The 144,179-nt window shown below is 40.4% G+C and overlaps 6 protein-coding genes and 1 pseudogene across 9 annotated transcripts; 5 read left to right on the top strand and 2 right to left on the bottom strand.

The window, feature by feature from the left end:
- The first annotated feature begins 4,408 nt into the window (after positions 1-4,408).
- Positions 4,409-5,318, top strand: LOC133098986 (olfactory receptor 8A1-like). The gene is given in 2 exon segments (XM_061202446.1): positions 4,409-4,818; positions 4,820-5,318. Coding segments are annotated over 2 exon segments (909 nt in total).
- Positions 5,319-16,228: 10,910 nt separating this feature from the next.
- On the bottom strand, positions 16,229-17,159 carry LOC133098985 (olfactory receptor 8B12-like; annotated as a pseudogene).
- Positions 17,160-43,237: 26,078 nt separating this feature from the next.
- LOC133098984 (olfactory receptor 8A1) lies at positions 43,238-44,170 on the top strand. The gene has a single exon (XM_061202445.1). The coding sequence runs from the start codon at positions 43,244-43,246 to the stop codon at positions 44,168-44,170; it is 927 nt and encodes a 308-aa protein (XP_061058428.1). The 5' UTR covers positions 43,238-43,243.
- A 30,675-nt stretch (positions 44,171-74,845) lies between these two features.
- On the top strand, positions 74,846-80,603 carry PANX3 (pannexin 3). The gene is made up of 4 exons (XM_061202901.1): positions 74,846-75,026; positions 75,819-75,961; positions 78,256-78,470; positions 79,964-80,603. The coding sequence occupies exons 1-4, from the start codon at positions 74,846-74,848 to the stop codon at positions 80,601-80,603; spliced, it is 1,179 nt and encodes a 392-aa protein (XP_061058884.1).
- A 4,819-nt stretch (positions 80,604-85,422) lies between these two features.
- Positions 85,423-95,999, top strand: TBRG1 (transforming growth factor beta regulator 1). Its single transcript, XM_061203255.1, has 9 exons — positions 85,423-85,872; positions 87,557-87,627; positions 88,256-88,488; positions 89,072-89,208; positions 89,504-89,650; positions 92,672-92,769; positions 93,013-93,123; positions 93,505-93,650; positions 95,632-95,999. The coding sequence occupies exons 1-9, from the start codon at positions 85,723-85,725 to the stop codon at positions 95,775-95,777; spliced, it is 1,239 nt and encodes a 412-aa protein (XP_061059238.1). The 5' UTR covers positions 85,423-85,722; the 3' UTR covers positions 95,778-95,999.
- Positions 94,529-133,641, bottom strand: SIAE (sialic acid acetylesterase). 2 transcript variants are annotated; one of them, XM_061203252.1, is made up of 12 exons: positions 133,564-133,641; positions 129,830-129,991; positions 121,589-121,764; positions 112,990-113,128; positions 108,750-108,927; positions 107,240-107,349; positions 106,531-106,664; positions 102,586-102,743; positions 101,163-101,352; positions 99,550-99,776; positions 98,780-98,930; positions 94,529-96,633 (listed from the first exon to the last, which is right to left on the bottom strand). In XM_061203252.1, exons 1-12 carry the CDS (start codon positions 133,628-133,630, stop codon positions 96,508-96,510), a joined length of 1,818 nt encoding a protein of 605 aa, XP_061059235.1. In that variant the 5' UTR covers positions 133,631-133,641; the 3' UTR covers positions 94,529-96,507. The 2 variants fall into 2 exon arrangements, with proteins under 2 accessions (XP_061059235.1, XP_061059236.1); XM_061203253.1 differs by lacking the exon at positions 94,529-96,633 and having other exon boundaries at positions 98,850-99,776.
- A 123-nt stretch (positions 133,642-133,764) lies between these two features.
- SPA17 (sperm autoantigenic protein 17) lies at positions 133,765-143,876 on the top strand. Of its 3 annotated transcripts, none has more exons than XM_061202503.1 (5): positions 133,765-133,902; positions 135,004-135,184; positions 138,796-138,866; positions 140,664-140,738; positions 143,610-143,876. In XM_061202503.1, the coding sequence occupies exons 2-5, from the start codon at positions 135,031-135,033 to the stop codon at positions 143,748-143,750; spliced, it is 441 nt and encodes a 146-aa protein (XP_061058486.1). In that variant the 5' UTR covers positions 133,765-133,902; positions 135,004-135,030; the 3' UTR covers positions 143,751-143,876. The 3 variants fall into 3 exon arrangements, with proteins under 3 accessions (XP_061058486.1, XP_061058488.1, XP_061058487.1); XM_061202504.1 differs by lacking the exon at positions 133,765-133,902 and adding an exon at positions 133,929-134,102; XM_061202505.1 differs by lacking the exon at positions 140,664-140,738.
- Positions 143,877-144,179: the final 303 nt, after the last annotated feature.

Raw genomic sequence — 144,179 nt, 5'->3', positions numbered from 1 at the left:
ATTTTAACACAATTATGCCTTTTTATTAGAAATACAATCTACATTAATGCTACCAGTAAAAACTACAAGGGAACACAGTATTTTAATCAATTTTTATTTTTAAAAAATAATGCACCCACATACTTTAAAATTCAAATGCTACTAAAAGAGTAGTAATGAAAACTAACAGTTACCTCCCCCAAGCATCCCCACGTCCACTCTGCTGCCCAGAGGAAACCACTTTCAAATATCTGTTTCCTCTGGTTTTTACCTCTATGTTTCTTCACTATAGCTTATCATGCTCTTTGAGGATTTTACTATTTTAGACATTATTCATGGCCTAAAATAGGACCTAAGACATAATAGTTATTAATAAGTATTTGTTGAATGCATTACTTCCACTTAATGTAGATGCAGAATTATCTAACACTCCCCCACCTCAGGACCCCTCCCTATTCTCCCCAAACAGTATAATACAGTTTTTGATTCTCAGTAGTTAATGCCTACAGGATTAGAACTATGATAATGCAGACTTTATTATCATACTTAATTCTGCAGTGAATCATCACTGCAGAGCCAAATATTGTACTTTTGATTATGATTCCTTATTTGTACTACTTGTAAGTTTCCTGGAATTGTGATAATTGCCCAATAATAAATATCACTCCTTTATATTTTCTCATGCTCCATACTATCTAAGTACCGATTACTATTATTTTCCAAATGTTTGAACGTTTGATTCAATCTCCCAATTTCATTTCTCTCCTGAAGGCCTCCATGCTCTGTCCTTTCTGGACTCACTCGCCTAGAGTTCCCTTTGCTGCTCTCCTGTGTTTGATCCTCTCTTATCCTAGGTCCCAGTCTTGACATTGAGATACCTCATCTCATTTCTGCTCTTTATATTTTATATACGATTGTCTCTCTCTCTCCCCCCTCCCCCCCATATCTCTCTCTGGCTAGGTATTTTTTAGTTTATTGATATTTTCAAAGACTGGTTTTCATTTCATTGATTTCTTTCTACTGTTTATCTGTTTCTTATTTCACTGATTTCTGTGATTATGTATATTATTTCCTAAATTCTGATTATTTTTGTAGTTTATTAGGGTGGAAACCTAGGTGAATGATTTTAGAATTTCCTTCTATTCTAAAATGGCATTTAATGACAAGTTTCCCTCTTAGAGTTGTTTTAGCAGCATTCCAAAAATTTTGATTGATGTATCTTCATGTTCATTCCGGTCAAAATGTTATTTTCTAACTTAATTTATGACTACTTTGACCCATATGTTATTTTAAAGTATGCTGTTTAATTTTCAACTAGTTGATGATTTTCCGAGTATCTCTCCATAAATTATTTATAGTTTGTTTTGGTGAGGGTTCATATACTGTATCTGATTTCACCTTGTGAAAGATACGGTGGTTTGTTTTATTGCCCAGAATAGGTTTTATCTTGAAAACTCTTCTATGTGTACCTGAAAGACTGTGTATTCTGCTGCTTCTGTGCGGAGTGTTCCAAAAATGCCAATTTGTGGGTGTTTTCTGTGTCATTACTAATTTTTCTACTAGTTCCATCACTTAATAAAAATAAAGAGTATTGCAATCTTGAAGTAATGGTGGACTTGTATATTCTCCTTTCAGTTGTCAGTTTTGGTTCATGTGTTTTGAAACCCTGTTAATAGGTGAACTTGTTTAGGAGTCTTATGTCACCTTAATGAACTGACTCCTTTATCATTCTGAAATGTTCCTTCTTATTTCTAGTAATATTCCTTGCTTTGAGATCTACTTTCCTTAATGCTGATATGGTCACTTCAGCTTTCTTTCGTTGATATTTGCTTGGTATATTTTTTCAATACTTATAATTTTAGCTATTGGTGTCTTTATATTTAAAGTGGATTTCTTGAGAAAGCATATAGTTGGGTAATGCCTTTTATCCAATGTGACTATCTCTGCATTTTCATTACAATATTTAAACTATTTGCATTTAAATCAGTCATCAACACGGTTTAGTTTAAATCTACCATCTTGCAACTGTCCTTTATTCCGATTTTTCTTTTTCCTTGCCTACTTTTGGACTGACTCTTTTGATGATTATATTTTATCTCCACTGTTAGCTTATTAGCTATAGTTTTTTGTTTTGTTTTGTTTTTTATAAATTTATTTATTTATTTATTTATTTTTGGCTGTGTTGGGTCTTAGTTTCTGTGCGAGGGCTTTTCTCCAGCTGTGGCGAGCGGGGGCCACTCTTCATTGCTGCGCGCGGGCCTCTCACTGTCGCGGCCTCTCCCGTTGCGGAGCACAGGCTCCAGACGCGCAGGCTCAGTAGTTGTGGCTCACGGGCTTAGTTGCTCCGCGGCATGTGGGATCTTCCCAGACCAGGGCTCGAACCCGTATCCCCCGCATTGGCAGGCAGATTCTTAACCACTGCGCCACCAGGGAAGCCCCAGCTATAGTTTTTTTTATTATTTAGTTGTTGTTCTACGTTTTGCAATATTCATCCTTTCTGGATTTGTCCACCTGGAGTGTGGCATGGAATCATTGGTACAACTGTTGGGCTTCCGATGTATTTTTCCCTCCTCTCAGGAATCAGTTTGGTGCTGCCTGTTGTCAAATGTCTGGAAATGGTTGTTTCATAGGCCTTGTCTGGTTTTCTGGTTGTTTATGGTGTAAATACAATTCCAGTATGAGTGGGTGGAAGTACCTTCATGGGTGGAAGTACAAGCACACTCACTAACTTTTAACTACTCTGAATATGTTTTGAAATCTTCAGATTAAAAAAAATGTTTTTTTTCACTCACATGAAACTTTTCTTTGCTCGTCCATAAACTAAGGATTGGATTTACATTTACCACTTGACAATTTCTCAACAGAATCTACCAAATTACTTCTAGAAGGCAATTTATCAGCAGAAAAATACTCTCTGCTCTTACATATTGTTTCCTTCAGTTTTTTCTCATTGGAAAGAAAGGAGAAATGAAGAAAAATTCATCGCAAGAACATGTGATGCCCAGTGAAAGGAGGTGTATCTCAAGACCAACTTAAACTGGCATTTTGACTTAGCTATACCAAGATTTCTTCCAAGGAATCTCTTGGGCATCTACATATAATTACCATCAGTTAAAAATCTTCTTGATCATAGGTTGACTCTAAAAACAGACAAACAATAAGTAGTAATTTGGAAATCAACAGCGTAGAAATAGAAAAATGGTGAAGCAACCAGAAGGCAAGAAGGGGACAAAGGAAAATGTCCACATCCCACTCAAATCATTTTGCTCTTGATCCGTAAGTTGTATTGTGTTATATTTCTACTTCCACCTACTCCTAAGCCTGATCCAAGCTGAATTTTTCCTGAGTTCTTTCAACACAGTGGAGAACAATCAGTCTCAGACTCTTCCTCAGGAACTTTATTTGACTCAGGATAAACTGCATTCCATGCCAAAATTTCAAACTACAAAATCATTCTGGTTCCAATAAGCACAAAACTGGGAAAAAAATCTTTGCTACCTTTAGCTGAATTTTGCCGCCTACCGAGAAACATAGTGCTCAATGCCCCAAACATGCCAATATATCAGAATTACTGTAAGTAGAAACCTGATATCATTATTTTTTAAATCTCAGCAGGTGATTTTTATGTGTAATTAAAACTAAGAATAACTATCCTTGGACCTCAGGTTCAATGAAAAATTTGGAGACATTCCGGATACCTAATGAAAATTTATCTTTGTATAGCAACTGAATATTTGGAAAATATTTCCATGTATATTATTCCACTATATTTCTGAACTTTGGAAATTGATGTTGTAACTCCATTTAATTCTCAAATGTGGAAACTGATTTGTCACTCAGTAATTGGAAGGGCTCTAACTACCAGCCCACACTACCTGGATTTGAGATAAGGTGACCGCATGTTTTCATTTTATGGGTAATATTTTGGGATTGCATAGATGACAAGGGACTTTCTCTTTCTGGAGAAAAATTCAACCCCAAACCCATAAATAAAACACACTTTTCGTTACCTTCAGGGTACTTGAGAAACATGAGGGTGGTAAAAGCTCCAGGGATGGGCCTTTTTTCCCCACCTTCATATTCTTCAGACCATGCCAAACTCATCTGAATCCTAGAAAATATTAAAAGGAGTAAAGAGAGAAACAATTAGGAAAAAGTGAGTTCAAGATCACTCACTCAGGAACAGAGGCTAGTACCTAGCCTCACCAGAAAGGCTCATTCACCGTTTTTCCTCAGTATATGCAGGGGCTGCTGCACCAATGCTCAACTTCCTTATATAAAATGACATAGTACAATGAAGACAGACCTCTGTGTCCTCAGTCTGGAGTTGATTGAATCCTGGGATGTGTATCCGCTGACAGCAAGGACTGACTGTATATATCCTTTCATAGGCTCTTCTTTCTTATCTCCACAGGGGTCCCAGAGGAGAATGGCTGCAGAAAATCACTCTACAGTGACAGAGTTCATTCTTGGAGCTTTAACAAATCAGCCAGAGCTCCAGGTCCTCCTCTTCCTCCTCTTCCTTGGGATCTACTTGGTTACCATGATAGGGAACTTGGGCATGATAACACTGATTTGCCTGAATGCTCAGCTTCACATCCCCATGTACTACTTCCTCAGCAACCTGTCACTCGTGGATCTCTGCTACTCCTCTGTCACTACCCCTAAGATGCTGGTGAACTTTGTGTCAGAAAAGAACGTCATCTCCTATGCAGGGTGGATGTCCCAGCTCTACTTCTTCCTGGTGTTTGTCGTTGCTGAGTGTTACATGCTCACAGTCATGGCCTATGACTGCTATGTCACCATCTGCAGCCCTTTGCTTTACAATATCATCATGACATCAAGTCTGCTCCCTGCTGGTGGCTTGGGTCTCTGTCATGGGGCTCATTGGCTCAACCATAGAGACTGGCCTCATGTTGAAACTGTCCTATTGTGAGATCCTCATCAGTTATTACTTCTGTGATGTTTTCTCGCTCATGAAGCTCTCCTGCTCTAGCACCTATGATATTGAGATTACAACTTTCTTTTTGTCTGGATTTAGCATCATAGCCACCAGCTTAACAGTCTTTGTTTCCTATGCCTTCATCCTCTCCAGCATCCTCCATGTCCCCTGCACAGAAGAAAGGTCCAAAGCCTTCAGCACGTGCAGCTCCCATCTTGCAGCTGTGGGATTATTTTATGGGTGTACTTCGTTCATATACTTAAAACCCTCCCCAGCCGGTTCCCTGGCCCAGGAGAATGTGGTCTCCCTGTTCTGTACCACAGTGATCCCCATGCTGAATGCCCTAATCTACAGCTTGAGGAATAAGGAGGTAAATGCTGCCACGCAGAAAACATAAGGAGAAAACTCTTTAGGTGCAAATGTCGCCATTCTTTCTCAGGTTGAAAATTGGGAGAGAAATATAGGGGAGAAACCCTCTAAACATTTATACACACATGAATAGAGAACAACCATTTCTCAACATGACTGATTGAATGCATTTACTCATTTTTTCCTTTTCCCTTTCTCTCTTTCACATCTCTTGTGCCGTGAATCTTGCTGGTTTGAAGTTCATGTTTTATTTTCCTTTTGGGATCAGTTGTTTGTTTGGTTTATCCTTTGTCCTCTGGTAAACATGTATCTTGTTTATAACATAAATTTAGAACTTTCAGCAGTGAGTTTAAGAGAGCTGTCCGTTGATTTATTCTCCTCTATAGAGAAGTATTACCCAAACTAAAAATAATTTGCACTTGAGAGTACACAGACAAATAGAGATGAATTCAAAAGTCACAAGAAATAGCAAATAGTCTCCTTCTTAACCCAGCTTTATCCCTCTTTTCTCTTTCTTATTATATTATTACTATCTCATTCCTGCCACGATTATTTAAATGGTCTCTTCACTCAATTATTATTATTATTATCATCATCATCATCATCATCACCATCATAATCACATCACACTTTCATGGATGCTAGGCAATCTTCTAAGTGTTTTATGAAATTATCTCATTTCTCAGATGAGGAAACTTTGGTTTAGAGAGGTTAGGTAACTTTCTCATATTACATAGCTGGTAAACAGTTAACACTGAGATTCACACCGATAGTTCATCATCCTCCCTCTCTTGGCCAACAGTCTCTCTGTGCAGCCTATTGATCTTAGCATAATTATAACCTTCGAATTTCAAATGTTTCCTGAAAATAACTTCCCTTTCTTCCACTATGTTCCCACAGCTCCCTGACAGCCAAGGAATATTAGACATTCCTGTAGTCTTTTCTCCACTCTAAATAACTGACATTCTGCCACATCTGCCAGTATGACTCAGTAAATCCAGTTGGCATGGGATAAAATGTCTTCCACCATTTGATTGAAACAGTGTGTTAAAGAGTTATTTACTTTGCACTGCAAAGATTTGTGGGCATTCTTTTCATTGTCATTCATAATTATTTAGAATAATACTGAACTAATTATCAGTCTTTTGTCATTTTTAATTATTTTAGGTACAGTACTTCATCACTCAGACACAGAAAAATGAATAATCCTAAATTTCTCAAGCAGAAAGGGATTTAATACAGGAAACTAAATGCTCACAGTATTTTTTTGCTATTTTTAGCAGTTTTTTTTTTTTTAATAACAGTCTCAGGTGCACAGCAAAACTGAAAGATGGTACCAAGATTTCCCGTGTATTGTCTGCCCACCACATATGCATAGTCTCCTCCATTAACAACCTCCTCTATGCAAGTGGTACATTTGTTAAAATTGATGAACCTACTTTGACACATCATTACCACCCAAAGCCCATAGTTTACATTTAGGGTTGGTGTTGTCATTTATGGGTTTGGACAAATGTATAATAACATGTATCCATTATATGCATGACCATTATAGTTTCATACAGTGTAGTTTCACTGTCCTAAAACTCTTCTGTGCTCTACCTACCCATTCCTTTCTCCCCCAGAACCCTGGCAACCACCCATCTCCCTACTGATCCATAGTTTTGCCTCTTCCAGATTGTCATAGAGTTGGCTTCTTTCAATTACTAATATGCATTTAAGTTTTCTCTATGTCTTTTCATGCCTTGATAGCTCTTTTCTTTTTAGCACTGAATAATATTCCATTGTCTGGATATATCACATTTTATTTATCCTTCCCTCAACTGAAGGCCGTCTTGTTTGCTTCCACGTTTGGGGCAATTATGAATACAGTTGCTATAAACATCTGTGTGCAGGTTTTTGTGTGGACATAGGATTCAACTTCTTTGGGTAAATACCAAGGACCACAATTGCTGGATTGTATGGTAAGAGTCTGTTTAGCTTTGTAAGAAACTGCTAAACAGTCTTCCAAAGTGGCTGTACCATATTCCATCCTCACCAGCAGTGAATAAGTGTTCCTGTTACTCTGCATCCTCACCAGCACATGGTGTTGTCAGTGTTCTTGATTTTGGTCATTCTAATAGGTATGTAGTGGTATCTCATTATTGTTTTAATTTGCATTTCCCTGATGACAAGTGATATGGAGCATGTTTTCATATGCTTATTTGCCATTTGTATATCTTCTCTGGTGGTGTTTCTGCTAAGGTCACAGATATCAGTGGTTGCCAGGCTCCTGGGGAAGGAAGGATGGACAGGTGGAGCACAGAGGATTTTTAAGACAGTGCAACTACACTGTATGACTCTTATAAGGGTGTATATATGTCGTTATATATTTGTCCAAACCAGCAGAATGCACAACACCAAGAGTGAACCCTAATGTAATCTATGGACTTTGGGTGATGATGATGTATCAGTGTCGGTTCATCAGTTGTAACAAATATACCACTCTGATGGGGGATGGTGATAATGGGGGAGGCTGTGCATGTGAAGAGGCAAGAGATATGTGGGAAATCTCTGTACATTCAGCTAAATTCTACTGTGAGCCTAAATCTCTACAAAGAAAAATAATGTCTTTTTTTAAAATAGTTTTTATATTCACAGTTACCAAGAGAGGAACGCATGCCACACCACGGGGGCCACACAAGAAAGCAACAGCCTTGGTCATGAGGCAGAAAGAGAGGAGGAAATTGGACAAGAGACTATTGTGTTTTCCACAGGGAATAATGAGTGAGACAGAGTAAGCAGGTGTAGGATTGGCTAGTTTGAATAACTTCAGCTGGTTCTGGGGCCCGGAGGCTGTCCCCAGTTGTCTAGAACCTGGCTTTGCATGATTAGGGCAGGTGGATAGTGACCCAGAATTTGAGAGCTCAGTGAAAGGGGTTGTTGGGTGTGTGGGCCCTGGAGTGAATGGTTTGCATTTGAAGCTACACTCACAGGCTGAGGGAGTTCATCACCACTAAAGCTGCCTTTTAAGAAACGCTAAAAGAAGTTCTTCCAGCTGATGAAAAGGCACTAATTAGGAACATGAAAACATATGAAAATATACAAGGTAACTGTAAATGTAAGTACATAGTCAAACTCAGAATACTCTCATACTGTAATATGGTGGTGTCTAAGCCACTTAACTCTAGTATAAAGGTTAAAGGACAAAATTATTAAAATAACTATAGCTATAATAATTTGTTAATGGATACACAATATGGAAAGAGCTAAACTGTGACATCAAGAACTTAAATGAGGGACTTGCCTGGTGGCGCAGTGGTTAAGAATCTGCCTGCCAATTCAGGGGACACGGGTTTGAGCCCTGGTCCGGGAAGATCCCACATGCCACGGAGCAACTAACCCCGTGTGCCACAACTACTGAGCCTGCGCTCTAGAGCCCGCCAGCCACAACTGTGGAGCCCGTGCACCACAACTACTGAGCCCACGTGTTACAACTACTGAAGCCCGCATGCCTAGAGCCCGTACTCCACAACAAAGAGAAGCCACCGCAATGAGAAGCCAGCGCACTGCAACGAAGAGTAGCCCCCACTCACCACAACTAGAGAAAGCCCACGTGCAGCAACGAAGACCCAACACAGCCAAAAATTAATTAACTAATTAATTTTTTAAAAAAAACTTAAATGGGAGAGAGTAAAAGGTAGAGTTTTTGTATGGAATTGAACTTAAGTTACTGTCAGCATAAAATAGACCATTATATCTATAAAATGTTTTATGTAGGCCTCATGGTAACCACAAAGCAAAAAACCTAAAAGATACACAAAAGGTAAAGAGAAGGGAATCAAAGCATAACACTGTGGAAAATTATTCAAACAGCAAGGTAGCAAGAGAGGAAAAAAGGTATAAAGAAAACTACAAAATAGCCAGAAAACAATTAACAAGATAGTGTTCGTAAGTTGTTACCTATCAACAATTACTCTTAATGTAAATGAATTAAATTCCCCAATCAAAAGGCATAGAGTGGCTGGATGGATAAAAAACTAAACCCAACTATATGCTGCCTACAAGAGACTCAGTTCAGCCTTCAGGACACACATGGGGTCAAAGTGAAAGGAGGGAAAGATATTTCATGCAAGCGGAAAACAAAAGAGAACTAGGGTACCTAGCCTTACTTATATCTGATAAAATAGACTTTAAGTTAAAAATGGTCACAAGGGACAAAAAAAGGTCATTATATTATGGTAAGTGGTCAATTCATCAAGAGGCTATAATAACCATAAGGTATATGCACTAAATATCAGAGCACCTAAATATATTAATCAAATACTAACAGATCTCAAGGGAGACATTGACAACAATACAAAAAGAATACAGGATTATGATACCCCACTTTCAACAATGGATAGATCACCCAGACAGAAAATTAATATGGAAATGTTAAACGAATTATGCTTTAGACCAAATCGACCTAACAGACATATGCAGAATGTACGATCCCAGAGCAGAAGAATACTTCTCAAATGCACACAGAACATTTTCCAGGATATATCATATGATAGGTCATAAAAAAGTCTTAGGAAATTTTAAAAGACTGAAATCATTCCAAGCGTCTTTCCATCCACATTTGTTTGAAACTAGAAATAAATAACAGGAGGAAATCTGGAAAACTCACAAATATGTGGAAATTCAACAACACACTCCTGAAATACCAGTGGGTCAAGGAAGAAATATTTTAAAATCTTGAGGTAAACAAAATGGACACACAATGTACCAAAACTTATGGGAGGCAGCAAAAGCAACTCTATGAAGGAAATTTTTATTTTTTTATTTTTCTTGAAGTTTAGTTGATTCACAATGTTGTGTTAGTTTCTGGTACACAGCAAAGTAATTCAAACAGACATAGATATAGATATAGATATGGATATATTCTTTTTCAGATTCTTTTCCATTATTGTTTATTACAAGATACTGAATGTAGTTCCTTGTGCTATACAGTAGGATCTTGTTGTTTATCTATTTTAATATAGTTTTTGTATATGCTAATCCCAAACTCCTAACTGAGCTCTCCCCCACCTTTCCCCTTTGGTAACTATGTTTTTCATGTCTGTGAGTCTGTTTCTGTTTTGTAAATAAGTTTATTTGTAACATATTTTAGATTCCACATGTAAGTGATATCATATGATATTTGTCTTTCTGTCTGACTTACTTCACTTTAATAATCCTTAGATCCATGCATGTTGCTGCAAATGGCATTATTTCATTCTTTTTATGGCTGAGTAGTGTTCCATAGTATTTATATAACACATCTTCTTTATCCATTCTTCTGTCGATGTACATTTAGCGTGCTTCCATGTCTTGGCTATTGTAAACAGTGCTGCTGTGAACATTGGGGTGCATGTATCTTTTTGAATTAGAGCTTTATGCAGATATATGCCCAGAGTGGGATTAGTGGATCATATGGTAGCTCTATTTTAAGTTTTTAAAGGAATCTCCATACTGTTTTCCATAGTGTCTGCACCAATTTACATTCCACCAACAGTGCAAGAGGGTTCCCTTTTCTCTACACCTCTCCAGCATTTATTATTTGTAGACTTTTTTTTTTTGGCTGTGCCATGCAGGATCTTAGTTCCCCAGCCGGGGATTGAACCTGTGCCCCAGGCAGTGGAAGCATGGAATCTTAACCACTGGACCATCGGGAAAGTCCCTATTTGTAGACTTTTTAGTGATGGCTATTATGACTGGTGTGAGGTGATTCCTCTTTGTAGTTTTGATTTGCATTTCTCTAATAATTAGCAATGTTGAGCATCTTTTCATATGCCTATTGGCCACCTTTATGTCTTTTTTTTTTTTTGGCTGTGTCAGGTCCCAGTCGCAGCATGCAGGATCCTTGCTGCAGCATGTAGATCTTCACTGTGGCGTGCGGGCTTCTCTCTAGTTGTGGTGTGTGGATTTTTTTTCTCTTCTCTAGTTGTGGTGTGCGGGCTCCAGGGTGCATGGGCTCTGTAGTTTGCAGCATCCGGGCTCTCTCATTGAGGCAAATGGGCTCAGTAGTTGTGGCACACGGGCTGGAAATTTTTAGCAATAAATACCTACATTAAGAAAAAAGATGTAAAATAAGCAACCTAACTTTACACACAAGGAACTAGAAAAAGAAGAACAAATCAAGTCCAGAGTTAGAAGAAGGAAAGAAATAATAAAGATCAGAGCATAAATAAATGAAATGGAAACCAAAAAATCAATAGTAAAGATCAGGGAAACCAAGATCTGGTTTTTGAAAAGATAAAGAAAATCAAAAATGAAAAATGAGACATTTTAACTGATAGCACAGAAATACTAAAGATCATGCACTATGAGCAATTATACACCAACAAATTGGATAACCTAGAAGAAATAAATTCATAGAAATGTACAACTTAGCAAGACTGAATCATGAAGAAATAGAAAATCTGAACAGATGAACGATGACTATGTAGAATTTATCAGAAATCAAAAATCTTTCAACAAAGAAATTCTCAGGACCAGGTGGTTGCCCTGATGGGTTCTACCAAACATTTTTAAAGAGAATTAACTCAAAACTTTCTCAAACTATTCCAAAAAATTGAAGTGGTGGGAACACTCTCAAACTCACTTTTACAAGGCCAATATTACCTTGTTACCAAATTCAGATAATGACCCTACAAAACAATAAAACTACATGCCAATATCCTTGATGAATATAGATGCAAAAATTACCAAAAAAATTCTAGCAAACTGAATTCAATAGCACACTGATAGAACTATACACCAGGATTAAGCACGTTTCATCACTGGGATGGAAGGATGGTTTAACATACACAAATCAGTAAGTGTGATATACCATGTTACTAGAATGAAAGATAAAATCATATGATCATCACAATAGATGAAGAAAAAGCGTTTGACAAAATACAACATCCTTTCATGATAATACTCAACAAATTGGGTACAGAAAGAATGACTTCAACATGAGAAGGCCATATATGACAAGGACACACCTAACATCATACTCAACAGTGAAAATTTGAAAACTTTTCTTCTGAGATCAGGAAAAAGGCTAGGGCGCCCAGTCCCACCCCTTCTATTTATCTTAGTATTAGAGATCCTAGCCAAAACAATCAGGGAAGAAAAAAAAAAGCATCCAGATTAGAAAGAAGAAAAATTATCTGTTTGCACATGATACTTTCTTCTATAGAAAATCCTCAAGACTTCACCCAAAAACTAGTCAGTGAATCAGTTAAATTAATCAACTGGTTCAGCAAAGTAAGACTTAATCAACAAATTCAGTAAAGTTGCAGGACACAAAAATCAACATTTGGAAATCAATTTGTATTTCTGTACACTAACAACAAAATATTTGAAAAAGAAATAAAATAATCCCATTTATAATAGCATCAAAAACAAAAACAAAATACTTAGGAATAAATTCAACCAAGGGAGTGAAAGATCTGAACACCAAATCTGTAAGAATGTAATGAAAGAAATTAAAGAAGACACCAAGAAATGGAAAAATGACACATGTTCATGGATCGGAAGGTTTACTGTTGTTAAAATGTTCATACTACCCAAAGCCATCTATACATTCAATGCAATCCTATCAAAATTACAGTGGCATTTTTCTCAGAAATAGAAAATACAGTCCTAAAATGTGTATGGAGCCACAAAAACCCCAAGTAACCAAAGCAATCCTGAGAAAGAATGGCAAAGCTGGAGGCATCACACTTCCTCATTCAAACTGGAATGGTACAGGCAGAAAAATAGATACATAGATGAATAAACAGAATTGAGAGGCCATAAATAAACCTTCGCATATACAGTCAACTAATATTTGACAAGGGAGCCAAGAATAGTCAATGGGGAAAGGATAGTATCTTTAATAAAAGGTGTTGGGAAACTGGATTATCTCATACAGCAGAAGAGAAAAGCTAAATCTTTGATATCACATAGGTGATAAGGTTTTTTGTTGTCACGAGGTCATGACTGGGGAGAAATAATAAAAGAATTGAAGGAACCAATGAAGGAAAAGTTAAAGAGTAAAAAGTGTATGGAGCTGTTGACATTAGAATTATCCAAGTTAGGATGATCCAAGAACAAAGAGAAGACAGAGGTCGGGAGCTCTGAACCACCTGTCAATTTAGCAAAACTTTACCTGAGGAAATAATGGTTAAACATATTTCTAAATAACAAATGGGTCAGAGAAGAAGAAATCAAAGGGAAATTTGGAAATATTTTGAACTGAAAAAATTAAAATAAGAATCTGTTCTGAGGAAATATTCAGAAACCTAGACAAAAATTTTAACACAAAGTAATAATTATAGCATCACTTATAGTAATAAAACATTGGAAAGCTTGGCACAATTTTAATTTTTGACAATAGGAAAAAGCTTTTTAAAAATCACAAATCTACATGATGAAATCCTTGAAAAAGTATGATTCAAAAAATATTTATTGATAAGTTAATGCTCACATTATAATGATAAGTTAAACAATATTTTATAACATGACACATAGAGCATGATCACACTGGAAGAAAATGTTACTCCAGGTAAGATTCTCCTTTCCTGATCTCTAGTGGAGTGTATCAGTTAGCTATTGCTATATAACAGTCTCACAGAATCTCATTGGTGCACAACAGTGAATATTTGTTGCCTACATGACTACAGGATCATTGTGGTGGTGCGTCTTGTCTGGTGCATACATATATATATGGAGAGATATATATGGAAAGAGAGAGAGACATGTATGTTTGAACACAGGCGTATTCATAAAGAATAACCAACAATTGGTTTTTGTTTCTTTGTTTTTGTTTTTCTGTTTTTTAATATTTATTTGTTTATTTATTTGGCTGCATAAGGTCTTAGTTTCTGTACAAGGTCTTAGTTGCGGCACGTGGGATCTTCGTTGCGGCATCTTTAGTTGCGGCATGTGGGCTCTTTTTTTAGTTGCGGCATACGGGATCTAGTTCCCTGACCAGGGATCGAACCCGGGCCCCTGCATTGGGAGTATGCAGTCTTAACCACTGGACCACCAGGGAAGTCCCCAACAGCTGTTGCTTCTAAGGAGAATTCAGGGATGGAATAGCTAGAAGGATAGAAGACATATCTTCACAGTATAACCTCTACTTATGTTGTTTAATTGTTTACCATGTGCAAGTATTACTTAGTCAAAATATTTTCAATATGTTTTAATAATATTTAATACCCATTTTAAATGAAAATTAGAGAAGAGTCCATTTTTCTCATGATTAAGCAGAGTTCCAGAAAGATGAATTGATTTGCCTCAGGTCATGCAAAAGCTAGAGGAAGTGCTGATAACCAGATGAAAGAGTTCCCGCAGGGAAGGAACTAAGATTTCTTAAGTGCCTGGCATTTCATTCTCTCAAAAACCCCACAAAGTCAAGACCATTCTGTCCCTTTTAAAAATAGAGAAAGTAATATTTAAAGACATTAAGTAATTTGCTCAAAGACACACAACTATCAACTGAGCTTACCAGTTGATACAAAACCAGTTCCACTACATGCCTCACAAATTGCTCTTTCCTCTGGTACCTTCTGAATGTGGCTTAGTCACCTCACCCACCAGACACACAAACTATACATCCAACAGGTCTCCTGAATTCAGTTCTCCTTCCCTGTTGCATTCTGACTAAAGCAGAATCTTCACCCCAACACTTTCAATTTTATAACTTCACTCCCTTTGGTCGATGTCATAATAAAGGTCAAAACTAGTCACTCATTCACAATTCCCTTTTTCCCAAAAGAAGAGAAACTTCCCAAAGAAAAGCTCATATGACAAAGTGTCTCCCCAGCACTTAACATGTTAGTGCTCTTCCAAAGAATCTTCTTTTATTACTAATAAGTAATTGAGACCCAAGTGTTCTGATATGTTCTATACCTCTTTACCCAATGTTGTGGATTTATAATCCAGTCGAGGTGAATGCTCTTTCCCAGATATGCCTGCATGAGAAGAGCAGTGCAATCTGCAGTGCCTTAAAATTCTATGGAAATGGCCTCTTCTAATAATCAGCTGCTTGGTACAACCTTGATAACTTACTAGATCCCCCAAATTATTTAATCCTCCTTTAGAATTTACAGACTCTTAGTAGATTGTCCTGAGTCACAGATTTTTTCCATTATAGCTAAAACACCCAAACTAACCCTTAGAAAAAACTCTAAGTTCTAACTTTCTCAGTCTTGAAATAATGTATGAAATTTTCCAACCCAGCATCTTTATAACCCTTAAACCTACAGAAGTTCTCATTCACTAGGCTGGGTCCCTCAGCTTCCATACATAACCTCAAATTACCATGCTTTATCTGCTATCTGGGACCTACATAACGTGCCACCCACGCACTGCAATTTTTACACAAGTCTCTCGTCATATGGCTATGATCAAGTTCAGTAAATGTTTGTCTCCTACCCTCTTGAAAAAAAAATGTAATATTCAAAAATGATTTATTGAGAAGTTACATTAAATTAGTATCAATAGAATCAGATTTTAATATACTAATACATCATAATTTCAAAATTAAATCTGCAAGGGCAACAAGGAAATGAAGCAAGAAAACATGCCACAAAGGAAAACCAAGTAGATTGGAATTCAAGGGCCTGCGTTCCAGTCCCAGTTGTGTGGCCCTGGAAAACTTATATAATATTTCTAAGTCTCCAGCATCTATTAAATGAGGATACTAGATTAAATGATTTGCAAGGCCCATTCAAGATTAAATGATCTATAATTAGAGAAGAATTTGCCTTAAATAATCTTGGAATAGTGAAGGTAGGTCAAAGGACAGGGAAAATAGATCTGAACTGAACACTCATCCAAACATAAAGACTTAAAATTCTCTTTCTGTACAAGAGAGGAAAAAACTGGAACTTGCATCCTTTATTGAAAACACACACACTAATAAAAAAAAATTGTATCTTCTTAAATATTACTCCTTTCTCAAGAAAATATATTTCTTCCCAAGGTTTTCCTCAGAGCAACTTTGACATCCTTGTTCCTCAAACTGTAGATCAGTGGGTTTAACATGGGTACCACAATGGTATAGAACAGGGAGGACACTTTCCCTTGGTCAAGGGGCAAAATAGAAGGTGGTTTGAGATACACAAAAGCCCCAGAACCAAAGAAAAGAGAAACCACAATTATGTGGGAGCTGCACATACTGAAAGCTTTGGACCTGCCCTCAGTGGAGTGAATGTGGAGAATGCTGGAGAGGATTAGAGCTTAAGAGATGAAGATGGTGACAATGGGCATTCCGATAACAATGGCCACAAATATGAAGACCACCAGCTCATGTACATAAGTGCTATTGCAAGAGAGCTCAAGGAGAGGAGGGATGTCACACATGAAATGATTGACAAGGTTGTCGGCACAGAAGGTCAGATTTGCTATGCTTCCTATGTGGGCCATGGCCCCTGAAAACCCCATCACATAGACACCCAACAAAAGGAGTAAACAGACCTTTTACTGAGACATAGTGACTGCGTACACCACGGGGTTACAGATGACAACATAGTGGTCATACACCATCGCTGACAGGATGAAGGACTCACAAATGACAAAGAAGCAGAAGAAAAAGTGTTGTCATACACCTTGCATGCAAGATGATGTTCTTCTTTGAGATAAAACTCATCAGCATTTTGGAAGTGATGGTAGTGGAGTAACAAGTCTATTAAGGAGAGGTTGAAGAGGAAAAAGTACATGGGGGTGTGCAGGTGAGAGTTCAACCCAATCAGCGTTATCAAGCCCAGGTTCCGCACTGTGGTGACCATGTAGAAACCTAGAAACAGGAAGAAGAGGGGGATCTGGAGTCCTGGCTGTCGGTTAAACCTGCAAGGATGAATTCTGTCACAGAAGAGTTCTCGGCTGCCATTCTCCTCTGGGGATGGCTGGGGAAAGGGCGGTCAATAGGGAAAAGAAAAGAGAACCACTTAGAAGAAATGCCACCACCCTCCCAGTACCCATCCCCCATTCCTGAGAATGGTATCCACCGAGAGATTTAGCTTTAGTATGGAAGGAAGCTTTTTACTGTTTGCTATGGATCTACCTTCATAGCCCAAGTGACTTTAACTTCCAGGGAACAATAAGAGTCTAGACTTTGCCTCCAGAGTGAGAACTGGCACTTCCAGAGAAAGCAGTACTTTATTCATATTCCAATTCATTCAAAAATAGGATAGATGTCTTTTAGATCTTTAAGTCAGTCCATTTTCTATGTCCTCTCTCTCCTGACTCTGCTTCAGTTGCTGACACCTGAGCCTCTTCCCTGGAGAGAGTCCTGACTGGCAGAAGACACTGCGTCTTCTCAGTGCTCCCACCTCTGGGTCACTGCTGACAAATCAAGAAGGGGAGGTCACATTTCTCCAAGATCTCCTAGCTCCAGTAGCTTTAGGTTTAGTGATAATTGTTTTAAGCTACCACTTATTTAAGTGGTTACTATGTGAGTCTGTGTACTAAGAGTTATGTGACATTATTATTATCCCCATTTTGCAGATGAGACAACTGAGTTAAGTAACTCACCCAAGTCCCAAAACTACTGAGTAGCAGTCAGAAGGTGAACTTGGGCAGTCTGACTCTCACAGTTTGCACTGGTAACCACCGTGTTACGTGACTGACCAGGGCCAGGCACGCACTCACCTTCCTTTAGTTTAGAGATGTAATGCTACACTCCACTGTCTCTTGTCCACAATTGTCCTGGGAAAGAAAATGACGATAAGTGAATAGAAGATGACAGCTTTGAGCTCAGAACTCTCTCCTCCCAAGTCTGGTCTAGAGAATCAGAGCCTCTAATTTATCTTGAATCTCTTTCTACATTGAAGAGCACGATTTCCAATTATTGATTTGTCCAAAAGCCGCTCTAGCTACAAGGAAGGAGACAGTGCCTTTTCCTGACTAGTGGATAACAGGAGAATAAAGAGGTTTATTAGGATTACAGATCTCAGTGACTTGATTTTTTTTTTAACATCTTCATTGGAGTATAATTGCTCTACAATGGTGTGTTAGTTTCTGCTTTATAACAAAGTGAAGTGACTTGATTATTAAGACAGGGACTCCCTCAAGACCATTTCTTAAGAGATTACTTTCCCAAAGGAACAAATGTTTGTTTATACCCTTGATATTACTTGATTTGGCTTTTAGAGACAGTTCTTTCAACAACAACAAAAAATTTATCTGGTACAATTAAGAGAAATACCACTGTGAAAAACTACTATCATTACTATTTCTGGAATACCCAATAACATGCCTGACACAGATCCTTTACACTGACTTCTTGCTGCCAAGATCCAAAGCACCATACAAATATATTCTTGTTTATTCCTCACAATAACGATACTCATCTTAAAGGTAAGTTGTTCACAGAGGCAGTGTGTTTCACAGCCCACATGCCTGGGTCTAACTCCAGGCCTCTGTGTTGTAATCACTAGACTAAATTTCCTCCTGGTGAGAGGAATCTTTTGTAAGCTAACAAATAAATATGCAATGACTTTAATAAAAACAAGAAATGAGTGTATCAAGGAAAGATTAACACAAAGAGCTATCTATTATAATTTAGTTTAGGGCACTCAATTTATTCATATTCCTATTTATTCCAGGAAAAACTGCCCTATATCTAGCTCAAAGCTCAAGAAAGGAGTTTTCTGTGATTCCCTGCTCTCATCTTCTCAGGGGGTATAAGTTTAATGGTAACAAAGAATCTCTATCAGGTAACTGCTCTCAGCCTCTGCCGGGAACAGCCTTTCTCTAAATAAAACTCCCTTTGACTGTCCCTGCCTTCCACCCACTTTTTGTCAGCGCTCCTCTCTACTGACTTCCCAGCTTCTCAGTGCTCTCAGACTGAGTCCTGGTAGGTCAGATTCCCAGTGCAGGGATACATCCAAATTTGTTCTTCCTCTTTGGTTTGCTTTTGTCTTTTTTTGTCTTCTAACTCCCCAACACAAACTTATGCCTTGTCAAATATTGTCTATCCTTCATCTTGATCTTTTGATCTTTTCTTACTTTCTTTAACACCAAGCCCACACACTCATAGAATTTTGACCTGAAAAGATTCAGGAAATTATCAAATCCAGTGTTTCACAAACCTGGCTGAGCACCTTAATTACCTAGAACGTTTATTAAAAAGAAATTCTGAAATAAGTGAGGGAGATTTAGAGGCACAGACTTCCAGTTGCAAAATAAATGAGTCACGGGTATGAAATGTAGAGTGTGGAGAATATAGTCAATAACTATGTAATATCTTTGTATGGTGACATATTTTTTTAAGTCTTTATTGAATTTGTTACAGTATTGCTTCTGTTTTATGTTTTGGTTTTTTTGGCCACGAGGCATGTGGGATCTTAGCTCCCCAACCAGGGATCAAAGCTACATCTCCTGCATTGGAAGGTGAAGGCTTAACCACTGGACCGCCAGGGCAGTCCCTGTATGGTGACATATTGTAGCTCAACTTACCATAGTGACCAGTTTGAAATGTATAGAAATACCAAATCACTATGTTGTGTAACAGGAACTAACATAGTGTCATGGGTCAATTACACTTCAAAAACAAACAAACTCATAGAAAAAGAGGTCAGATTTGTGGTTACCAGAGGCAGGGGGTGGGGCAGGGGGTGGGGGGTGGAGTTGGATGAAGGCGGTCCAAAGGTACAAACTTCCAATTATAAGATAAATAAGTGTTAGGAATGTAATGTACATGATAAATATAATTATCACTGCTGTATGTTATATTTGAAAGTTAAGAGAGTAAATCCTGAGTTCTCTTCACAAAAAATACTTTTTTCTATTTCTTTAATGTTGTATCTATATGAGATGATGGATGTTCACTAAACTTACTGTGATAATCATTTCATAATGTATGTAAGTCAAATCATTATGCTGTACCCCTTAAATTTGTACAGTGCTGTATGTCAACTATATCTCAATAAAACTGGAAGAAGGAAGAAAGAAAAGAAATTCTCGGCTCCACTCAGACCATCTGAATCAGCATCTCTATGGGTATAAATATGGTAGCCATATTTTTCAATCTTCCCTAGTGATTCCAATGCCAGCTACTTACAGATCCACAAAACTAATATTTATCCTCATCTTATAAACAAAGACACAAAGAAAATCCAAGGAAGTAAAGCCACTGGCCCAAGGTCACAGATCTAGTTTAAGTCTCCAGGTTTCCAATCTCTCCTGGTCCACATCCCCATATGACCTTCAGATTGTTGGCACACAAAGAACAAGTAATTAAAAAGTAAGCAATCAGACTTCTGATTTCAAGTGTAACATAGTAGGTGTTATCACACTTACCCTCTGACCATAAACAGCTATAAGATTGGAAAATATGTGTAAAGCAACTGTCTGCAAGCTTTGGGAAGCAGACAGCACAGGGATGAAATTCTTGAGAGAAGGCAAGAAAATGAGATGACTGCCACGTTCACCCTAACTTTCTCCCTAAGGGCAATTTCCAAACCCAGCAGAGTGAAGTGGAACCCAAGCAAATGACAACAGTCTCTACTAGTAGAATAAAGAAAGATAAGTGTTCAAGGATGCTAAGACAGCTGAAATTTGTGGGGCAAGGTATGGAGAGGAAGAAGCCAAAGATAAAGACCCTCAGGCATCTGCATACCAGGAATTAACATGACCCCTGAAACCCATACCTTCGAACTAAGAACTAAGCCTTCAGGCTAAGGGCAAAACTGAACTAGACCCAAAGTAGACCTTTGGGTCTACTTTGTAGACCCAAAGGCTGAATCCAAACCTCAACAGGGTCAAGGTGATCTGCTAGTAAATTAACTGCATCCCAGAACAAAATCCAACACTCCGTAGAGAAGAATAACATAATCCACTGTCTCTACAATATATTCACAATGTCCAGCATCATAAAATGAAAAATTACTATAAATACAAAGAAACAGGAAATTATGACCCATAATCAAGAAGAAAAAATAGAGCAACCATATAATCTGGCAATCCTACTCCTGGGCATATATCCGGAGAAAACCATAATTTGAAAAGATACATGCACCCCAATGTTCACTGCAGCACTATTTACAATAGCTAGGATGTGGAAGCAACCTAAATGTCCATCGACAGAAAAATGGATAAAGAAGATGTGGTATATATACAATGGAATATTAGCCATAAAAAAGAACGAAATAATGCCATTTGCAGCAATATGGATGGACCTAGAGATTGTCACACTGTGTGAAGTAAGTCAGACTGAAAAAGACAAATATCATACGATATTGTTTATATGTGAAATCTTAAAAAATGGTACAATTGAACTTATTTACAAAACAGAAATAGAGTCACAGATGGAGAAAACAAACTTATGGTTACCAGGGAGCAAAAGGGGGGAGGAATAAATTGGGAGATTGACATACGCACACTACTACATATAAAATAGATAACCAATGAGCACCTACTGTGTAGCACAGGAAACTCTACTCAGTACTCTGTAATGACCTATATGGGAAAAGAATTTTAAAAAGGGTGGATATATGTATATGTATAACTGATTCACTTTGCTGTACACCTGAAACTAACACAACATTGTAAATCAGCTATACTCCAATAGAAACTTTACCTTTTTTGACATTTCTTTTTTTTTTTTTAATATTTATTTATTTTGGCTGCACCAGGTCTTAGTTGCGGCATGCGGCTCTTAGTTGCGGCAGGTGGGCTTCTTAGTTGCAGCATGCGACTCTTAGCTGTGGCATGCATGCGGCATCTAGTTCCCCAACCAGGGATTGAACCCAGGCCCCCTGCACTGGGAGTGTGGAGTCTTACCCACTGGTCTACCAGGGAAGTCCCTACTCCAATAAAAATTTTAAAAAAGAAAAAAGAAACAGGAAAATATGACTCATAATCAAGAAGAAAAAATATTCAGTAAAATCAGATCCACATGTGACCTGAATGTTGCAATTAGCAGACAAAGACTTTAAAGTAGCTACTATAATTATTTAGTATTTAAATTTTAGATAAAAGAAATACAAAATTGACTAACAGATGGCAAATTCCAACAGATTTATAAAAACAATAAAAATAAAGGAAATTTTCCAAAAACATTCAAAACTGAAAAATATAACACTGGAAATAAAGAGTTCATTAGGTTGACTTAATAGCAGACTCAGCACAGCCAAAGAAAGGATTGTTGAAAGCAAAACAGATCAATAGAAATTATCATACTAAATGCAGATAGAAATAATAATAATAATAAACATAGCAACCAAAATCTTTAGGACAATGACAACATATGTGTAATCAGAGTTTCAAAAGGTGAGTTAAGTGCGAATTGGGGGAGACAGAATATTTTTAAAGATTATAGATGAAAATCTTCCTAATTTGATGAAGTAATGAACCCACAGAATAAAAAAGCATAGGAAACTATGAGCAATATGAATATAAAATATACCACACCTAGGCATATCATACTCATACTAATGAAAACCAAAGAAAAAAAAGCTTAAAAGCAACCAAGATAATAGGCACATTGCTTTCAAAGGAGCAAAAATATAACTTACCTGTTATTAAAAAAAGAAATTACATCTTTAAAACTGAAAGAAAAAAGTCAATTTCATATTCTATATGTGGTAAAAATATTCTTCAAAATAAAAAAGAAAGAAAGAAAATTTCAGACAAATAAAAGGGGAAAGAATTTGTCACCAGTAAGTCTACACTACAAAAAATGAGGGGGAGGAGGGATACATGGTTCCAAGTGAAAGCTCAGATCTGCAGGAAGAAATGCAGAACACTGGAAATGATAAATATGTGGGTACATATAAAAGGCTATTTTTAAAATTTCTTTGACTATTTTAAGCAGTCAAATTACTTCAGCCATTTAAAGCAATAGGCAAACAATTTATGGTGAATTTTTAAATACATATATTAGCAAACTATGTAAAATGACAGCACAATAAAACAAAATACAGTAATGCAAATAAAGGAATACAAACAACACAATAAAAATAATATAAAGAGGTATAGCAACTTACAGTACAAGCCCTAAAATGGAATTTTTAAAACACTCAATCAAGGGTTGGTAGGAAAAAAGGAACAAATATGTATTAACATTGACAATATTAGTCAATATTATTCACCACATTAATAGAACAAAAAATACAACCATATAATCATCTCAATAGCTGCAGAAAGAGTATTTGATAAAAGTCAATAACTATTCATGATAAAAACTCTCAGCAAAAGAGAACAGAAAGGAATATCCTAAATCTGATAAAGGATGTCTATGGAAAACCTATAACTAACATCATACTCAATAGAAATACTGAATGCTTTCATCCTAAGGTCAATAACAAGCAAGAAGATCAACAACAAGTCAAGAATGTCCACTTCACAAGTTCTAGTCAACATTATATGGGAGTTTCTAGCCAATTCAATAATAAAAAAATGTTGAGTCTCTCAACTCTCAAAGAAGGATAGCATAACTCAGTCTCTACAATGTATCAGTTAATACGTCAAGCATATAATCCAGAATTCCCATTGACGGCCTCTGCCCTCCACTCATACCTCTCTGAACACAGCTTCTAACTGAATTTCCATCTGCTCAGTGCTTTCAAACTAAATCCTGATAGATAAGATTCCAGGTATAAGTTTTTTCTCCCAGTTTGATAGAGACGTAAAGATTTGAATGGAATATATAAAACCATCGTTATTTACAGGTGACATAAGTGTACACAGAAAATACAAATAAATTCATAAACAAACTACTAGAATTTAAAAGTAAATTTATATGGGCATGGAATACACTGTTAATACTTGAAAATTAATTGTATTTCTACATACTAGCAAAAAATAATTACAAAATGAAATTTTAAAATACCATTTATGTTAGCCGAAAAAATGAAATATCTGGGAATTGACTTAACAAAATTTGTGTATGACCTCTATGCTGAAAACTATAAAATATGACAGAAGAACATTTAAGAAAATCTAAATAAATGGAAAGGTATATTATGTTCATGGATTAGAAAACTAAGTATTGTTATATTATGTCCATCTTAATTAATCTATGGATTCAATTCAGTACCAGTCAAAATACCAGCAGACATGTTGGTGGCAATTAACAAGATAATTCTTAAATTTATATGGAAATGCAAGGTCCTAGGAAAACCAAAACAACTTTGAAAAAGAAGAAAGTTGGAGGACTTACACTCCTTGACTCCAAGAATTGTCTAAAGTTACAGATATTAAAATAGTGTAGTAGTGAAGTGAGGAGAGGTAAATAGATTAATGAAGCAGAGTAGAGTGTCTAGAAATAGACCCATATGTATGGTTCATTGATTATTTTTTTACAAAGGTGCTAAAGCAATTCAGTGGGAAAAGAAACTTCTTCTCAGTGAATGATTCTGAAACACCTAGATATTTATATATAAACAAAAATGATCCTTGACGCCTGTCTCACACCACACACAATTAATTCATGATGGATCAGAGAATTAAATGTAAAAGTTAAGCCTATAGAAGAAAATAAGAGAATGTCTTCAAGATCTTAAAGTAAGAAGAATTTCTTAAAAGTTACTAACCATAGAGGACTTTCAAGATGGTGGAGGAGTAAGACATGGAGATCACCTTCTTCCTCACAAATACATCAAAAATACATCTACATGTGGAACAACTCCTACAGAACACCTACTGAACGCTGGCAGAAGACCTCAGACTTCCCAAAAGGCAAGAAACTCCCTGCGTACGTGGCCGTGTGGCCAACAGGGTCTTGTTGCTCTGGCTGGGTGTCAGGCCTGAGCCTCTGAGGTGGGAGAGCCGAGTTCAGTACATTGGTCCAACAGAGAACTCCCGGCCCCTTGTAATATCAATCAGCAAGAGCTCTCCCAGAGATCTCCGTCTCAACGCTAAGACCCAGCTCCACTCAATAACCAGCAAGCTCCAGTGCTGGACACCCCATGCCAAACAACTAGCAAGACAGGAACACAACCCCATCCATTAGCAGAGAGGCTGCCTAAAATCATAAGAAGTTCACAGACACCCCAAAACACACCACCAGACATGGTCCTGCCCACCAGAAAGACAAGATCCAGCCTCATCCATCAGAACACAGGCACCAGTCCACTCCACCAGGAAGCCTGCACAACCCACTGAACCAACCTTACCCACTGGGGGAAGACACCAAAAACAACAGGAACTACGAACCTGCAGCCTGTGAAAAGGAGACCCCAAACACAGTAAGTTAAGCAAAATGAGAAGACAGAGAAATACACAGCAGATAAAGGAGCAAGGTAAAAACCCACCAGACCAAACAAATGAAGAGGAAATAGGCAGTCTACCTGAAAAAGAATTCAGAGTAATGATAGTAAAGGTGATCCAAAATCTTGGGAATAGAATGGAGAAAATACAAGAAACGTTTAACAAGGACCTAGAAGAACTAAAGAGCAAACAGGCAATGATGAACAACACAATAAATGAAATTTAAAATTCTCTAGAAGGAATCAATAGCAGAATAACTGAAGCAGCAGAACGGATAAGTGACCTGGAAGATAAAATAGTGGATATAACTACCACAGAGCAGAATAAAGAAAAAAGAATGAAAAGAATTGACAGTCTCAGAGACCTCTGGGAAAACAGTAAATGTATCAACATTCAAATTATAGGGGTCCCAGAAAAAGAAGAGAAAAAGAAAGAGACTGAGAAAATATTTGAAGAGATTATAATTGAAAACTTCCCTAATATGGGAAAGGAAATAGTCAATCAAGTCCAGGAAGCTCAGAGAGTCCCATACAGGATAAACCCAAGGAGAAACAAGCCGAGACACACAGTAATCAAATTGGCAAAAATTAAAGACAAAGAAAAAATATTGAAAGCAGCAAGGGGAAAACAACAAATAACATACAAGGGAATCCCCATAAGGTTAACAGCTGATCTTTCAGCAGAAACTCTGCAAGCCAGTAGGGAGTGGCAGGACATATTTAAAGTGATGAAAGGGAAAAACCTACAACCAAAATTACTCTACCCAGCAAGGATCACATTCAGATTTGATGGAGAAGTTAAAACCTTTACAGACAAGCGAAAGCTAAGAGAATTCAGCACCACCAAACAAGCTTTACAACAAATGCTAAAGGAACTTCTCTAGGCAGGAAACACAAGAGAAGGAAAAGACCTACAATAACAAACCCAAAACAATTAAGAAAATGGTAATAGGAACATACATATCGATAGTTACCTTAAATGTAAATGGATTAAATGCTCCAACTAAAAGACATAGACTGGCTGAAAGGATACTAAAACAAGACCCGTATATGCTGTCTACAAGAGACCCACTTCAGACCTAGGGACACATACAGACTGAAACTGAGGGGATGGAAAAAGATATTCCATGCAAATGGAAATCAAAAGAAAGGTGGAGTAGCAATTCTCATATCAGACAAAATAGACTTTAAAATAAAGACTACTACAAGAGACAAGGACACTACATAACGATCAAGGGATCAATCCAAGAAGAAGATATAACAATTGTAAATATTTATGCACCCAACATAGGAGCACCTTAATACATAAGGCAAATGCTAACAGCCATAAAAGGAGAAATCGAGAGTAACACAATCATAGTAGGGGACTTTTAACACCCCACTTTCACCAATGGACAGATCATCCAAAATGAAAATAAATAAGGAAACACAAGCTTTAAATGACACATTAAATAAGATGGACTTAATTGATATTTATAGGACATTCCATCCAAAAACAACAGAATACACTTTCTTCTCAAGTGCTCATGGAACATTCTCCAGGATAGATCATATCTTGGGTCACAAATCAAGCCTTGGTAAAACTGAAATCGTATCAAGTATCTTTTCCGAGCACAATGCGATAAGACCAGATATCAATTACAGGAAAAATGTAAAAAATACAAACACATGGAGGCTAAACAATACACTACTAAATAACCAAGAGATCACTGAAGAAATCAAAGAGGAAATGAAAAAATACCTAGAAACAAATGACAATGAAAACACAACGACCCAAAACCTATGGGATGCAGCAAAAGCAGTTCTAAGAGGGAAGATTATAGCAATACAATCCTACCTCAAGGAACAAGAAACATCTCAAATAAACCACCTAACATTACACATAAAACAATTAGTGAAAGAAGAACAAAAAAACCCCAAAGTTAGCAGAAGGAAAGAAATAGTTAAGATCAGATCAGAAATAAATGAAAAAGAAATGAAGGAAACGATAGCAAAGATCAATAAAACTAAAAGCTGGTTCTTTGAGAAGATAAACAAAATTGATCAACCATTAGCCAGACTCATCAAAAAAAAAGGGAAAAGACTCAAATCAATAGAATTAGAAATGAAAAAGGAGAAGTAACAACTGACACTGCAGAAATACAAAGGATCATGAGAGATTACTACAAGCAACTATATGCCAATAAAATGGACAACCTGGAAGAAACGGACAAATTCTTAGAAAAGCACAACCTTCCGAGACTGAACCAGGAAGAAATAGAAAATATAAACAGACCTATCACAAACAATGAAATTGAGACTGTGATTAAAAAACTTCCAACAAACAAAATCCTAGGACCAGATGGCTTCGCAGGTGAATTCTATCAAACCTTTAGAGAAGCGCTAACACCTATCTTTCTCAAACTCTTCCAAAATATAGCAGAGGGAGGAACACTCCCAAACTCATTCTACGAGGCCACTATCACCCTGATACCAAAACCAGACAAAGATGTCACAAAGAAAACTACAGGCCAATATCACTGATGAACATAGATGCAAAAACCCTCAACAAAATACTAGCAAACAGAATCCAACAGCACATTAAAAGGATCATACACCATGATCAAGTAGGGTTTATCCCAGGAATGCAACGATTCTTCAATATATGCAAATCAATCAATGTGATACATCATATTAACAAATTGAAGGAGAAAAACCAGATAATCATCTCAATAGATGCAGAAAAAGCTTTCAACAAAATTCAACACCCATTTATGATAAAAACCCTCCAGAAAGTAGGCCTAGAGGGAACTTACCTCAACATAATAAAGGCCATATATGACAAACCCACAGCCAACATTGTCCTCAATGGTGAAAAACTGAAACCATTTCCTCTAAGATCAGGAACAAGACAAGGTTGACCACTCTCACCACTATTATTCAACATAGTTTTGGAAGTTTTAGCTACAGCAATCAGAGAAGAAAAAGAAATAAAAGGAATCCAAATCGGTAAAGAAGAAGTAAAACTGTCACTGTTTGCAGATGACATGATACTATACATAGAGAATCCTAAAGATGCTACCAGAAAACTACTAGAGGTAATCAACGAATTTGGTAAAGTAGCAGGATACAAAATTAATGCACAGAAATCTCTTGCATTCCTATACACTAATGATGAAAAATCTGAAGGTGAAATTAAGGAAGCACTCCCATTTACCATTGCAACAAAAGGAATAAAATACCTAGGAATAAACCTACCTAGGGAGACAAAAGACCTGTATGCAGAAAACTATAAGACACTGATGAAAGAAATTAAAGATGATACCAACAGATGGAGAGATATACCATGTTCTTGGATTGGAAGAATCAATATTGTGAAAATGACTCTACTACCCCAAGCAATCTACAGATTCAATGCAATGCCTATCAAATTACCAATGACATTTTTTACGGAACTAGAACAAAACATCTTAAAATTTGTATGGAGACACAAAAGACCCCGAATAGCCAAAGCAGTCTTGAGGGAAAAAAACGGAGCTGGAGGAATCAGGCTCCCAGACTTCAGACTATACTACAAAGCTACAGTAATCAAGACAGTATTGTACTGGCACAGAAACAGAAATATAGATCAATGGAACAGGATAGAAAGCCCAGAGATAAACCCATGCACCTAAGGTCACCTACTCTATGACAAAGGAGGCAAAAAAAATATACAGCAGAGAAAAGACACCCTCTTCAATAAGTGGTGCTGGGAAAACTGGACAGCTACATGTAAAAGAATGAAGTTAGCACTCTCCCTAATACCATACACAAAAATAAACTCCAATTGGATTAAAGACCTAAATGTAAGGCCAGTCACTGTAAAACTCTTAGAGGAAAACATAAGCAGAACACCCTATGACATAAATCACAGCTAGATCCTTTTTGACCCACCTCCTAGAGAAATGGAAATAAAAACAAAAATAAACAAATGGGACCTAATGAAACTTAAAAGCTTTTGCACAGCAAACCATAAACAAGACAAAAAGACAACCCTCAGAATGGGAGAAAATATTTGCAAACAAAGCAACTGACAAAGGATTAATCTTCATAATATACAAGCAGCTCATGCAGCTCAATATCAAAAAAACAAACAACCCAATCCAAAAATGGACAGAAGACCTAAATAGACATTTCTCCAGAGAAGACATACAGATTGCCAACAAACACATGAAAGGATGCTCAACATCACTAATCATTAGAGAAATGCAAATCAAAACTACAATGAAGTATCACCTCACACCGGTCAGAATGGCCATCATCAAAAAGTCTACAAACAATAAATGCTGGAGAGGGTGTGGAGAAAAGGGAACCCTCTTGCACTGTTAATGGGAATGTAAACTGATACAGCCACTATGGAGAACACTATGGAGGTTCCTAAAAATCTAAAAATAAAACTACCATGCGACCCAGCAATCCCACTACTGGGCATATACCCTGAGAAAACCATAATTCAAAAAGAGTCATGTACCACAATGTTTGTTGCAAGCACTATTTACAATAGCCAGGACATGGAAGCAACCTAAGTGTCAATCAACAGATGAATGGATAAAGAAGATGTGGCACATATATACAATGGAATATTACTCAGCCATAAAAAGAAACTGAGTTATTTGTAGTGAGGTGGATGGACCTAGAATCTGTCATACAGAGTGAAGTAAGTCAGAAAGAGAAAAACAAATACCGTATGCTAACAAATATATATGGGATCTAAAAAAAAAAAGGTTCTGAATAACCTAGGGGCAGGACAGGAATAAAGATGCAGACATAGAGAATGGACTTGAGGACATGGGGAGGGGGAAGGGTAAGCTGAGACAAAGTGGGAGAGTGGCATGGACATATATACACTACCAAATGTAAATAGATAGCTAGTGGGAAGCAGCCTCATAGCACAGGGAGATCAGCTCGGTGCTTTGTGTCCACCTAGAGGGGTGGGATAGGGAGAGTGGGAGGGAGACACAAGAGGGAGGGGAAATGGGGATATATGTATATGTATAGCTGGTTCACTTTGTGATACAGCAGAAACTAACACACCATTGTAAAACAATTATACTCCAATAAAGATGTTAAAAACAAGTTACTAACCATAAAAGAAAAATAGTGTAAATTTGATTTGATCAATATTTAAAACTTCTGTTCTTTGAAATACATCATTAAGAAAGTATAAAGGCAAACCACAGACAGAGAGAAAATATTCACAATATAAGTATCTGTCAAAGGACTTATATTTATACTATGTAAAAAACTCCTACAAATAAATTAATAAAAGACTAAAAAAATTTTTTTGATGGAACAAAGACTTAAATAGATATGTTAGAAGATATTCAAATGGAGAATAAGCATATGGAAAGTTGCTCAAAGGTTTACTTCTTAGAGAAATGCAAATTAAAACCACAATAAGCTAAAATTTAAAAGACTGACAATACCAAATGCTGACAAGAATGTGGAACAAATAACATTCCCTTACATTGCTAGTGGGGATGTAAAATTGTACAGTTATTTGTAAAATTGGCAGTATCTGATAAAGTAAAACACACACCTACCCTGTGACCCGGCAATTCCACTCCCAGTCATATATCCAAAAACATCACTGCATAGGTCCACAAAATATCTCACACACAAATGTTCATAACAGCTTTATTCATAACAGCCAAAAACATTTCCCTTATTGGGAAATGATCCAAATAAGGATCAACAGGAAAATAGATAAATAAGCCATGGCATAGTCATACAACTGAATACAACTCAGCAATAAAAAAGGACAGATTATTGATACATGCAATACCTGGGTGAATCTTGGAAAGAAATAAGAAATTAGTCTGGAAAAGTGCACCAGAAACACACAAAGGAGAATTTAGAATGCTAAGCCTAAACACAATTATCAGCCAATGAGTAACCTCTAACAGTCTTTGAATAAGAGAGTGAAATTCATTGATTCATTCAACAAATATTAATTGAGAAACTACGTCTGGCACTGTTCTAGAAACTGCAGATAAAGCACAAAACAAAAGTCATTGAGCTTTTACTCTAGTAGGGGGGAGACAGACAATAAATAAATAAATAACTCATGTAACACTTTAGAAGGTAATAGGAGCTATAACAAACAAAGCAAGGCATGTGGGTTGTAAGTTTAAAGAGGATGGTAGGTGAAGGTGACATTTGAGCAAAGACTTGAAAGACTGTGGTGTGCTCTTAATATATCAGCTATTCTAATGGACCTGGACCAATGCAATATTGTCCGGTGCTTCAGATATATAGCTTCACTGAAAGCACTGGCTCTAATGTAGGGAGTTTTGTACATAGTGACAAGTTAAAGAGACCAGAAGACCTTTCTGAGATTTTTATAAAATCACAGGTCACACAGTGAAGGTCAGTGTCCATACACATTTCTGGTCTTTAAGCAGCCAGCACCAGCTGCTTCAAATTCCCTTTTCAAATCAGCTCACAGAAAGGGATCTGATAAACTCCTTTGTACACAGACTAACTGAGTTGGTGCATGGTCACCTATACCCAAAATCCTTTCATAGGTCATTTATGATGTTTTTACCAAAGGGGGAAAAAAATCTCTGTTCAGAGAAACTCAAGCCTCAGTGAACAAGTGGGTAAGCTATGCTTTTGATCAGGGCTTCTCATGAGAAGTTTATGCAGTCACACTACAAAGGCAGAAACCTTGTCAAGTCCAACTACAATCACTGCACCTATCACTATTTTTATGTGTGTACACATCAGTGTCTGCTTGCTTATCCACCGCTGTGAGACATTTTCAGTCAGTGCTCCACAATAGTGATGTTTTGTTTGTAGATTTACACTTAGAATCTTGCTGTGTCCTACAGTAACTCTAATGAATCCCAAAGCCTCATCTTAATCCCACTACAAATAAGTTATAAATGGAGAAAAATAATTAACTGTCATAAACTCCCCTAGGGCCCCATAGGCAAAGAAGACCTCGGGTTCATTAAAACTTGACTTTTCTCTAGGAGCCTTAGAGATTTCTTGTCTGTATGGGTATGATGCAACACTAGGGAAACTTCCTCTTGTTTGATATCACTTCAGAGACTATTGCTGTTAGAACTTTACTTTAAATGCATTTCACCCATTGCTTCTCCAAAGTCAAGTTTACTGATGACTTGCTCCAGCACAAGCAAGAAACAGTACAGAAAGAAATATTTTTGACCATGTTCATTTTGGTATAGAACCTTCCCCTTTCCAAAACGCTTATCTCTTCTTCTTGGTTTCTTTGCTTCAGTTATTTCTAGCACATATTTAACATATATATTTATATTATATATATATAATATATAATGTAAGTGGATGTTTGATACATAAGCATGTATACAATGTCTTTACATATATGTCTCAGAGTTTTGGTAGATTATCAAATAGCACTGATATGGCACTGAGTGAGTTGTTCATCACTACACATCAGAGAAACACAAGAACACCCATAAATTCCAACAAGAAGAACCATAGAGCCTGGATGGAGAGAAAAGAAGGTAGCTGGTAGGTCTTCATTTGAAATGGCCTCAACTCCTAAGAAAGTGACAAAATTAAGGTCATTAAACAGGAGTCAGATGGGACAGCATTCTATGTAATGTTCAATTAGTTTCTAATTTGTACATTATTTAGCATTTTAAAACTCTAGGTTTAGGGAGAAAAAGACATGGTTCATGCCTTGGAGGAGTTTACAGTCTAATAAAGGCAGCTCTTATTTTGCCTCTTGTTCCGTTTCCTCTCCCCTCCTGTTTCACCTTTCCCAACATCCTATGCACTTCTTTTGCTTCTTTAAGTGCTTGGTGAACGCATCTATTCAGCAACCTCCTCTATAAGGGTGACTTTCACACTTGTGACGTTAGTTCTCATCTTTCTATGAAGCCCCTAAACTGGTATCCAGCCACTTTACTGGATGTTTCCAATAGTCTGTCCTGTTGTCAGTCCGAACAGCAACTTCAAAGCTGAGTTCCTCTTCTCTTCTGCACAAGCAGGTACCTCCTAAATCTGCCCCATGAAGTGGGTATAACATAGGAAACGAATGACAGGGGAGTATCAATAAGGTGACCTCCTGTCAATTTACCTAAAACAGGCCTAGTTTATGCATGTTGTTCCAGCAGAACTGTTAGTAACAACTTCTTTCTGTCTCAGATGTATACTGGTGAATGATTGTCTCCCTAAGTCTTCAGAGAATTGAACTTTGGAGTCAGACTAATGTCAGTACAAATCTTGGCTCTGCCTCGTACTAGATGTGAGACCTCCCTCTGAACTTCGAGTCCCTTATCTTAAATGAAGATAATAACCACACCTCAAAGGATTACTGTGGTGAATAAATGGTGCTGATTACAGCCCTTAGAATGTGTAAAATGAAGTAGTAAACTATAAATATATGTAATAAATTAAAATTTTTAATTAAAGCATTTAATTTTAAATACTTAAAATTAATAAAGTATTAAATACTAATTCTGTTAGTGTTCAAAATGATCTCTCTTAATAACAGTATTGTTTAATATAGCCAGTGGTGTCAGACTAGACTGAAACAGAAATAACAGCAAGCAAAGATAGCAGTTAGAAGACTTTGCACAAGAAGTAAATACAGATACAAACAGTATAGGAGACATGGTGATGGAATAATTAGCATGATTTAGTGTCTCAGTGGTACAGGAGAAAATGATGGAAAGAGGCACAAATCAAATTAGACTACGATTCCAAGCCCAGAGAATCAGGAGTAGGATGCCATAAATAAAGAGTTAAGAGGGTAATGAACTGAATTTTAGACAAGTCTAAAAGTGCTGGCAGAACCTTCAAAAGACAAAGATCAGAAAGAAGTTGGCAGCTGAAGATCAGACCTTGAGAAAGAAGGGATAGAAATGCAAATTGGAGAATTACAGGAACAGAGGTGATCACAAAAAGCAGAGGAATGGCGAATTGCTCCAAACAAGTGTGTTTAAAGAGAGACTACTTGATGGTTAAGGACTGAAATTTGCCCCCAAAAGGCCCACAAATGGGAAAAATAAGTTGATCAATGGAAGTGTTTGAAAAGGCATGTTTTGTAGCATCTAAGCACACTTTGGAGTTAACCACACCTAAAGTTAAATCCTAATTCTCTTACTCATTAGCTGTGTGAACTTGGTCAAATTACTTAACCCTGTCTAGACTCAGTGTCCCCAACTGAAAAAGCAGAGATAATAATACCAAACTTGCAGGTTTTTGTGAGGATTAAATGTGACATTAGTAAAGATTCAACTTAATAAATAAATAATCATGGAATAAATGAAGTGTGAGGGATGCCAGGGGAAAAGAATAGTTGAAGGGTGAGGAACAGCTATTTTCCTGACAAGACAAGGGGAAGGACTGGATTAGATCATTCTCTTGTACTCCGGTTCCCTCATTCTTACATAATCTCTATAGGGACTTAGTGTAAAAGAGCCTTCTACTATTCATTGATTATTTCAAGGATATATTCTACAAGCCCCTACTATATAAAAAGTTCCTTCCAGAAAAAAATCTGTATCTCATAACTTTTGTTTACAGGAGACACCCAATATCTAAAACAGTGATTAATATATTTTAGATGTACTGAAAGATCTTAATAGAATAAAGTAGCATATGAATATATTTCAATAAAAATTTATATTGCAAACTCATAAATTCAGGGGTGGTCTTTTATTTTCTGAAGGAATGCAACAGGGATTCCTATGGAATTTTGGTGAACTCCCTCAATTCCCTTCTCCCCAAAAAATAGAAATTTAACTATCTTTACAAGTTAGATTGAGGTCTTAATGTGCTACTGTTGATGTTTTACTGAATGATGTCAGATGATGTGTGACTACTGGGTGAGATTTCCTAATTCAAGATATTGGTGGAAGAAACTATATGGAAACTTGCCACAGAAATAAAGAAAAAGAATTTTGTTATGGATCTCCCTCAGGGCTCCTCTTTGTTACAAGTAACTCCTCCAAGCTCTTCAAAAGAAATTCTTATCTTAAGCATTACATTTCAGGAACATGTATACTATTTCATAAAGAAAATCTGCCTGTACAATACTATAAAATCTATAATTTCCCAAGGATGAAAGATAAATCAAGATTGTGAGGTGTATTGAAATAAAAAAGGGATTAATCAGGAAAAACTAAGATGATCTTCAAGTACAAGGTATGTGGTTTCTTAAACCTACATATTATGTAGGAGCAGGGAGATGATTCTAAACACAATAAAGACATCTCCATGGATAAGGAAAAATGTTTCTAAAACAAAAGTATTAGACAAATAGAAAACAAAGATCGAAGAGACTATCTGCAATTTATAGACCTTTGCTGAAAACAAAAATCACACACTTTCTCTGTAAAGTGTTCCAGAATTTTACAAAGCTTTTTCTCAGAAACTTTATTCTGGTGGCTAGCTCAAATCAAGAAACAATGTTTTACCGTGGAAGGAGCCAAATCTAAAGATCTGCTCTGATTGTACTGCCTTAAACAAGACGCTAAGTTCTCTTTGCTTGGTGTTTTCCCCTCTACAGAATTGCAATAATTATACCTGATTTGTCTGTGTCACAGTATTGTTGAATGAATTAAATAAGATGTTTTAAACCAAATGGATATTTTGAGGTCCTGTTTTACTTGATACTGTTGACAACTTGATTTTCAAGACACCTGAACTTTCTGGTTTTCCTCCAACTTCCGGCCACTTATTTTCATTCTCCTTCAAGGCTCCTTATTCACCTGCCCATAAATGTTGATGACAACAGATCCTCACCTTCTTTCCTCTTGTCCTACTTGCTTTTTCTGAACCATCACATCCACTTCCTAACATTGAATGATATGACAATTGAAAGTCAAAACTATATTTCTAGGTGGGATTTTACACCTGAAATATCAGCAACCCACTGCACATCTCCACCTGAATGCCCCACAGACACCTAAAACTCAACACACTGAAAACTTATTATTTTCCCTCTAAAATGGCTCCTCCTACATTACCCTAATCAGAATATGGCACCATTTTCCTACTTGCTTTCTCTTCTCCATCAGTAATTAAATTATGTTGATTTTATCTTTTAAATGATTCATGCCAGTTGCCTGAAAGTCAATTACTAAACATAATTTACCAACAGGCCAATTTGCTGAAAGCTAATTCACTGAATAGCCAATCTGTAAAATGGCCAATTTGCTATGTTTAGTTTTACTTTCAGGTTTTTTATGCAGTATGTGTTCATTTCAAAAAATTAAGAAATATAGATAAGCAGAATATTTAAATTACTCATATTTTCACATCCATAATTAGTTAACATTTTTGTATATTGCTCCATATATTTTATACAAACATTTAATTTGCATAGTGTTTTTCCTTGACAAAACTAGATCATGTTGTATACAATATTTTAAAGTTTTTTATTTAAAAAATATTAACACCTTTCATATAAATAAATGAAAATAAGCATCATTCTATTTTTTTTTTTTTTTTTTTTTGTCTTTTAAATTTTATTTATTTATTTATTTATCCATGGCTGTGTTGGGTCTTCGTTTCTGTGCGAGGGCTCTCTCTAGTTGGGGCAAGCGGGGGCCACTCTTCATCGCAGTGCGCGGGCCTCTCACTATCGCGGCCTCTCTTGTTGCGGAGCACAGGCTCAGTAATTGTGGCTCACGGGCCCAGCCGCTCCGCGGCACGTGGGATCCTCCCAGACCAGGGCTCGAACCCATGTCCCCTGCATTGGCAGGCAGATTCGCAACCACTGCGCCACCAGGGAAGCCCCAGCATCATTCTTAATGGGTGTGTGGTATTCCTTTGATGGAAGAACCATAACTAAGTCTGTCAATTCTTCATTGTTTGACAATTTTTATGTCCAATTTTTCACTGTGATAAACAATGCTGAATTGAAGGTGCATTTTTGCAAACATACCTTGCTATTTTCTTAGGATAAATTCCTGATCGTACAATTGTTGTATCTAATGATGTACTCTTTATTAAGGCCTTTTAGAAATACTGCTGAATTGTACTTACAAAATGTTTTCTCAATGTATGCTCCTACAAGCAATGTAAGAGAGTGCCTTTTTCCCCACATCCTACCTACCAGGAGCTATTATCATTCGAAAACTTTTCAACCCAATTGGATTCAGAAAATGGCATATCATTATTTAATTCACATTTTTTATTACTAGGGATGTGAGCGTTGAGCATATTTGTTTATCGGCCATTTCTGTTTTTCCTCTTTAAATCAACTTTACTGATTTAAATACAATAAATTATTAAATTTAACTACTGTACATGAGCAATTTGCATTTTCACAAGAAGCCCTCTTATACACCTTGTAATCAATCTCCCCTGTATGCCTAAACTCAAGCAACCACTAACTTATTTTCTATTCTAATTCTTTAGTTTTGCCTGATGTCTTAGAATTTCACATAAATATAATACTACAAAATATACTTTATTGTGCCTGAGGTCTTTTGCCCAGCACAATGCTTTTGAATTCTTTCATTTTGTTGTGTGTATTAGGAATACACTTCTTTTTATTGATTAATAGTCATCCATTGCCTGAACATATCCACAAATTAGTTTGCCCACTTGTTGATGGACAGTTGGTTGTTTTCAGCTTGGACTATTATGAATAAAGCAGATATAAGCATTCACGTACAGAACTCTTTAACATATGTTTTCATTTACCTCAGATAAATATTTAAGAGTGGAATTGTTTGATGATAGACAAGTTTATAAGAAACTGCCAAACAATTTGACAAAGAGGTGGTTTAATTTTGTTTTCCAACAGCAGTGTTTGAGAGGTTTGCTTTGTCTACATTCTCAACAAAATTTGATATTGTCAGGTTAACATCTCTAGTGGGCACATAGTGTTCTGTCAGTGTGTTTTCAACTTGCATTTACCTGATGCCTAATGATAGTGAGCAAATTTTCATGTGTTTTCCTGACTATTTGAAATTCTCCTTTAATGAAGCCTCTATTCAAAGTTTTGGTTCAATTTTAATTAGTTGTTTGTCTTCTTGATGAGTGAGTTGTAAGAACTCTTTATATGTTCTGAATACAAGTCCTTTGATATTGAATATCTTCCCCCGCCTGGGCTGCCTTTGTCTTTTCACTTCTTTATTAGTCTATTTCAAAGAATAGAAGTTTTTATTCTTAAGTCCAGTCATCTTTTTTTTTTTTTTTGTCTCTATGGTGAGTGCTTTTGTGCTTAGTCTAGAATCTCTTAGCCTATACCAACATCATGAAAATTTTGGTTTTTCTTTTAGAAGTTTTAAAGTCTTTGCTTTTACTCTTAGATCTATTATCTATTTTAAGTTAAAACTTTTAATATAAAAAATTTTAAACATATACAAAGTAAAGAGACTAGTTTGCTAAACACCCATGTACCCAACACCCAACTCAACAGTCCTCAACATTTTTTACTTCATTTATCATCTCTATCTTCACCAATCAAGTATAAAATGTTTTAGCCATTGTATCATCAAATGTTTTTTGTTTCCTCCCTTCCTTCTGGGACTCTAATTACACCATTGTTAGACCACTGGATATTCTGCAGTTTATTGAGTTTGTTCATTTTCCTCTGTGTGGTTTATTTTAATAGTTTCTATTTCTCTATCATTGATCTTTTATCTTCAATGTCTAGTCTGCTATTAAGTTCATTCAATAAATCTCTATTTCATATTTTTTATCTCTAAAAGTACTATTTCATTCTTTATTGTATCTTCCATTTTTCTTTTCATTATATTTACATTTTCATTTAAATCCGTGAATAACTTAATAATAGCTGTTTTAAAATTCTTGTCTTAATTTCATCAGATGTGGTATTTCTATTTATACATATTTTCTCCTGCTTTTCTTACACATTTTCCTGCTTATCTGAATGTCTAGTAATTTTGATAGGATGCTGTACATTGTTGACTCTCTTAATTGTTTTTTGTTTCTTTAAAATAGTTTAAAGTTTGTTTTGGCAGCCAGTTAAACTACTCGTAGATTGTCTTGGTGTTTTTGAGGTTTATTTAAGTTTTGTTAGTACATATGAAGTATAGCTTTTATTCTAGAACTAATTTAGCCCTAATGTTAAGACATAAACCTTGGCTCTCTAGGGAGTGCTACAGGTGTTCAAGGAGATCTCCTCACTGGCTGGATGGAACACAAACATCACACAGTCCTGTATAAGCTCTGATAATTATTTAGCTTAAACTTTCCAAAGATTTATACTTTGTCCAGCTTCATCGAGTTTTATGTTAGAAATGCATAGCTTATGCATTTGTCAAAGCTTAGACAAAGACACAAGGACCCATATACAAATTCCTGGAGTTCTTTCTCTGTGGCTTCAGTATACTTTACTACCCATTCCACCTGCTTCAGCCTCCCAAGACTCTAGTCTGCTTCTTCTCAACTCACAAAAAAATGCTGTGCTCTGTTGGCATATATCTTCTTTGGGCTATGATATAGAAAGTCTCTCCTGACAAAGAGGGTGAATATAGGACTCACCTCATATGTTCCTCTTCTGCCTTAGATCATAATTCAGCATCACCTGTTGTCCAACATCTAAAAACAATTATTTTATATACTTTGTCCAGTTTTTAAATGTTTACAGTGTATGGCCTCTGGAAAGAACACAATTCAGTCCATAGCACATGCCCACAATGAATGAATCCTATTACATTCTATCAAAATGAGCTAAAACACATTTTTAAATGATACGAGGTATGAAAGAGTAACAAAACTCAGAATTAGAAAAAATCAATAATTACACAATAACTCAGGAAATTACTAGAAATAAAAGAAAAAATGATTTAGGAAATTAAACTGAATTAGAAGTAATAGAAGAGCAACTAAACACAACAGATAATACTTTAAGAACTTAGAAGGTGAGAAAAACAGATGAAGAAGAAAAAATAAACGAAGAGAATGAATGGGAAGTAACAGATGCAGACACAAGGCAAAGAAGATCTTATCTATGGTGATTAGGAGCCACAACGGAGAAAACCAAAGCAAGGGAACAGAACAAATAATAATATAATTCAAGAAATTTTTCCCAGTTAAATATACGTATTTATATATATATTTGATATATTGGAAAGGAACATCGCACATAAGAAAATTGCTGAAGAATGAATATGAAAACATATCCTAGTAAAATTATTAAGAACCACGTAATACAAATTTTTGAGTACTTTTTCAAAAGACCTAGAAACAATAACCCAGAAGCAATGAACCCTTATAGCACCTAATCTTTGGCCTTCAAATGCCATTTCAGCACTAAAAGTAACCAAGTTTCTTGGAGAAATTGTTAATTCCTGGTCTGAAGAAAGAAATGTATGAGAGGAGCTTAGAACATCTTGTCCTATCAGATAGTAATTAATATTAGCTACTGTTATTACTATTATAGGAATCAAATGAGACAGTGTATTTTAAAGTACTTACATTAAAAGCAGGTTACAAAATGTTTTTTAAAAAAATACATATATGCTCATACACATGTAAATATATACATGCATTGAAAAAATGTAAAATGACACTCATGATGACTGTCTCCAAGGAGCAAGAAAATGGTATTTTATTTTTGCTTATTTGTATTTCTGATTTTCTACAGTGCACTTATACTACCTTGGTAAATTTTTTGCATGCAACTGAAATTGGCAATAAAATCTATCCTCTATGTCCAAAAATTCAGTAAGTTAAGTTTACTGAACAATAATAAAGTGCTACACATAAAATAACCTACAGCAAAGCAGCATAGTTTTGTGAAAACAAAACACACTGGTGGTCAGAAGTCCTAGGTTTTAGACCCAGTTCTGTGTCTTGCTAGTTTTATGACTCTGGGTAATTTAACATTTAGAGCTTCAGTTTTCTAGAGTAGAGGAAAATAATATAGCATTCCTCATTTTTATATGCTATGCACAAGCTAACACATCAAGTATAAAGCACATTCAACCACAACATTGCTTAGAGCTATAGGTGTGCAGATTTACAAGGCTACACACTTGGGCCAAGGGAAGGAGGTCATGATCAGAAGAAAGCACTTTCAGTTCCAAATACTTGATAATTAGGAAGCCTCGGGAAAGTCACTTAGTGTCTGGCACTTCAGTTTTCTCAGTAAGAATATGAGAATAAAAATTCTACTCAGATACATTTATCCACATACCCAAAACTTCTGGGAGGAGTTAATGAGATTGACCTTTGAAGAGCATTATAAAAAAGTTAGTAAGCAATTAAACTAGTGCAAATTTAGGATTTTAGCTTAAGGAATACATGTTAGAGAAGGGATATCTATAGGTATCATATTCAGCAGTGATAATCCTTGCTTCTTACAACTTGTCTGTAATTTGAGTACTTTGTCATCAAGGAGATAATGCAGCCATGGTTTGATATTATGATCTGAAAATAGAACAATAATAATAGTGAAAGTGGCTATTGAGCACTTTCTCTGGACTATACTAGGTGCCAGGGCCCAGCCTTCACCACAGATGAATTCATCAGAACCTCTGTGGGCGTAACGTAGACATCAATACTTTTTAAATGATTCCAGGTGATCATAATATACAAGTAAAGTTGAGAACCATTGCCTCAGGGCCTGAAGTATGATTAAAAAACTAAGAACAAATTCCAGACCCCTAATGACAACTCACATTTTTATAGGAAATGACTTCCTGAAAAAAAATTTCTAAATATGCATTTCCCCATATTAATTTTACAACCACCTTAGGGACTGATATCACTAATTTCTTCATCTTTCAGATACAGAAATTGACTTGTAACTCAATGATACTGTTGTAACTACCAAATCACCCTGACACTGCATCAATTTGAGATAAGTATTCATATGTGCACATTCAGTGAATATTTAGGACTTACATAGATGACAGGGGAATTTCATTTCTGAATCAAAATGCATCTCCAACTATAAAATATGGAATATACTGCTCATTGCTTATAGAATTGAGGTTCTCAGACTAGAGCGTGCATCAGCATCAACTGGAGACAATAGGAAACATTGCTGGGCCCCATCCCCACAGTTTCTGAGTTGGTAGGTCTTCGGTGAGGTCTGACAATTTGCATCTCTAACATCTTCAAGTGATGCCAAGGGTGCTGGTCCAGGGACTACACTTTAAGAACCACCGCTCTAAGGGCTTCCCTGGTGGCTCAGTGGTTAAGAATCCGCCTGCCAATGCAGGGGACACGGGTTCGAGCCCTGGTCCGGGAAGATCCCACATGCCGTGGAGCAACTAAGCCTGTGTGCCACAACTAGTGAGCCTGCGCTCTAGAGCCCGCGAGCCACAACTACTGAGCCCGTGTGCCACAACTACTGAAGCCCGCGTGCCTAGAGCCCGTGCTCCGCAACAAGAGAAACCACTGCAATGAGAAGCCAGCGCACCGCAACCAAGAGTAGCCCCCACTCGCTGAAGCTAGGGAAAGCCCGCGTGCAGCAATGAAGACCCAATGCAGCCAAAAATAAATATAAATAAATAAATAAATAAATTTATTAAAAAAAAAAAAGAACCACCTCTCTAGAATATTTGAGAAACATGAAAATGGTAAAAGGTTCAGATCTTTCCCCCTTTTTCCTCTCATCTCCATGACCTTTGAAATACCCAGGGTCTGGTCTTCCTCCCAAAATAAACAGCAGGATGAGGGATACTTCATCAGGAAGTACACCAGGATCACTCAGCTGGCTCCAGATACTCAAAACTAGCTTCACCAAGCAGTGCAAGATGCAGCCTTTCATGGAGTTCTTCTCTCCCAGTGCCACAGCGCTCCCAACCAGAGGAGAATGGCTGGAGAAAATCACTCCACAGTGACAGAGTTCATTCTTGAGGGCTTAACAAATCGGCCAGAGCTCCAGTTCCCCCTCTTCCTCCTCTTCCTTGGGATCTATTCAGTCACCATGATAGGGAACCTGGGCATGATAACACTGATTTGTCTAAATGCTCAGCTTCACGCCCCCACGTACTACTTCCTCAGCAACCTGTCTCTTGTGGATCTCTGCTACTCCTCTGTCATTACCCCTAAGATGCTGGTGAACTTTGTGACAGAAGAGAACGTCATCTCCTATGCAGGGTGCATGTCCCACCTCTACTTCTTCATTGTGTTTGTCGTTGCTGAGTGTTACATGCTCACAGTCATGGCCTATGACCACTATGTCGCCATCTGCAGCCCTTTGCTTTACAACATCATCATGTCATATCGATTCTGCTCCCTGCTGGTGGTTGGGGTCTATGCCATGGGGCTCATTGGCTCAACCATAGAGACTGGCCTCATGTTGAAACTGCCCTACTGTGAGCTCCTCATCAGTCATTACTTCTGTGACATCGCCCTCATGAAGCTCTCCTGCTCTAGCACCTATCATATTGAGATGACAGTCTTCTTTTTGGCTGGATTCAACATCGTGGTCACCAGCTTAACAGTCCTCATTTCCTACGCCTTCATCCTGTCCAGCGTCCTCCGCATCAGCACCACAGGGGGAAGGTCCAAAGCCGTCAGCACCTGCAGCTCCCACCTTGCTGCAGTGGGGATGTTCTATGGAACGACCGCATTCATGTACTTGAAACCCTCCACAGCCAGTTCCCCGGCCCAGGAGAAAGTGGCCTCCGTGTTCTACACCACAGTGATCCCCATGCTGAACCCCCTAATCTACAGCTTGAGGAATAAGGAGGTAAAGGCTGCCATGAAGAAAACTCTGAGGGGAAAATTGTTTTGAGCAAATGTTATTATTATTTCTCAATTTTAAAAATAAGTTGTTATGAATACTAGAGGGAAGCCCTCTGAATGCTAGCCCACCCGTGATGGGAAACAATCCCATCTCTGCATGGCTGGGTGACTGCCTCCTTCCCTCTTCCTTCCCGCCCTCTCTCTCCTCTCATTTCTGTTTGAAGCCAGCTGATTTTAAGTTCATGTTTTCTCTCATTTGGGAAGCATTTTCTCTATCCTGAGCCCTTTGGTAAACTCTACTATCTTAATTGTAATTTAACATAAATTTTAAACTTTCACAGACTCGGATATAGAGAACAAACTAGTGGTTACTGGGGGGCTGGGGGCAGACAAGATACAGGTAGGGAATTAAAAGGAACAAACTAATATGTATAAAATCAACAACAAGGATATATTGTAAGCACAGGGAAATATGGCCATTATTTTACAATAACTTTAAATAGAGTAACTATAAAAATATTGAATCAATGTTGTATACTTGAAACTAATACAATATTTTGAATCAACTATACTTCAATTAAAAAAAATTTAAACTATGAGCATTGAGTTTGAGAGTCATTAGCTATTTTATTACCTTCTATGCAGAAAATACTACTCAACCTGTTCCTACTTTTTTGCACTTGGGAGTACACAAGGCAGAGAGAGGTGGATTTGAGAGTCACCAAGAGGTGATACCCAGAGCCTTTCTCATCTAGACTTCTTCCTCTCCTCTCTTCCACGCCTCCCTACTTATTCTTGCCCAAGAACTTCTACCTGATCCCTTTATGTGACTTCCTTAGTAACATAATAATAATGCCAGACACTGCCATGCTTTTGGAGGCTTACTCTGAGCCACGAAATGCTTCTAAATGCTTTATGTACATTATTTGAATTGCACCTCACAGTGATTGGTACTATTGTTTTCCCCATTTCACTATGGAAACTTGGCTTAGTAAATAAACAACTGAACCCTCGGATTGAGCATCACCTGGAAACTTGTTAGAGATGCAAACTTGGGGTTCCTGCTCCACACCTACAGAATTACTGGATGGGGCCCAGCAATCTCTGTTGTAACCGGCCTCCTGGGGATTCTGATATGCACTAAGGAGTGAGAGCCACCTCACTCCCACCCTTCAAACCTCACACAAAAGCATTTAATTAGTGGGAACTAATTCACATCCATGGCTCTAGCTACAAGGGAAACTGGGATATGTAATTTTTAGCTTTTTAACCTGACCAGAAGGAGGGTATAATAGATATTGAGAGAACCATTCTCAACTGTCTACCTATTATTTCCTGACCTTTTTCCAGCAAGAGATAAGATCTCTACCACTACAGATCCCCTCTAATTAGAAGAAAATGCAGGAAAATATGTTTGTTTTCCAAAGGTGAGACTCTATAAAGCCAAATAAACTGGTGAATTTGATTCTATCAAAAATTAGCATTTTTGTTCAGCAGAGGACTCCATGGAAAGAATAAATAGCAATATAACAAATTGGAAGAAGATATCTAACTAGCATATATTAGAAACTTCAACATCAACAGAAAGAATGGGCAAAGTATACAGAACAATTGACAGAAGAGAAAGCCTGAAGTGCCTCTGAGCAGATGAAGAGATACTCAACCCATTTACTAATCAGAGAAGTGCAAATAAAACAACAAGGTATCTCTTTACATCCACCACTGGGTAAGGAATAGGTAAATTGAACTGGAGACTTTGCAACAGTTGGAAGCAAAAGATTAACTATAGGCCATATAGCCTAGAGCTATAGCGCTATGTGAGCAAAGTAAGAAAGATAATGAGACATAAGACTTAATGTTACTTATGTATGTTTAACTTACATGCACACAAACCAGAAAAAAAACAGAGAGAAAACTGTTTTCTCTCTTTAATTATGAGAAAATTATTCTCATAATTCATAAAATACACATTAAGCAGGTTAGAATGGTTACCCAGAGAGATAAGATGCATGGAAAGAGGGAGTGGGAAAAAGAGAAACAGAAATAAAAATTCCTTTTCCTGGGCCCACCCGCAGCTGCGTAGCAGTCAACTCTCCCAAGAGGCCCTGGATCAGAGCTCCCACTGAACTGCTGGGTAGGGGGACAGGCCAGCCCACCCTTAATATCGTGTGGCCTGAGGAAAGACTTCCTAAATATTTAAAAGTTAAAAATAGCATTCACAAAATGTTAAATAGTTTCTTCTACCTAAGCTGACAAATATGCCTTTATAACAAGCTGGAAGGCCGGGTTCACATTTAGAAATTTCAGATTCTAAGTCTCACGCCAGAACACAATACTAAAGGAAGCCTCTCCCTGCTCCCCAGCCCCCTGCCTACAGCCTCACCTTGCCCCGTCCACTCCCACCCCTTGTTCTGTCCCACCCACAAGTATTCCCATCCATACCCCGGCACACAGCCATTCCCTGGCCGGTACAGGGTATTTGGGCAGGGAACTCTGTATCCTAACACTACACGCAAAGTCCAGAAGGAGGTGCAGAGGCTCTGTCTGGGGCACAGCCCCTTGGATCCAACCGGATACAGCCACAGAAGGGCCAAGGACAGGAGCCTCTCACCCAGTCTGGGGAGGTTGCTATGGCTACTGTGCAGAGAGGTGACCTTGCCCATGTGTTTGCCCATAGCTGCTGCTTCTCTCCCCAGCTGGCAAGTCTCACAGTTGAGATAAGATGTTTGTGTCCCACATATTACAGTTTACAAAGCATCGTTTTTTTTGGAGTGAATTTAAATTTATATGCTGAAGACCATCCTTTGTGGGAAAGTCATATTAAATTCAAGACAAATTTTATTTCAGGTTTCTTGGGGTATTTTTTCCCTTATTATGGGTGGCATAGTGTTTTCCTAAAAAGAGAGGAAGGCTATGTGTGTGTGTATTTCATGCTTCTCATTCATTTTTCATACCATTAGACATAGAAGGAACATATACACATGGAGTGCTCTTGAGATGTGTCCTCTGAGAAGGACCACAAAATGAGGGCCTTCGATACAGTTAAGCAATTTCCACACCAATTACATAGGGTCGCAGCCTAAACCTCAAAGGGTCACTTTGTTTTTGCCTGTAATTAGCAATGCTGTGTTGTATACTTACAATTTTGCTAATAGGGAGGATCTTATTGATCTTATCACAATAAATAAATAGGCAGGAAGAAACTTTTGGAGAAGATGGACATGTTTATGGCATTGATTGTGGTGACAGTTTCACAGGTGTATACTTATCTCCAAACTCATCAAGTTGTATACATTAAATATAGCTTTTTCTGTGTCAATCATACCTCAATAAAATGATTCTTTTTTTTAAAGGCATCTTCACACTCAATATCTATCAATGCTCACAATCTTGTGAGATCATCTATAGACCGTTTACAAATAAAAGAAATGGGGCTAAGTCACTTGTCCAAAGTGTGGGATAAACAAAGAACACCAAATGAGAACAAGCCAAGTCTATCTATCCAGAGCTTGCTCTAGCGAGGGATCCAGCCACCATCACTGCCTTTGGCAGACACTCATAAGCAGAAAGGGAGGGGAAAGCTTAATAGTGAAGAAAGGGGAAGGCTTCACGTGTGCTCTGATTGGAGGTTGTTGGCACGGGGAAGATGGAGGGGAACTAACTATAAGCAGGGCATCCTTTGTGATTGGTTTGGGAGCATATTTGGCTTTTCCTGATTGGCCCCAAGTTGGAAGCAGGGGTTAAAAAAAAAAAAAAAAATAGGGAAGCTGGCAGGCAGTGAGCAAGTCCTGTTCATTCTGGGCTGATTATTGCAGAGACTGTGGTTTGGCTTCCCGGACTGGTTGCTGTTGGGGTTGTGAGTAGGAATTCTATTTTTACACATGGTCTAGCCATCGTGTGTTTGTATATTCAGTTTCTCAAAAGTCACACAGTGAAAAACTGGTACTATCATCTCTGGTCTTTTGACTGCAGCTTTGAAAGTTCATGCCCTTTCCACTTCTGTTCCCTGCCCTGCATTCCAGAGCTTTTCAGAAATCCAGTGTAGTTTAAACCACTTGGAAAAAGTCCAGGGTGTGGGCGGGGAAGGATAGCCTTAGGCATCATTAAATGCAGAGCAGTTTTGGCATGGGAACCACAGCCCTTCATTAGGAAAAAGAATCAATGAAGGTGTAACAATCCCAGAGAGAGTCTTGGGGCTCCATTCTCATTCCAAACCACAAAATGAGGGCCTTCGATACAGTTAAGCAATTTCCACACCAATTACTTAGGGTCGCTAGCCCCATAGGACCCCTTTCCCCATCACCATACTGAAAATTTCTCATTTGCAAGACTTTGGCACAAAGAAATGGGGCTCCACCAGCTCAGGGACAGCTCAGTGTAGGCAGCCTGGCACCAGTCCCAGCTGAAGCTGGATCCTCCTCCAGCAAAGATGGGCTCAAAGCCAACAAGGCCAAGCCTCCCTCTAATTACCAGGGGCCTGGTCAGGTATTTAGAGGGGCATCTCCTGCTTCTAGTATAGATAACAGCTCAGAGCCATGTGCCTAAAGTGATCGGGTCCCGCCCTGCCTAGCCTGGGGTCTCCCCGTGCTCAGCAGTTCTCTTGTTGTACACACAGCTGCAGAGCACATGCTCTTGGAAGCCCTGGTGCCTGACACAGAGTCACATTCATAGCTGTGGGTTTCCCCCTGCCGTTAGGGCCCCTCGCCCAGGAGTCCCCTCCACTGTGTTACTTTCACTACAAGTTGCAGCAGAGGGTCTCCACCACCTTATTCCTCTCTTTGCATAGGATCTAAAATAAGGCATCTCCAAGTATGAATCATATGCTGACCAAGTTTCATTATTGGGACTGGCCTGAAAGAAATGAAACAAGCAGATGAAGGATGTGTGTTCTCAGTTTGGACTTTGAGAAGTAGACAAGTCCAAATATGATAAGGATAATGAGGGTAAAGGATGGCCTGTGCCACAGGAGCTGGGGTACAGAAACGTCTGTGGGACCCCCAAAGCTGACAATGATTAAACAATATCTCATAAGACGTTTGCTGTAGATGTGTTCCATGCTTATTTCACTTTTGTCATCCCCTGGCCTTTAGGACAGTCATGCTGGAACCCTCTGGCCTTGTCTCCAGATGCATCACAGGGCAGCAAGTCACGGTCATTTGTTCAGTGTTGAGGGGAAGCAGACGCCCTGTGAGGGCTGCAGGCTGGTGGGTGGACATCAAATTGGGACCCAAGGAAAGGAACAGGGAAATCTCCAGGACAGAGTCTGGGTCACTGCGGCCAATCACCTCTCCCCACCCTGAGAGTCAAGCTCAGTCCCAAATTTGTACATTCTGGGTTTATTTTTGGAAAAATGGCTTTTCTCCCTTTCTTCCTTCTCCTACAGAAGATTCACCAAGTCCACAGGAGTGACCAAGAAGCACATGAAAGAGCAAATATTTCTGTTTATCAAGATAATTCTTGGGACTTCCCTGGTGGCACAGTGGTTAAGAATCCACCTGCCAACGCAGGGGACAAGGGTTCGATCCCTGGCCCGGGAAGATCCCCCATGCTGCGGAGCAACTAAGCCCGTGCGCCGCAACTACTGAGCCTGCGCTCTATAGCCCGCGAGCCACAGCTACGGAAGCCCGCGCGCTTAGAGCCCGTGCTCCGCAACAAGAGAAGCCCCCGCTCACCGCAACTAAAGAAAGCCCGTGCGCAGCAACGAAGACCCAACGCAGCCAAAATAAATGAATAAATGTTCCTTAAAAAAAAAAAAAAAAAAGATAATTCTTAAAGTATCCATTCATTAAATTGAAAAATATTTATTGAAACAGTCCTTTCTGGTTATATAATCAGAAGAAGAAAACCTTCTGTCACTAGAGACACATAAAAATAGTGGATAAACAATATTAAAACAACCTTTTACTACGTGGTATGGTTTGTGGGAAAGTATCAAAAGTTGCTGTGAAGGCAAAAGAAAAATTATGAAAACGTAAATGAAGCTGGAGCCAGTGTTGACCTGAGGGTGTGTGCCGGTCCTCAGAGGCTGAGAGCCTAGATTGTCACACGTGAGGGGCAAGAGAGGAAGCCCGGGCCCAAGCAGAGGGAAAGTGGGGTTTGAGGCATGTCACCTCCCCACCACCCTTATAAATGCATGCTCAAAGAAAGTGAGGCCTGAGTGAATGAATAGGGAAAAAAAAGCCCCACCCAGAGAGATGGTGAGAATGCAGGCTGGTCTCAGCCTTGGATCTGGATGGAGCAGGGGCAAAAAGGAAAACCCTCTCCCCTGAGAATCTTTAACCACACCTGCCAGCACATGTGTATGGAACTGGATTTATTATAAAGAGGTCCTAGGTGTTATTATAATGAATTAGAAGTGTGATAAGTGCTCCAAGGGGAAGTACGGAGTTGGAGGAAAACACAAAATGGGGGAAGTGAACTGAGTTCCCAAGATCAGGGATAACCTCTCTGAGGAAGTGAAATTCAGAGACCTGAAGCATAGGAGGTGGAGGTGCTGTTTGGCTTCCAGGATCCCCCTTCTCTGTCTGGAAATCCGCCCTTGTTTGAGTCAGTTGAAATCTCCCTACATGGTAGCTAGTAAGGCTAGACCCTTGTTCCCCAGGCCTCTAAAATGTACAGAGGGATGCTCAGCCTCAGCCAGTCAGATGCCCCCACTCAGGACTTTACTTCTGGAGCAAGTAAAGGACTTTACTTCTTTACTACAAAGAAGCAAGGAGGATTTTGAGTCCATTATGGAAAGACAAAGCTGACTCGCCCTTGGAACTAGCTGTCTTACATCGTGTATCAGGCGGCGCCAGTGGTAACGGCCAGTGACCAGTGCTCCTTACTTGTGACCTTAGCTGTGATTCTAGCCACGTGGCTTCCCCTGGATCCTAATTTTTCCCAAACCTGGTTCCCTAGGCTTCTCTGTGATTCTGCAAATTACCCCATATCTTTCCAACAAATTTATTTCCTGCTGAAGTTAATGAGGCGGATTGTTCTTCTCAGCCAGGAACCACCACTGGCTGTAACAGAAGCCAGCAAGATGGAGCACTGGGGCTTCCCTGGTGGCGCAGTGGTTAGGAATCCACCTGCCAATGCAGGGGACACGGGTTCGAGCCCTAGTCTGGGAGGGTCGCACATGCCGCGGAGCAACTAGGCCCATGAGCCACAACTACTGAGCCTGCGCGTCTGGAGCCTGTGCTCAACAAGAGAGGCCGCGATAGTGAGAGGCCCACACACCGTGATGAAGAGTGGCCCCTGCTCGCCGCAACTAGAGAAAGCCCTCGCACAGAAACGAAGACCCAACACAGCCAAAAATTAATTAATTAATTAATTAATTAAAACAAAAAAGTCAAGGCCTTAAGAAGTATTAAAAAAAAAACAAACTTTAAAAAAAACAAACAAAAAACAAAAACGATGGAGCACCAGCGGGAAGGGAGTGGGAGGACCGCAGGCTGGGGAGCAGTGTTCTCTTTCCCCAACGTGGGTCATGGCCCCTGCACCATCTTCCCAGTAAAGTGGGAACAGCCCTTCCCTCTTCCTTCCATACAATACTCACGTATTTAAACTTGTTTTTCCCTTCCAGGCTCTTTTTGTTGGTGTATTAAGGGGTGGAAATGTACAAATGGACCAGATTCCAGATTATTATTCTTCCAAAGAGTAACATCCTTGGAGAATGGGGAAGGGGAAATCTGTAGGCCATTTGTCTCACAAGAGCTACATTTTAAAAAGATAAACCAAACATTAATGCTCCAAAGTCAGCAAAGCAACTATAAACATGTTTGCTTGCATATATATATACTGCTTGCATATTTATATAGTATATATATGCTTGCATATATATATAGTATATATATATATATATATGTCAGCTCAAATTTTACTGGGAAGCATCTTAAAATAATTTAATACATCCCCAAAATTATTTCCAAAATCACATAAAGCTAATGACATCATTATTGTTTAAATGTTCAACATGTGGCATAGTTAGCATTTATATTTTAGACACTCACTGTTGTCGTAGAGGCCTATGTTTCATGTGACACACACATGCACACACAGATACTCACACTCACACACCCCCTTTGTTGTCTGTTGAGGTGCCTTGTGTAATCAATACAAGGAGAAGCTCATTGCCCATTTTTATAAAATTTATGGTTTTGTTTTTAAATGATTATAGCTTATAATATATGGTATGACAGATAATTGGCCGTACCTTTATTTTATACTCAGTCTTCACTCAGAAACCATGTCCTAGTCATTAACATCGTTGCTATGGAAATATACAATCAGGTTTATGGTGTGCTGAGAACTCATTGCTCTGAGTCCTGAATGATAAGTAGGTGACCAGCAGAGGATGGGGGAGGGATCCAGGCAGAGAAAACAAAATGAAAAAAGACATGGAGATACAGAAAACCCTAGTGTATTTAAGGAAAGGTAGGTGACATTGTGGCTAAATCACCGAGTCTACTGAAGAGTGAAATAGGAGAGCTTTGGGGAAGAGTGGTGTGATTGCTCATTTTATGTGTCAGCTTGGCCGTATCATTCTGGATGGAAGTATGGATTCGTTATTGTCTTTATACGGATATCAGTATGGTTAAAGGAGATGTGTATGGATGCCTGGTTGACAAAGGGTAGACTGTGAAGGTTAATTTTATGTGTCAGCTTGGCTAGGCTAGGGGTCCAGTTGTTTGTTCAACCACTAGCCTAGGTGTTGCTGTGAATGGATTTTGTAGGTGGGATTAACATCATGACCAGCTGACTTTAAGTAGAGCAGCTTATTCTCCATAATGTAAGTAGGCCTGATTGAAACAACTGAAGGCCTTAAAAGCAAAGAAATTTCCCAGAAAGGAAGGAATTTTGCCCTAATACTGTAACATAGAATCCTGCCTGAGTTTTCAGCCTGTCTGCCTGCCTGATGCGTTTGAAATTCAAAACAAACATCAACTCTTACCTGAATTTCCAAGACGCCAGCTTGCCTGACAAATTTCGGACGTGCCAGGCCCCCACAATTACATGAGCCAGTTGCTTAAAACAAACCTCTCTACAGATACATATATATGGCGGGGGGAGCAGAGAGGCGTCTCCTTGCCAATCTTAATCTTAGCTTCCCTGTGTCCTGTCCTTCCCTGCCCTGTGCCGCTGGGACAGGCAGGTACACCTGACCTGGCCAGATGAGGGTTTAGTGCACAGGCTCCTTGGAGAAGAGAATATCTGTGTGTTTGGTGAGGCAGGGAGAATAAGGAGTCCTAGTCATGGGTGAATGAGGCACAGGAGCTAGAAAAGTAAAGGCAAGAAGAAATACTTGAAGTTAGGAAGGAATCATTCTCCTGCTTCTCAGTGCTCCTTCCATACAAAATAGGGCCACAGTCGGATTTAGTTCCCAGGGAGGGGGCTAGTAAGAGGTAAGGTTGGCGTCCAGGTCAAGGAAATTGAGCGCTTGCCCAGAAAATCAAGACAATATCCCTCAGAGTCCTGTAGAAAACACCAGCATTCAAACTGGATGGTTTACCTTAGACTACAGTGCCAAGAGATCTCTGAAGTACATGAATGCTGAAGGGCGGGGGGTGGCGGATGAATAGGAGAGAAGAAGGAAGAAGAGAAAGTGACCAGGATTGAGTAGAGTCTGCAGGTACTGAAACTTTGGACAAGTCCTCATCAAAGATGATGCCAAAAAAAAAAAAAAAATGATGACTAAGGTGATGAAGTGAATGAAAACATGAGATAATGATGCTGAGACTGGGAACCACGAAGTTAATGCCCATGACAGGAAATCCACCAGCTGTGACATAGGTGCTAACTCAGGAAAGCTGGAGGAGGGGAGCTGCACGGCACACCTGTGAAAGCTGTTGCTCTTGTGATCACAAACATGTTCAGTCCACGTCTCCTGGTCAAGTCATGGCTCTAGAAAACACGGCAACATCAGGACCAAGCATGAGCAGGAAGGAATCCTTCGAGAACATAGCCTCAATAGTGAGCACAGGCCACTAGTATCAAAGCCCAGTGACCACCAATGACAAAGAGATGAATAAACACCTAAGCCCTATTATCATTTTGGGTGAACTGAAAGATGAATAGAAGAGATCTATGAAGGAGAAGCTAAAGGATAAGAAAAAAGAAGAACGTGGGGAGTTGAGTGACTCGACAGAGTGGTGAAGCCCTGGCATCCCTAAGATCAGGAAGAAGTGAATGGCGGCAGCTCTGGTCTGTGTGTGAACTCAGCAGGGATCTGTAATCACGGCTGAGCCACCCTCTTCTGGGTAGTGATCTCTAGGTTTAGAAAAGAAGAACCTTATTAGAGGTAGTACCAGTTCCTTACCTCCAGAATGAGAATTTCTTTCTCCATATCAAGAGAATGGCTCATCTTCATGCAAAGGAAGAGGAGCGAGGTAGCAATGGCTGTCTTTTCTTGCCCCCTTCCACACTTAAGTGTGCCCTTCCCCTATAAATTCATCTGCAGGTGTGAAGTGTCTATAGGTCCTCATCCCCCGCCACCCCACCCAGGGCATATCACCAGTCCAGGCTGGGCTGCTCTAGACTGTGCACCAGAATCCAGTCCACACAGCATCTCAGAGAGATTCAGTAGTTGTCTAGGTTACTCAGAGCTTGGTCTTGAACCAGGTCCAAAGACTGAGACCCAGGATGAGACCTAGAGACATCACAATCTCTCCTTCTCTCACCCAGCTCAAACAAGGGGAGGGGACAAAGCCAAACCAAAATCCAAATCCAGAACATTCCAGTGCACAACTGTTGGTTAAGGCAGACTTGAAGAGACAAGGGATGAGGCCACTCTCCCACTGGTGTCATCACAGAGGGTCCTGTAGTCCCTTCTCTCGGGCTCCTGGAAGGGAAAAGACTCAGATAAGGGAGAGGGGGAATGTCCTGAGCCTAGATCTTTCTTTTCTGTGTTATGCTAGGAAAAGAAAAACCTAGTCCCTTTGTTTCTACATTATCCTGGCAGGAATTCTGAACTAAAGACCATGATTTCTGATTAAGGCTATGCCCAAGGCTCCTCGCCAAATAAAGGAGGGAAGCATCATATGTCCATGTCACTGTGGCCATAGGATGATATTTTTTAAAGAGTTTTATTTCACATGTAAATATATCAGAGGTCTAAGTAGTAATCAAGAGGTAGCTCCCTTTTTCCCAGAGAAAACAAGAAATTGTGGCCTTCAAGTTCACACCTGAAGCACCCTTTAACCACTACCATGCACAACTTCACTTCAACCCTGGCACTGTTTACCCCAGAACAATGGAGGGAGGGGCCTACTCTGTCCCCCTCCCCCATTTGGCCCTGGGGCCCAGGGTTGATGCTAGTGGGAATCTGTACACTAGATCTCTACAAAGATGACCAAAATTCAGTAACACAATTTGTGAACCTGGAAATTAGGCAGGGCTTTTGTAGTGTCTACATGACAAACTCTAGTGCTTGCTTTTATTTTACTTTTGAAAATAAATATGCATATATATTATATATAAATGTTTGAATGCTATGTATATGTATGAATGTATATATATTCCATTAAATAAATTATATGTGTATATATGTGTGTATATAAAATATAAATATGTATATATACATTATATGTGTATATATACATATATATTAATATATATGTATATATGAGTGAATATATATGTATGTACATTTCCATTTTGAAAAGTAGAAGGCAGTGTTTAAAAATCAGCAAAGGCCTAAACATCTTCAGTGTCAGTTCAGAGGATGACTCCTACTGCCACCTGGTGGCAACATGCCTAAAATTAAGAATCAAAAAAAGGTGCTCAGGATCATCTTCTAGCTCAGGAAACACTTACTTGCTGTCATTACACAGCAAGTTCCAAAACACAGAGAATGCCCAGATTTTGATTTATAAGTACATCTGTATAGGAGTTGCAGTGGGTATGAGGAGAGAGATGGGCAAGGAGTGGTATAACATTTAGAAATGAACACCAGCCCTTCAAGGTAGACAGGAAGGCATGCATCACTATTTTTAAATTTTTTACAATTAAAGCAAAAGAGAGAGAAAGGGCATTGTTAGGAATATTTTTAAGGTAATAAAGGTATGCTTATGTCTGCACACTGAAGAAAAGAATTAGTAGAGAAAAGAATATTGAAGGTACAAGGAAGAAAATGGAACTTTGAGGATTTGCAATACCTGAGGGGATGGGGGAAGGAGTGGGACCAGGAGCATTTGACCAAATTCAATATTCACTCATTATTATAAATACTAAATGAAATAGAAATTGATAGTTTGTAAGATGAATTGAGAACATTTTTTTAAAATTTATTTATTTAATTTATTTATTTTTGGCGGCATTGGGTCTTCGTTGCTGTGTGCAGGCTTTCTCTAGTTGTGATGAGTGGGGGCTACTCTTCATTGTGGTGCGCGGGCTTCTCATTGCGGTGGCTTCTCTTGTTGCGGAGCATGGGCTGTAGGTGTGCGGGCTTCAGTAGTTGTGGCACGCAGGCTCAGTAGTTGTGGCTTGTGGGCTCTAGAGTGCAGGCTCAGTAGTTGTGGCACACGGGCTTAGTTGCTCTGCGGCATGTGGGATCTTCCCGGACCAGGGCTCGAACCCGTGTCCCCTGCATTGGCAGGCGGATTCTTAACCACTGCACCACCAGGGAAGTCCCGAGAACATTCTTAATGTAAAAATATTCATTGTTCTTATGAGCTGAATTGTGTCCCCTTCAAAATTTATATATTGAAGGCCTAACCCTCAGTATCTCAGAATGTGACAGTATTTGGAGATAAGGCCCTTAAAGAGGTAATTAAGTTACAATGAGGCCACTAGGGTGGCCTAATCCAACCTGACTGTTGTCGTTATAAAAGGAGGACATTTAGACACAGTGAGAGACACAAGGGGTGTGTGCACAAGGAGGGAAATCCATGTGAGGACACAGGGAGAAGGCGGCCATCTGCAAACCAGGCAGGGGGTCCTCAGGAGAAACCATCATACGGACACCTTGATCTCGGACTTCTAGCCTCCAACACTGTAATAAAATAAATCTCTGTTGTTTAAGCCACCCAGTCTGTAGCATTTTGTTATGGCAGCCCTAGCAAACTAATACAGATGCATTCCTTTTAAAACCTGAACCAAGAACAGAATGCCCATCATCTCTTCTATTACTTAATATTGTATAGAAGGGAAAAGAAAATGCCATTAGACAAGAGAAAGGATTTAGAGGCAGAAGAATCAGAAAGGAAATGGTAAAACTACCTCTATGTGCAGATGCTATTATTATATATCTGGAAACGCCAAAAGAATCAATGAAAATACGCTAAAAATAATAGCAGTAAAATTGCAGGAATAAAATTAGAAACCAATATACTTCATACAAACAGTAACCTGTTAGAATGTATAAAAATAGATCTCATTTCAGTAGAAAAGTAAAATAAATTCCTAAGCAAAAATCTAACGAGAATTTTACAAAACCTATATGACTAAAGGTATAAACACACCTAAAAAACACAAAGAAAAATAGAAAGACATTTCATGTCCTTGGATTGAAATAGTCAACGAAAATATATCAATTCTAAGTTTGTTTATAATACGATTTCAATAAAAATAGCATCAGGTTTTTGTTTCAGGAGGAATGCACACTGATTATAGAGTTTATATGAAAGAATAAACAAGCAAAAGTAGCATGAAAAATCCTGAACACATACATTGTTTAGAAGCTAACCCTAACAGGTATGCAAACAATATAAAGCTTCTATAATTAAAACAGGTTGGTGTTAGCACATGAATAGAATGGTATTGATAGAATGTTGAAATAGAACATAAAGTTCACATATAGACCTGAGAACAATAGAAATGTAATATATGATGACGGTAGCATCTCAAATCATCAGGGAAAAAATGGGTTCCCATTTTTTATAATAGCAATGATACAACTGGATAGCCATATGAAAAGTAATAAAATTAGATTCATTTTTCACACCATAAGCAGTATAAATTTCAAATGTATCCAAACTTATATACTTGTATCTCAGACAAAAAGCTAATGTCTTTAATATAAAGAGCTTCTAAAAACTGAGAATCTAAACACCTACAACCCAAGAGAAATTGGGCAAAAGATATGAAGAGATTTCAGAGAAAATAGAAATATTAATGGTTTTTAAACATATGAAAAGATGCTCAACTTTTCTCATACAAGAAATGCACATTAAAACTACAGAAAAGATACTTCAAGAAAAACTGGGGTTGAGACTTCCTTTTCCAACCATGATGGAGCAACAAGGTTCCGACTTTCCTTATGCCTTAAACAGCTAGACAAATAGAATATATGAAACAACTGTTTCCAGACATTGACAGAAGGCAGCAGAAGAATCTAATTCAGGGGAAAAAAGAAAAACAAATGTGATCACTCTGATTTTCTTCCTAGAGGCAGTTTTCAAACAGGGGTGTCAGGAAAGGGAAGCAAACCAAGCTCGGTAGTCTCACTGAACTGAGGAGACAGATGCTGGAGTTCAGCCAGCCCAAGCAGCTAGAATCCGTAGAGCTGAATACTGAAGCCGAGGGAGCTATGCAAACAAGAACTCCACAAACCTTCTAGATGAGACTTTGGCTCAATACCAAATCTGAGTAAAAGTACATGCGGACAGGTTTTAAAAAAAGAAGAACTTCTTGGACAAAACCAATTACCAGAGAGCAATAAGCAGAACAACCCCCAGAGCTCACACAGCCTGTCATCAGTCAAATTACTACCAGCCAGAGAGAAGAGATTTCAATAAATGCGTGGGGCATACCCTAGGCTATTCTAGATGTACCCTAGAAAAGCTCAAAAACAAACTTCAAAGGGTTGAACTGATTCTAAAGATAAGTAAAACCTGCCAGAAGAAAGCCCAGCACACTTTAAAGGAATACAATAAAATCCAGCATTCAACGGCATAAAATCTATAATGTCCACATCCAATCAAAAATTACTAGATTTGGGGGCTTCCCTGGTGGCGCAGTGGTTGAGAGTCTGCCTGCTAATGCAGGGGACACAGGTTCGAGCCCTGGTCTGGAAGGATCCCACATGCCGCGGAGCAACTAGGCCCGTGCGCCACAACTACTGAGCCTGCCCGTCTGGAGCCTGTGCTCCGCAGCAAGAGAGGCCGCGATGGTGAGAGGCCCGCGCACCGCGATGAAGAGTGGCCCCCGCTTGCCGCAAGTAGAGAAAGCCCTCGCACAGAAACGAAGACCCAACATAGCAATCAATCAATCAATCAATCAATCTTAAAGTGTACAGTGGTTTAAAAAAAAAAAAATTACTAGATATGGAAGAAGTAGAAAAATGTGGCCTGTAAACAGCAGGAAAATAAGTCAACAGAAAAAGGCCAGAAATGACAGAGATGATGGAATTGGCAGATAAGAACTTTACAATTAGCTATGATAAATATACTCAATATGCTCAATAATTTAAAGGAATAAATAAGCATGCTAAAAGAAATGGAATATTTTTTAAAATTTTATTTTATTTTTTATTGAGGTATAGTTGTTTCACAACATTATATAAGTTACAGGTGTACAACATAGCAATTCACAATTTATAAACATTATATTCTGTTTATAGTTATTATAAAATATAGGCCATATTCCCAATGCTGTACAATATATACTTTATAGCTTATTTGTTTTTTTAATGTTTTTTAAATTTAATTTAATTTTATTTTTTATACAGCAGGTTCTTATTAGTTATCTATTTTGTACATATTAGTGTATATATGTCAATCCCAATCTCCCAATTCATCCCACCACCACCACCACCCCGCCACTTTCCCCCCTTGGTGTCCATATGTTTGTTCTCTACATCTGTGTCTCTATTTATGCCTTGCAAACTGGTTCATCTGCACCATTTCTCTAGGTTCCACATAACATGCGTTAACATACGATATTTGTTTTTCTCTTTCTGACTTACTTCACTCTGTATGACAGTCTCTAGGTTCATCCACATCTCTACAAATGACCCAATTTTGTTCCTTTTTATGGCTGAGCAATATTCCATTGTATATATGTACCACATCTTCTTTATCCATTCATCTGTCAATGGGCATTTAGGTTGCTTCCATGACCTGGCAATTGTAAATAGTGCTGCAATGAACATTGGGGTGCATGTGTCTTTTTGAATTATGGTTTTCTCCGGGTATATGCTCAATAGTGGGATTGCTGGGTCATATGGTAATTCTATTTTTAGTTTTTTAAGGAACCTCCATACTGTTCTCCATAGTGGCTGTATCAATTTACATTCCCACCAACAGTGCAAGAGGGTTCCCTTTTCTCCACACCCTCTCCAGCATTTGTTGTTTGTAGATTTTCTGGCGATGGCCATTCTGACTGGTGTGAAGTGATACCTCATTGTAGTTTTGATTTGCATTTCTCTAATAATTAGTGATGTTGAGCATCTTTTCATGTGCCTCTTGGCCATCTGTATGTCTTCTTTGGAGAAATGTCTATTTAGGTCTTCTGCCCAATAAATGGAAGATATTTTTAAATGGAACATCTAGATGCTTAAAAATATAATATCTGAAGTGAAAAAAATCACTTGATTGTATTAACATCAGATTCAACACTGCAGGAGAAAATATCAATGCACTTGAAGACATAGCAGTAGAATCTATCTAAACTGAAACACAGGAAAAAGACTAGTATAAAAATGAATAGAGCCTCAGTAACCTATGGAACAATATCAAGCCGTCTGACATAGGTGTAATTTGAGTCCTAGCAAGAGAAAGGAGGGAAAGAGAAAAATATTTAAACATATAATGGCTAGGGCTTCCCTGGTGGCGCAGTGGTTGAGAATCTGCCTGCCGATGCAGGGGACACGGGTTCGAGCCCTGGTCTGGGAAGATCCCACATGCCGCGGAGCAACTGAGCCCATGAGCCACAACTACTGAGCCTGCACATCTGGAGCCTGTGTTCCGCAACAAGAGAGGCCACGACAGTGGAGGCCTGCGCACCGCAATGAAGAGTGGCCCCCGCTCGCCGCAACTAGAGAAAGCCCTCGCACAGAAACGAAGACCCAACACAGCCAAAAAAATAAATAAATAAACATATAATGGCTAAAATTTTCCAAATTAGATGAAAACTATATACCCACACATCCAAGGAGCCCAATGAATCTACAAGCAGAATAAACAAAAATAAAACCACACAAAGCTACATCATAGTCAAATTGATGAATATCAGTCATAAAGAGAACATTTTAAAAGCAACCAGAGGAAAAATAGCACATTATATACAGAGGAACAAAATAAGAATGACTACAGACTTCTCATCAGAAATGCAAAAGATGCAAGCAAAAAGATAATGGAATGGCATCTTGAAAATACAGAAAGAAAAAAAAATTGTCAATCTTGAATTCTGTATTCAGTGGAAACATCTTTCAGAATTGAAGGTGAATATGGGGATATATGTATACATATAGCCGATTTACTTTGTTGTACAGCAGAAACTTACACAATATTGTAAAGCAATTATATGCCAATAAAGATGTAAAAAAAAAAAAGAATTGAAGGTGAAATAAAGGTTTCATATAAACAAAACCTTAGAGAATCTGCTGCCAGCTGACTGTACAACAAAAAACATTAAGAGAAGTTCTCTAGGCAGAAGGACAAAAGATACCAGATGGAAAACTGGGGAGCCCCTAAAAGTGTAAAAATTAACCTTGGGGATACAATGTAGATATAAACTTGGAGAGCACCTAAAATTGTAAAATGTGTGGATAAATATAAAAGACATTTTTCTCAATTTTTAATATGCTCAGAAATAAAGCAAGGAAAGATGGTAGAAAGGGAGGGGTATGATATCGTGGATTCTCAATATATTGCTGTCCACTAGAGAATGTAAGCTCCTTGAGGGCAAGGACTTTGTTTGTTTTGCTTAGCACTGTATCGCTAGTCCCTAAAATAGCCTGTGGCATAGGGCAGGTGCTCAACAAAAACTTCCAGAATAAATAATTCAAGAAAAAAAAGGGGAGAGGGACATGAGCTGCAAATTTAGGTAGTGGTGAGGTTAGGCCTCATTGTGAAGGTAATATTTGTACAAATACTTGGAAAAGACACGGCCAGAGTTGTGCTTGGTAATATCAGCTATTCTAATGCCTGTTTGGGTAAACATGACTCAATGAAACATCCCTCCTAGGCAATACACTTCTATCGTGCACTTCAGTAACTATACCTTAACCCAAAGCAAAGAAAAATTGAGATATATTGAGAGTTTAGAGGAGCAAAAATCCTTTCTGAACATTTTAAGAAATCATATGTCATTTCATGAAGGTATCTATGTACACCTAATTCTGTTCTCCAAACACCCAGCCCTGGCATCTCTAAATTCCATACATTATATGACTGACTTCAGGAAGGGATATGATAAATTCATTTCTTCAAGGACTAATAAAGCTGGTATTTGACCACCTGTGATCCACATTCCTTATTAAGGACACTTTTATTTTAATGAAGACAGACCTTTCAGCCAAAGTAATAAATCTCAATTTGGGGAAATGAAAGCCTCAGCGAGTGGGTGGGTTAGATATATTTCTGGTCAGAGTTAAGTGCTGGAGTCCCCTTGGAGAAGTTATGAAATCATAATATAAAGGCCAAAACCCATCCTCTTCAAGGCCTGTTTGTGTTTATGAGTACTTACCAATGATTGATTATATTTCTCTGTGGCCAATATTCGACAAAAACTCAGAAGTAATGGTGCCTTATTTATAGATTTTCACTTAGAAATTTGCTACGTCCTTCAATATCATTAATAAATCCCAAGCCCTGTACTCAACCCCACTGCACAAAAGTTACATTAGAGAAAAACAGTGCTTGCTTCAGCAGCACATGTGCTACAAATAGAGGAAAAACAATTTATTATCACAAACTTCAAACAAGCCCCAGAAGGCAGACTCTCCCTGGGACTCAAGAGCAAATAAGACTTCAGGGGCTCATTAAAAGTTGACTTTTCTCTAAAAACCTTTGAGGGCTCTTGTCTGGATGATGCAACATCAGGGAAAGTTCCTCTGAGTTGATGTCACTTCAGAAACTGTTGCCATAGAAGCATCATTTCAAATGCATTTCAAAGCTATTAGAGCAACCACTTTTTATGTGTTTGTGCTTTGGGGTTTTTTTTATTTTTACTTTTTTTGAGGTAAAATTCGTGTAACATAAAATACACCATTTTAAGGTATACGTACCGTGGTTTTTAGTATATTCACAATAATGTGCAACCATCAGCACTATCTAATTCCAGAACATCCTATTGGCTCAGAAAGAAACCCGGTCACTTCCTATTCCCTCTGCCCCCAACCCCTGGCAGTCACTAATCTGCTTTCTGTCTCTATTGATTTGCCTCTTCTGGTCATTTCCCATAAATAGAATCATATAATATGCAGCCTTTCACGTCTGGCTTCTTTCACTCAGCTTAATGTTTTCAAGGTTTGTCCATGTTGTAAACATCATTTTTTTAGGGCTGAATAATATTGCATTGAATGGATATACTACATTTTATTTATCCATACATCAGTTGGTGGACATTTGGGTTGTTTCCACTTGGGGGCTATTATAAATAATGCTGCACGAAGGTCGGCCAGAGGTGAGAGCTTAGGGTCTTCTCAGGTCTTTTCTGAGCATGTGCCCAGCCCTAGCCATGTGTGTGGCCTTCTAGGTTCCCAGGAATACATGGGCTCTTTTCAAAGCCCTGATTTTCAAAAACATCTCATTCCCTAGTCTTTCCTCCCAAGATCTTTGGTTAATCTATTGTTTGCCCCAACTGTTATCCCTTGCCCCAGGTCGCACTGACTAATACATTTTTGCCTTTAAATGTTTTCCACACGTGGCCTCCTCCCCCTGTAGCCCCATCAGCCGGCGGGAGGAGTCCAGGTTAGGCAAAATAGAGGCAAGCCCTTTCATGATCCTTCAGAGAGCCACCAGATAGGACAAAACAAACAACCACGGTTCTTGGAGAATAAGGTCCGTTACGCTCCTTCCAGTACTGGCGCTTACACCAGGAATGCGAGCTGCTGTCTTCAAGGCCAACGCTGAGCTGCAGCAAGGATAAGTTAAAATGCCACAGAACTGTCTTACCAAGATTAAGCTTTTTTTCTTGATTGTGTTCTCCTGGTTGCTACAAGCTTCTGGTTAGTATCCAGAGTTCTAAGAAAGTTTATTTTGAAAGTTTTTGCCAGTTTATTTATTGCTTTTGTCGATGAAAGGACTTTGGAAGTTCCCTACTGTGCCATTTTGGCTGACAGCACTTTAGACTCAACCCCTTTCAAATCTGATGCATCCCACTTGAATTACAAATTATGTGGCCCTGCTAAGTATTCAGAAAATAAACTTTGGAATTAGTCTGATCTCAGTACAAATCCTGGCTCTGCCACTTCCTAGCCGGATGACAGTGGTAAATATGTTTAACCTCTCACTGAACTTCAAATCCCTTGTCTTAAAATGTGGATAAGAAACACAACTCAGAACTGTAGTTATGAATAAATGGTGCCATTTCGGGCACCACAATTTAAGGTATAAAGCTTATGGTGCAGTGTGGATTTCCCTGTCTTTACCACTGTAATCTGAAGCCTACAGGAGCATGGTTGGGACAGGTATTGCTAGCGGAGTGTGTGTGTGTGTGTGTGTGTGTGTGTGTGTGTGTGTGTGTGTGTGTGTGTGTGTGTGTGATGGGAGGGGAATCATATAAAACCATGTATTTTAAAAGGCAGCCCAATAAAGCAAGCTATAAACAGTATATGTAATATGATCTCATTTCAGAAAAAGAAAGGTATATGTATCCATACAAAATATCGGCAAGGATAGACATTAAGTAATTAAGAATGTAGAGGAAATACGGTGTTTTTAATTTCTCATTTTTTCTTATTTACTTATATTTTCTCATTTCTTCATGCACATATATTGCTTTTGAAATCTTAAAAAATGCTTATGAAATACAGCAATAAGATCCCATGTATCCCCAGAAATTCAATAAACCTATTTTACTTTGAAAAAGTAAGTCCTACACAAAAGTATGTTATAGCAAAACAGCATGTTACCGAGAGGACACGATGGGCTGATGTCAGAAGTCCTGGGTTCTAGGTCATGTCCAGGTCTGCCTCTTGCTAGCTATGTGACCTTGGGTAACTTGAGTAACTTCTTGAGCTTCTGTTTCCTAGAAAATGAAAACAATAATGCAGCATTCCTCTTTTTCCCTATGCCATACTGATAATAAGACATCAAGAGTAAAACAACATGCCTGAGAGACACAGGTGTACAGATTTAAAAGGCTATAGACTAGAGCAGTGGTTCTCAAATATTAATGTACATCAGAGTCACCTAGAAAAGCTGTTAAGACTCAGATTGTCAGGCCTCATCTCCAGAGTTTGCAGTAGGTCTGGGGTGGGGCCCAAGGATTTGTAAGTTCCCAGGCAGTGCTGATGATACTGGTCTGGGGACCACACATTGAGAATCGTTAACTAGAGGCAAAGAAAAAAAGCACAGAATCTTCAGGTTCAAGTTCCAAGTCACCTCTCTTAGTTCTGTGACTTTGAACAAATCTCTTCATCTATCTACACATGAGTTTCTTCACCAATTAAAAAATATATATATTATAGTTCTTGCTAATAAATACCATCTGCCTCCAAGATTTTTATGAGGATTAAAAGATTTAAACTTGTGAAAAGAATGCATAAACTCTACTGAATTATGCAAATAGCATTAATTATATAAGTTAGGCAACTAAAGTAGCTAGAATTTAAATTATTTTTATTTTAGGAAGTACATCTCAGACGCACAGATGTCTGTCAGTTTAGATTCCCAGTGGTAAAGATCCATGCTTCTAGCAAGCATGTCTGAAATTTGAGTCCTTTGCCACTGCAGATGGAGGTAATAGTGCCTTGCTTAAGTACCATTATAGAAACATGTAAATAATAATAATAACACAACAGTCTAAATTTACTGAAACTTAGTATTTTTTCAGGTACTGTAGTAATTTAAAATTCACAATCCTATGAAGTAGCTGTGTAATAATTCCCAACTTGTAGCTGAAAAAGTTTGGGCTTCAAATAGTCAAAAAATTTGCTCAGGGTTACACAGCAAAGATTAGAATCAGGGTTTCTAAATAATAGGCTTATAATGCTATTTGTTGATTCATCTAATTTAAACATAATTCATTGATTTATGGCCTAGAATAATAGCTAACTCATAATAGTTATTTTACCATTATTTGCTTAGGGAATTACTGCCAATTCAATTTGATTGGGATTTAGGTCTCTTACATTCCCCATCCTCAGTTCTCCTCTCCTTTCCTCCCAATATGGGTACATCACAATTTTCATTTCTCAACATTTAATGTTTACTGTACTATGATTACGTTTCCTTACTTGCTCCATTTTAGTTTTTCCCAGAGTAGATATTGTCCCCATGGTTTTCTATGTGCCTCTTCTTGATATTTCCACATACTCCAATTTCAGGGATAGAATGTGACATGAGAAAAGGAATTCAAGGACAGACAGACTTCTTGGGACCCCAATATAAAGGGCACAGAGCAGAGGGGAGTCTGGTTCCCCACTTAAATCATTCTCTTTTGATCTGTGAATGTCATATTCTATTTCTAGTTCCACCTACTTCTAACCTGACCTAACCTGAATTTTCCTGAGCTCCTCTGAGCACAAAAGGAGCAATAGATCTCATCTTTTTTTCTTAATTCCCTTATTTTATTCAGAATAAACTACATTCCAAGCCTGATTTGCCCAATTTGTTAAACTACAAAATTTTTCTGATTCCCCAATTTTTCAAGCTACAAAACTCTCAGTTGCTATAATTTAATCTGTCTTTAGTAGGACAGTGCCTTCAGTCTAGAGTCAGAGATGCTGGCTTTTCAGCAATCATAGGACTTAAGCCCAATTACCAGTTTGTTGGATTCAATTTCATATGCAAAGCAAACCTAGTTGTTGGCATAAATACATAAAGTGCTATATCCTACTTCATCTTTTATTTTCAATACATATGCCCACAAGCATATATACAATTTTTCACAAATACATAACTGTGATAACATGCATGTGTTTTGTGGGTGTGTATAATCCCTTGTTATTTATTCTTTTCCTTCTTCTTTGGCTACCTTGGGCCATGCCACACACAGGCCACATACAGGCACCTAAAACACAGTTTCTTCATGGTCTTCTTTTACATCTGGTGCATTAAAATTCAATTAGTCAAGCTCCATTAACACTGATACGCATGGGCTATCGGGGTGCAGATTATACTCCTTTTTGGAATGGTTTCTCAGGAACCACCACGTGATGCTCACACCCCAACTACTGCCCTCCAATTTAGCTGGTAATTAACCTCCCCAAAGTAGGAAGATACCTGTTGAGTTAAATCACAGAGCTTCAAGTCCAGGGGAAAACTAAGGTCAATTTCCAGATGCCTAATGACAATTCACATTTCTATAGCAACTGAGCATTTGAAAAAATATTTCCATATGCATTATCCCATTTTGTGCTTACAACGAACCTTCGGAGTTGATATTTTTATTTCTTATTTTATAGGTAAGGACATGACTTGTCATTCAGTAAGTAGGATAAGCATACCACACTACACTCCCTGGATTTGGGATAATGTCAGCTTTACATTATCATGTTCTGGTGAATATTTTGGAATTGACTATACGAAAAGAGAGATTAAAATTCTGAAGCGAAATGCATGTCCAAGGAACAGAGATTTCTAACTCTAAATGTATGAAGTTGTAGGCAGCAAAAACTCCAGGCCTTGCCTATTTCCTCTAACCCTGCTGGTCTCTGAAACACTGCCCACCTGGTCTGACTCCTAACAAACATTAGCAGTAGTGAGATGAATAAAACACAAGAAACAGTTAGGTGCGGGGAGATGCTCATACCTGGCCTAACCACAGGACTCCCACCTGGAAGAGAATGGCTGCAGCAAAGCATTCTACAGGGACAGAGTTCATTCTCAGGGAGTCAACAAGGCAGCCAGGGCTCCAGCTCCCTCTCTTTCAGGGAGCGCCATAGTGGGGTGTCCAGTCTCGATTGCTCTAACTTTTCTTAATTCTCAACTTCACACTCCCATATGCTACTTTCATCAGAAATTCATCATTTGTGGATCTCTGCAACTGCTCTGTTATTACCCCTAAAATACTGATGAACTTTGTATCAAAGAAGAAGATCATCTCCTTTGAGGTCGGCTTGTCACAGCTCCACTTCTTGCTTGTATTTGTCATGGCTGAGGGTTGCATGCTGACCCATGACCTCTGTGTCGTCATATCTCATCAGCTCCTGCTGGTAGTTGCAGTATTTGTAATGGGGTCGGTTGGTTCAACCATAGACATTGTGCCTTGTATTAAAATTGTCCTTTGTGAGCTATTCATCAGTCATTACCTCTCTCATCCATTATCTTGTATAATATTAATATGACAATTTTCTCTTTGACTTGATTCAACGTTGGAGTCACTAGATTAACAGTCCTTGTTTCCTGTGCGTTTTCTCTTCAGCATCCTCCACATCAGCTTCATAGAGGGCAAGTCCAAAGCCTTTAGCAGAAGCTCTGGGATTTTTCTCTGGGTTTGATGCATTCATGCTTCTTCCTGGTTCTCTCTCAGATTGCTTGCTCTGGGAGAAGCCAGCTGCCATGTAGTGAGAACATGGAGTTCTCCTTGTAGTTGACCTATGGAAAGGGTCACGTGGTGAGGAAATGAGGCTGCCTGCCACATGGAGGGCTTCTGCCAGGAGCCGTGTGAGTGAGCCTCTGGGACATGAGTCCTCCAGCACCAACCAAGCCTTCAGATGACTGTAGCCCCAGCCAATCTCTTGACTTTAACCTGATGAGAGACCCTGAGCCAGAGCAACCCAGCTAAGCTGCTACCAAACTCCTGACGTACAGAAACTGGGAGATGATAATGTTTATTGTTTTAAGCTGATAAGCTTTGAAGTAATTTGTTGCACAGAAATAATTAATGCACATATGAGGAGATATTCAACTCATGAATTACAAGAGCAATGCAAATTAAAATAACGCGATATCACTTTATACCAACAGCTCTCAAACATTTAATCTCAGGACCCCTTTGCACTCTTAAAAAATATCAAGGACCAAAGCGCTTTTATATATGTGAGATATATCAACTTATATTTACCATGTTAGAAATTAAAACTGAAAATCTTTAAAGATTCATTTTAAAATAAGAATAACAAACCTATTACATAAATATTTTTGTGAAAAGTAACTATATTTTCCAAAATAAAACAAAAATTTAGTGAGAAGAGTGACACTGCTTTATAGTTTTGCAAATCTCTTTAATACCTGCTTAATAAAAAACAGATGGAATCTCATATCTGCCTCTACATTCAACCCATTGAAAAATCACATAGCATGTAGCCTCCAGAAAAGTTTACATTCATTCAAGAATGAGAGTTAAAGACCAAATACTGCCAATATTAGTGTGAAAAGAGTTTTGACCTTGCAGGCCTCCTAAAAGGGCTTCAGGGACTCTCAGGGGTTCCTGGACCGCACCGTGAGAAGCCCTGCTTAACATCCAACAGAGTGACAAAAATTTTTAAGTTAGATGGTTCTAACTGTTGGTGAAGATGTGGAAATATAAGAAACTATGCATTACAGCCGTTCTAGGAGCACTATGATATCACCTAAGACAAGTTAAGTATATGCTGCCCTACGATCTAGAAATTCCAGTCTTTGATATATATCCCAATTGAATTCTGTCATAGAACCACAGGGGGAAATGTGCATTACTGTGGTATAAGGAGTACAGGCAAAATGAATACTCATCAACAGGCAAGCAAGTAGATAAAATGCAATGATTTGCAGCAATGGAAACAATATATTATCTGTGTACGTAGCCACATTGATGGACTTTTAGGGGTACAGAGACAAGTTTTTTTTTAAAGTAAGAAACCATAAAATATAAAACATAAAATCACTTACGTGTATTAAAATTATAATGCACAGACTTTCAGGCAAAGTTCAGTATGTTATAACAGGCAACTGTTCCTGTAGCCATAGCAGAAAAGGCTGTATTAATTACAAAAACTATGTTTTGTGGATATCAGGAAGTTGTGGAAGAAATGAAGACAAGGTGAATTAAAATTCCACAGGAGATAGAACCATTTTGAGGTAAGAAGACAATCCTCAGGAAGTTTTCCCCTGGAGGAAGTTCCTGCTTCTGGGTGCCAACCCCTCTTTGGTCTTGGTCCCAGCAGAGGGCTTCTGCCAGGGAAAATGAACCATCAAAGCTTTTAGTGGTAGTTACAAGGTGGAGTGACAATAGGAAATTTGAGAGACTTCAAATGCATGCCCAGTCTTCCCCACCGGACGTTTCCTGAGCACTGGGGCTGTGTAGACTAGACTAAAAGCCTCTAAAATGCAAAGTGAAATCTCCTACACTCTGTGCTAATTATGAAACAAATACACTACAAAGGGAAGGGTCCTGCATTGAAGTCACTGATCAGACTCACTGAGGCAGTCTCTCCTTCAAAGCATTTGCCAGGTTGAGAAGCTAAATGCAGCAGGCTAACGAGCTACACTGAAATCCTCTGAAGAGGAAATAGACCCTCTCACAGTCTTTCAGAGCTTAAGAGACAAAGACCCAACAGGCTTAATCAAAATCCTGGAAAGATCAGGCTCTAGGAATAGGAAAAACTAAATGTACACTGACTCTTACTAAAACTCCAACGCAGACCTACGTCAGCTCAGACCCCGATTGGATTCAGTGGTCAGTTCCTCACCCTATATGACTAACAGAAGAAAGGGGAACCATCTTTGGTAAAAGGCAGAATCATCCAGAGCATCTCTGGTTCCTATGGTCCTTTATCCACCGTGTTCAGCATACAATGCAAGTTCCAAACAGTAATTTTTGCAAAAAGTAGACAATAGGAGCAGATCTACAGATTACCCCAATCCTGGAGTTAGCAATAAGGATTTAAAAATAACCCTGATTAATATGATGAAAAAATAGAAGACAGATAAATTAGATGAAAGTATGGAGATTTCATCAGAAAACTAGGATCTCTAAAAAAGAATAAAATGGAATCTTCTGGAGTGAAGACGTCCTAGTCCTGATGAGGTGTATGCATTTGTCAAAATCTGTGTATGCATACTTAAGCTTTGTGCATTTCATTGTACATAAATTTTACCTTAAAAAAAACAAACTGTAAACAAATATTGAAGTATAGTTAGTGATGTGCATGCTGAAGTATTTAGGAAGAAGTATATCAATATTTACAATGTACTTTGAAGTATATCCAAAAAAAAAATTGAATGGTTTATCTGTGGATAGAAAAATAGATACATAACAAAGCAAGCCAAGTAAAGTGTCATAGAATTAACTGTTATAGATGTTCACTGTAAAATTCTTTCAACTTTGCTGTATTTTTAAGTTTTTTTTTCATAATAAGATAGTAATACAATATGATGAGAGAATATTATGAATAATGGTATGCAAATAAATTTGACAATTTGGATGAAAATGGACAATTTCCTCAAAAATTATGGTTTAAAATATTCCACAAATTCTTTGACACTCCCTTTAAAATGTGGAACCCAATTCCCATCCCCTTGAATATAGGCTGGATTTCGTGACTTCCTTCTATTGAATAGGAAAAAAATAGAAGTAGCAGTTGAAACTTCAGAGGTTAGGTCATTAAAGCACGGCGGCTCCCACTTTGCTTGGATCACCCGGTGAGAGGTGGGGAGGTAGGGAGAGACCCACCTGCTGAGGAACTGAGGCCTCCTGCCAACACCCAACAAGGAACTGAGACTCCTAGAAGATATAAATAAAACATATATCTGGTGATGGTCTCATATGCAGAATATAAAAATAAATTCTGCAAATCAATATTCAAAAGATATACAACCCAAGAGGAAAGCAGGCAAAAGACTTAAACATACACTTCACAAAAGAAGATTTCCAAATGGTCAAAGTGGCCAACTGCATTCATCATCAGAGAAAACCCCAATCCAATGTCATTATACACCTTCCAAAATGGCCAGATTGTTTTTAATTGCAAAAACATAAGGAAGTGGAGAAAACAGGACTCTCACAAACAGTTGATAAAAATGCAAATAAATATAACCACTTGGAAAACGAATAAAGATGAACATATGCAAAGCATTATGACCCAGAAATTCCAATACACCAATTTTCATGGGTATATAACCAACAGAAATGCATACATATTTTCACCATAAGACACAAGTTAGAATGTTCACAGTAGAACTATTTTATAATAGCCAGAAACTAGAACTCAAATGTCCATCAGGTGGTGAACGGACAAACAAGTTGTTGTATTTCTGTGCAATAAAAAGGAATGGAAATCTGACACACACAGCAACGTGGATGAATCTCAGAAATATGTTGAGCAGATAATCCAGACACAAAAAAATATATACATATGATTCCATTTACATAGAGCACAAAAACAGGAAATACAATGGATTCTCATAGATATAATGTAGAGCAATAGAAGCCAAGCACAAAAGAGTATATACATACGATTCCATTTCTATAAAGCATAAGGAAGGCAAAATTAATCTATGCTATTAGAAGTTAGGATAATGATTATCCTTTGGGAACTGATGGTGATTAGAAAGGAGCACAAAGGTAGCTTCTGGGGTGTAAACTAAAGTTCTGTTTCTTGATCAGATGAAAATGTATGGGACATGTGTATATTAATGTATGTATATTATACATCATTAAAATGTAAATTATTTTTAAAAGGCAAAAGAAAATACATGCATATGAACCAATAATATTTGGCAAAATACATTTGGCAAAAACACATATAATAAAAAGATACAGAAAGGGGAGTGTGGAGAGGCTGATGGGGAATAGAAATAAAGGATCCCATCTCCCGCTGCCAGGCCTGGATCACTGCGATTAGTACACACAGGACAACTCTGATTCAGAGTTGGCCTCTAGCCCGGGGATGGGGAGAGAGGCAGTGCCAGCCCACATACCATATATCTAAAAAATTAGAAGTTATAAATCAAGCAAGCAAACTGTTAAATAAAATATGCTCTATATCTGCCTACCTTGACACATAGACACACACACACACACACACACACACACACACACACACACACACACACACACACACACACACACACACACACACCCCTTCATAATGATCAGGAATGCCAGGTTCAAATTTAGAATCCTCGAACTGCCCAGATCCCTTCTTCCCAACCCAGCTAAGTCCCACATTGCAAGAAGTCTCACAATTGCATGTGTGGACACCCAGGACTTCTAAATTCCATCCAAACCCCAACAATGAGCCATTCCTTAGGCCCAAGGGTGCACTCCAGCAGCATGATCTGCCGATGGGAGAATGTACCTGAGGAAAAGGCCCTGGAAGCAGGCTGGGGCCATCTGGGCAGGGAATTACAGCATCCCTGGTGCTGGAAGAGTGGTCTAGGCACATAGGCTCTGAATGAGCACATCCCCTTGGCCCCATGCACTCCTTGCCTTGTGGGAAGGCCACAGGCAAAGGGGACCAGTGTGAAAGCCAAGGTCAGGGCCTCTCTTGCCAAGTCTAAGGGCAGTACTAGAGAGAAGATTACCATATGCCCCAGTGTTTGCCTTTCCACCGACCAAACTCACCAAATTAAAGTAAGAGTTGACATTTACCCTACACTTTACAGTTTACAGTGCATCTTCCCATACAATACTCTTCATCAATCTTCACAGTTTTGTACAATCAATATAATACCATTTGACAGGGCTCCCCTGGTGGCGCAGTGGTTGAGAGTCTGCCTGCCGATGCAGGGGACACGGGTTCGAGCCCTGGTCTGGGAAGATCCCACATGCCGCGGAGCAGCTGGGCCCGTGAGCCACAATTACTGAGCCTGCGCGTCTGGAGCCTGTGCTCCGCAACAAGAGAGGCCGCGACAGTGAGAGGCCCGCGCACCACGATGAAGAGTGGCCCCCACTTGCCACAACTAGAGAAAGCCCTCACCCAGAAACGAAGACCCAACACAGCCATAAATAAATAAATAAATAAATAAATAAATAAATTCAAAACCGTCATCTGTTAAAAAAAAAAAGATATCTCTATTAAAAAAAAAATACCATTTGACAGATGAGAACTGACGGGAGCTTAAAAAAAATATTTGTAAATATATGGAAATTGTAAATACATGGTTGAACATTTTAGAAAAAGACCAGAGGCGGGGAAGGCAATGTAACACCAAACACAGATCAGTTTCTGGGAGAGAGCCTGGGCCCAAAGCAAAAATCATCACTGAGACAAAGAATACTATGTGGGAGCAGCAACCCTAGCTGAGTCTTGGGGGCTCCATTCCCACCCCAAACCTCAAAATGAGGGCCTTCAACACATTTAAGCAATCTCCACCCAAATTCCACACCAATTACATGGGGGACCTGCTCCACAGCCCTCCTCCTCTCCACCACCCCACCAAAAATACTTTATTAATGAGAGGGCAGCCTAAAGCCACGGGACTGCATCTGCTCGGGGACAATCCAGAGGGCAGCCTGGCACCAGCCCCAGCTGACACCCGACCCTCCTCCAGCGAGGACCCACTAGGCTATGCCTCCCTCTAATTACCAGGTGCCTGGCTCAGGGCCTGGCCAGTTATTTAGAGAACCAGCGCCCGCTCCTCGCACAGATATCCATGAGGCCAGGGCTGCAGGCACCGTCTGCTGAAAGCCTGCTGCCTGAAGCTGCCACCTCCTAACTCCACTCTCCTGGGACCCCTCCTGCCACCCCCGTGCCCAAGCTCGGGGCATCATGTCGCTTGCACACACAGCTGCAGAGTACATGCTCTCAGATGCCCTGCTGCCCGACCGCAGGGGCCCCCGCCTCAAAGGACTGCGCCTGGAACTGCCCCTGGACCGCATGGTCAAGTTCGTAGCCGTGGGCTTCCCCTTGTTGCTGATGTCGCTGGCATTTGCCCAGGAGTTCTCCTCTGGTAAGTGGCTTCCAAGACCCAGTGGGCCCTGAAGTGAGTCAGCCCCCACTGTCTAGATCGCATGACTCGGGCCGGGCATCACCCAAAAGGCAGACTATGCATCCGTTTTGGGCACCAGCAAAGCAGAGGTGTTAAAAAACTTTGAAAGTCATTTCTAAAATTTTCCAATAAGAAATATTTAGTCTTAATTTCAGTATTCGTATGTTCTGTGTCATTGCAATGACTAAACTTTTATTTTGATTTTCATGTGGATGAAAGAGATTAGGATCCTATAATCTTTCCAGGACTTATGACCTCTAAAGGTCTTAATTAGCCAAGCTTCAGATAAATCTCCTATCTTCTTGGAGTCTTCTTTCTACTCCCCACCTCCAGGATTATTGACTTGAGAACATATTAAGTTAAGTGCCTGAGAGAGTCTGGCGCATCACAGGTGCTGAATAAATCCACTCCTTCCTCTCCAAGAGCCCCAGCCCCATGCACGAACACTAACAAACACGTATACCCAGTGTTCTAGGTGCTAGATGAACACAGCAAATCTGCCACCTCTATTAAAGACAACGTGGACTTTCCCGAGAACTGGGATTGCTGGCTTTCTTTTCTGGTTGTGTGCTGAGCTCACCACCTTTCCCAGGGAGGTGTGTCAGCCTCCCACTGCCTCTTCATTCACCCACAGTGCAGACCCAGAAACCTAGGGCCTGGGAAATGGCCAGAAAGCTCTTAGCTGATTGTGCCCTGGATGCCCATTCCTCCACCCCCACTCAGGGCTGCCTCAAAGCTGTGTTCCTCTTCCAGGGTCTCCCATCAGCTGCTTCTGTCCCAGTAACTTCAGCATCCGGCAGGCTGCCTACGTGGACAGTTCCTGCTGGGACGCACTGGTTCACCACGAACAGGATGAGTCTGGCCAGTACAGGACGAAATCCCTCTGGCCTCACAAGGTAAAGCGGCAGGGGCTCTGTCAAGCCTGCCTCACGGCTGGGTGGAGGGGGGCAGAACTGCATCGAGAGGTTCTCTCCTGCCTGCCTCTGCTTTTTTATTTTGGTCATTGACTTTCACGTCTCAGGCATTCTTCAAATATCTGGTCATATTTGCTCACCCACTTTTATCTGATTGGAAGTTTTGTGCCTAGGGCTGAGGCTGTCAGTTCAAAGTAATCCCTTTGGGCCATTTCATTGGGAAAACCCCAGATATCAGTATCTGCAATCTGATATTCTGGGCTGGTCAGTTTTCCCAAGAAGAATCATTCAATCCCTAATTTGGGCGGAGGGGGCAGCATGCGGTTGGTATCAAGCTCGTTTGCCAGCCCTCTGGGAACTCAGCCGTGGGTGTCAGCATTCACTACTCATTCAGCTCACCCCCGTTCTCAGTATGTTCCCCCTGCCCTCAATGGACCCAAGTGCAGAATCTGTCTGGTTTAACGTTTCCAAAGAATAAACCACAAGGGCGGTCGGCTGAGTGCACCATGTTTCAGAAAGGATCTGCGGGCCTGTTTTCTCGATATTCCTGTTTCCAGCCCCACCTGCAGCCCCATGTTCAGACGCAGCCAGTACCTCCCATCCCTGAGTCTTCCTGGTTCTGTGGTGAAAACAGCTTGGCTGTACCCACCTCAACTCCTCATCCTCTCCGCGGGCTGGTACCTTCTATCACGCAGCGGCTTCCCAGCTTTCAGCACTTTGTGACTCTTGTCTCCTCTCCTGTTTCCTTTGTCCTTATAGGATTATGTCTTTTGGGTCCCTTTATTGTCATTCTAGTGGGAGCAGAAGTAGTATGTATGTCCAAGGCGCAGTTTTAGTCAGAAGTCACTCATAATGTTTTCTAGTTCTGACAATTTACAGGGCCTCAAAATGCCACAGTTCTAGGACCCAGACAAAACCAGAGACTTAATGGAAAGAGTTCATGAGGTGTCTGTCCCTGGAAGTGTTCAAGCAGGATCTAGATGGTAACAAGTTCAAAGTACTGCAGAGGGGATTTGTATGTCAGAAAAGAGTCAAATTGTCGATCATCAGATGGCCTGAGTGCTCTTTCAGCCCAGGTTCTCTGGCTCCGCTTTAAGCCTACTGAAACGGAAGCTCTAGGGTGAAAAGTTCATTTTCAAGAAACATCATTTCTTAGGAGTGAAAATGTTCTCATTTGCTCTCGTGGTCTAATATACCTTTCCTAGCCTTTCTCTCTTGTTTAGTTCAGAAACACAGACACACACGCACACACACACACACACAAATCAAATAGCCTCCCTTTCTCTTTTTCTTCAAACTCTCCTCTAAAATAAAAAGCATCTGTGGTTCAGGAGAAGCTATAGTCCAGTATTTCTTAAGGGAATAAGCCCCCAAATCGGACTGGCTGGTTCCAACTCCTGCTCACTCACCTGCTAGACACGTAACCCTGTATCGGGCACTTAACATTTTCATGCTTCAGTTTCTTGGTCTATAAAATAGAGATACTGATAGTACCTGACGAAGAATGAATAATGCATGTTCAGTACCCAGCAAAAATGTCGCTTAACTGAGCCTCTACGAGTAGAGTTTTTACTGTGGGCAAAACAGTGGGTCCAACCTGTTAGGTGTGGTGAGTATGATAAGGAAACATAAGGAAAAGTCCTTTATCTAAGGTAGCAAATAGTGTAGTGGAGGACACCAGCTTTATGCATACCTCAATGTCAGCTTATACACATACAGACCAGAAACAGCCCCCAAGGATTCCAAGACAGTGCCTGATGGCGTAGTTTGGTCTTACCAAGAATCCAAAGATGAGAAAAGGCCATTGCCCATGAGAGAAGGCAGGGAAGGCTACGTGGAGGAAATGGGACCTGACCTCCTCTCTGGAGGGTCGCAGTAAAAGTCAGCCATGCCAGGGCCCCTGGCAGGACTTGGAAAGTTAATGGACTCTGGATGCCTGGAGCAGTCAGAGAAAGAAAAGTGGAAGATTGAGAATGAAGATGCTCTCCCGTAGGATGCCATGACCACCATTGGCCATGATCTCTAGTTAGCTACCCAGGCTAACATGCATGGAGAATGGCGACAGGTAGCTAGCGCTCCCTCTTGCTCTCTTTCTTTTCCTTCCTTCCTTCCTTCCTGTCTCTGTCTGTCTGTCTGTCTCTCTCTCTCTCTCTCTCTGCCCTCCCCTTCTGAGGCAGGAACCAGGGAATGAGAGCCCCTCACTCATCGCTCTGTCTGCAAGGTTGCAAGGTCTGGCCACCCTGGGCCTCCCTCCTCAGCTCGCTCTCACCCTGCAGGCCCTCCCCTACTCCCTGCTGGCCCTGGCCGTGGCCATGTACCTGCCGGTTCTGCTGTGGCAGTACGCAGCCGTGCCGGCCCTCAGCTCAGATCTGCGGTTCATCATCAGCGAGCTGGACAAATCCTACAATCGCGCCATCCGCCTGGTGCAGCACATGCTGAAGATCCGGCAGGAGGGCTCGGACCCGCACGCGTTCTGGGATGAGCTGGAGAAGTGAGTTGTCTCCTCCACTGCTTTCTGAAAAACTCAGTTGAGCCCTAAAATGAGACCTTGCAGAGTAATCTTTAAACTATCCTCTGCGCCATCCTTCTCAAGAATTCAACGTTCTTAACACGTCACCGCATTGACTTTCTATCATCTCTGTACAGGGAGAGGGAAGGGACTCTGCCTCCAGTTTATAGGTGACTCCACTGAGTCACAAAGGGGTTAGCCTCTGAAAGACCACTTTTTCAGAACCCTGAATAGCTCCTCCCAGGCCTACAGAAAAAACATCCCAATTCTCCCAAATAGTTTTCCTAGGCCCTCCACACACTGTCATCAACTACTTCCTCAGACTCCTGTTCAACAACTAAATGACAGAAACCTTCCACTCCACCTAGGCAGTCTCCTTCTTTTCTCCTGAACAAGCCATTCATTCATTTAAGCATTCATCTGTCATTTAGGAGCACCAGACACAGCTCTGGGTGCTGTGGATACGGGTGTGTGTGTGTGTGTGTGTGTGCTGGGGGCGGGAGCTTATATTCTATTGAGGGAAAACAATCAGTGAATTAGCATAACACATAAGTAAATTATATGGTAGAGGATAAGTGATATAAAGAAAACTAAGACAGGGAAAGGGGCTCAGGAAAGCTGGGAGGCAGAGAGGGGGTGCAGTTTTAAATAGGGTGGCCAGGGCAGGCCCCCTCAGAGCACAGCTGAGCTAAGGTTAGAAACCATATTCTGCCTCAGGTTTGTGTACGTCTCTATCCTCTGAAAAAAGCTCCTCTCCTGTCTATCTTTCTGAACCCTATCTACCTTTGGAAGGCCAACCTAAGACAATATTCTCCATAGAGGTTTCTGAACACTCCAGCTCACACTGTATGTCTCTCTCCTAACTTTTACAACTACCATGGTTTGTATCCATCATTTTAGCAACAGAACGAGCATTGTTTTTATTTCCTATTTGCATGTTTCATCTGCCCCTTCCCTACAAGCCAGACTGCAAGCTTCTTCAGGGCAGAGACTGGATTACATCTACCTGAACACCACAGCTCTCAACAAACACTTGTTAGCAGATTTATTTCTATAAAATGAATGAACTGGCCTTAAAAAAAAATCATACACAAAGGAAACAGACCAAGAACCAGAACATGGTTGTTTAGAATCCCAATCCAGTGCTAAGTTAATAAGTCTTAATGCTTCTTAAGGATCCTACTTCAGCTTAGAGATTTAGTCTGCCTTGCCAGGCAGAAATCCAGAGTGATCATTCATTATTCACTGATCATTCACTGGGTTTACTGCATTGCACTCATGTCTTGGAGAATTAAGATACACTCACACACCTCTTTTTAGGGAAAGGAGGGGTTATGCTCAAAGAAGGCAGATATTCCTGTGAGCCAATAATGTCGTGTTGCATACACAGATGCTGTTACTTCCCCACGTGGCTCTCTCAGGATACAGTTCTAAACGGTCCCTCCTAATCTTGCCTCCTTTCTTCCCCTGCCCAGGGCTCGGAAAGAACGATACTTTGAATTCCCCTTGCTAGAGCGGTACCTGGCCTGTAAGCAGCGCTCACACTCACTAGTGGCCGCCTACCTCCTGAGGAACTCCCTCTTGCTCTTCTTCACCTCGGCCACCTACCTATACCTTGGCCACTTCCACCTGGATGTCTTCTTCCAAGAGGAATTCAGCTGTTCCATCAAGACAGGGCTGCTACGTGATGAGACCCACATCCCCGATCTGATCACGTGCAGGCTGACCTCTTTGTCTGTCTTCCAGATTGTTAGTCTCTCCAGTGTAGCAATATACACCCTGTTGGTTCCAGTGATAATATACAACCTCACGCGGCTGTGTCGGTGGGACAAACGGCTCCTATCCATCTATGAGATGCTCCCGGCTTTTGACCTCCTCAGCGGAAAGATGCTGGGATGTCCCATCAATGATCTCAATGTGATCCTTCTTTTCCTCCGAGCCAACATCTCTGAGCTCATCTCTTTTAGCTGGTTGAGTGTCCTGTGTGCGCTGAAGGACACAACCACCCAGAAGCACAACATTGACACAGTGGTGGATTTCATGACTTTACTGGCTGGCTTAGAACCCTCAAAACGTAAACCTCTCACCCACGGGATGTGTGATGAAAATCCATAGTTAAGAAACCACAAAGCAAGAAGTTTTATGGAAAGTAAAAATCTCTCCCCTTCTTCACAAGTCTCACACACTAATATACAAAAACACCCACTTTAGGATTGCTACACTTGCATTTAGCTGAATCGAACATCCTGTATTATGTTATCCCAAAGGTGAGAAGATATAATCAATACATGGAAACAAATCTGAAAGTTGGAGCTGATGAGTCCAAAAGCTAAAAAAAATTAGATCTAGAGCTTAATATGAAGACAGAAGAAAAACTAAGACTAAAATTAAAATCTAGGGACTTCCCTGGCGGTCCGGTGGTTAAGACTCTGCACTTCCAATGCAGGGGGCATGGGTTCGATCCCTGGTCGGGGAACTAAGATCCCTCATGCTGCACAGCATGGCCAAAAAATAAAAAATTTAAAAATAAAAGTTACCATTATTTTTAAAAATTCAAAAAAATTAAAGTCTAGACATTGTACAAAGGGAGAGGTTTCTACAGGCTATTAAATGGAGGCAGTTTCTTCTCACTGTATTTACGCCATGGCCTTTGTAGGATACACACTCAGTTTAGAGCAAGTGGGGTAATCTGGTAAGAGAATAAAGATATGAAATCCCTGGGAACCCTGTGGTGTGGCCTCAAACCCTAGGAATTCGCCCAGCTTGTTTTGTGGAAGTCACCAACCGTGCCCAGGGACCCTGTGGCCTGCAAGATGGGCCAAGAGATGCTGATGGCAGGAATTTGCCGTCTGCTCTTGGGGCTTAAGGACAGCATAGAACAAGGCCAGGGCCGTGCATCAGCTGTGGGTGGAGCCTTGAGGTGTACAGATATGCTTTTTCATTGTGTAAACCAGGGACTCACTTCACCAAGGGCTGGGATTATGGGCTGCAGACTCCTTCGTAATTCTTGATGGGCCCAGATATGCTTCTAATACCCCAGGGGATGCTCTACCTTCACTTACAGCCAATCACTGATAGCAACCATTTAGAACTAACCAGGATAAACAGTAAAGTGCTGTTGGGCCCCAACTCTCTCTTACCCATCTTAGCTTCTAACTCCCATTGCTATGCTTGGAACCTTGATCTGACTCCAAAGGCCATGCTCGGACCACAATACCATGCTGTCTCTCATTTGCTGTTTCTTTGTAGAGCTGCATATTATGTATTTCTTCAGAGAATTTTTGCATAAGTCATTTAGACCCCTCTTCATATAGATAAGTAGAAAAGTTAGACAAATTCAGATAAGTTTACCTAAAACAAGCAAAGGGGTCGATATACCAACATTCATCAATGGCTTCCTGTTGTCGCTTGGTAAAAGCCTCACTCTTCAGTTGGTACACAAGACCTTCATAATCCAAGTCCTGCCTGCTCCTTCAGTCTCTCCTCTTGCCTCTGTCCACATACATCTTTCACTCTGATCAACAACTTGCAGTTCCCACACTTCTCATGATGCTGAGCCAGTGAATATGCTGTCCCCACTGCCCAAGATGCCCTCCTCTGTTCTTCGCTGGGCCGGCTGCTAGCTCTCCTTCAAAATCTGCCCAGGCATATTTCCTTCAGGAAGCCTTCCCAATCTCCTCCCTCCTTCCCTAACTAGGTGCTGCCATATTATCCAATACCTACCTCTAAGATAAAACTTATTACTCTTAATATTAATATAGCCCATGTATTTGTCTTTTCCTCTTAAATAAGTTTCCTAAAGGCTGTGTCATCATAGGCACTAATAAATAAATATTTTTCTGAATACATAGTGAATGAGTTGCTCAGGAACATCACATTGTCTGGAGAACACAGAACCAGCCACTAAAATACCCTGTATTGAAAAAGCTTTGTGCACAAACATGCACTTCACAGCAATTGATGACCAAAAAGTCAAACATGGAAATAAATAATTATGTAAAATTATTATGCCATAACTGGAATATTAAGCAGCCATCTAAAATAACATTTATAAAGAACTTATAATAGCACTACAAAATGACTATGATAATGGTAAGTGAACAAAAGAGGAAACATGTTTGGTATGATCTAACCTATATAAAATGCGTTAAAACATTAAACATACAAACTACTACATATAAAATAGATAAGCAACAAGGATATATTGTCTAGCACAGGGAATCATAGCCATTATCTTGTAATAACTTTGAATGGAGTATAATCTGCAAAAATACTGAATCACTATGCTGTACACCTGAAACTAATATTGTAAATCAACCATACTTCAATAAAAAATTAAACATACATGTTAAAAGTGATTCACTGCGTGTGGCAGCATTATGAATTTTTAAAAATCTTCTTTGCACTGTATTTTCTAAATTTCTAAATTTTTTTTTTTTTTTAATTTATTTATGGCTGTGTTGGGTCCTCGTTTCTGCGTGAGGGCTTTCTCTAGTTGCGGCAAGCGGGGGCCACTCCTCATCGCGGTGCACGGGCCTCTCACTATCATGGCCTCTCCTGTTGCGGAGCACAAGCTCCAGACGTGCAGGCTCAGTAATTGTGGCTCACGGGCCCAGTTGCTCCGCGGCATGTGGGATCTTCCCAGACCAGGGCTCGAACCCGTGTCCCCTGCATTGGCAGGCAGACTCTCAACCACTGCGCCACCAGGGAAGCCCTAAATTTCTAAATTTTGCATGAAATGTTTTAGAAATTGTAAGGAAATGTTTCTAATGAAATAAAGCCTGCAAGGACAAAATACAGCTGAACAGCAAATAAATCAGGCAGTTAGCAAATAAGGGTTAAAAAAAGAAGAAAGAAAGAAAATCTGTTAATCAGAACTACCTATATTTGGTTCCAAGGTAAAGTGCCAATCTATAGTATGAAAGGCATGATTATGGATATTTTGTAAACAAAGTATTCCTGGCAGTTTCCAAAAATGAATCTATATGGCTGCCTTGAGTATGTTTGTAAAAGCATACTGGAACCGTGAGTTCCAAAAGGACAGCTTTCAATATGAATGGACAAAAAAGACTCTCGTAATCTTTCTCTCTGTGTTAAAACCATTTTGTCAAGACTCTTGTCACTATTCTTACAATTCCAGAAATGAAGTACCTGGGTTATCGATTCTAAACCTCTTTTTTTGAACTGATTGTAAGTTACTTATTTTAGCGTTAGTTTTTTCTCCAGTAACTTACTGAACTTAGTGTTTTAACTCTGTACATATTTTCCTTAATTTCCGTATACAATTCTAGAAGTCTAAAATTTGAGTATATACAACAGTAATTATATATCAGTAGAGTACCTTTCAGTTTATAACTATCCACCTCATTATTCTAAAGACTGTATTCAGTTTTGAGAGGAAAAACCTGTGACCCAGAGGCTCACTCAACTAGTTAGTGGCATTGCTGGGAGAAAAATGAATACTACAAGCCTTCTGCCTTCCAGCCCAGCTCATTTACCAATACTGCATTCTAAATAACTATTTATTTGATGATTAGACAGACCTTGGTTATAAAGTTAGAGCTATATACATATAAGTTTAGGTACAGAAACATATTTTTGGTTTCATTAGGCAAATATTTACTCAGTGCCTACTTAGTGCAAGCATGTTATTAAAAGTGCCGGTTAAATCTTCCATCTTCCCCACTAAATCCTAATCTGAGAGCAGAGGACTTTTTTCTATTCACCACTGTAATCCCAGCTCCCAGTAAAAGGACAGCATAACAGGCCCTCAAGAAACATCTATGCGAGCTGTATAAAGAAAGTAGGGAAAGCAGCAGTCCCAGCAATGCGTTGGAGTGCATCCTACAGTCGGGAAGGCCAGTCTGTACCAAGTGCGGAAAAGTGGTGCTGAAACGCAGTGGGTGGGCTTCGGAAGCGTGTGTGAGATTGGCTTCGGGAAGATTTTTGTGCGTTCCTCTTCAGCTCAACAATAACACGCCTCAGCTAAGCACACACACGCGAGTCTCAAGGAGTCGTTTCCAGCCGCCCTCCTCCTCACCAGGTTCTCCCCTTCCCCCCCTTCCCCCTCCCCTTCTCTTTCCCCTCCCCTTCTCTTTCCCTCCCCTTCCCCTCCCCTTTCCCCTCCTCTCCCCCCTCCTCTCCCCTTCCCTTTCCCCTCCCCTCCCCTTTCCCCTCCCTTCCCCTCCCCTTCCCTTTCCCCTTACCCTCCCCTTTCCCCTCCCCTCCCCTTCCCTTCCCCCTCCTCTTCCCCTTCCCCTCCCCTTCCCTCCCCTTTCCCTTCCCCTCCCCTTCCCTTTCCCCTCCCTTCCCCTCCCCTTCTCTTTCCCTCCCCTTACCCTCCCCTTTCCCCTTACCCTCCCCTTTCCCCTCCCCTCCCCTTCCCTTCCCCCTCCTCTTCCCCTTCCCCTCCCCTTCCCTCCCCTTCCCCTCCCCTTCCCTCCCCTTCCCCTCCCCTTTCCCCTCCCCTTTCCCTTCCCCTCCCCTTCCCTCTCCCCTCCCCTTCCCTTTCCCCTCCCCTTTCCCTCCCCTTCCCTTTCCCCTCCCCTCCCCTTCCCTCCCCTTCCCCCTCCCCTTCCCCCTCCCCTTCCCCCTCCCCTTCCCCCTCCCCTCCCCTTTCCCCTCCCCTTTCTCCTCCCCTCCCCTTCCCTTTCCCTTCCCCTCCCCTTCCCTCTCCCCTCCCCTTCCCTTTCCCCTCCCCTTTCCTTTACCCTTTCCCTCCCCTTCCCTTTCCCCTCCCCTCCCCTTCCCTCCCCTTCCCCCTCCCCTTCCCCCTCCCCTTTCCCCTCCCCTCCCCTTTCTCCTCCCCTCCCCTTCCCTTTCCCTTCCCCTCCCCTTCCCTCTCCCCTCCCCTTCCCTTTCCCCTCCCCTTTCCTTTACCCTTTCCCTCCCCTTCCCTTTCCCCTTCCCCTCCCCTCTTCCCGAGCGGAGGATCGGCCGGACCGAGAGGACCCGGCTCCCAGCCCCGGAAGTTACGCGCGGCCGGCACCGTGACGTAAGTTCCGGTCACGGCTGACTTCCGAGGCAGACGCGGAAGTGCAGGGAGGCACCGGGAGCCGGGTTCGGTTGCAGGATTTCTGGCCCAGCCCTGCGCCTCGTGAATGTTCTAGAGAGGTCGATTCCTAGAGGCCCGCTTCCAGCAGCCAAGACCACACAAAGCCGGCGCTAGGGGCCACTCCTCGGCCGAGGAGCTGATGCCGGCCGCTCCCTGGAGCCCCCGTAGCGGGGCCGGACCATGAGCCTGCTGGGCGGCCTGGCCTCCTCGCCGCGGGCCCCGCTGCAGTCCAGCAAGGCCAGGATGAAAAAGCTCCCGAAGAAGAGCCAGAACGAGAAGTACCGGCTCAAGTACCTGCGGCTGCGCAAAGCGGCCAAAGCCACGGTGTTTGTGAGTGTGACCGGCGCTCAGCCCCTCTCAGCCTCGAGCCTCTCCTAACTCGCGAAATCTTTCCCCGAACTGTTCCCCTTTCCAGAGTGACAGTATTAATATAGTGTTAGGTTTTACATTGTACATTACTTATTGTTAGCCTCGTGCCTTGGACAAATTACGTAATTCCTGTAATCCTGTTTCCTCATCTGCAAATGAGAGCTAATAACTGCCTTGCAAACTTAATGAAGATTAAATGAGGAAAGTAAAGCGCTCGGTACCTAGAAGCTGTGCTAATAAGTTTTAGTCATTATCGTTATTACCGCAGAACTCTTGGAAATGCCTTTGAGCCTCCAGAGAAACCTGAGAATGAGGCGCTATTTTTAAAATAGCAGCACTGAAGCCCCGAGAGATGATTTGCTCGAGGGCACTATGTCAGAGCCCTGGCTCCAACTCAAACACTTGATTCTAGTTTCTTTAGTACTTCCATTACGCAGCCTGTTTCCCAAGCACCCCGCATACCCGTAACTGACCCCTTCCATGAACAGGCACATGAAGCTTTCAGTAATCCCCCCTGCTAACCTCTTTTGAGTCTTCCCAGTCTTTTATTGTAGAGGCACTGGGTTTACTGAATGAATGAAATGGTTTTCCAGCCACAACTAAGTGTTATAATATTCTGGCTTGCCTGGCTCACCTCAATGCTTGGAAATAGCAGGTGTCTCAAATATCTCCCCACATCTGAATCACCACTACCTTACCTCTTCTTCTACCAAAATCTAGAACATCCCTCAGCTTTTTTGGAAGCATAAGGAAAGGTTTGGAAATCAGAGCAGTCATTCCGAAAACATTTATTTGGCACTTGCCATGTACACTGGAGAGAAATAAGAAAAGCAGAATTGAGAAGATTTAGTATCTAATTATGTTACCTTTCTTTTATTCCCTAAATGTCAAAGGTACCTACAGCTTGGCACCTATGTTGTTAGGATACTGGTTCCACCAAGTCTATGAAGAAGGTTTTGTGAAGAAAAAGGATATTGTTTTGATCATTCAAAGTTTGAGGTCCCCACTATGGAACATCCAGTTTGGAGCAGTCCCCTCAGGACTCATGCTTGGGAAGTAGATTGAATCGTCAGCAGAGAAAGCTGATGCTTGAATACACATAAATAGGTTATGAAATTTAAGAATTTTATAGACTAGACTTGATTTTGTTCCATCCATATTTTCTCTTTAAGGTTCATACTGCATGGGATGCTTTGGGTTAGGTTCGCTTTTTAAGTTCCCCAAGAGTCAAGCCACTTGGGAATGGACCTTCCCCATATTTACAGGGGTTGAGTTTAAGCATCTATGATTTGAGCAGTATGCCCTTTTCTCTGCTAAAGGCTACCCTAATGAAGGTGACCATATGTCTTGGTTTGCCTAGGACAGCCCTACTTTGCCATATTGTTCTGGCAAAATTATTAATAGCTCCCCCTTTTCACTCGAAGGTGCACCAGTTTCTATAAATTATCTAATTACTCTGCCCACATTAGAACGTGACCCTACCTTTACTTATAGGTTTGTTTACAGTTTGTCTGCAAGGTAGACTAGCTCTTCCTTCTCACCCAGCAACACAGACTTCTTTGGTTTGGAATATAGCTCCTCTTCTCAGCATAATACTTTGATCTTTTATTCATTTTGTGTGACTATATTCAAAATTTTCTTCAAGGAAAATGCTGCTATTTGTGATGAAATTGCTCGTCTTGAGGAAAAATTTCTTAAAGCTAAAGAAGAAAGACGGTGAGCTGGTTCATGTTGTGTTCAGAATTACATTTTTTGGTGATTGATATGGTGTTACTGCTCCTAAGAATTTTCCTCCATCGGGATTTTTGTGCTTTGCACAGCCCACTGGCCACTAGTCTGGTACAGAGAAAGTCACAACCTATGGTATTGGTTCCTGTTTACCCAGGTCGTGTTGGACCATGATGATGAAACAGCTCTATTCATCTCTCTGACAAAACCCTCTTGCCACATCTTATAAGTAATTTTATTATAACTCTGCAGTTATAAAAGCCAAGGGATAAAAGAAACTGCATTTCATTCTACAAATATTTATTCCATATGTAGTACTCCGTGAGTATGTGTACATGTGCAGTTCATGGTATGTGCCCTTCAGAAGCCTAACACCTTCCAACATCCAGTTAGAAGAGCTCTCCAGATGCAAAAGAGATACGCTATAATCCTTTATCCTTAGCTTCTTGCAGTATTCTCTGGAGCTTCGTTTTTCCCAGGGTCCAATAAGAACCTTATTTTTGTGAATGCAATAATCTTTGTATATAGTTCTGGCTTTTCCCAGTACTTGAATAAAATATGGAATTGTGATAAAACGGAAGCTCATACCTCTGCTCCCTTTCCTTCCCGACCTCAGGTACTTGCTAAAGAAGCTCCTCCAGCTCCAGGCTCTAACTGAAGGGGAAGCACAGGTTGCAGCTCCTTCCCACAGCTCCAGTTTGCCCCTGACTTACGGTGTGGCCAGCTCTGTGGGAACTATCCAGGGAGCTGGGCCGATTTCTGGGCCTAGCACTGGAGCTGAGGAACCATTTGGGAAGAAATCCAAGAAGGAGAAAAAGGAAAAAGGCAAAGAGAACAACAAACTGGAAGGTACCTTGGGGAGAGGATATCAGTTGCCCCAGTGGCTCAACGACTAATGACAAAGACCTGGTACTAACTGGTAGACACTCGGCCACAGAGATGACTTAAACTCTCACCTGGTCCTTAAGCAGCCCTGGTAGCCCTTGGAAACCAAGTGTCTTAAAGCCACTCCAGGTGGAGGAATTGCAGTTAGACCTGGTTAAACGTGATGGGAGCAGGCCAAGGCCTCCCCCTTCTCCTACACACCTGACTCTCTGGGTGCCTTCAGTTCAGTCTTTCCTAGAGGCAGGGAAATGGGCTTGGTGGCCTTTTGAGCACACAGATGACTTAGGAAATTGCTGACCTTATACATGAAGTCAGAGGCTTTAAAAAAGTATAAGGCTTTTAGATACTAAGCACTGATACCAAAATTGGTTACTGCCAGGTGGGTGGGTTAGAAGGATACTCAGGGCTTTGGGGAAAAGTCCCATGTGCCCATTCAGTAGTGTGTAGAACGAGAATTGGCTTATTGCTCTTAGCATCGTGCAGAGTTTTCCCTTCCCCTCAACATTGGGAAGGGCCTAAAGTGGGTGACCCCAGATTTGCGTTTCAGTTCTGAAGAAAACATCCAAGAAAAAGAAAATGGAGGCAGGTGCTCGCAAGCTGGTTCAGCCCATTGCCCTGGATCCCTCAGGACGGCCTGTGTTCCCCATCGGACTGGGGGGTCTAACAGTATATAGCCTGGGGGAGGTGAGTGAGACCAGCGATAAAGAGAGAGGAGAATCAGAAATACGGGAGTGGGGTTGAGCCTTCCCTCCCTGTTCCCGTTAGCAGCAGCCCCTTGCTGATCCAGACCAACCCCAGAAAACCTCCAGTCCCTAGGAAACCAGGTCAGTTTTGTCTGCTACACATCCTACGCTCTTTCTCTCTCTGATTTGAGTCACTCTTTGCAGCCCCAAGGTGGTTCTAAAGGCTACCACAGTACGCTGGACTTCTGCATTCTCTGGTGACCTCAGTGGCAGGTTGGGGGAATCTTTTTTTATAGATCATCACCGACCGACCTGGCTTCCATGACGAGGGTGCCATCTACCCTGTGGGCTACTGCAGTACTCGGGTATACGCCAGCATGAAGAGCCCAGACCAGGAGTGTCTGTACACCTGTCAGATCAAGGACGGTGGCACACAGCCTCAGGTACCCACTCTAAGAATAACTGCTGGTTTTCTTTTTTTTTTTGAGAACCTTCTCTGTGACACGCACTTAATATATATTACCTATTCAGACACTTTACAAGGTAGATAGTGTGTAAGATGCAGAAAGTGATTGGCCCTGAGTCACACCTCTGCTAGTAAGTGATTTGAGCTGGGATGTAAATCTGCATTTGTGTGATTGTCCTACTGACACCCATTCCCTTGAACCGTGCTGGTGCTAATGTCAATATGGTGACCACACGAGGCCTGATCAAGCTGCTTGTTTGTAAAGTGCAGGCCTACATTCAGGGAAGGTTAGTTTGACACTCTGCCAATTCAGGTGGGACCAAGATGGAGGTAGCAGAGAAACTGCATATTAGTTTCTGACTGCATGTAGTCTTGAGGACCTGGGAGACCTGAATCCTAGTCGTATTAAGTATCTTTGTTCATCCTTCTCAGTGCTGTGGTTCAAGACAGTTCACTTTCCCAGTCTCCTCTGATCATTGGGGGAAAATAGACCATTTTCAGAGTTCCAGGCTTCACTGTCTGATGATGTTACAGATCACTAGAAAATGGGGTGGAAGGAGATAGAAGCAAGGGAAGGAACCTTTGAGCAGAAGCTGAGAGCCTGCCTGACACATGTGGACAGTATTGCATCACTCCTATCCCGGTTAGAATGCTGTCGGATGCAGCTGAGAGTTCAGATGACCTTGGCCATGCAGCATTTCTCTTTAGAAAGAGCTCTAACAGACAGACTCGATGTTGTAGCAATAATTATAACAAATCTATACGTTCAAGGAAGATCTAATCAAAATCCTAGTAGAATGTAAATGGTAATTGACAAGCTGGTCCTTAATTTCCTCTGAAAGACAAATGGCTAAAATATTAAAAAAAAAAAGTCTGTGGGGTTTTTTTTGTTTCCTTTATTAAGCCACTAACCCATCCAGACATTATTTTCAGGTACATTGTGAGTATTAATTTTTTTCCCCTAACATCAAGTGACACATTTAGTATATATTAAATACATATAATACTTGAGTATGTTTCCAGACGATTCTGTTTTATCTATTTGTCTATAAATGCCAGTATGACTTTTAATTGCTTTAGCTTTATAAAATGTTTTATACTATAAATATGTTAAAAAAATATAGAACAATGTATTTATAATCCTAGGGTGAGGTGAAAAGGTTTTCCTTAGCAAGATGTGAAAAGTAGAAGCCATAATGGAAAGTAGTAACAGATTTGACTATTAAAAATTTGAACACTTCTGAATGACAAAAACCACCATAATCAAAGTTAAAAGCGACAAACAAGAAGAAAATATGTAACAGTGGATTAATATCCAGATAAAGTGCTCTTATGGTCTAAGATAAAAAAGCAATCAGATAAAACAGGCATTTCACAGAAACAGTGCAGATGGTCGATGAGAGCAGACCTTACTAGTAGTTAGGGAGATGCAAATAAAACAGAAAGATCTTATTTTTTCTCATAGGCAAATATAAGATAGATAATAGCAAATGTTGGCCAGCATGTAGGAAAATAAGTACAAATGGCATTAGTAGGAGGGAAAATTTGTAAAGTTCCTTTTTTTGGAAGGCAGCTGGGCAATATCAACAATTTTAATGTGTGACTCCTTTGATCCAGAATACTTCGATATTCTAGTATGTCTTAGAGAAATGTGCAAATGTGAACAAAAGAGTTACATATAACAATGTAATTGTGGCATTGTTTGCAATAGCAAGAAGTTAAAAGTAACCTAAATGCCCACCAATAGGAGAATGGTTAAAAATTAAGATATATCCACCTTGTGTAATATTATACGGCAGTTAAAAGAATGAAGTAGGGAAAGATCCCAAAACCAAAATACTACATTTTGGCCTTTTAATTGCTCTTTGCTCAAATAGAATATATAGTTTACACACAATATAAAAAATTGGAATTGGCATGATCAATACCAAATAGAAGAGCAATCCTGAAATATTTAAAGATAATTGTTTATGGTTTTTTCATGAATTAGCTGAGAAATCAGTATAAACCATCACAATGTTAAACTTGCAACATGTCACTGAAGTAACAAAACCATTGACTAAAACTACTCACAAGATAATTTATTATTGACAAAATTGAAAGAGCTCTAAAATTGACACAGGAAAATTGAATCAAATGAAATAACCACAGAAGAAAACTAACAGCAGTAGAAACTGTACTCAGTAAGGTTTGCTTTTTGGATTCTAAAAAAATGATCAATAATGCACATCACTGGGGGGGAAAAAGAAAAAAAAAAAAAAAAAAATATATATATATATATATATATATACAGAAAATAAATTAATTCTGTGTGGAATAATTTTATTAAACATTGAAAAACTGGAAACTGCTTAACTGAACTTTATAGAAAACTGGTTAAGGAATTTAACTGACTAAATAGAACCTGTTACAGAAATTTTTTTTTTTTTTTGGCAAAAAGTCATGAACTTTATAGAAAACTGGTCAAGGAATTAAGTTGGGTGGATAGCACTTGTTACAAAAATGCTTTCTTGGCAAAAATTCCTCAGTATTAGTATAATTTTGATTTAACAGTTTCTTTTTATAAACAGGATATTTTACAACTCAAAAAGTAAAGTGAAATGGCGATTTGCAGTCAAAATGGCCTATACTCTTCCTAGGCATTATAAAGTAAATCTAAGATTATGTGGAGAATGATTTCATTTGTTTTTAAAATACCATTTGTATTTATACTTATAAATGTAGGTAAGTGGATAAGAAAGCATCTGGAAAGGTATATAAGAAATTAAGTGTTGGCCTCTGGAGAGGAGTCAAGCAGAGTATAGAATTAAACAGTCAAAAGACTTTCTCTGTTTTCTTGGCTTGGGATTTCTAACAGCCCTCTAGGAATGGTACCCATCTCCTACCTGGTATACTCAGCTTCAGGTTCCGGAGTGAAGAAAGAGTAACAGCAGTAGTATGACTCTCTCTGCCACCTTCTCCTTGAGGACTGATCTCATTGCTCCTTTATATTTCTCAGTTTGAAGTTGTTCCTGAAGATGATCCCCAGAATGCCATTGTCAGCTCTTCTGCAGATGCCTGTCATGCAGAACTGCTCAAGACCATAAGTGCTGCTATGTAAGTTGACCAACAGCTTGGAGACAGGCTAAAAAGATCACTTTGGGTACAGTGAGGCCTTCTCTCTTGCTTTTAATGAGTAGAGATCCCTTATTTTATAGAAAGCTATCCTGTGTCCTTCGAATGCCTTAGCAGCTACAGTCTCCAGAGTATCCAAGTGAGGAAAGCGTATTCCATGTGTTCATACCCACATTCTCATCTCCCTCTCAGCTCTCAAGCTAAAATTCTCCCTCTCCTATTTAGGGGGAAACTAATGCCCAACGTGCATCCATCTGGAGCTGACTTTTTTGGGTTTTCTCATCCAACCATCCACAACCTGATCCAGAGTTGTCCAGGAGCTCGAAAATGCGTCAAGTAAGTGGGGTCAAATCCATTCCCTTGAAAGAAGCGCCATGATCAGTGGGCCAGGGACCTAAACTGGCGGTCACTGCTCTGCTCATTCATCTGTTTCACGAGCTGCTTCTGTGCACAAGGCACAGTGAGCAGGAGCCAGCACCCCACTGTACTGACGTCGTCGTCATCTGTGTGCACCATGACGGCAAATGGATTGGGACGTCCTGCAGAATAAGTGTCACTAAAGAAGCCTGTCTGTGTGCTTTTCATTTTTGGTTAGTTAATATGTTTTTCAGATATATATGGGAGAGACCTAAAGAAAAAAATACCTGATCCCTTTGGAGGGAAGAATGGGTTGTATGGCCAACAGACAACTCAGTAATGATCCCTTTGGTCCTGCAGTTACCAGTGGGTGAAGTTCGACGTGTGCAAACCTGGAGACAGTCTGCCGCCGCCCCAAGGACAGCTAGAGAATGATGCAGCTACAAGCTTTGAAGCCTTTCAGAGACAGACCTTCCATAAAGATCATAATGATCCCATTCTACAAGGTACCTTTTATTTTTTCCTTGTGGTTTGAAAATTGACCATTTTTAGGCAACCCTCCCCTCTTCGTTCTTCGCTGAGTATCCCATATCTGGGCAGTGAGTGATAGAAGCTTTCCCTGCTCCGGCCACGGGCAGCCCTCGCAGAAGTCACAGGGCGTGGCTGAGATCATGGTGAGGCAGGGCTCACCGAGAAACTAGGGCGTCTCATTTTCTAACCTAAATAAGACCTAAGCAGAATACAAGGGAAAGTTTACTGTGGGACTGAAATTTCAGATGTAGTAAAGGGGATCAGGTCATGGCCTTGGTCCTGCCTATGTTCCGTGGATTCCCTCCCACAAATGAGTGGAGTGATCAGGGGATCCGGCATAGGAGTCATATAGGGAGAGCTCTGGACTCGAAATAAGAAGATAGAATTAACTTCTTTGTCTCTGCCTACTATGCTGTGTAACCCTAGGCAAGTCACTTGATCTATTTCAGCCAGTTTTGTTCTTTTTTTTAAAATATTTTATTGCAGTATAGCTGATTAACAATGTTGTGTTAATTTCTGCTGTACAGCAGCAATTCAGTTATACACATATATACTTTTTCATATTCTTTTCCATTATGTTTCATCACAGGATATTGAATATAGTTCCCTGTGCTGTACAGTAGGACCTTGTTGTTCATCCATCCTGTATATACTAGTTTGCATGTGCTAGTCCCAAACTCCCAATCCTTCCCTCCCCCTTGGCAACCACAGGTCTTTTCTCTATGTCCGTGAGTCTTTGTTTCATAGATATGTTCATTTGTGTCATATTTTATATTCTGCATATAAGTGATATCACATGGTATTTGTCTTTATCTTTCTGACTTACTTCGCTTAGTGTGATAATCTCTATGTCCATCCATGTTGCTGCAAATGGCATTATTTCATTCTTTTTTATGGCTAATACTCCTCTGTGTGTGTGTATGTGTATATACTACATCTTCTTTATTAATTCATCTGTCAATGGCTTGGCTATTGTAAATAGTGCTGCTATAAACATAGGGGTGCATGTGTCTTTTCGGATTATAGTTTTGTCTGGGTAAATGCCCAGGAGTGGGATTGCTGGGTCATATGGTAACTCTAGTTTTAGTTTTTTAAGGAACCTCCATACTGTTCTCCATAGTGGCTGTATCAATTTACATTCCCCCAACAGTGCAAGAGGGTTCCCTTTTTTCCATATCCTCTCCATTATTTATTGTTTGTAGATTTTTTGATGATCCATTCTGACTGGTGTGAGGTGATACCTCATTGTAGTTTTGATTTGAATTTCTCTAATGATAAGTGATGTTGAGCATCTTTTCATGTGCCTCTTGGCCATCTGTATGTCTTCTTTGGAGAAATGTCTATTTAGGTCTTCAGCCCATTTTTTGATTGGGTTGTTTTTTTGTTTTTGAGTGGTATGAGCTGTTTGTATATTTTGGAACCTAAGCCCTTGTCAGTCGCATCATTTGCAAATATTTTCTCCCAGTCCGTAGGTTGTCTTTTCATTTTGTTTATGGTTTCCTTTGCTGTGCAAAAACTTATGTTTGATTAGGTCCCATTTGTTTATTTTTGCTTTCATTTCTATTGCCTTGGGAGACTGACCTAAGAAAACATTGGTACAATTTATGTCCGAGAATGTTTTGCCTATGTTCTCTTCTAGGAGTTTTATGGTGTCATGTCTTATAATAAGTCTTAAAGCCATTTTGAGTTTATTTTTGTATGTGGTGTGAGGGTGTGTTGTAACTTCACTGATTTACATATGGCTGTCCAATTTTTCCAGTACCACTTGCTGTATTTCAGCCACAGTTTTCTTCATTGTAAAAGTAAATATCTGTCCTGTCTTACCAAACAAGGGCAAAACTGGGCTGACAGATGCAAAAGAGTTGAAAGAATTAAAAGGACATGTATGTGTCTGATCAAGCCAGTCTCCTGAGATTCCCAGGCAGCAATGGAACTTAAGGAACTTTTTTTCTCCAGGATCCTTGGACCTCCCAGAGCTTCAGCCTACAGCCTTTGTGTCTTCTTATCAACCCATGTTCCTGACACATGAACCCCTGGTAGATACTCACCTACGGCACCTGAAGGCTCCGTCGCAGTGTAGCCCAGCTCAGTCTTCAGATTGAACAGGAAGGGATCGATAACCACATCATTTTCATCAGGATGGATTTTTTAACTTAAACTAAAACTTAAGACTATATGGAAGAAGGCAGCGACTCAAGTGAAGAAGTGAAGAAGATAGTAAATTAACACATTTTGTCGTGGAGGTTCCCATGGTGACAGCTTTCCTGGGAAAAACTTCAGCTGCTTTATTTTTAGTAATAAATTTTTCTTGACAGTTCTGCTTATTTTCATCTTGTTGTAATCGATATAATCTTCTGGCTTAGCTCTGCCTGAGGTAAACTTAAGTCCTTTGTAAACCGGAGGGAGAGATGGCTGCTGACTCATGAGGAAGGTAGTAAGATTCTGACAACCTTGCACCCTTGATTCTGATCTAGGTCAGTGAATACTAAGTCGCAGCCCCGACAACCAGCTGCTGCTTTATTTTCATGGCAGCGTCACCACAATCAAATCCTGCTTATCCCCAAGCTGCAAGGTCCAGTCCCAGGCCCACTGTGCATCTTTTTCACATTTCACAAGGGGATCAAAAAAATCCTCTCTAACCCTTCCTACATTCCCTTTGTGGCTCCTTATTGGAGAATGTGCTTTTAGCTAAACCACATGATAACACACATTTAGATAGAACGTGATTGGTTCCCATCCTCCGTAACAGACTCACCCCAACAGTTCGTTAGTCATGTAATGATGTAACTCTGCATTCTGTATAACTGAATTTTTTGGACTCTACTTACAGCATTAAGGTAGAGGCATACCACAACACCTAATCCCAGCCAGTACAATTCCACGGTGCCTTGTGGGATGCTTCGCTGCCCACCCAGCCCGGTACCAGGGCTGGCTGGAATGGGAAGGAACAAAAGGACCCTGGAAGTAGAAGAATGGGGAAGGTGGTGAGAACTGGATTGTCACTGTGCTACCGTCCATAGCTGCTAACAGGGGAGGAAACAAATGGGCGTAGCATCTTATAGGACTGTATGTGGATGGCAGAGGGAGGGATCAGATGCAGCATTTAGAGCACATCACACTGGCCACTGCAAAGTATCAGAAACTGAAGTAACTAACATTAATTTTATGATTCTTAATTATAGTCTTACAAGTTTGTATAGCTTTTACAGTGTAAAAGAAATAGTAAAATTTGGATAATAGCAAATCAGGGATAGAAAGATTACTCAAACTGTTAATGTTTTTCTTTTTTCTCTGCATAAGGTGCCTGAAGCCATTTGCACTTACACAGAAATGGCATATGCTGCTTTTATCACATAACCAATATCTTTCCATTCTATTACAGCCTGAGTTAATCACAGATTCAAAGTGAGCGTCATTCTAAGAAAGACATTAAAAAAATTTATGTAAGTTAGTGCACGGTTTACTTTAATAAGTGTTCATTTTGTAGCTTTCCTAGAACAGTGTTTCAAACTACAAATCTCAACACACTAGTTGTTCTTAAACTTAGGCAATCAAGACCCACATCTTTTAAAATTAAATTAGAAGACAATTAGAACATATTGGAATGCATCACATGTCGAAGGTTGAAACTGGTTTCAACTATAGTGTGTATATAGGTGTTTATATACCATTCACACAATACACATGGGGATACATGGAATGATGTAAAATGTTTTTACTACGGATCATCATTTTAAGTAACTTGAAAAACACTGCCCTAGCATACTTAAAAAATATTTTCATCTATTGGATTGTTAAAGATTTCTTAAGTTTGACAACATCCAATGTCAGTGAAAATGAGGGAAAAAATGGGACTGTGCCTTGGTGGAAATGTAAACTGTTGAACCCTTTGGGAGGGTTAAGCTGTAGGTATCAAAATGTTAAATATATTTATCCTTAAACCCGTTATTCCACATTAAGGACCCTAAGGAATTAAGTGCGGTATGGTGTTTGCACGTAACAGTTATCACAGTATTTGTTTAAAACCCTCTATGTCCACTAATGGCAAATTGGTTAAAGAAAATATGGAGCTCCCACAAACTGAAACATGTAAAATGTGACCTAAACAAATCAAGTGATGTTCACCAAGATATTAAGTGTCTCCAAATGATGAATTTTATGGTGATTTTTACTTACTTAGACTTTTCTTTAGCATCCAAGTCTTCTATAGTGATTATGAATTCGATTTTTTCAAACAGTAAAAAGTTATTTTCATTTGGGAAATAAACTGAATTCCCACAGAATGTGTTAAGTTATTCAGCCATTAAAAATAAACTTTCATATGACTTTTCATTAAGATATCCACCACCTAAACCTAGCTTTTTACACTGTGTGCCCTAGCTTACTGGGGGCGAAGGGAACCTGGGCCTGGAGCGCTGAACTGTTTCTAGCTTCTACCAAGTTAGAACAGCTGCCGCACGCATGAGTGTTGTGAGGAGGAGTGGACAGGAGATTCGCTTTTTCTCAGGAGTCTGTTACTGGGTCTGTGGTTCCCGTTAGGCCAGATGAGTAAGAGGCCAGGGTTTGGGTGTTAGGAGCCAACTGTGCGCTGGGAAGTCCTCGAAGAGGCAGAGTTCCTTGCAAGCTGCGTAGCTGTTTCGCTTTTTACTAAGATCCTGGCACTGACGAAGCATTCCTGCTCTTCAGTTACACCAGGACCCCTTGGGGGACAGGTACGGAGAGAGTGATGCTTACGCTTTCGTTCTCATTTTTCACATTAAGGGAATGGAAACTACCCACAGGTAAGTCTCACTCCTTTCTCAGCTTCAGAGGACAATTTGCAAGCCCATTCATAACCCAGTTTTGACTAGAGAGGAATTGTGTACACATGACTAATGATTATACTTTTATTTCCAGCTTCTTAGAGATTACAGACACTTGTCAAGTGCCTTTAACTGTTCTTAATCAACCAATAAACAGCATTATGATTCTTAGTATACACAAAAGCCCTCTTTCACATTTGTCCCATCCAGATTATTTTTCTAAATGCTTATCGTGTAGCTTTACTTTCAGCCTCACGTTGTTCTTCCATCTGGATTGTCCTTTTCATAGTTAAACCTCTTACCTTTAAAGAGCCTGATATCTCTATTTGCTTCTCAGTGACCTCTGCGGTCACATGGCCTCCCCACGGGCTGCTCCACCTCGCCTTTCTCTTCCCTCCTTGAGGCCGTCCCTTAGCGCCTCCCAAAATGCCTGCACACGATTCTGGTTTCTTTCTGTTAAAATTCACATTATCATTATTTAGACTAAAGGAATAGAATTGTTTTCAGCTTGGAACAAAATAGGGCTGAGATCAGTTCTCTGAAAGATTGTTGTGTAGTGGAAGAAACATTTCAGTTCCACACGAGGAAGAACTGTTGGGAAGTTTAGAAGGGAAACTTTATACAGAAATTTGATAACCACCTCTCATATTTTATAGAAAAAAACATAAATGCTAGCCGGCCTGCATGGCCTTATAATCTCTTCCAACTCTGAGTTTCCACGGTCTGGAGGTAAGGGGACAAACGTGTTAAGACATTTCACTCCCAGTAATAAGGGAAGTGAATGACATTGAGATTCAAGTTGTTTGTAGTTTGGAATTAGTCTAATACAGATACCTGGCCCAACTGGAGGACAAAAGACAAGCGTGTCATTTGCCTACCAGCCCTGGCAGCTCAGAATATGGAAACAGCCATGTGCTAGCCGGGCGCTGTCGATGAGGCAGTTCTATTAATTTCCATTAAAAAGCAACAGCTGTCATTTAAACTCCTAAATGCCCAAATCTAAAGGATCCACACTTAGGTCTAAGATGTGATCAAACTGCCACAAAATCATTTAGCAACCTTGCTGCGATACCTGGGAATCTGGTTTGTAATGAAAGCAGTGAAGGGAGGGGCTGGCAGGGCACTGGTGGGGTGGTACAGGGGACACTGCTTATATTCACAAGGCCACGCGGTCCACGCATAGCGAACAGCAGCCAGGCTGTCACGACAAGACTTGACATTCAGGGCCAGCGTCTGGGCGGAGAAAGTGTCCATGGGAGCTGGAAGCCACTTGCACTGATGGTCACTGCAACAGGAGATCTAACAGGAGAGTCATAAACAGGAATGGTTAGGGCAGTCAGGAGGATATGCCAAGAGGCGGGACTGCTCTTCAGACAGACTAAAAGAGGAGAAGCGGCCACTCGCGGCCATGGACACATTTCCTACAGTGACCAGAACAAACCCGAGTCCAGGTTGGGTCTGCTCAGCACAGCCACGGAGCCATAATAAAAGTTCACGTGCTAAAATAAATAGCTTAAATCAATAAGTAAAACATTAAATTACTGAGGGAGACAAGGCAGCGTAGTCATGAAACATTTAGGGAAGGCTCCCCTGAACAACCTTCCTGCGATCCTCCGGCCAAACAGCAAAGCAGGCAGGAATCTGGGTGAAGCGAGCCGCCGCTGTGCTGCTCTCCGGCTCCCAAAGGAGCTGGGGAATGAAGAAGGGGCATAAAGGAACTTTGGATGGTAAGCTGTTCTCAAGTCAGAAAGCAATGTATCTGGTGAAGGGAGCATAAAATACCCAGTTCCCAAGGTTCAGTTCTGTCCTGGTCCCAGCTAAGATTCTAGGTCCAGACGATGGGCAGGCTGCCAGCTGTTGACTAGAGAGGAGAACTCAGAGCACAGACTCCTTGGAGCTAGGATTCGCCTACAACCCAGCGTGCAGAGAGGAAGCACCTGAGGCAGGTGGATGCTCTGCTTAGGGCTCCAGAGGAGGAACAGTCCTAGAGAGACTCCTGTGCAATTAAAGTTTGTCTTCTACATTCTTTCATCCCCCCCTCCAGTGCCCTCTTTTCACTCACCGCCCGCCACCGCCTAACGTCCTCGGGACTCCCAAAGACACTCATTTAAATGCTCCACCTGGGAATGCCTCCACCCCCAACCCCGACCTTAGAAGACTCCTAAATAAGCTGTTTAATCAATAGCCCCAGTTCCACAGTGGAATGATCCTCACCAGGTATTAGAAGCAAGTACAGAGTTCCGTTACAGTAATTCATACTAAGTTGCAAATCACCAAGCTTCAACCTCTTAAAGGAGAGACTCAAAAGAAAATAATTTAGGATAGTGCGACAAAAAAAAGATGTCTAAGGATGAGGGAAACATTCTGGAGCAAGGGTCCTTTCAATAGGTGCCCATAGATAAAGCCACAGGCCCCTTCCCACGCAAAGATGGTTGCTCTGGGAGGGAAAATGCAAAAGGAGTATCCTTTCAATGTGGGCACGTCTTCCCTTCCTTGGTGGTCCCATCAAAATTGCCTCTAAGTGAATGAATCAGTAGCTGCTTTTTTGTTGCTCTGAGATAAACTCAGCCCCTGACCAACCAAAACCTGCCTCGTAGTCATGTTATAATTAGAGGTGGGCCTCGGCGTGGAGGAAATCCCGACCCCCCCCACAGGATGAGCCCCTACTGTTTCTGCAGTTCTCACCTCAAATATCTTGTTGTGCCTCTGCACCTGGACTGGCTGGGAATATGTGAGGTTGAGCAGCCCCATGTCGCCCAGGAGTTCTATCTTCTGAGGCAGTGGTCCTTGAAAGGTCAACTTCGCCCCATAAGCCACGGCACGGGCCCCCAAGTGCAGCCTGTAGGCCACCGTCTGCTTATCTCGAGGGTGTGTGCTACAGGATAAAGAAGAGGTAGAGAACTTTGGGTTTGGGCTCAACAATAATCACATTTTTTAAAAAAGGAAATCTTATACAAAGCACCCTTTAAGAAGGTGAGAATAAAGTTGACTGAATCTAATAGCCAGTGATCTGTGGCGAGTCAACCTAAGAGAAATGGTGAGTTGTAACCACAGATGGGGCTCTGGGCTTTCTATGGGTCGGAAACCTTGAAATAACTGAGGACTTGGAAGGAAGGAATAAAGGGAGAGAAGGAGGGAGGGAGGGCAGGTATTGGAACTAACCTAGAAGAGCTCTCGTAAGACTGCTGCAACCACTAAAAGTTCTGTGTTTCACGTGAATCAGCTGTTCATTACTTGGTCCCCTCTAGGTTTTATTTGTTCATTCAATAAACATTCACTCATTCAAAACTAAATAAATATCCCTAGTGGTCCAGTGGTTAAGACTCCGCACTCCCAATGCAGGGGGCCCGGGTTCGATCTACGGTCAGGGAACTAAGATCCCACATACTGCAGCTAAGCCCGCAAGCTGCAACTACTGAGCCCACGCGCACTCTAGAGCCCACGCACCACAACTAGAGAAGCCCGCGCGCCGCAACAAAGACCCAGTGCGGCTGAAATAAATAAATAAATAAAATTTAGAAAGAAAGAAATGTTCATTCAGGCTCCTACTATAATCCAGACACTCTGTGTTGGGCTCCATTTCACACTGAAATCCCCTGGTATCCTACAGCTAGCGGGTGGTAATCATAGGGGCTGTTTACATCGGGGTAGTCATCCAGATAGTCCCCCTCTGAGTCCATGGTAGAATTCCATTTCCTGCTCTCGCTGAAGACAGGCATGGCCGTGGGACTTGCTTTGGCCAGTGCAATGTGAGCAGAAGTGACTTGTGTTGCTTTGGGTGGAAGCATTTAATTGCCAATGTGAGACCGTAGGTGCATGTGGAAGCACAGATCACCCTGGAGCCTCTGGATCTGTGAATGATGACGAGAGCAAAGCCTCTCTGTTGACCTTATTTGGACATGGAGTGTGAACACGAAATAAGGTTCCGTGGCATCAAGGCACTGGGATGGTGAGGGTTTTTGGTTACTGCAGCACATCCAGTGTGAATGACTGATAAATCATGCTTCTAATGTCCAATCCTCAGGCCCCCTCACAAGTGAACATCAGAGTGAAGGCCACAGACAAAGAACATATATTACTGTTCAAACAAAGCCCAAGAAGCACCCACCTGCCAAAAGGCGAATTCCTATCACAGAGATCCATAGCTACGGCCATGAAAGTGTTGGGCATCCTTAGGTTGGGGACATAGCCAAAGTCTGCTGTTTGATGCCAACGGATCTGGGGAAGTCCATCATTTGGGGTTGCACCAGAAAAATATGAAGATAACTAGAAAGTAGACATTGTGCATCAGCATTTTATTTCATCAGAAACCTACACTGCAATAAAGCTGGAAAAACATTAAAAATTTTAAAAAAGAAACCTACGCTAGAGTCTTTCACAAGAAGACCCTGCTTCTGCTTCACTCACTCCCATGCTCATCCAACACATACTTACGGAGCCTCTCACCCTTGTGGCTGAACCTCTCATCCCCCTCGCCGCAATGGAACTCTGCCACCCCTCTCAGCAAGAGGTGGAGTCTATTTCTCCTCTCGCTGAACCTGGGCTAAGCCTGTGATTTGCTCTGACAAACAGAATGCAGCAGAGGTGATGGTGTGCAGCTTCTGAGGCTTTGCCTCAAGAGCCCTTGCCTTTAGATTTCATTTTCTTGGAACCCTGAGATGGCCATGTAACCAAAGTCCAGCTACCCTGCTGGAGAAATGTGGAGAGAGCAGCCTTGGAAACTGGAAGGTCATGAGGAAAGAGGTGTTAATATCCCAGCCATCCCAGCTGAGGGGCCAATCATGTGAATTCTAGATCCTTCAGTTCAAACTGCAGCCACATGAGCAAGCCCGGCTGAAGTTACAGAGCAGAGATGAGCCACCCCAGCTGAGCCCTCCCTGCCTGGCCAACCCATGGCATCAGGAGCAAACACAGTGGCTGATGTGGTAAGCCCCGAAGTTCTGAGGTAGCTTGTTACAAAGCAGTAGGTCGGTCACTGACAACTCTGTGTACAGCACAGGGCAAAGCGCTGTAGGGAAGCAGAGAGGAATCTGCCCTTGGCGGATTGTGCCTGGCGGATTGCATCAGGGACCCCAGTTCTTCACACCTTCCAAGAGCCACACCCTCTTGCCATATGGCTCTGTGGTTTCTCCCGCTAAGAGAAGGAGTACATTTCCGCACCACCTGATTCTTATTAAAACCTCTTATGCAAATTGGCTTTAACATATGAAATGATAAAAGACGCTGACGCTGCACAATGAAATGTCATGCAAACTAGAAAACGGCAATAAAAAGATCCAGTAAGTGACCCTACTTCTTCCCACACAACAGCCAGAAGAAGAGTGAAAGTGGAGCCACGTTCACCAACCAGCGCCATGATGAGGATCGTGGCAACAAAGTCTAGGGTGAGTACTAACCTGAAGCGCTGAGGGAGAAACGCTACCGACAGCCACTCAGGCCTAGGAAGCTGTCTCAAAATGGCAGTTTGCTGAGAATTCCTGCAGTAATTCTCCAATTTCATCGGCTGCACTACTACACACTGGCCTCACGGGGGCACCAGCAGACTCCACACTCGCATGAAAGTCCTGTTTTTCCTGAGATAAAGCAGGGCACTTGCTCAGTCTCCTGCAGTGATTAGTGGAAATACTAATCACTGCTAAAGAAGGCATATAATAGCCGAAGAATATAAAAGTGGGCACACTTGGAGGACTTTACAATAGCATCTGCCGTCTGCAGTGCGTTCCACTGTTCCTCCAAAACCCTTTTTAAAAAGCACACTCCTAGGGACTCCAGTCCCTAAACTCCGGCTCCTCTTTCTCTCTCCCCGGCTCCGCTCACCTCTCTACTCAGACACAGGTGTCTCGCCCTGCTCTCTCCACGGAGTTCGTGTCCTGCCTCTAACTGTGCTCTAGTTACTGCCACCACCGTTTCACACTCGGCCCTTCCATCAAGTCAATTCATCTTCCTTTACACACCAACTGTCCCTCCAGATTTTCTGACTTCTCTCATTAATAATAATAAACACTGACATTTTCTAGCTTGTGCCAGGCTTTACATGGACTAACTCATTTAATACTTAAAATAACAAAGAGGTTCAATATCTTGTTCGAAATCACATAGCTAAAGAAGCGCCAGAGCTGGGATTCGAATCCCCAGACCATGCTCTAAGCCATTATGTTGCCGAATTTGCCATTTCCCTTTGAAGTTAAACATTTATATTCCCAGTTTTCCACAACCAACCAACCAACATACTGTTGTTGATGATGATAAAGTTGACACCCAAGGCTAAGGGACTTCCGCTACACCACACACACAAATGCAAGGACCAGGTCTCTCTGCTTCATGCTATATTTCTAGTACCTCACACAGTTTGCGGCATATAATAAGCATTTAAACATATTTTTGGCTTGAATCGGTTGAAGTCACATTCAAATCACCATGTACACAGGCTGAGAGACAAAAAAAATAGCTTCCACCAACAGTAATACAGACTGGTGACAGGAGTTGCTATTTTGAAAATCATGAGCAGAATATTCTCGTTCAAAGTCAAAACAAATGTTAGGAAGAAGAAAGAAAATGATTGTAAAGTAATTATAAGTGGAAAGAAGGTCTATAAAAATCTTTATCCAAAAAAAGGTACATGAAATGGGATGAGGTAGAGGAATAGGAGGATGGTGAGAGGAGAGCATCTGGGGGACACTCAGAGGCGGACGCCTGCAAGTAGGTGTGTCCAACTCAAACATTAAAGCCTATTTTGTGTTTATGCTGTGAGGTGGGCCTCGTTTTTGTAACACCTTACTTGTTTGATTTCTATGTTCTAGACAAGTCAGAACTACTACCCTGCTAAGATGTCTAGGTCTCAGAGGGGTCACGTGAACAGGTGAGGCAAGGCAATTATGAACTTGGTTAAATATGTTTATTCCTTTTAGACAAGGCTAAGAGCAGAATCTTTCTGACAAGGTACGGCTAACTGAAAGTTTGGTTTCTCTTGATATATTTTTTCATTTGTGTGTCGGGCCATATTTAATGAGTGCCGACCAATTAGGTCGTACTGGGGTTATAAATGTGATCCAGGAAAATGTGGTCATGTGCACAACGTACATACAAGTAAAAAGGGGAAGTGAAGGGTACTAAGCAGTCACCCGTAAGGGGACAGACTCTGGGTAGTCGCAGAAGGCTTCCTAACTGATGTCCAGGCTAACGGACGATAAAAGTTAGGTAGGAAAGTGTGGGAGAGAAAGATTGTTCCAGGCCGAGAGCATGCGCAGTGGGCTGGGAGTGAGTGAAAGAGCGCGGTTCATTCTCAGGGCTGGGAGGGATAACAGCAAGTTCGGGAGGGTGTGGGGAGGTGGGCACTGACACACGGTTGCTAAGAGTATAAATGTATACAAATCGATACATTTCCACAGGAAAATTTAAGGACATGTTCAAAGCCTTAAAAAGTGTGCAATTTAACCTAGTAATTTCATTTCTGGGAATTTATCTTATGGAAATAATTAAGCATGTGTGCAATGATTTAGCTACAAGGAAAATAAACATGCCACTGCTTATAAAGGCAAAACGTTTAAAGCAACCTAAGAGCCTATCTATGGAAGACCAGTTAAATTACAATACAACCATATTTCTGAACACCCTCCAATCGTTGTAAACTGTGCTGAAGATTAATATTTATTGGCATGAAAAATGTTCACAATATGACATTAAGAGAAGAAGCAAGATATGATACAGTATTATGGTATGGATCCTATTTCAAAAATATAAGAGCAGAAAAGGTCTGCTTATTTCTGGATTGTGGAATTATAAGTGTTTTTAGCTTCTTTTTTTTTGCCTTTCTCTTTAATATTTCTTTAATGAACATGTAATGCTTTTTAATAAGAAGAAATATTGGTTACTTATTAACTTTTTTTAAGATGTAATTGTCCCATCAGTAAACTGAGATGAATTAAGTTACATTCAGTTCTTGACCAGCAGGCAAGCTAGGAGGGCAAAAAAAGGAAGACGGATTCCAGGGAAGAGATCTCAACAGCACCTCCCCACACCAAAGCCCATGAACCCTCTTCCTCTCAGCACATACCTGGACAAATCCAAATGGGAAGAAGCGCTCTGTCTGCCCCTGGGAGCCATCGTGGAAGGTTTGGCGCCAGTCTTCAACGAGTGCAGGGAACGTACAATTGTACAGGTCCCTGTTAAAGTTTACATTGGACTCCCCTAAAAACAGTCCAAACTGTGAGAAGAGTTTGGGGTAGATGCAAAGGCAGCCACACTGCTCCCCAACCTCTATGCATGCCCTTAGGTAGCGGGCCTTCCTGCAGTCTCCCTGGACTGGCCTTGTGGTTGCTCTGGCCAATGGGGCATCAGCACACACGATGCAAGCAGAGGCTTGAAAAGCAATTCAGCTCTGTGGTTTGTTCTCTCCTGATACACTTGGAACCCTGACACTGCCATGTAAATGATAAATTAAGTCTGAACTAGCTTGCTGAAGGATGAGAGGCCACGTGAGAACCAGGAGGCCCCGGCAGACAGATAGCCCCAGTCAACAGACATGAGGGAGAGGCCATGCTAGGTCATCCAGCCACCAGACAACCTGCCAGGTGGCCAAAGGCACATAAGAGATCCCAGCAGAAAGTAGCCAAAGCAGCCCAGACAGAAAAACTACACTGCTAACCCAGAGAATAGTGAGCTCACTAACATTATTACTGTTGGAAGTCACTAAGTTCTGGGGTGGTTTCTTATGCAGCAACAGCTAACTGATACAATGGAAAACCAGCAAACTGAACACTCACCCTGGTACCATATCACCCCTTTCAGAGTCATATTACGGAGCGGATGGATCATGGCATTCCAGAGAACGGAGTATTCACTGGGACCAGTTTCCAGATCAGATGGCATGAACCTGAAATCAGTAAGACGCACAAGTGTCAAGAGAGAGCCAATAACTGATCACATGATGATCCCTGAGCTGGGCATCTATCCAGCTTCACTCGGGTCAAACTCCTGATGAAAGCAACACAGAGTTCAATTCAACCACTCTGTGTCCATGAAAACATGAGGACAGTCTCCAGATTTCACTCCAGGTTCTTCCCAGAATAACTGTCATCAGTCAGCTTTCTGTGAGTTCAGACGGGGCCATCCCGGTTTCCATCGAGTGATTAAGACCAGGGAGGAGGAGTGTTTTAATGAGTCAATCACACAGGCAATAAGTTTATTTAACTAGTACTCAATGCATGGACACTGAGATTGTGTTAAGCTCTTTGCTTTCATAAGCAATGTCATGATTATCTTCCTTAGAGTTAAATCATTGCTTACAGTCTTAATTATTTCCTTAAGATAAATTCCCAGAAATGAGATTGCCAGGTCAAAAGGCACATTTTCTTAAGACTCTGAACATGTCCCTAAATTGTCTCTGTGCAATACTTGTACGAATTTATACTTGCAGCAGCTGCATATGAGAATGGCCACTTCCCCTTGCTATTGTCCCTGCCATGTCCCCAGAGATCTGGGAAGCCTGGCTTTAGATTCCTCCAACTCTACCGAAGGCAAGTCTTTCTGTTCCAAAACTGGATAACTTCACTCCCCAACAGGCAGGCCTTTACCCAAGATATACCAAGAGCTCAAGTCCATGCTTTTCCCAGAACTGATGAGACAAGGTCTGTGAAAGCAGTTCACATATTGTTCATCTCTATTTTAACATTAGTGTCAAGATGTTATTAACCAGCCTTTTCTCTCCCTTCCCCTACCCACAAATATTCTTCCTGATCCAGCTTTTCCTGAGCGTGCTTTCACCATCAGTCTTCTAATACACTTCTCTGATTACATGTGTACTTGTTCTTCCAAATTGTTAGACTGTGTTTATTCTCACAGGCAACACAGGACAGTGGTTAAGAGCACAGACATTGACACCAGACTTTATCGTGTCCACAAGCAAGTCACTAAACCTCTCTCAGACTTAGTACCTTTTTCCATCATATGTTAATAGTATCCACTTCAAGAGAGTGTTGTATTAAGTGAGTTAATATACATAAAGTGCTTACAACAGTATCCAGCATTTAGAAAGCTTCTATTAAGTATTAGCTATCACTATTATTAAGGAAAAGGGTCATAATTACTTCCTGACATATTCTCAGATGATTGTGGTGCTGATGACAGTGAAAATAATACCTGAATAAGTTACAAACATTTAATACATATTTGTACATTCAACACACTCTTGACTCCCCAAAAGGAGACCATGATCCTTCTCCCTTACAAAATTTCCTGGCTGGCTTTCTCCCAGACCAGAGGACGCTTTCTTACCCTTGCCTCGGGACCCCACAGGCTTTCAGTGACCTTCCAGACGACCAGGCTTCAATGGGTGTCCCGGCCCACGAGGAGGAGAGCAGCCCCACGGGATACCGCAGAGTGTCATGCAGGTAACGCCCAAAGAGCCAGCACACTGCTGACATGTACGTGAAATTGCCATGGCCCAAGTTTTCTGTTCGGAGAAACAGTTAAAGAAAAACAGTCACGGAAAAAGTAGATGGATATGGACTGCAGCTCCTAGGTGGGTCTAGGTGAGAAGAATGGGTGTGGGTCAGGCCTTGCATTTCTTTCTGAGACTTTCCAAGAGTAGGATAAGATTGAGAGGCAGCTGTCTCGCTAGCAGAAAGCCAAAGGCTCTCTGGCCAGGCAAGCAGGCATCCCCCTGCTTCCCCACCATGTTCAGGGCCCTGAGAATCTAGGAAGATTAATACTCCTCTGCAATAGGTGAGGGGCAGAAAGGCCGCTGGCCCCCATTCCACCCTCACCTACGTGCTCCTCTTTCCCAGCATCCATCCCCACTTAGCTCTGTGGAAGGGAACAAGCAAGCATGGGGCAATGTCGAGAAGAAAGGTATATTTTTTCTGGGTAGTTTTATACCCAGTTTTATAGCTATGGTAATGAAAACAAGAACAAACAAGTGATGGGGAGTTTGGCCAAAAGGAAATTTAACAGAAACCAAAACCAGTGTTTAAATGTTCAGCATCGGGACTTCCCTGGTGGTCCAGTGGTAAAGAATCCGCCTTACAATGCAGGGGATGGAGGTTTGATCCCTGGTCAGGGAACTAAGATCCCACATGCAGCGGGGCAACTAAGCCCACGTGCCACAACTACTGAGCTCGTGTGCCTCAACTAGAGAGCCCGTGTGCCGCAAACTACGGAGCCCACGTGCCCTGGAGCCCGCGCGCCACAACTAGAGAGAGAAAACCCACACGCCACAACTAGAGAGAAGCCCGCATGCCACAATGAAAGATCCCGCATGCCACAACTAAGACCCAACAAATAAATAAATAAATAAATAAATCTTTTAAAAATAAATAAATGTTCAGCATCATCTAGCTCATTCGTCCATACAGCCCTGTAACCAACACAGACCAGAAGAGGCAATTTCCATGTTAGAAGAAAGCTGGTGAAGAGGGGAACGTGAGGGGCTTCCCTGGTGGCGCAGTGGTTAAGAATCTGCCTGCCAATGCAAGGGACACGGGTTCGAGCCCTGGCCCGGGAAGATCCCACATGCCGCGGAGCAACTAAGCCCGTGCACCACAACTACTGAGCCTGCGCTCAGGAGCCCGCAAGCCACAACTACTGAGCCCACGTGCCACAACTACTGAAGCCTGCGTGCCTAGAGCCCGTGCTCCGCAACAAGAGAAGCCACTGCAATGAGAAGCCCACGCACCACAACGAAGAGTAGCCCCAGCTCGCTGCAACTAGAGAAAGCCTGCCCACAGCAATGACGACCCAACACAGCCAAAAATAAATAAATAAATAAATAAATAAATAAATTTTTTTTAAAAAGGGGGGAACGTGAACACACGCAGCTGATGGGATCAATCCAATCCAACAGCTGTTAAAGAACCACTATGTGTAAATCACTGGCTTGGCATGTGAAAGATCAAAACTCAATACAGTTCGGCTCTCAAAACGCGGATAGCGTAATAGTAGGAATTGAAGTCAGTTTCAAATCAATTAAAATGGATTGAGCGCCCACCAAGTGCCAGGCGCTTCTAGATGATAGGGGTACAGTAATTAAAGGGACATGGAGAGACATGGAACCTCTCCTCAGAGGTCTTATATTCTACAGAATAAGACAAATATTCAGCTGAGTAAAACAGATGGCAAAATATGGTTTAGTGCTTTAAGAGGTATAAACAAGTGTTAAGGGGTTTTAACAGCAAGAGAAAGAATATGAAATGAAAGGCAGATCATTAAATGCCAGGTGAGGGCGGACCTCCTTCCCTGTGCTCCGGGCATACTCTGTGCCTGATGTTTCCCTCACCCCACTAAACCCTTAGGACTTCTATATTCTCCATGTCTGGCACCCAGTGCAGAGTCAGTGAATGTTCGTTGGCTGGTGCTGGGTAGCTGTGGGCAGCTGGAATAAAGGTGACTCACTGATGGGCAGGTAGAGGGAAGAGGTAATTAAGCGGGAAGGGGAGGGAGGTTGGGCGGCCTTGAAAGATAGGAGTCCAGGAAGTAGAGCTAGCATTCTAGGCAGAAGAAACAGTATGTACAAAGGCACGTAAAACTGGACGGTTTTTAAAGTATTTGCCTAGAGCATAGATTACAAAAGGAGAATGGTATAAGATAAAACTGCAGGGGAGGTTAGAGGCACATCTTGGAGTAAAGGAAATAGAAAGCCACTTGAAAATGCGCGAGAATGAGAATGTGTGGTGGGCAGCACAGCCCCCAGAGGTGTCCAGAGTCCAATGCCTGGAACCTGTGAATGAACCTTATGTGGCTAAAGGGACATCGCAGGTGTTTTCAAGAGTAAGGACTAGAGAGGGGGTGATTGTCCTGAATTATCCAGATAGGGCCAAGCTAATTACAGGAGTCTTTAAAATCAGAGACCCTTCCCAGCTGCAGTCAGAGATATGAGGGCAGTAGAAGAGGCTGCAGAGACTGGAAATGTGAGAGGGGCTTGCCCTACTAGGCTCTTCCCCACACACCTGCGTGGCCTCACCTCTGTCAGGTTATTATGGAAATGCTGCCTTTCTCAGCTGGGACCTCCGTGGCCACTCTAAGCTGGAAACCACCACCCCATCCCAGCCCCAGCAGTACTGCCCCCCTTCCTTGATGTATTTTATGTACTTATTTCTGTCTCAGCAAGCACCACCATCTAACCTATCTCTTGATGCTCAAAAATTTGAGTCTCTGAGTTCAGAGAGTGAAATGGAGCCGACAGCAAGGTATAATACCTTATCCAAATCTAATTGATTCCTGAGTTTTGGATGACATGCATTAAGAGTTCACGGACCAAAGGATTCATTAAAAAATTTACCCAAATGTATTCAGTTCCTGAGTTCTTAAAGGGAAAGTTCTGACAGTGTGATACTGAATAGTATCAATACTTCGTATATAATTTACTAATTTTATTATTCGTTTTCTGTATTCCCTCACTAGACTGTAAGCTCCATCCAGGAGACCAGGCGTGCCTGCCTGCTTTATTCTCTGCTATACCCCCAGCACTTAGAATAGCGCCTAGTTCATAGTGGGCAACCAAATATTGGCTGAATGAATTAATACTTGAAAATGTAGGAGCAATTGAGGTTACCAAGGTAAAGCATGTACAGGTGAAAGAGAAAACGGACCAGAAAGAGCACAAGTGACCACGTCTGGAGGAAAGGACTGAAGAAAGCAAAGAAACAGGCAGGGAGAGGACAGAGAGGGAGAACGAAGGAAAGGAAGTACCAAGCAAGCTCAGAGGAAGGCGCAGCTTCTAAAAGCAGCAGTCAGCAGTGCCGATGCTACGGGGTGTCCAGAGTGCATGGTAGAAGAACAGCAGTAACCTTGGGGGAACCAGTTGTTGACCTGGACGCAGAAGCCAGATTATAAAGGGTTAAAGAGTGAACACGTTGGAAGGCAATGAAAAGAATGAAAAGATGTTCTAAAAAGGTTTAACAGAGCAAAGGAGAGAGGTGAGGTACCAGGAGAAGGGTGTGTGTTATGCTTTGTTTCGCTTGGTTTTGTTAGAATAAAAGAAAAGCAGAGCTCTGAGGGCGGGGGCTGCGTCTGCCCCAATCACAGCTGCACCCTCGGGGCCTAGATCAGAGCCTGACGCAGAGCAGCCTGAACTGAAGATTTCGTGCAGACTGGACGGTGGGGTAAAAGGACAGAGCCTGAGGGATAAGAGAAGGCCCTGGAGAAGGTAAGAGCCCGCATCAGAGGCAGGCCTGAAAGGAAACAGTCAGCTGTGTTCAGACACAGAAACAAAGGAAGAAAGAGAAGAGGAGAAGAGAGCGTCAGGCGCTGAAGAGATGCTGGCGGAGCTTGAGCTGAGTGGCCTCAATGGGACCGACGAAGTTGGAGGAAGCGCCATCTCCTCAGAGCAAGGGGGCAAGAGTCACTGTGGAGTCTTGGGAAGAAATGTATGAAACAGGTACCATCAGGAATGGGGGAGGGGTCGACAAGAAATGAATAAAAGGATGAAATAGATCAGAACCTAATTCAGGCTCACAGATTGCAAGCAGGGCACCAGCCCCTCTCAGAAGAGATGGCACGCGTTCCAGCGACCACTTACCCAAGGTGGGCTTGGACCACCGCAAATCAACCTCGGCAAGGTCCTCCAGCTCCTGCTGAGCCTGGTTGAGAGACACGGAGAGGATGTGGACAGACTGATAGGCAGCTGTGTTCGACAGCTCGCTTGTGGCATTAAATATCTGGAAAAGAAGCAGGAACGTCATTTCTTACACCAACCTAGTGGATGGTCAATGATGCTACTGCCTCCTGGTAAACACTGCCAACCCTCCGAGCTCCTTCTGAGCCTTTAGGATACCAGAACCAAATGAATAATCAAAACCAGTGGTGGGCTGGTCCGGATCGCCTTGATCCACAGAGACCATGATAAATCATGTCCCCAAAGAAGGTGGGAACACAATGAAATCTGAGATCTCAAGGACAAGTCTGTGTTAGATGAGAGGAGCTGTGAATGGGTTTAGGCTAAAGAAGGCCGATATCTTGAAACGAAAGTACTTCTATTCAGAAAAAGTATCTGTTAACATAAAGCCATGGCATTAACTTTTTTTTTTAAATGGAGCCAAAAAGGCCGTGGGGAGGTAAGTTTATGTAATCCATAGCCCATGAGAGATGTATATTCAAAAGAAACACACCTGAGAAACGATTTTTGAACTCCTGAAACATCCTGAAATCAGCCTCAAGATGCTTATCTTCTCATCTCAGTCCTGGAAAATCACCCAAGAAAAGCACGGGAGGCCTGGCAGTGTGAAAGGTGGTGTTCAGGGTGATTGCTGACAACAGCCCCAAGAAACTAGACAAACAAAAGGGTCCGTCCAAAGACACAGCACTTTTTCCCAAAGCACTTTAGGAAACCTCACCAGTTGCCAAGAGTGTGACAGGACTGGCTTAGGGTTCTTCTGGACATGAATGTGTGTGCTACACGGACTGGTTTCACTGTTAGTCCTGTGAAGCATCATTCCTCTCTGGGCTTACATGTAAGTGCTATCTCCTTCAATCCTGATTTTTCAGTAGTTATGTTTCTCTTTATTTTAAAAAGAATGTATCATAAATATATTGTTTTGCTTTCTAATTAGTGTTTGTTTTTTCTGGTCTTCTCTCCATCCCCCTGGACAGTCTGGTCTTCCCAAAACAAAGGCCTAACAGGAGCCTCCAGAAGGCCAGTTATCACTGGCCTCCGGGAACAAGAGCTCCAGCTGAGACAGGACTGCCACAGCCAGAGGCACAGGAGGCTGGGATGCTTTCCATTGGCCACCGGCCACAGAGTGTGCAGCTGGCTGGCTTTCCCTCCCACCCGCCACAGAGAATACAGCTGGCCTCGCCGCTGCAGTGTAGGAGCAGCCAGAGCGCCTCCACAGAGCATTTCACTGAAATGTGCTGCCCCTTGGATCGCCTTTTGACTTGCTGCTGAGCCTGCTGTGGCCCATAAGATGGCCAGATGCAAAAGAAATGGCTCTTTTGGTCCCAGTGGGAGCCGCAGCCTGAAATGCTCCCTGGGTAATGGCAGCTCTAGGCTGTCAGGGTTACTGGTCTTCCACACATGGTCTCAGGAAAATTCCATAGGAAATCCAGACCTGCTTGTTCAGGATCTTCCCTGGCAAGTTTTATGTAAAATAAACATTAAAGACTAAGAAGAGACTAATGCACTCACAGTATATTTTGGCAGGGAAGTTATTTTTCAGCAGCAAGTACCTGTAAAAAGTCGCCTCCCTTGAAATTCAGTTCTGCACCAAGCACTAAGGATCGTATGTTGCTTCCATGGAAACAGGGGATGAAACTGCTTCTCTCCACCCACACCAGCTTCTGCACCGACTGGGAACTCCAGTGCCTCCTCGCAATGAGACGCTGGTTTCAGGGGGCAGTGCAGGGAACATGCATCTTGTCTTTTAGACCCATTGCTAACACTGTAGAGTATTGCAAGGCCAACAGAATTGGGGGGAGCGGGGCAGGGCGGGGGTTGGCATCCTCCTCTATTGTTACCAGCACACAGAACTGGATCCAAAGCATTGGCTGGAAAACTTCCATTTTCAAACTCACATTTGTGTATTATTTCAAGCCAAAGCTCGAAAGCCACAGTAAGTGTTAGCAAAAATGGGGGTGGGGGGAAATTCTTGCTGCATCTGATGACAATTACTTCTGAAATTGGTATCCTGTCCCAATATCACCAAGCCTTTTTGATGGAAGGATTTCCTTGGGGATACTGGCAGCAAACTAGGAATAAAGAGATTTCAGGAAGATTTTCATTTAAATGACACTTGGTTTCCCTGCTGAGGAGAGGGGAAGCCTTACTCCATCTGCTGAGATCAAATTTCATCTCATCAAACACCTCAGTGTAATTATTTTTCTACCAAGTATTGAAATGAGGATGTAAATGAATACCAAGGTATTTGAAGTCATTAAGGCTGCAGCGACTGGGAGAGCCCTACCACCTCTCTGGGGACCCGCAGTTCACCATCAAAGCAGCTGCTCACTGGTGTTCATTTTGTAACCTTTATACTACATTCTTGAATTAATGAAGAAACGTCAAGAATCTATTTCCTCAGAGAATCTTGGCATGGGGTCTGCACAGGGGAGCAAGGCATGTGTGTGAATGTGTGTGTGTATGTGCACACAAGTGCACGCACTGACGGACACAGGGAAACTTTACTTAAAAGAATTTGGATCCTGTATGTTACTTTACCTTCTACCACAGTACAATATAGCAGATTTAGTTGAGAGAATAACTACAAATAAGCCAGTCATCACAACTCCTATGAATCTGGTATTGTAATGTGGCACCAGCCCTTCTCTTCTGGATTTTAATTCCCCTATTTGTAAAGCAGGAATGTGGGGATTGCTGAGATATTGAAAAATGGGCTTTCTATCTAATGTTGGCCATCTTCTTCCGAGCTAACTAGAAATATCCAAGTCTTAAGACATACCCTGACTTAGGAGGTGACAGATGAACATTTAGACTTTCCTCCATTTATAAACATCTCACTCAGTGTTATAAATAACACTTGATTTTAAAATTCCACTTTACCCTAACAACAAGATGGGCATACAATCTGCCATTTCCCTCATTTGACTGTGAAGAGTGGTTGGTTATAGTGGAAATCTTATCTCCTCAGAAAAGTCACATGGAGGGAGAGAGGGAGAAAGACAGAGACTCTATGTGTGTACACGCGCGTGTGTGTTGGGAGTCTTCAGGGGGAAAGGAGCAAGTGGAATCAAGGAGGAGTCATGTGAAGCATCCTTTTGATCAAAAAACAAAGTTCTACCGAGGGTTAAGAGACTAGAAAACTTGCTTTTTGGTACTGTCAGCCCCTAAAATTCAGTCTTGCAGACTAAGTGCGTGATTTAAAACAAACAAATAAAAAAAATTAACACTTGTCTTTTTCAGATGGAATCTTTTTTCTATTTCCCTGTATCTCAGAGCTTGTAGCCCTAGTTTAATACAGAATATGCTTAAGAGTAAATTCCAGGCAGAAAGAATGTGTTCTGTCTTAACAATCAAAATCTGATTAAGCTTGACAGAAAATGGGATGAGATCCCCTGGCACAGATTGCGGCTGAAAACCTGACTGTACAGATACAAATAGATCTGGTCCGTGCCTTTCTGTGCAAACAGAGAACTGTAATTAAAGCATTAAGGAAAATACTGTTTTCCTTAATGAGTTAACAGCAATCCCACTTCTATATAAAACCATGCTTTCTATCAAGAGATAAAACTTCAATTTTGCTTCTATTCACTTATGTTAAAAGGGACCCCAGTTAAAGCCCAGTTAAAGTCCAGTTTAATAAACATTTAAATTCAAAAGGTTTCCGTATACTTAAGTAGGGCAGGAAGCAAGACTAAGAAAAATATTGGTTAGGAAGACATAAATGCAAGAATTTAGATTTTTAAATTAGAAAACTAATAATGAAAGGAAGTAGATATGTCCAGAGTAGAATCTTTTTAGGGGCATTATTTATTAATTGGTTAAAAAAAGGAAAAAAAAAAAAAAGGAAGAAACCATAAGGGGTAGAAGCTATAGAAGCAAAACAAGAAATCATAAGTATGCGCAAGGACTCAATTTTATAAATTTTTTTAAAAAGATTAATTGAGATCATGGTCTAGCTGTAGAGGTTTTTAAATCTCAAATTTAAATATTTCTCAAAGATGGAGAAGTAGATAATGGAAAAAAGGCAAGGAAATAAAAATCAACTTGAGGAGGAACTGAGTTTTAGAGAAAGAGCTAGGGAAGACAATCTTTTCAAGATCTTAACCTATTAAAGGAAACAAATGAAAGTACACATCAAAGTATATAAACATATTAGTTCTGATGAATAATGCAAATTAAATCATTTATTCCTAAGATTCTTATTTATATAATGTGCCTCTTTATTGTAAACTGAGCCTTTGATAGATATTTAAGATATCAGTTAGGTGAATATCAATTTGTTTATTTTTTAACTTACTCTTAAAAATTATAGTTATTTCATGCTCATTATAGAAAAATCAAAAAATACAGACAAGCAAAGAAAACTAATCCCAATTTCAAATGTGCCAAAGAATTTAACTCACACTAACTTCTCTGGATGTCTGATACTGAGTGAAAAATATTTACTCATCTTTCAGCAATATTTTAAGCTGATAATCTTTAAATATGTCTATGAACTTGCTACTGTCCAGCCCTGATCCTAATATAAATGAAACAGCAATGGTCTCGCTTACTTTTATTTTTAAATCAGACAGCTTCCACTAAACAAACAAAGCAATGACAATTCTGAGGCCCAAAAGCAATAACTCCATCACACCGTACCTAGAAATCCACTCTCTTTATTCTAGACTGTTTTTGTGTTCAATTAGAAGGTGGAGTTGTTTTTAAAAAGAAATCTCAGTGCTAAAGACATTTAGCACCAAGGCTTTTGTTCTACCACCGTTGTCTTGCTAGGATACCAATTAACAATTAAGAAACCTTCTCCCTTGATAACTCTTTCAATGTCCTTTTTATCCAGCGTTACTTAAGAGACCGCACTCATCGTGTGTCAGAGGGGCCCTATCCTCTAATAGCAATGGGGACAGAAACACTTCAAGATGAGTTTCATCACTGACAACGTATTGGCAGGTCGGCATTCCCTTGTTCTGTCCCACTTGATTCTCCAGGTACTGTATATGCTCCATCCCCTACCTGGGAGCTCATGTAGTGCTCTTCCTCCCGACATTCTATCAGGGTAAACAAGAGCCCAGTGAAGTCTCTCTATAGCTACAATAAGGGAGAAAAAAATGCTAGTTCTCAAAATTTAAGAAAAATTAATCTTCAAAGGCCATGACCGAAACAGAGAAAAAAACTGACACTAACAAAAGAAATCCTAGGCTATGAAAAAGTTGAGCAAAAAGAGTCATCAATGGCTCTTATTTCTGTGTAAAAAGAAATATATATATATATATTAATTTGATATATGAATATATATATCAATTTGACACATGACCCCTAACTGAAGTATCAAGGTGTCTGCGTGCGGCTTACCTTGGGATGGTTCAACAATAACAACAACAAACAGATAAATCAAATATGGCAAAATACTTACAACTGTCGATCTAGGTGATGGATATATAGGTCTTTATAAGTCTCTTAACTTTTGTGTGTGTTTGACGTTTTTACAAAAAAAGCTTTTTTAAATAATGACATCTTATATTTAAACATTACTTTTCAATTTATAAGGGCCTTTTAGAGACAAACAAAATAGTTTAATCTTCATAATGGCCCTGTTAGTTAGGCCAGATATAGTTGTAGTATAGTCATTAAAACTAAGCCTGAAACATTTAACAAAATTCAACAAACTTTCATGATAAAAACTCTAAGACAAGTAGGAATAGAGGGAAATTTTCTCAATATGATAAAAGGCGTTTATGAAAAACCCACAGGTCACATCATAGAAAGACTGAAAGCTTCCTCCCTAAGACCAAGAACAAGACAAGGATGTCTGTTTTCATCACTGCTATTCAACATTGTACTGGAAGTTCTAGCCAGAGCTGTTAGACAAGATAAAAGAAATAAAAGCATCCAAATTGCAAAACAAAAAAGGTAAAACTATTTCTAACTTCAGATAATATGCTCCTATACATAGAAAATCCCAAAGAACCTATAAGAAAGCTACTAGAGCTAATAAACAAATTCAGCAAAGTTTCAGGGTACAACATCAAAATGCAAAAATCATTTGTTTCTATAAATGAGCAATGAACAATCCTAAAAGGAAATCAAGAAGGAAGTTCTATTTATAATAGTATGTAAAAGAAAAATACTTCAGAATAAATCTACCCAAGCAGGTAAAAGACTTGTACACTGAAAAACTATAAAATATTACTGAAAAAAAAAAATAAGGAAGATCTAAATTAATAGAAAAACATTCTATGTTCATGGATAGGAAGACTTAACATTGTTAAAATGTCAGTACTACCCAAAGCAATCTACAAATTCAACACAATACCTATCAAAATTCCAACAACCTTTTTTGCAGAAATGGAAAATCATATCCTCACATTTATATGGAATTACAAGGGATCTTGAATAGCCAAAACAATCTTGAAAAAGAAGAATAAAGTTGGAGCACTCACATGTCTCAACTTTGAAACTTACTACAAAGCTACAGTAATTAAAACAGTACAGTACCGCCATAAGAAGAGACATATAGACCAATGGAATAGACTAGAAAGCCGAGAAATAAACCCTCATATATATGACCAATGGATTTTTGAAAAAAGTGCCAAGACCATTCAATAGAGGAAGGACAGTGTTTTCAACAATTGATGCTGGGAGAACTGGATATCCACTTGCAAAAGAATGAAGTTAGACCCTCACCTTACACTATATACAAAAAAGTGATTAAAACGGATCGAAGACCTAAACTTAAGAGATAAAACTAAAAAACTCTCAGAAGAAACATTGGGAAAATCTTCATGTCATTGGACTTGGCAACAATTTCAAGAAGATGATACTAAAAGCATAGACAACAAAAGAAAAAATAGATAAATTGAACTTCATAAAAATTAAAAACTTTTATGTATCAAAGGACACTCTCAAAAAAGTGAAATGACAAACTAAGAATGAGACAAAATATTTACAGATCGTGTATCTGACAAGCGATTAATACCTAGAAGATACAAATAATTCCTACAATTTAACAACAAGCAACCCAATTCAAAAATGGGCAAAGGGCCTAAGTAAACAATTTTCCAAATAAGACATACAAATGGCCAATAAATACATGAGATAATACTCAACATCACTAGTCATTAGAGAATGCAAATCAAAACCACATTAAGATACCACTGCACACCTACTAGCGTGGCTATAATCAAGAAAATGGAAAGTAACACGTGTTAGAATGCAGTGAAATTAGAACCTTTGTATATTGCTGGTAGGAATGTAAAATGGTACAGCCACTGTGGAAATGGTTTGGTGGTTCCTCAAAAGTTAAACATAGAACTAATCCAGCAATTCCACTCATAGGCATGTATCCAAAAGAATTGAAAGCAGGAACTGGAACAGATATCTGTACATCAATGTTCATAGCAGCATGACTCACAATAGCCAAAAGGTGGAAACAACCCAGGTGTTCATCAATAAATGAATGGGTAAGCAAAATGTGGCATATACAATGGAATACAATTCAACCATAAAAAGGGATAAAAGTTTGATATATGCTACATGGATGGACCTTGAAAGCATGATCCTTAGCAAGATAAGTCAGACACAGAAGAACAAGTATTGTATGGTTGCACTTATATGAGGTACCTAGAAGAGGCAAATTCATAGAGAGAAAGCAGAATAGAGGTTACCAGGAGGCAGGAGGAAGGGGAAGGGGGGATTTATTGTTTAATGGGTACAGAGTATACATTGGGGATGATGAAAAAGTTTTGAGGATAGATAGTGGTGATGGGTAAACACACAGCACTGTGAATATATTTAATGCCACTGAATTGTACACTTACCAACAATGATACATATTATGTTATATTCATTTTAACCACAATTTTTTAAAAGCATGTTTTACAAAGTTTCATAAACACCAAGTGATTTGCTCCAAGCCATACAACTAGTAAGAGGCAAAGCCAACATTCACTCTCAATTTTTAAATCTCCATGACAACAAAAGACAGAGTATGTTAGCTGCCCAGCATCCAAACAAAATCTAATTGTTTTGATTTCCTAGGCTCTCTCCAGAAGCTCATCTTCTAAGACCAATCAAAAAGAAGAGTAATCTACTTTGCCTTCAATTTGATATGAAATCTCCATTACCATCAAATACTCTGTAGCTTCTGCCTTTAGCCCAGGAAGGTGAGAAAATAGTGCCCCACACACTGACACACTAGCCGTGACTAAGAAAGCAGGCTCTGGGGTCGCATTCATATCCTGGCTCCACAATTACACTGTGACCTTAGGCAGGGAACTTAACCTCAGATGGGCCAGTTTCCTCATCTGTGAGAGGAATATCTTATAAGTACTTACCACATAAAGTTGTTAATTGAATTAATTAACACATGCAAAGAAAGCACTTAGAACAGATCTTGGCACACGGTAGAAAAAGAAGGCTTCTACCTCCTTCTCCTCCTTGCCCCTTTCCTCTTCCTTGTTTATCTTCCTCGTATCAACATTATTAACACTGAGACTCTGCAAATTACCTGTGAAACAGTCATCTGCATGTTACTTTGCCCACTGCAAAGCCAGACATCTCCAAATAAGACATCATGAATTCTCAGGGTGAAGTTCCTCCTCCCAAGAATCTGCTGTGCCATCACTTCATAAGGTCCACCAGGCTTCACAGGATCCAGTACCACCATCCAGCTATTAGAGTGTGCTGAAATAATAATAAGGCTCCAAGAATTAATCAATCAATCAACTAAAGTGAAATTAAAACCCAATCCTGTCATGCATCAGACTCATTTGTGGTGATTCCCAGCTTCTGTGATGAACTGGATTCAAAGCTATGAAGATTGGCCAAATTTCAGACAGGTCAACAGAAATAACAAAAGCAGCAGCATAGCTATCTTTAATCTGTATCAATTCCTCCTTACTTTTAATCAAAGCATTTACAAGAAAAATAAATCACCCAGTTATAATCCTAAATGAGGACAGACAAAAATACACAGAGATTAAAATTCAAGGGAGTTTAATACAAAAACATAAAATAGAAATTCTTCCTATACCATCCAACTATCAATATTAACATAATCCTAATCTAACAGATTTACCCAGTGCCCCAAACTAACTTGTGAGCACAGGTTAGAGAAAATCACTTATCCCCTGAAACTGACTTGATGGTATCATCCTTGTCATCAACCCCCCAACTCCTCCCCCTGTTGCTCTCAGGGATTAATACCACCAGTGGTTCTGGGCTCTCCTATCAACAGTTAAACAGGTGACACATAAAGAAGTAGTAGGAGGCACATAAATTAATCTCTCTTTGAAGAAGATATTGAGACTTGCCCAATTAATTATTTTCACAGAGTTATTTACCAGACTTAAGGTTTTTGAACGCAGTTTGGGAGATGAAAAGCTATCCAAGACCCTATTTCAGAAATTCATAGCATATTCCTTAGGAACCACCCCCCTACCACCTTCCCACCTCTCACCCACGCACACCACCACCGCTGCCAACATCATACTCGGAGACTTAAGAAAAATATCTTCCAAGTGGCAAAATTATGCCTAGGAGAACCAAACAACAGGAACAAAGTTGAAGAAACGTAAGGGAGAAAATAGACAAAATAGAGAGATGATTGTTTTAAAATAAATATTCTTGGACTTCCCTGGTGGCGCAGTGGTTAAGAATTCTCCTGCCAATGCAGGAAACACGGGTTCAAGTCCTGGTCCAGGAAGATCCCACGTGCCACGGAGCAACTAAGCCCGTGTGCCACAACTACTGAGCCTGGGCTCTAGAGCCTGCAAGCCACAACTGCTGAGCCCGCGGGCCACAACTACTGAAGCCCACGTGCCTAGAGCCCATGCTCTGCAACGAGAAGCCACCGCAATGAGAAGCCCGCGCACCGCAACGAAGAGTAGCCCCCGCTCGCCACAACTAGAGAAAGCCCACGCGCAGCAACGAAGACCCAACGCAGCCAAAAATAAATAAATAAAATAAATAAATTTTTAAGAAAAGAAATTTATTAAAAAAATAAATATTCTTGGCATAATGCTGAAGAATATGGACTGATTTATAATTTGTGTCCATCGGATCAATGTAAATTCAAAGGGAAAGAATGGCAAGAGCTAGAAACGAGGCATCCTAAGGTTATTACACTAACCGGAAAAAATTAATTATAAAAAAACTAGCCAAGTGCCTACCCGTGCCAGACACTGTGCTAAGTTCCTCTTAATCAGTAAGAGCTAAGAAGAGAAGTCCAGCCTCACGGCAGGAGATTGGTAAAGGCTCAAACCATAAAGGATTACTCAGAGTCCTGTGGGAAGCATCCAAAACCCTCAGGCATCAGTGAAAGGGCACAGGTCGCTCCTCTCAGAAGCGCAACTGACTGAGCCTGCTACTCCCACCCCTGCGAGGTCAATTAAGCCCAGGACCAAACGTTCGCTATTGCTTTTAACACCACCAATAGTCACAGACATCAACATATTAAATGCAGAATTCACCTAACGCAGAAAAATCACTGTTTTGGAAACAGTGGGCAGCTAGTACAGATTGTGTCGCACAGGTGTGATGTGCTCCGTATGGCTCTCTCGTCTGAGCAGGCAGACTCTCCAATCTGTCCCAACCGCAGCCTTGCCAAGGTCTTTCCAGACTTCTTGCACTGACGTTGCTTACTGGAGCTCTGTCCTCCTGCCACCAACATTACTCATTTGTGATGATGAGGTCAATCCCTAGAAAACCCAGGACAGGACTATTTTTGAGCCTTCTACTACTGTACAAGCTATTCCTAGTCCCTGCTGTTAATTAGGTATTTACATGTAGTCTCCATCCAGGCAATATGGCTGGTGTGGAAAAGCGCCTTCACCAGAGCTTCTGAAAAGCTTTGCTGCCCAGCAATAAAAAGACAAAGACGGAAAGGGGGGGATGTTGGGGCAAAACAGGGCAACACCATCCTACACCCGGAGGATGAGCTCCCTCTAGAGCCTAAAGCATCTGAAGAGAACTAGGCATCGAGATCTGAGCCTTGTTCCCCAGGACTGCTCCCCCCCAGGAAACTGCTCGACTCCCACAAAGACCTTGGAGAACTTCCTTCTGTTCTAGTCCTCGAGTTCTTTTAGTTTCTAGCTCTTTTCCTCTCCCACTTCATAAGAGAAAAACTCTGACACAAGAATGAGTGTTAAGTAAAGTTAACTGCCACGCAAGGCAGGGGAAACCAGCTCCACTACAGAGGGGTTATTAATGGTCAAAGTAACTCAGAAATAATTTGTTTAAAACAATGTGGATTTACTGCCATGTAAGTATTGATATATACAAAGGAGAGCGGCCCTTGTGAAGACTGTTTCTTAGACTCAAGGCAAGGGTGGGACGTTTCACAAGGAGAATTGATTAGGCCTTGGCCTGTCCGTTAAGGACCGGTTGATGAAAGTGCAGCTGACCACAGGCCAGTGAAGTCCAGTTATAGATTTCAGAAACTGTGTTGACCCACCAAGTCCATTAGATTGAGTCCAAGCAATAAAATTGAGTGATGGGACTTCCCTGGTGGCACGGTGGTTAAGAATCCGCCTGCCCATGCAGGGGACACGGGTTCGAGCCCTGGTCTGGGAAGATCCCACATGCCGCGGAGCAACTAAGCCCGTGCGCCACAACTACTGAGCCTGCGCTCTAGAGCCTGCGAGCCACAACTACTGAGCCCGCGTGCCACAACTACTGAAGCCTGCGCGCCTAAAGCCCGTGCTCCACAACAAGAGAAGCCACCGCAATGAGAAGCCCATGCACCGCAAGAAAGAGTAGCCCCTGCTCGCCACAACTAGAGAAAGCCTGAGAGCAGCAACAAAGACCCAATGCAGCCAAACATACATACATACACAGATAAATAAATAAATAAATAAATATTTAAAAAAAAAATTGAGTGACAAACCACAAAGAGTTGAAGTTCACCATCCAGCTGGCTTTTGCTGAGCTTGATGGGCTTTCTGAGCAACAGCTGCTCTGGTTCCTTCCTCTGGGCCCCAATCACTTGCTATCTTGCGACATCTCTTACCAAACCGGGCTCAGGTTTCTGTAAATGCTCATTTTTGTCGCATTCAAATCTCTGCTTCCTCCCGTTCTTTCTTCTTCTATCTAGGAAGATTCATGCCCTTCCTTCATTGTATAGCTACTGAGAGCATTTACCAGGTGCCAGGCACTCCATCAAGTAAATGGCAAAGAGTAAACCCCAGTCCTCCTGGGTTATACTGACAAGAAAGCCACGCAAACTGACTGGGGCTTTGTGTTTTCCGGCCCAATGGTTAGCGTATCTGGTGGCCTATTTCTCACTGTCCCTCTTCTCTTCCTCTTCCAGCCAAGAGCATAAGTAAAGAACTCTCTCCATTTTCTCTCCATCTCCCTGACCAACCCCACCTCAAAATGGGAATAATAAACAATCAAAGCCAAAAAATTAAAAGAATTTGTCTAGAGACATGATTAGTCATGAAGTGCATCTTGCTATTTTTTCTCTTTGCTATTCACATCAGATGTTAATTGTTTTTCAGGTTATTGTGCCAAATCTCAGAAACCAAGAAGAGAAAAAGGAAAATTATCCAACAACCTTTCCCTTCCCAAGAGGGAAAACCTAGAGCTGGAAGCAGCCCTAATCACCTCTTCCCCCACAGAAGCCTGGCACTTCACCAGGTGCAAACGGGTCTACTGGTTTGTGGAAGTGACCTGGAGCTAAAGAAGGCCTTACTGCCCAAACCGCCCCTGCCTGACCTACATTATTCTGTATAAAGTTCATCTCCACCACCACCAAATATGAATGTAAAAAAAAAAGCTTAACTATTTTTCTATCAATAAAACTGTTGATGCAAGTTACTTAAACTATAGCTTGCTATGGCAGACACACCCTAAGGTGACCCCCAGTGAGTCACACCCTTGTATAGTCCCTCCCCTCAAGTGCAGGCAGAATATATGATTTGCTTCCAATCAACAGAAAATGGCAAATGGGATAAGATGCCATTCTCATGATTAAGTTACATTACATGGAAAAGATGAAGGGGTCTTGCAGATATAATTAAAATCCCTAATCAGTTGGCTTTAAATTAATCCAAAGGGAGATTATCCTGGGTGGGCCTGACCTAAATAAGGTGAGCCCTTTAAATAGGGTCTAGAGGTCAGAGATTTGGAGCAGCAGAAATGCTGCCATGAATTCTACAGGCACAAGGAAATGAATCTGCCAGCAACCTAAGGGTGCTTGGAAGCGAATCATTCCCTAGACGAGCCTCTGGATGAGAATGTAGCCCAGCCAACACCTTGATTTCAGCCTTCTGAAACTCTGAGTAGAGAACCCAGATAAATGATGGTCAGGCTTCAGATCTACAGAAATTGTGAGATAGTAAAAGTGTGTTGTTTTAAGCACCTATGTTTGTGGTAACTTATTATGTGGCATAGAAAACTAGCACGCACGTTAACACTGCAACCAGGAGATTTTTAATTTTCTAAGAGGTTCGGGCCTTTTGTATTTTCTATTTACCTCAATCATGACAAATTCAGGCAGATACACCTTCAGTTTATCACCTACATATGCATCCCCCATGTGTGTCAAAGTGAGAGGATATAGACTATTTGCCACAATTTTACTCCTTGTGTCTGAGAATCATCATGCATCACTTGACAACATGGCTTGAACAGGCCCAGAACCTGACCATATTCCAAGTCATCCCTCAGGTTTTAATTTTCCCAATGCTTAAGTGTCAGTCTGCTGGACAAAAACCTTTACGTTGTTAAATTCCACTTTGCTGTGGGCACCTAGGGGATTATAGGTAATAAGTTAAATATTAACAGAGATAGAGAGTCTGGCTGAAAATCCCAGAGTCATCATCAAAATTTAAATAGAAGTCAACCCTTCAATATGCCCTATAGTATCTCCTTTGAGAAACATTTTCTTCGCTGCCCTGTGAAATTTCTTACATGTCTATCTCTTTTATTCCAAATAACATTTTATCCATTTTGCTTCATGGGCAGGACAGAGCACGCTGTCCACGGAAGTAGGTTTGTGGATCTGTATAAACCACAATACCTTTCTTCTCTCCCAAGCCAGTGTGGAGAGCCTAACAAATAGATCTACCCGCCACCCCACCAATAACAATCTCTTTTCCTGTAAAATTACCTCAAGAGTCCACGAATCACCTGGCTCCCTTAAGTTGCTGCTGGATATTTTAACTCCAAACGAAGCATCACTTTGCAGTGAAGCAACTGAAGCATTACTTGAACCTAAATTGCTAAATGTGGAAGGACAGCATGAGACAGTGAGTTCTTGGAGGGTGGGCACATTCTTCTTTGTATTTTCTAGGGTTGCTAGCTCAGTGTTTTATACATAATAAGCCTTCGGTTGATGTTTATAGAATTGAACTCAAAATAAGTGAGCAGGTTCACTATCACAGTAAAGGAGAAGAGGGGCTCATCCCCTAATTATTACTTTTTATTCCTTCTCGTCACCACCTACCCTCCTGTCTCGTCTCTGGACACTCCAAATATTGGCCCTGCAACAGCCATGAAGGGGAAAAAACTAAAAATAATGCATAAGAACATTTTTAAAAACTGAAATGCTATGTATTATGTGCTTTCTCTATTTCTACGGCACTGTACAGTCTCTGTCTCCTAAATATTTACTGGTAATGTTATTTTTTAGCACTAAGGAAATCCTATTTATTGTTTTTAAACAATTACATCAATTCTTTAGATCTCTAAATCAATGTCTTTTTACTGAGAGTACCACTATCTGTACTCCGTACTGCTCATTTCTGAGATGGACGCAACAGAAAAAGAAAGCACTGCTAGTCTCCTGAAATCTTCATTTTCGGTATATCCTACAAGTCACCAATAGCATTTAAATCTAACAGAGAACAACTTCTCAATCAGCTTAAGCTTCCCTTTCAGGTCTCTGAATTTCACCCAATAAGCTTCTTACCTTAAAAAGTCTTAAAACCCAAGAACTAGAAGCACTTACCTTGCATCTATGCCTGGTACTTAGTATTACTTAATGTTTGCTGAATGGAAATGAATTATTAAAAGTCTGCACCAGCATCTGGATCGCTCTGGATTGGATATCGGTCCCGTATATTGACAAAACTAATCAGGTAATCCTTGTTTTCAGGGGCCAATAAAATTTCCACAAGCTTCACTGTCACATATATATTCAAGTCCCCTCTCAAACCACCAGCCTCCACATTAACTCCACCCCCACCAGAGAAGCCTCCTCACCTGACTCTCACCTCAACATCCCATAGCTCCGTAGTTACCTCTAACTAAGATACAACCAGGTCTCCACTTGACCCAGCCCTGAGCACACCTTCCTGCATCCGGTAACTCTGAGCCCTTCCGCAAGCTATCTTATACATCTTTATCTCTCTCTTTTTTTTTTTTTTTTTTTTTACATCTTTATCTCTTCTAGACAGAGACTCCTTTTAGGACGTCTCTGCTCGAGAAGCCTGCTAATTGCTAATTCTCACCTATTTGAGAATTAGCCACTATTTGGGGTCAAGCCTTCAATGTCTATTGCCTAAATATCATAACAGCCTGCTAGCAGGTCCCACCACCTTTAGTCTCATGCACCTCCAATCCTTCTTCCACAGTGGTGCCAGAGTAATCTTTCTAAAATACAAATCGGACTGTGTTATTTTGCCACTTAAAATCCATCTATCCAAAGTACAGTGTACGCTCCATAGCAACGACAAACAAGCCTCCCTACGTTTCCAACCTTATCTCCTGCCATCCACCACCGGTCGCACACCCCAGTGGTCCCGACAAACCAACCTGCCTGCCATTCCTCCAGTGACCCAGGCTCACTCACGCCTCATACCTTTGCCCAGGCTATTCCCGCTACCTGGCTTGCCCTGCTCATCTTTCAAAATAAGCCTTAGACTAAGTTAATTTTCCCTCTTAAGCACTCCCATAGCACTCTATACTTCCCCATTGTGGCACTTACTACACTTAACTGTAATTGCTTCTTATTTTTCTGTCTCTCCTCAAATCCATAAGCTTCATTAGGGGAGAGACCACATCTGTTTTGCTCATCACTGCCTAACCAGTACCTGGCACAGTATCTGGCACTTAGTAGGCACTCAGTAAATATTTGAGTGACTGACTAAATATTATAATAATAATAGTAACAAAAATAACAACAGCTAACACTTCTTCAGTACTTATTGTGTGCCGGGCACTGTTCTAAGTACTTTAGATATGTTCATTCATTTAACCCTCACAATAATCCTAAATATTCTTATCACTGCTATACAAATAAAGAAATTGTGACAGAGAGCTGTTAAATTATATGTCCAACGTTATATAGCCATTAAGCGACAGAGTCAGGGTCTGAATGGGGATGGTGAATTCCAGAGCCTAGGTTCTTAACCCCTCCTCAATACTACCTCTCTTTTATATATGATTCAGTTCAAATGTCACCTTCAGTGGAAACCTTCCCTTACCATCCAATCTGAGTTAGATGTTTCTCTTCTGTATCCCATGATACCCCATATCCACCTCCACCAGAGCACCTATCACACTGCACTACATGGCTTGGTGTCTATTCCCGTTATTCCATGAGCTCCTTGAGGACAGGGACTTTGACCTGGTCTTATTTTTCTTTGTATCCTCAGTGCACACGGTAAATACTCAAAGAACTTTGATGGATGGATTGATGGATGGATGGATGGATAACCTGAGCTGGACTCCTAGCATTCATTTTCAGATCATCCAGCAGGTGGCAGAAGAAGACAAAAGCTGAGCAGAGGATGGCCTGTCTTACCTTTCACACTGGTCACTTTCTTCATGATGGTTTCCTGATCTTGGCACAGAGTCACTGCCACTGTGGCTCCGGATACTCCATAGCCCCAAATCACTGCCCCTGCCGGCTCCTGCTGCAGAACCATGTAATTATCGATGTAGGAAGCAAAGCGAAAACCAACATCTAAAAAATTTAGCAAACGCTTAGGAGGGCATCGTTGGAGAGATTCATCACCAGATTGAATCTGGTTAAATGGCAAGGAACATACAGTCTTAATACATGAGGATTTGAAGATAACCAGTCCTTTTAATTTTCTAAAATGAGAGCTTATTCCTCCCGATTAGCTAAGCAACATAACAAGAACAGTTTCCAGCAATACGCATCACAGTACAAGATGACCAATAAGGAAAACTCACAAAGCCTAGGGCAACCCATTTACCACAAGCCTCCTCCCCTTCAAAGCTCTTCCTCTTCCTTTGCTCTCAGGCTTGGCCCAAACGCTTGACTCTCTCCCCCCAAAATCACCAAAATGCTCTTTTTATGCACCTCACAGATGGTATTTATGAGAAAAATAAAACGACTTCCTTTCCCTACTTCCCATTACCACTCCCACTCCTCATAGCTGGGAATAAAGAAGGCTGCCTCTCTTCAACACAGCCTTTTCTAAACTTTTTCCCCACTCTTTATCTCCCCCTTTCCATCCTCTCAGTGTCAACTTCCCTCAAATAATTCTCCTTATCGTGTTTTTTGACAACCCACTGAAAATTCTAAATAAACATTTATGAATATCTGCAACAAGTCTGCTTCCTTCTAAGGTAAATTCAGATAAAATTAAGATGCAAAAAATAAGGTCAGTGAGAGACAGAAGGTCAAAGTGTCTAAACAAAAGGTCTTTTGTTGCAATTCACCCATTTCACAAGCTAAATTATACAAAACGAGAACGAGTACTTGAAACTGTGGATTCTATTCTAGACAGTCACTAACAAGACTGAATAAGAATTCACTTTAACGATATCATTCCTATTTTTAACATCCAGCCTATATCGAAGTATTTTATTAATAACAAGCATCTATCCAAATTATCTCAGTGGGTTCCTCATCAAAACTTCATAAGGGGGAAAAAAACTTTTTTAAGTTACATCGCAATTTGTCTGAACAAAACAGACAAAACTCCCTAGAAGAAAATAATTAACAAAATTAAGATTTTTTTAAAGGGTTTTAAACAAAAATGATAGGCAGGAAAGAGAATCAGAACTAACAAAGCTGACATTTTCCCCCCTGGAAGCTACAATGATGACAGCCCCTTAGGCTATACTTAACAGGGGAGCACAGGTAATGGGGTCTCCTACACAGACTTGGTGGCCTATTTGTCCTGCACTTCGAATAACAACCCAGTCCCTAGACATCCTCAGCTCTCTCTTAGGAGTTTGTTCCAGCATAAAACCTACATGACAATCAAAGATCATCCAGAAGACCCACTGGGCTGGAGATGCACAGCTACCAGGAGCAAAACGCTCTAAGAAGAGACTACAACAGCCCAGAATTGCATAAGCACGCTGGAGGGAAGGGAAGAGGCGCATGTGTGGGAAGGCCTTGTCTTGGGTTAGTGTTTTATATGGAACAAAACCTGAAAACCAAAGGCCTAAGAGCTGAGCAGAAAGAGGATGGGGTGGGGAAGGGATTGAAGAAAACTGGCTGCCGCAGGCATGAGCCCAGGCAAATAAGGGGCTCTGGAGGTGTGCAGCCACCTTCTCAAATGTTGGGGAAAATACTTTTCCCGGTCAGTCTGTTTTCAACAACACACATTCACTGGACCTCTTTTTGCATGGCTCTATTCTGAGTTAAAGAATTTTAGAGGTGGAAAGAATCTTTTACACCCTGGGGTATAATCATGTTATTTACTGATCAACAGACTGAGACCCAAGTAGGTTAGGTAATTTTTTAAAATAGCTTGCATATTAATTCATTCAACAAATACTTAAAGATGCCTACTGTGTGCCGGGCACGATTTTAAGCATTGAGGATGTAACAGTGAAAGAAAGAAAAAAAAAAGCAGGCAAAAATCCTTGCCAGCAGGGAGCTTACATTCTACTGGGGAGAGTAACTGTGTCAGGCAGAAAGCTAAACACAGTACAGCTGTTAAACTTCTTTGGCCTCAAATCACATAGGTAGTTTAAGACAGGACAAGAAATCAAGCCACCTGATTCCAAAGTCACTGCAATTTCCACTCTGCCACAGTTAGATACTGGTGGTAAATCAAAGACAAATCATATTCCCTGTTCTTATAAAGCTCACATTCCAAGCTGATAAGAATAGACAGTGGAACATTACCAAGGAATTGAGCAATGGATAAAACAGGAGAACAAGACAAATAAAAGACACAACATTTGAATTTTTTTTAGGTCTTCAATGTTTTCTTTGGGTGTTGGAGTAGAAAAACAGGAATTAGTGTTCTGGGAAGTTAAAAGTAGACTGACAAAACTACGACAGTGGTTACCTCTGGTGAGGAACTGGTGGATGCACTAGGGAGGAATATCCATGGAGTCTCAATAAAACTGGCAATGCTCTAGTTCTTAAGTTGGGTGAAGCGCCTCTGGGTGTTCATTTTATCATTGCTACATACGTGTTTGCACATTTCAACTATTACGTGATAAACATGAGCACAGGGGGAATGATTTGAAGGAAAGAAGTCAGGATATGCAACCAAATAAGGGAAGAAAATTAGGAGCATTAATAAATTAAAAAATAAAGTCATTGTTAATGAAGGTGATGTAACAATATGACCCAAAGGCAAAGATAAAATAGTGATGTTAAAGTTAACAGCCTTTAACAGAAAAATTAATAGAATAATGGCCCTCTTCTCCTCTTTCCCTTCTCCCCACCATGTCATACACTGGACTCAAAGGTCACTGAGTGGGGATGAGTCAGGAAATGATATAAAGTGCTGCTAGTTTACACTTTTGTTAAACCCTGAAAAACCACTTAAGGGCTGCAGTTTGTCTGCATCTGGGTACTTTGCAGGTTCTTAGGCAGTGCAGTCATTTTTCTGCACTGTCTGTTCTCCCACCTCAACTTTCATTTCTGTTCTGTGACCCAGCATCCAGTCTGGGGTATTCAAATGACACGATATGACCTGGACAATAGTCAACGTGAGTCATCCTCCTCCCCAATGCCACGCATATTATCCCACCACCAGTGTCTGCGAGCTGCAGCTGGAATCAAAGCTGAGTCTTACATACTCCGAGCTAGTGAGGGGGTTGTATGTCTTAGCCCTAATCACCACTTAAACTAGGAAAATTTAATTCCCCCAAGCAACCCAGCCTGAAGCAAACCCTCCCCAGGGGCACCACTGAGGGGGCAGCACTGAAATGTTTTGGATGACTCAGTCACCAGTTTCCAAATATTATCTAACTAGCTTCGCCCCCTCCCCTTCGAGTTCCCCAGCAATTATTCAGACACTGCGGGCCTCGGTCTGGGCACATTTGGGCCTCCCCTCCTTAGACAAACCCAACTCTCCCGCTGCCCCACATGCTGCATCACCGGGGAGGTGGAAGGGAGTGGAGGAAGCGGACAGGCCGGGGCTCCTGCCCAGCGGACACCCGCAACCGAGGCCTGGGTGGTGGAACACTACCCGGGCTTCCTTCCCGGAGCTAGAGAGAAGGGCGCGGGGGGGCGGTCCTGCGGAGGACGCGGGACCTCGGAGCCCGCGCAGGCTGACGGACGGGCAGGGGTCGGGCCGAGCCCGGCCGCCTCACCTGCACTTGCGTCGGCCCGCAGGAGTAACGGCAGCACGAGCCCAAACACAAATCCCGGCGCGACCATGTTTGAGAAGAGCCCTCACCCCCGCGCGGGCCTCGGGGCGGGGCCGCCAGCGGGGGCGGGGCCGTCGGGGCGGGGCCTGCTCAGGGCGGAAAAGGCCTGACTCCGCCCTTCCCAGGCCATTCAGTCCGCGAAGCTGTCCGCGGCCTCCGGGAGGGCCCGTGCCTCTCCTCGGCCGCCGTAGTTGAATGGAAAAAAACAAAACAAAACCCGGTTTCCTGGCAACGAGAAAACACAACCTGAACCATCGGCTCCAGCTCTGAGAGACCTAAGAGGTGAGGCGGTTTACCCCATATCCTTTCCGAAATCGAGACCTCGCCTTTTCCCTTCGCCTCTCGTATTCTCTCAGGATCCCCGCCGCATTCCGGGAAGCCTAGGGCAGACTGGGAGCCAAGCAGCGAGTCCGAAATCCCAGATCCTCGACGTGCCGCCCCCGACTAGACCGTGTTCCCCCTCCGACCGCCCTCCACTCCACGTTAGTTCAGAGTCTTTTCTTTTTCACAACCCTAGAATGACTCAATGCCTCATTTCCTGTTCCCTCAAAAAAAGAAGAAAAACTCTATAGATTCGGCCTCATTAAACCGACTAGTCCCCCACCTAGACCCCTACCACGGCTTCCGGCCTTATTCGGCATTGACGCTCTCACAAACAGGCCAGGTCCCTGAGTGTTGTTTGCAGACTCAGTAGCCCAACCCGCTGCTTAGCAGCTATCCTTATCTGACCCTTGTATTCCAAGACAGGAAGAGAAGACCTGGTCGAGACAAAACCAGAAAATGTAAGCATCCCCAAACTTTGCAGGCTGGAATTGCAGATTCATGACCTTGCCCCAGCCGCTCTGTCCCCACTGCCCCTTCCAGAGTATATATAGATGCTTCAACGAGGCATTGTAGGTCATGCTTCAGAAGTGGAAGCTAAGGGAACGACTAAGTGTGAAACTTATTCATTCGACAAATTAATTTCTATAACAAGGACTAGTTTTTTTTTCTCTCTTTTTTTAATTTTAGACCTTAAACAGGGTCTTTCCGGCAATTTAAGATGAATTTTTAACAATCATTCTCTCTCAATTCCTGTGGGATAGCAAAAATTACCATTTTAAAGACAAAGAGGGAGAGAGAGGAAAAAGTACTTAGTATTACAGTGAAAAATCTGTGCTTTTTGTAATTTTTTAAAAATAATTTCACCTATTATTTTTAATATTCTAATAATGGAAAATTTCAAAACTCTTTGGAAGAAATGGATGGACTTGGGCTGTGTTGGGGGAAAAAAGGACTGAAGTCCAGAAATTTGGAGTCTCAGAAGTAATTTGTTGTCATAGTTGTGATTATATAAGTAAAATCAGACAAATTTAAAGACAGTACTCTTTAATGAATCTCTAGGTACAATAGGCAGTTCCTCCCAAGGAGATGTCGATTCCATTCTCCAGCACCCACTACCGAATTCCACAAGGATTTGGGAATCTTCTTGAAGGGCTCACACGTGAGATTCTGAGGGAGCAACCAGACAATATACCAGCTTTTGCAGCAGCATATTTTGAGAATCTTCTAGAGAAAAGAGAGAGTAAGCTTTTTTAAAATCGGCATTTTTTTAAAAATAAGAGACTAAGCATTTGATTATGGTGAGACCTGCTTAAGACCATTCCTATTCCACAGAAAGCCTTTATGGGGCAGGTATCTTCAACTAACAGTTCTTGCTATTTGAAACAGCATGTGCCTTTTTGACAGGCTCTCTTAAATCACATTATTTCACATTATTGAAGATTACCTGTTTATCACTCAGACCTTCTTCTTTGTATTTCTCATGGACACGTGGGGTGGAAGGGGAGCTCAGGAGAGCACCCACTCTAGCTATCTGTTTTCCAGCATGCTGTTCCTATGCCTCCCAGGCAGTTGACTGTCTATTCTTCCTAGGAGGAGAGTTTATGGTTTTCTTTACATTTTGACTCTTCTTACTTGAAAGTATTATTAAGTGTTGTAAAAAAATAATTCTATACTCCTTAGATTCAATAAGTTGGTATTCACAGGGCTATATGAAACTGTTCCTCAATAAAGGTACAGAGAAAACCTGCTTTGAAAAGTGAACTTCCAGCTTGGGAAGGTAATTTATATTCTTTTTCTATATTTCCAAGGTCCCATCCTGTCCAGAGACTAAGATTCCTGCCAACAGTGACTCTTTGGTTGAGAGCCAAAGCAGAGTTTCTTCACTTCCATAAATAAAATTTCCAAATTCCCAGCCTTGAAGGTTCATGACAATCAAGACCTGACCCACTGGTCAAAATGAGAATTATTACAGCTATAAGTTTCTATTAAAAACCCTGACTAGAACAACCATTTTGTTTAAGCTGTCATCATTACTTTTGATTACAGTATTCCAAAAGAGTAGTAAAGGTGACTAGAAATCGTCACAAGCAAATAAACATTCCATTTTTAATCATTTTACAATTTATTGTTACTTGAGGAAGCAACCCAAATATTCATCATAGAGGATTTTTTGAATAAACTTGAGTACATCTACACTACTGATTAATGTATAGATGTAAACAAACAGACAAAAATGGAACGAGGAAGATCTCTATGATGTTATGCAGTGACCCTCAGGATATATTCGGTGAAAAAAGTAAGGTGGAAAAAAATGTATTTAGTATGCTACCAATTATCTAACAAAGAGGTGTGGATATGAATACATAACCGTTCATTTATATTTTTTAAATGGAAGAATAAATCTTTAAAAAATTAACATTTACCTCTAAAAAAAAAAAAAGCAAAAAAACATTTACCTCTAGCAGGAGAAGGAACAGAGAGCGGAGGGAACAGGATAGAAGCTAGACTTGTCTGAATACATCTTAAATTCAAAATCATATATGTTTCACATAGTTATAAAATAGAATTAAAATTTTAAATTGTTAAGCAATTTCTAAATTTAGAAGCAAAGTGAAACAAATGAACCTAACTAGTATTAAATGGGTAACATAACCGCACAAAAAAGAATTATTTCAAGAGACTTTATAACACAGTACTTTGTGCATTCCTGGTGGATATAGCCTAAAAACAAAATGAAGTTTTAAAAAAAAATCTTAAATTGTTTTCAGTTATCACTGGAAATAATAATATTTAATAATATTATAGTGCAGTTATTCTGTAATTTTTTATATATTGTAGAACATAGCAAATAAGTAACTATCCTACTGTTATTAGGAATAGGATTTTTAGTGTAAGAAAAATGACATACAAATATAAAAATGAAAGAAGTTAATGAAATCCCATAATTCTAAATTTGAATTGAAAAATATCATCAGACTTCATGATATATTTTCTCTTTGAAAAGTGAAAGTATTATTTTCTAGCTCTCTGTATTTTTTAAAGGCCTCAAAACAATGACCAACCCAGTACCAGTGAGCACCTAGTTCCTAGACTTTGGCCTCCAGCTACCATCTTCCAGGAACCAGAGCTTCTTGGAGAACTAACCAATCCCATAAACTGGGCAGGAAATAGGCAAGATGAGCCTCAACACCTTGCCATACCAGAAAATAAGAAAACTATCAAAGATTATTAGAGTTGTTTCCAAAGGGCTCAGGAACATCTGAGCACCTGAATAAGCTCCTACTGGCCAATTTTGGACAATTAGAGCATCAATAAGATTAATAAATGCAGTGGATTGAAATTCATTCAATTTGTTAAATATTCATTAGTTCATAATTATTTACTAAAACAAAAACAAAAACAAAAAACCAGAAAACTTGTTGAGAGGATCCTAAGGAACCAACTGATTAATCTGAAAACTGGTAAATAAAGGAAAAGAATCAAACCTTTAACCTGCCTTTTATGTAAGAACTGTATTTCAGGGTAACCAAACAGGGAAAGTATTTTTTATTGAGTACTCCAGAAATAAAGAAGTAATGACCAAATTAGAACATTGCCATTTTGCAACCCCTAAAGAAATTATCTAAGCAGTCATCATCAATGGGTCCATAAAAATTGTATAAAGAGAAACAACCAGATATTATATATCCCCTGGCAGAATTATACCGCACTACCTATGAAGTATTCTTGGAAAAAAAAAATCAAACCTGAATCAGATAAGACCTATAGATCTAACTAGCAATCTACAGGAAATTCAAAGGCAGAGGAACTTGGTAAAAAATCATAGTGGGAATGAAATCAGAAATATCTAAACTGTGGAAAACTCCAAAGGAAAAATGACTCAATTTCCTCAACAAATAAATTGCAAGGAAAAAAATGTGGGGTGGGAGGTAGGGAGGTTTCAATTATAAGAAATTTAAAAGACATAACAAAAGTCTGTGTGTGCTCATTGTTTGGGTCCTGATTTGAACAAATCAACAGTAAAAAAAAAAAATAAAAATGTATTAGACAATGGGAGAAATTTGGATAGTTGATGATATTAAGGAATTATTGTTAGTAGTTTTAGGTGTGATAATGGTATTGTGGCTTTATATCTTAGAGATGCATACTGAAGCAAGTATTTGTAGATAAGATAGTAGGATGCCTGGGATTGGCTTGAAAATAATCAGAAGAAAGGGCAGGAAAGTGAGTGAAGTTCCAAATAAAATAAGATCAATCATGAGATTATAATTGTTGAATCTGAGTAATGTGCTCATGGAAATTTGTTATATTATTCTCTCTACTTTCTAAGTCTGAAATTCTTCATAATGAAAAGTTAAAGAAAAATTCTGTTTAAATACTTCTATGTCAACTGACTACATAATATGCCTAATTTTTAAAAACTTCTCCCATCCTTCACTTTTCCAAACTTCCTTACTATTTAACATTTATTCTTTTTACATTTTCTCCCATGTTTGCTAATACATAATAAGTTTCCATAACTATATAATGATAAATTTCTATACTTATATTTAAGTATTAGCATTTGTTCTCTGTCTCTCCCATTTTACTGTAAACTCTGAAAGCAGCAATTAGGTTTTTTAACTGCCTTTCTAAATATCCTCAAGGGTTCATCTAATGTTTAATTCATCATCATATATTTAATAATCACTGGTTATATCTACAGCAGTAGGCTGTGTACAGCGTCAATAAAATTTTCGACTGGCAGTAAAGGACCTATAATTTGAAAAAGAAAACATTTTATGTTACTAGTCTACATTTACTTTAATGAACTCAATGTAAGTCTGAAATTATTATATTTTTGTTATTTAGAAACCAACTTTGATCCAGCAGAATGGGGGACTAAGGTAGATGACCGCTTCTATAACAACCATGCATTCAAGGTATGGTCCCGTGAAGCTATTGGATTTGGTTAATTCTTCTCCCTGTCTCCAATACAGAGATTATTGGGATCTCCCAAAATCATGAATATTGTGAGAGGCATCACAAATATCTTATGAAACCTTTTTAATTGTGCTGTTCTTTCTGGCAGGAAATTCTTTTCTAAGATATCTGAATCGTGTACAGTACTTAGCTTAAATTTAAAGATGATCAACAGGAAGCATGTACTTGAAAGTGATAGAATAGTTACTTTCATTTGTCGTTCCAATGTTATTGAGTATCACAGTGCTTATCAATAGCAGATACACAATAAATATTGGTTGAATTAATGAATGATATTTCATAAAATAAAACGCTGTTTGTCCAATTATTTCATTATCATTGACGTCTTACAAAAGACTGATTAGAATTAAAGATGGTAATGGTTTAGAGTCTTCTCTATTAAGCCAATCTGTTCAGAGAAACAATCCACCTTCTCTTTAGCAGCATTCTCAGAACCAGTCTTTCTCAACCAAGACGCCTCAAAATAATTAAGCCCTAAGCCAAAGGCATCCATTGCACGTAAGGAATCAATGTCTCTTCTTTGTATCTAGAACGATTCTATTTATGTACCATCCTTTGGAAAATTGAGAAAAATAATCACTTCAAGAATTCTGTGTTCTCTGATCCCAATGAGGAACACCGGTTGAGAAAGGCTGTGTGCGATCCAGCGTCATTGCCTCCAACTGGCAACTTGGTGGAAATTCAATCTCAGGCTCTACCCCAGGTCTACAAATCAGAGGTTAAATTTTAACAAGATCCACAAAGTAACTTGTAGGTACATTAAAGTCTGAGAAGCACTACTCTAGGCAAGTATGATAATACATTAGCCATGAAGCAGCAGCAGATAGTAGAATTAAAAGGAGTCAACAAAGGTCAAATTTTGATGGTGTTGCACAGTAGATTTGGGGGATTTCCTGAGGAAATCCCCCTGTCACTTATTCCATGAGTTCAAAAGTGAAGTTCCATCCATCTGTGCCTGCCAGATATGGGGGTGTTCTGTTTATTTCCATTTAACTAGATTCTCTGTGTTCATGTTTGATTGAAATCAAAGGAATAATGTTGAAAATTTTAAAATCTTATTCACATAGCAGTTTTAGAGTGGTTTTTCTTCTCTTTTGAATTCTAAAGGCTTTATTTGATTAGCTTATATGTCCTTAAATTTATGTTTTATGAATTAAAGAAGCTCTTCCCATAAGGTTTTGAATTAACCATGCTTCTATTCTGGAGTAAGATTTCAGTAACCATGTCAAAATAGATGGAGCTGGTTTCCCTTTTTTCTATTTAAATCCTTCCCCACAGCAAAACTTACTTCTTTGACTCAGTTTTTAATCTACAGACGTCATTAAAAAGTCAACTTGACCTCATACTATGGAATACAATAGCATTTATTTCATTCCTGTTTGAGAAACTATTGGCACCTCTTTTTTATTCCTTGTTCAGGATTCATTACAGCATCATATCAACTTTTAGTATAAGACAATGGTTTGTTTTTAATATAAAACAATATTATACACATTCCAAAAGCAAAAGATCAAACTTTTTAAAACCAATTCCTTGGTCTTTAATATTTGTTTATGCATATTCCCTTGAGAGTTTTCTTTTACCCCTTTTCCCAACCTACTTTCCTTGTTAAAAAATATGTGTTTAATTCCCACCACTTATCAATAACTTAAAGTAATATTTAATTACCTTTAAGCAGTTTGATCCAAGACTTTACTGTTTTGGAAACATTCCCTATTTGGCCCTCTCCCCTCTAGGAGCAAGAACCACGGGAGAAATGTGAGCCTGGAAAAGAAAAGTCTCAGACATCTATGAAAGAGGTGACAGCCTTAGTAAGTTATATTTTCCATGTACTATTGGATTCCTACAAAGAATGACATCCCTCAATTTAAAATTAACCTCCAAATATGAATCCAGTCTGTTATCCATATTGCTAAAATCATGATTTTGCTTTTTAGATAACTAGCACCAGTGATATACTAACTGGTGGATCAGTTTTAGCCATGCCTCTTATAAAGGAAAACTCATTCTTCCCCTTAAAAATAAAATCTTATTTTCCAAGATTATGGAAGAAGATTATGGATGGGAAAATCTCCCCAAGGGGAAGAACAGACAAAAATCACAGCCTCAGTCTTTTTTTAAAAATTTTTATTGAGGCAAAGTTGCTTTACAATGTTGTGTTAGTTTCTGCTGTACAGTGAAGTGAATCAGCTATATGTATACATATATCCCCTCTTTTTTGGATTTCCTTCCCATTTAGGTCACCACAGAGCACTGAGTAGAGTTCCCTGTGCTATACAGCAGGTTCTCATTAGTTATCTATTTTATACACAGTGGTGTATATATGTCAATCCCAATCTCCCAATTCATCCCACCCCTTCCCCCCAGTGGTGTCCATACATTTGTTCTCCACGTCTGTGTCTCTATTTCTGCTTTGCAAATAGGTTCATCTGTACCATTTTTCTAGGTTCCACATATATGCATTAATATGCGATATTTGTTTTTCTCTTTCTGACTTACTTCACTCTGTATGACAGTCTCTAGGTATATCCACGTCTCTACAAATGACCCAATTTTGTTCCTTTTTATGGCTGAGCAATTTTCCATTGTATATATGTACCACATCTTTATCCATTCATCTGTCGATGGACATTTAGGTTGCCTCCATGTCCTGGTTATTGTAAATAGTGCTGCAGTGAACATTGGGGGTGCATGTGTCTTTTTGAATTATGGTTTTCTCAGGGTATACAGCCTCAGTCTTGATCCTTCAGATTCACCTTCCACTTCAGGAACTTCTCACTAATTGATGCTGTCATCACCACACAGTGGTAAATGTTCAGACATAACAAAAGGAAGCTCATGGGGAATTGCATACAGCCAAATAAAATGGCTTTACACAATGAGTCCTACTCATCTTCCATGCATTTCGCTCTACAAAAATGACCTCCTGCCTGACAGCCTACATCCAAGCAACAGTGGGTTAGGCTCGGTCCACTCTTAAAGATGCCTGTATTCAGTGGTGTGCTAAAGCCAGCTCTTAAGAGACAATCATGCACATATGTACACAACCCCATGTTCAGTAATATCACTTTGATAGCTTGAAATCAGCCACAGTGGGAGTATGAAGATCATGATAAATACTACAAATCAGGGCCAATTTTTTTTTCTGGAGAGCCAGTTGTTAAACATTTACCAGCACGTCACTGCCTATATGCTTCATAGTCCAGGTTCACGAGGCCAAGCCTAGTGAGAAAGAAGAACTCACAGTCTACAGTGTTGAAGGCCAAACTGCTGAGTTTCTTTTTATGTATTAATGTCCCAGTTAGTTACCCAATAATTGACACCCAAAATGGGCAATCCCCCTCCAGGAATACCTTACTTCCTACCCAGTGGGTCATAAGTTTACCTTATAACCTTTATAAGTCATCTCAGAATTATATCAGTGCAACTCAATCAGCCTAACATTAGCATAAGATGCAGTGGGAGGACAGGAAAGAAGGAAGGTAGTGTCATTTCCTTACATCTTTAATAGGTGCCCTTACACAGGTCTTTATGACTTTGAATTGACAGCCCATTGATTTCCAACTTCAGCATAATTCATTTGCCCACATTAGGGCATCATCTCAGAGGATTTTATACCAATCTGTTTGCATATTAAAGTTTAAGAGCTAGATTTGCCTCTTTGTCATGGGGGGAGGGGGGGTTTGAACAACCCAAAGGTCCATTAGTAGGAGAATGAGTAAATAAATCAAAGTATATCAGTACAATGGACTACAATGGTGTCATTAAAAAAAAAAAAGGAATGGGCAGAATTATGTACTGAATAACATAGAAAAAGGGAAAAAGGGAACCAAGATACATTGTTACATGGAAAAAGTAGCTGCAGAACATTGTGATTAGCATGATCTCATTTTTTTAATAAAAAGGCAAATATATACCCATATGAATACATTTGTATATAGAGAAATTTTAGAAGGATATATATACTCAATCCATAGTGATGGGTTACCTTTTAGGTATAGGATTTGGGAAGATGGAGAAAACTTTCACTACCAGTGGTATTTAAGTTTTTAAATGTATATGTATCACTTTTATAATTTAAAAAATATATTAAAAGCTATATATCTATTGACCTGTACACTTAAGATCTGTGCATTTCACTATCTGTAAATTATACCTAAATTTTTTTTAAAAAGGAAGCTGTGTACAAAAATTCAACCAACCATGTTAAAACTGATTTTATTGGACTAAATGGATTCCTCTTTGGCATTTCACTTTAAATGTATGATTTTAATTAGCTCATCATTGAGAAATTAAAAATAATCCATTTTGTGTAATCATGATTATTTTGAAACAGCACATTTACTATTCTTCTTGGCACTTTTACCCTGCTTCAAGGATTCTCACTTATTTCCCCCCAAAAAATGTTAAATAGGAAGCTGTTAAATAGGAGCTGTTTGGCGGGGAAGAAGTTGGCAATGATCTTTTATTGCAGAGAAATATCAAAGAGTGACAAAACAAAATGTCTGATATTTTGGCATTCACTATTTGGTACGTATACAACGTGATGATATATAAAATTCCTTCAGGAAGCAACCCATCTCGATTGTTACATCCCTAAGTTGATGAAGTTTATGCACTTATTTTTATAGCATCAAAATATGAGATGCCTAAGAAGTCTCTTACTTTTTCTCCTTTCTGAGAATGAATCTTCTGAAGACAAGGACATGGAGGAAAATGCTGCTCTCAAAATCCAAGCAGCCTTCCGGGGACACTTAGCCAGAGAGGAGGTAAAGAAAATGAAATCGAGTGATCTTCAAGAAAAAACAGAGGAAAACGAGTGAGGAGACTGGCTTTACCCCCCAGAAAACATGAAAAAATCCAAATCCATCAACCTTGTTGTGACTGTCTTTTTTTCTTAATAAGTGAGATTTGATGTAGTGAAATAACATTTGTTGCTGTTGTGAAAATCTGTCGTGAGCATTTGTTTAATAAACATGCCATTGAACACATGCCTCTTGAAGACTTCTCTGAGATCATGAGTCTTATTTATACTTCTCCCAAGTCTATGTCTAGAGACCCTTGGATTTAGAGTTACAAAGCTGGAGTATCTGAGTTTTCAGAGATCTCAGAGGCTGTGTGATTTAACCATTATCTAATGAATAACTCCTCTCTATCACATCCCTGAAAAATAGTCCTTTGGCTCCTCTTTCACTCCCAGTAGTAGAGAATTCCACTGCTTTTCAAGGATAGTCCATTTAGTTTTTGAATAA

This window comes from Eubalaena glacialis, chromosome 10, assembly GCF_028564815.1.
Source record: "Eubalaena glacialis isolate mEubGla1 chromosome 10, mEubGla1.1.hap2.+ XY, whole genome shotgun sequence".
Classification (NCBI taxonomy): domain Eukaryota; kingdom Metazoa; phylum Chordata; class Mammalia; order Artiodactyla; family Balaenidae; genus Eubalaena; species Eubalaena glacialis.
The sequence above is the reverse complement of the archived record's forward strand: the minus strand, read 5'-3'. Positions and strand labels throughout refer to the sequence as shown.

Bases quoted from the DNA above. Each gene is read 5' to 3' on its own strand.
- PANX3 (XM_061202901.1), top strand. From the start codon at position 74,846: ATGTCGCTTGCACACACAGCTGCAGAGTACATGCTCTCAGATGCCCTG. The intron at 75,027-75,818 runs GTAAGTGGCTTC...TTCCTCTTCCAG, and splicing joins TGCCCAGGAGTTCTCCTCTG to GGTCTCCCATCAGCTGCTTC. The intron at 78,471-79,963 runs GTGAGTTGTCTC...TCCCCTGCCCAG, and splicing joins TTCTGGGATGAGCTGGAGAA to GGCTCGGAAAGAACGATACT.
- TBRG1 (XM_061203255.1), top strand. From the start codon at position 85,723: ATGAGCCTGCTGGGCGGCCTGGCCTCCTCGCCGCGGGCCCCGCTGCAG. The intron at 89,209-89,503 runs GTGAGTGAGACC...CTTTTTTTATAG, and splicing joins CAGTATATAGCCTGGGGGAG to ATCATCACCGACCGACCTGG. The intron at 93,651-95,631 runs GTACCTTTTATT...TTTTTTCTCCAG, and splicing joins TAATGATCCCATTCTACAAG to GATCCTTGGACCTCCCAGAG.
- SPA17 (XM_061202503.1), top strand. From the start codon at position 135,031: ATGTCGATTCCATTCTCCAGCACCCACTACCGAATTCCACAAGGATTT. The intron at 135,185-138,795 runs GTAAGCTTTTTT...TTTGTTATTTAG, and splicing joins TCTTCTAGAGAAAAGAGAGA to AAACCAACTTTGATCCAGCA. The intron at 138,867-140,663 runs GTATGGTCCCGT...TCTCCCCTCTAG, and splicing joins ATAACAACCATGCATTCAAG to GAGCAAGAACCACGGGAGAA.
- SIAE (XM_061203252.1), bottom strand. From the start codon at position 133,630: ATGGTCGCGCCGGGATTTGTGTTTGGGCTCGTGCTGCCGTTACTCCTG. The intron at 129,992-133,563 runs GTGAGGCGGCCG...TAAATTTTTTAG, and splicing joins GCGGGCCGACGCAAGTGCAG to ATGTTGGTTTTCGCTTTGCT. The intron at 121,765-129,829 runs GTAAGACAGGCC...TTATTATTTCAG, and splicing joins GAAAGTGACCAGTGTGAAAG to CACACTCTAATAGCTGGATG.
- LOC133098984 (XM_061202445.1), top strand. From the start codon at position 43,244: ATGGCTGGAGAAAATCACTCCACAGTGACAGAGTTCATTCTTGAGGGC.